The sequence below is a fragment of the Sturnus vulgaris genome, chromosome 6, assembly GCF_052056855.1.
Source record: "Sturnus vulgaris isolate bStuVul1 chromosome 6, bStuVul1.hap1, whole genome shotgun sequence".
Lineage (NCBI taxonomy): Eukaryota > Metazoa > Chordata > Aves > Passeriformes > Sturnidae > Sturnus > Sturnus vulgaris.
In genome coordinates, this window is record NC_142248.1 from 27,034,169 (window position 1) to 27,155,980 (window position 121,812).

Consider the following 121,812-nt stretch of genomic DNA (forward strand, 5'->3'; position numbering starts at 1 on the left):
TTTTTTCTTTTTTTTCTTTTTTAAACAGAAGTATTAAAAACAAAGCAAAACAAACCCCTCTCCATCACTTACCCTCTATCAAAGGGACAATTAGTGTCAAAACCAGGAGACAATCTGGTATCCATACTGGGAAGGAAAAGAGGCTACAGTTCCAGAAGTCCTTCTGCCTGTGGCTTACAAAATTAAATAATGTTTGGGAACAATGGTCCTGTCAGTGACATGTCAACAACACATTTATTTTAAAAAGGCTAAATTCAAGTTTTAAACATAAGTAACTGCAAATGAAAAAAAAACCCAACAACTTTGGTTGATTACCCATCTTGTTAAAATATGTCAAAGTTAGCAATCAATAGTTTCTCTAGGAAGTCTCTAGAAACAGACAGGTCAGTTCATTCCTTATTTGGAAGATCAGACACTTAGCAGTGACACTGAAAATGCTGCCATGCCAGCGTCACACATGCTCACAACATCTCAGCCAGCATTTGGGAGGCTAATGGTGCATACAAAGTCTGAACTGATCAGCCATGGACAACTTGGGTTGCTGTGAATTCATTGAGACAAATAAATAAAAAAAAAAACAGGAAAAAAAATAAAGCCAAGCACCTCTAGGGCCAGACCCTGAAGACATAGAAATCAAATATTTTTTTTCTCCTCTCTCTATTTACAAAATGCCATTTAGAGCTGATGTGGCCACTTCAGTATTGTGAGGAAATGTCTGTTATACTAAGCAGTCAGAAGTGTGTTGTTCACGGATGTAGTGGCCTGTGTGCCACGGAGTGTCCCATGGGTGTGTCCCTCCCACTGAGGCACGTGGAGGGAGTTCAGTCTTCTGTTTCTTCATACGTTGTCTCGTCAAACGGCCGGTCCAACAGAGGTACCAAACGGCGACGGGAATATTTCAGTTGTAAAAGGTCCCCAACTTCATTGATTTCTTTTAAAGCCTGACAAAGAGACCACAGTAGATCAGCAGAGGAGACAGATGCAAGTTATCTGCACATTTTGCTTTATGCATACTACTGCAGACCACTCTGACAGCCATTTTAATTGAGATTTCACTGTGCTGGTACCTTCACAAGTGCACAGAATTTTAAAATTTTTATTTTATTTCAGCGTTCAGAAATTTTGAGACCACATGAACAGTGCTAGTCACTTAACTGAGAGTGCCTATGCATCCACCTGACTACTCCAGTTCCAGAACAGGATCACAATATCTAGCAAACCTCATGACTATTTATAGGTAGAAAAACAGAATAATGTTCTTCCCTTCCTGGAGGTAATGAAGCCGAAAATAGAAAAAAAATGTACATCTTGTTTGAGGTTTGACTCCCCCTTATGTATCACTCAGTTTGAAAACAAACTGTGCTAGAAAACCTGATCTACTGTATTTTTTAAATTGCAAAACAGCAAAGGCAAACTATAATAGTGAGCTAACAAGTTCTATAGATGCATTTGTTATATCTACATTTGCTTAATTTGCATTGTCCATATACAACTAGACATGCAAGCTATGTCTGATAAACAACATGACACAGGAGATTTTTGCCAGGCAATCCAAGAAAATAAAAATAAAAAGTTATTCTGTTTAGGACTCTAAGCATTTTGTCCTTGGAAAGCAAGTCCCACTGAGGTTGCCATAAAGGCAGCATTCAAGCAACTGATGACCCAGAACACTGCTACTGAATTAGCACAGCCTTTCACCATTTTGACCTGAACTCAAATATTATGAAGTTTACCAGAGATCAAACATCTGCTTGCATAAGAAATGAGGGAAGTCCCAGCTCAGTAAATCATACTTCCATTATGTTGCAATCTCTGATAAGACATTGGTCACACACAATAGGGTCTGTTAAAAGCCAAATCCTAAACTTAATTTCTCTACAGAACGTTCCTAGAGCAATGTACAAAATAAATCAGTTGCTGCAGACAAATCTGTGATAGCGTGTGATGCTAGTTATTTTATACAGGCACCTGACAAAAATTAATTCAGAAGATCACTTCCAAGTCCAATGTGATGTTTTTGAATTCAAAGGCTGGCATTCTTTGCTGTCTTGAATTATAAATTTATTGAGATAGGTACATTCAGCACTGCTTTGGAATGTCACTAATTCAACATTAATGCTCCAATCTGGGTCAAATGCTTGTCTCTTGAGGACAGTTGGCAGATGGGGGTTAATAGCTCTACGTGTTTTTTCTTCCTAGATGGATAGTTCAAGTTTTTGTTTCTTTAAACAATGGCCCTTCATGCTTGTTATATCTGGCAGCTAAAACCTCTGCACTCTAAAATCTGGGGAAACGAAAAACCCAGAAGTAGGATCTCAGAAAAACAAAACAAAACAAAAGTGTGGGCACAGTCTGCCAAAGCTTTAAGTAAAGATCCCATATGGAAGCAATTTAAAGCTGAATTTCTGTTGAAAGAGTACGTTAACTGTTATTCTTGAATGCAGATTTAGGATTTTATTAATTTAAAACAAAAAGGGCCATGTGACCAGCAAAGACTACAAAGGAAATGGCATTGGTGTACTCTGACTTTAGGAGAGTGTAATATATTTTTCATCACTGAAAAGAAAGCACAGCCCACAGCGATGCAGGTTATGAGGGACTTCACTCTGATCCTAAGCCAAATATTTTTAGGCAAGGAAGTTTTATTTACATAGAACAGTTAAAATTTTAACTAAGAACTGTTCCTCATCATGTGGGTGTATTTAATAAGAACAAGGAAACATTACAAATATCACTATTCGCAAGACAAGCTTCTCTTCCCTATGCTTCAAACCTGGGTAAGTTTTGTTTAAAAAATACCACAAGAGCCCTAGTTAGCATCTGTGAATACACAGATGGGATACCAAGTTGTCCTCTCTGTCAGTGACTTGAAGAAGCTGTCTGCCAGCTTTCCCCAAGTCCATTCATTTTAATTCTTCCTGCTCCTGGTATTGTTGCCACAGTTAGCAGAGGGATTAGACCTGAGGTCTGCCTTAACGATTAGCTGCCTGAAATCAATCCCTTTTCACTGCATCCCAAGAAAACACAGCACAAAGTAACTGACACAAAAATTTGCTCCTTATTAACTCCTCTTGCCAATGTTCTGGGTTCTGAGCATGCAGCTATTTTGAGCCATAAAGGAGGTTACGCTAACTTGGAAAAAAGCCTCCACATACTGAGCTAAATCAAGGTTTCCTCATTCACTTCAAAACTCACACCTCATTTTGCTCTGGATTAATTTTCTTAGCAGACAAGCTCTAATATACTGAACAAGCATTTCCTCAATCTAGTACATTTAACACTTACAGACGTACTCTAGCAATGAGTCTTATGTTAAATGCACAAAATTTGAAACTTTTTTTGGAAAATGCAGAAAGAATTGACAGGAAAAGAAGTTTTTAAAGAAGAGTAATAAAAGTTACAGATAGATTTTGGAAGAGAGCAAATGTGGTACTTATACAGACCCTACAAAAGCACCTTATTATGGCAAAAGCCCCAGCTACTCACTAAAAGAGAAGACCAAGAACCCTACCAACTGTAAAATTGCACGATTGCTCAGGTACTACATCAAGTTTGTACAGTTTCAGTTTTATCTCAATTTACAGCTATATGATTTCAGAAACTTCAGTTTTCTTTATTTTCCTTCCTCCCACTTCTTATCCGTTCATCCCCACTCCATGCCCTCCTGTCCAGAAGTTACTGCTCCCTAATTTGTGTCAATGAACTCAGGTCTATTACCACACTCTGAGACAAGTCTGATACTATTTATTTTATACAGGGGGAAAGGAAGCAAAGGAGAGGATCTTCTCTGAACATAGTGGTTCAAAACCTTTATTTGGAACAGAAACAATTAAACTGAAATAATTAAAGGAAGAGTAGCAGGACAAGAGGCTGAGAAGGAATGCTTAAGCAGTCTGTTGTTGGAGTGTTATGTTAGGGAATCTCTCACAAGGCAGAAACAACTGAGGAGCAGCAAGTACAGCACCACAGATAAACAGTGGGTTGATACTACTCAATGACACTACACATACATTACGAAACTGCTCACACCACACACTGCCTTACTAATTTTTTTAAAAGAACTTAAATTCAAAAAGCATATTATTTTAAGCTGTTGATTTTTATATAAGTTCTGCAGCAGTCAAGTGTGAAAAGGTTGAATCTATTTTTTTTACAAAACATTAGTAAATATCTGTTAGATATCCTATTTGCTGTTCACATATTCACATGTCAGGTGATCATATTTGGACATTGGACATGATTTCCCCTTCCTAACTCCGTGACTACTCCCAAACACCTTGTCCACAAAATGTTAAAAAAAAGTTTCAAGACTTTTTTTCTCCACAATCTCTTCAAGATAAAGGAAAAGCTTTTCAACCGGCAGTTCTTCACACATTTTTGCCCTTCTTCAAGAAGAAGGTGACATTTGCTCTCTTCCAGTCCTCAGGAGGCTCCCCCAGCCACCATGAACTCTTCCTCCTAAGATGATAATAAGGAGCAGCCTTGCAGTGACAGTTAGCACTTGTGGATGCAGCTCATCAGGTCCCATGGACTTGTGCATGTTGATTTTGTTTAAATGTTACCTTACTGGAGCCAAAACTCCATACTTTTCCACTAATCTCATGGTCTCAGGATTCCTAAGTCTCACCAGTAGACTGAGACAACAAAGGCCTGAGTAGCCTTGCCTCTTGCACTCATTTCTCACCTGACTCCCTTGACTCCCTGTGCCATTCAGCAGCAGTCGTCCACATTTTTTCTACTCTTTCTTTTGCTACTAATGCCCCATAAAAGCTCTATCTGTTGCATTTGATGTCCTTTGACAGACTGAGCTCCAGGTGGGCTTTGTTTTCCTGACCCCATCCCTGCATGCTCAGGGACTGTGTCTCTGTTCTTCCTTGGTCTTCTGTCTGTGCTTGCACTTGCACCTCTTATACACCTTCATGTTATACTTTTGTTGGTTTGTTCATCCATGCAGGCTTCCCATCACATTCACTCTCCTTTAAGTCAGGATATATCATTCTTCAGGGAAGGAGTGGGGAGGAAAAATCAATTAGCTGTCCTGGACACCTCTGCTCTTTGACACTGTATCCCATGGGATTCTTTCAAGTAGGTCTCTGATGGGACAGAGTCTACTCAAATGAAGTCCAAATTCATGACTCAACCTAGTCTATATTCTGAGTCACAGACCATCAAAGTGGGGAAACAAGTGCAATGCAGAACTCTGGCAGCACCTAAGACAGGCCATAGTACATAGGTCCATCAAAAAAGATTATTCAGAAGACTCAAAATTGAATTTAGCTACCACACCAAGATATACTAAGAATAGTCAGACATTCATATAATCCTCTTTCAACTCTGCTAGTCAGAGAGTAACCACCATCCTTACTTTTTGAAGGCAGCATCTCCTAACTGTGATGCAAGGCCTTCTTTGAGGGGACCTCCATTCCCTCTGCAAATGCTGGTAAGAGTAAGGCATTGCATGTGGTACACACTCACTAGGACAGGTTCATTTAAGATACAGTGCTCTGAAGCTTTAAACAAGAACAGGAATAGTAATCTCTGGAATAAAAATTCTCACTAGTAATTCCTTTTAAGAGGAATATAAATGTTTTGGAGGTTCTCAGGCCCTCTTATTTTTTTTCTTGCCATTAGCATCTAGTGTCAGAAGATGCAAAATGTTTCCTTCTAACCAGTTCAAAGCAAGGTATAGCCTTTAAAGAGGGTAAAAAACATTGTCTCACAGGAATGAGACTGTCTCCTTTTAAAATAGGTCAAGAAAAGTCCTGAGATTTACTCTGAGCAGCCATTCTGCACTGTTGAAGCAAGGAAAGAGATGGAGTCACTGCCAGCCCCTACTGCAAAGGGCCTTGAAGATTATGTCAAACTACGTCGTGTACCGAACATTGAACCAGTGTACAAAACCCAGACAACTGCTGTATCTGTTCATTAGCAGGCATGAGCAGAAGGAAGACAAGATGAGACACTTACTGTATCAAGCATGTCTTTGGTATGTGCTGCAGACAAACAGAATCTGGCTCTGGACTCGATGATGGGGGTGGCAGGGAAGCCCACGACCACAACACCGATGTTCCGCTTCAGCATCTCACGCCCGAACGCACTGCCAGAGAGAACGAGAGCGGCACAATTATTCCAGTGGTGCCAGAGCAGGAGCATGAAGGACTCAGAATGGTAACCCATGCAGGCCTTTGTTGCAGCAAGGCTGTCAGATCACAGTTTGGAGCTTCCAGTGCTTTGGCAGAAATGCCTGATCACAAAAGCCTTTTTAAAATTCAGTCCCAAGGTGGTCCTTCTCAAACAGTTTCAGTGTATTAAGTTAAGATGAAAGATTATATGTGGCAGAGACTGGTCTTTTAGCAGGCTGTTTCTAAATGGATTTGTAACTTAAGCTCGGAAATCGTTCCAATAGGAAAGAGTGATTTTGGCTCAGAAGTTTGACTATACAAGGAATCCCTCATGCTGCAATGCCCCAAAATGGACGTTTCTGCAATTTCAAGATGTTTTGTTTTCATGAATTTAATTTGATTAATACATTATTGCATTACAGAATGTATCACTTTATAAGTATCACAGTAGCCACTGAATCACCACAGTAAATTGAGATAATCTAATATGACAACTAATATTCGTAAGGAAGGTGCAAAAATATCATACAACTGTCACACACTATCTTCAACAAAACAAATTCTAAAGAAGATTAAACAAAGTAGTGGCACTATACAATGAGAGGCACAAAGATCTCGATCAGATCTGTAATGGCAGTGCAGTTGGGGGTGTTTCTATAGGCCACAGGAAATGGTTAATCCTTTTTGAACTGACCTTGTTGTGAGAAGTAGCAATGAATTTAAGAGGTTTATAAGGACATATAAAAATAACATTCTTTTACTAGGTCTTTAAATCTTCTGCCACATCTATTTTACTTATAAACAGGTGCATCCTGATACACTTCATTTTGTAACCATTTAGTACTCTCAAACCATTTTAAAAACAGGCTACAAGGGACAAAGAAAGGATCAAGTAAAACCGATGCAGATCCTAAGGGCCAACTCTCATCAGAGCTCTCTGTTCTAATTCATTTTAAGCAAGATGCTGGCCCAACTGCTTAGCTAAGAAATATTTCCATGTACGTTTCCAAGGAAAAGATTATATTGACTGGTAGAGAAGCTGATTAGTGGAAACTGCTGCCATTGGGCGCTGGAGGGGTAGTCTGTAGCACCCAAAAAGGTAAAAGGTCTTTTAAAACTTTGTTACACTGGGAAGGGTGGAGAACCCTAATTTAGCTTCATAAAAAGTGCCAGACTGAAGCTTGAGCTAGTGAAGCACTAGAGATGTTCAGTACAGCTTAAAATGAAATTATGTTTTCCAAATTTGAAAGTGTTGATTGAGCACTGCATTACAGACTCTGAAAAGTAGTGAACAAAGCCAAGCTGTCCTTGAAATCAGGTTTTTGTTTATGTTGAAAAAAATTGTCAATATATACTTTATATATCCTCCTTGCAAAATTTTAGCCTTAATTATCCACACAGCACCCCACAAATCGGCAAGCACTTACAAACCCATGAGCTACAGTTGTTTCAGTATTTACAATACCAGTATCTGAGTGATTGCATCTAGATCTCTTAAAAACTTGGGATTCATTAAATACATGTTGTTGTGTCCCATCATGTCTTGCCCCAGTGTTTTTCCTTTTCTAATTTTCAAAGTTCATCAATGAAAATGTTGGCTTCTTGTGGTCCAGGAGCTAGCTGAAAGACTTCCTCCAGTGACTTTTAATGTTAATTTCCATTCAATTTCAGCTCCCCTTTAGCAAATTTATATACTTTACATATAAATATAATGGAAATACACAACCCAGCCTTTAAAACATGACACAAAGAAGCAAAATTGCTTCCCTGAAGTGCTTTCCTGATGCTACAAGCTTCGATTTTCTCAAAGTTTCCATATTTTATAAGACTCAGTAATGATCATAAAAGCAAAAATCAAACTAATCTTTTCTTGTACTTAGAAAACTCTTCATATTCTTACACCAACCTAGCTTTAAAGAAGATGGGTAAGAAGTTATGCTGTCAAACTTACCCAATTTTTGCTGGCATGTACAGCATCAGAGGCACAACAGGGGAATCTTCATTTCCATAGATGATAAAGCCCATCTCTTTCAGTCGTCTCCTGAAATATCTCGTGTTCTCTGCTAGCTGCTGCACACGTGCTCTCCCTAGAAAAGAATTGAAGGTGAGACTGAATTCAATTGTCATAAGTCACATCCATAACTGCAATACAAGACCTCAAATTAAAGTACAAGACATTAATGTCCCGCTTGTGCTTATGGAAGCGTTAAAAATAAATGCAAATTGAGATTTGCAGTTTCTTCTCCTTCATGTAACCAAGATTAATCATGCATTTTCTGACAAATCTAAATGGACTAGGAAAATGCACAACTATCAAGTCCAAGCACTGCCTAGTTTTCTCATATCAGGTTCTCTTTCAATCAAGAGGTACCCGGTAAAAAAAGGGCAGCTTTTAAACAAGATTCCAAGTTTTATCAGAATTCACTAGTAACTGCGTCTTGAAGGAGACTTTGCTTACATTTTGACTAATTAATGGAAAAGCTATTGAATCAGCTGGTGTTGTTCACCATGTTTTACCCTGCTTGCCTGCATTATTATAAATTACTACTTTTCTCTTTAGATCTCTTTGCTGAACTATCACGTGGCTGCTCCTTAACCTTTTCCAGTTAAAATGAGCTGGGTTTAAATTAAACTGATTACTTCTGATAATCCAGCTCACTTCACTTAGGTGGCAGCAGCCAATTTATGATGTATTCAGCCATTTCCACAGGGATTCTTTGATATTTGTCAACATTAGTACACAGGACATTAGACAGCTAGTACCATTTAAATATTTCAGATGTTCAGATATATGCCTAGAACAACCTATTTCTCAGTTAATTGAATTCTAGCCTAGCACACTGTACTGCATTCCTGTATTGCTCAGAAAAAGGCTCACATCATCTCACTTAAGCAGATCATAATAAATTTCTGATCAACTAATACTCTAATGTGCTTAAGAGATTAAGCACTATGCCATTGATAAGACTATAATAAGTAACACTTAAATCACTTGTCTCTGATCCACAAAGTATATTTCTGGATAACTGATTATCCAAACACTGCCTTGCCCAGGCAGGTGATTCATAAACTGAACCCTTAAATGTACAGCATGCAGATCTAGGCCACAGTGAAGGTGGCTGCTAGACATTAATAATCTTCCTTTAAGGCTGTAGATAACATAATGTGATTAACTAACAGGAATGCCAGGTCTCAAAGAAACATCCAACACCCACGGAGCTCTGCTCCAAGCCAGAACAAAAGTCATTTTAAGAACCTATATAGTATTTGTTGCCAAGAGTATCAGACATTCCACCCACAAACAGGCAATCAAAAGCAAAATCCCATCAAAGACATAGCATAAGAACAAAAAAGGTGAAACCTGTTAAGTTTGCAAAACTTGGCCTATCATTAGTGGGTAGAAGCTGGTATTTTTAATAGTACTGGCTGCCACTTAAGACATCTCTTCTTCTCCATTAACAGCATTATTTATTAATCTTTTCTCCCCCCAGAGTTTCTCCAGAAGCTTAATTCCTCTTCCCCAAAAAGCAGTAAGATTTCAGTAAAACACAAAGGCTTCTTGAACTTATGAAACTAAATTTTTAATTTATTCACATGAGATCAGATCCTCTACTGCAGACCTAGCTTTCTCTTACGTTTTCAGACCAATTATTTGGTCATTTAAAATAATCCAGATTGCAAAACGAAGTTGAAAAGAAGAAACAAACTCAAATTAAAAGAACTAGGCTTACTGCAACATATTAAAAATAGTGGGCCAAAAGCTACTACTTGCATTTCTAATATTGAGGCAATCAATAAATACACAAGTGTCCACAGCAAACTATGTGCAGAAAAAAATCTATTTTGGTATCTGCTAAGAAAGTTGCATCTGCACACACATAGAAATGCAACAATTTGTGTTATGCCAGGTCAGTGATGTACAATTTCATCAAAATACAAATCAGATTTCAACAGTATGGAGTAATAAGGTAACAGACATAGCTGCTGCGATCAGCCCCTCTTCCAGGACAAGGAATGCAGCTTTTGCCATGCATACATCTTCTCTGTGTTCCCATAAAGCATGGAGTTTAAAGTGTTGAAGCAGAAGGAATTTCATCACCTTAATGGTTTTCCCCTCCATACATTCACACCCTTTTCCATGTTGTTGGGAGCCTTTCAGACTAAAGATTAAAGAGCAATCTTAATTTGTAATTGGCAACCACTTCAGAGTCTTCCCTCAACTCCCACCAATAAAAAAAGGTTATGATTCTAGATTTGTCTTTATAGATTGAATCATGCTTTGTAATGTCAACAAATCTCAAGAACAAGTCTTTCAGTTCTCTACAGAGATGTAATAACCTACTGACAGATTTGGAAGATGTTGCCTTCTTCAGGTTTGTGGGTCTCAAAAGTCTATCAGCTTTTACTTCACTCTAGAGCCATCAGGTAATTTAATGAAATTATTATTTCTTTAAAAACTTGTGGCTACAATGGTATTACCAAGAACTTGAAAATATATTCAGTGGCATCTCTACCCAATGGCTCACTACCCATCACAAGTCATTACCATCTGAAGAGAACTGCAGTTGTGGTGAAACAAAGCACTAGGAATCAAACAAAAATTGAGCACAGGTTCCTTGTCCTCTGCTTGCCTTTCTCCCTGCATTCTGTGCAAGTATTCTTCTCTATACTTCAACATGTTTAGTCTCCTACTCCACTATAAAATCCTACACTTGGAAGAGTGATTCCACATGCTAATTGAATAAGGTTTGCAATATTATGCAACAAGCATAAACCCAGTGTTTGGCTCTACTAACATTTGCTGGTTCAGCTTCATTGGTACACACTGGTGTGGCAGGCTGTTGACTGCTAGTACAATTCCACCGTGTTTTCTGGGACCACAAAGACAAACCAAGCAGTGCTGGAAACAGCAGTGAGTAGGTATCATTGCTAATCCCACTCGCTTGAGCACTCAAACAGGACCTCTACATCCCTTCCCAGCCCAAGCATCTCCTGAAGGCTAGAGCCTAGAAAAATTGCCAGGACTGTATAAATTCTCCAGCAACTGGCTTTTTTGGCAGTATGCAGCTGCATTTTTTTAGACCACGCAAAAAAGGCCAGATCAGACACCACTCTGCCAATTGTTCTTGCATAGAAGTTGTGCAATGATTCTGGTAACATCCTTTCATCTAGGGAACTGGAATGTGATGACCTTCAGCAAAGGAAGGAAAGGGGGAAGAAAGGGATGATTACTGGAACTGAGCTCTTCAAAAGGTTAAAAAAACTAGAACTGTTTATCAGATCAACTCAAGTCCCTTATAAGTCCTGTAAATGGCTTAAACTAGCTACTGACGGAGAAACATTGAAATTAGAGGATAACTAATAACTTTTCCTGTATTTCTACACCCTTTTGCAAGTTTACTGCAGTCATATCAAGATTGCTCTTAAAATTTAGTAAAACACTTCCTTGCTTGTAGTAGCCTGGGCATCATTTAGTCTAAAGTGCAAATATATCTCCCAAAGAACATGCTGACATTGTATCAGAAGTAAAGGTCACACGCCAGCGAAAGGGGAAAAACACTCTCCTGTTACAAACATACAATACAAACATACAATGCAAGAAATATTCTTTAAAAACTGCAGCTAGCATGTTCCTGAAAAAAAATAAAATTTCAACACTCTAGAGAAAGTACTCCATTATGAATCTGAAAGCACATGAGATGCATATTGCAACCACTGGAAGTAAATTATTTTCTTTGCTAGAACAGGTTCCCACAGGCTAAAATAATGAGATTAGCTCAGATAGTTAGAGCATGGTGCCAGTAATGCCATGGTTGTGGGTCCAATACCTGTATAGGCCATTCATGTAAGAGTTGGACTTCACAATCCTTGTGGGTCCCTTCCAACTCAGGATACATAGTGAATCAGTGAAGAATACTTCACCACTTGTGAAGATGTCTGCTTTAGAGGTCATAATGCTCAGAAAGGCAGAAGTTATAATAAAAATAGGAAGCAGAGAAGGCAGTTACTGAATACCTTCTTGTCAGGGACGAGACCAGTCCTCAGGAACTTCTGGCCCAGAACACCAGGAAAGGTAAAGGAGTAAAGGGATGACTCTCCCAGGTGAAGGAGGATTGAGTTAGAAAAAACCTAGGCAGACCTGACATCAACAAGTCCATGGGCCCTGACAGGATGCATCCACAACTGCTGAGAGAGCTGGTGGACACCACAGCAAGGCAGCTCATGATAATCTTTGAAAATCCCAGGAAAGGTGAGGGAGCACCTCATTCTGGAGACCATCTCTATCCACAAGAATGAAAAAGGTGATCAGGAGTAGTCAGCATGGATTCATTAAAGGTAAATCATGTTTGACAAACCTGACTGACTTCTATGATGAATCAACTACCTGGATGGATGAGGGGAGAGAATGGATATTGTCTACCTAGAATTCAGCAAGACTTTGGACACTCTCTCTTATGATATCCTCACAGGCAAATTCAGTAAGTGTGGAATGGATGAGTGGACAATGAGGTGGACTGAGAACTGGCTGAACAACAGACCCCAGAGGCTCATAATCAGTGGCACGGGGTTGGATACCTGTCACTGGTGGTGTCCCCCAAGGTCCAATACTGGGCACAGTATTGTTTAACTAATTCACCAATAACTTGGATGGAATAGATCGATACCTCCTCAGCCAGTTCACTGATGACATGGAGCTGGGAAGAGTGGCCGTTCTCTGGAGGGCTGTGCAGCCCCTCAGAAGGACCTCAACAGTTTGGAGAGATGGGCAAAGAACAGTCTGATATTCAACAAAGGCAAATGCAGGGTCCAGCATCTGAGAAAGAATAACCCCATGCACCAGTACAGGCTGTGGGCCAACCTGCTGGGAAGCAGCTCTGTGGAGAAAGACAAGGGGATACTGGCGGACAACAAGTTGTCTGTGAGCCAGAGTGTGCCCTGGGGGCCAGGAAGGCCAACGGCATCCTGGGGGTGCATTGGAAGAGCATTACCAGCAGGTCAAGGGAGGTGATCCTGCCCCTCTACTCAGCCCTGGTGAGGCCACAGCTGGAGTGCTGTGTCCAGCTCTGGGCTCCTCAGTCCAACAGGGACATGGAACTCCTGCAGTGGGTCCAGTGGAGGGCAACAAAGATGGTTAAGGGGCTGGAGCATCTCTCTCTTGAGGAAAGGCTGGGGGAACTGGGCCTGTTCAGCCTTGAGAAGAGACAACTGAGAGGGGACCTTGTCAATGTACACAAGTATCTGAAGGGAGGGTTTTAAGAGGAAGGATCCAGGATCTTCTTGGTGGTGCCAAGGAATAGGACACGGGACAATGGGCAGAATCTGATGTACAGGAAATTCCACCTGAATATGAGGAAGAAATTCTTTATTGTGCAGGTGACTGAGCACTGTAACAGGCTGCCCAGAGAGGCTGTGGAGTCTTCCTCACTGGAGATATTACAGAAATTTCTGGATACAATCCTGTGCAAAGTGCTCTAGGCTGACCCTGCTTGAGCAGGCCAGTTTGACAAAATGACCCACCTTGGTCCCCTCCTTACCCATTCTGTGTATACATGCACTCAGAGCTGCCATAATCCCCATAAGCATTTAGTTGGCCAAGTACCTTCTTTTAGTTAGCTTGATTTTTATTTTTAGTTCTTAGAAAGACCAAAACTTGTTTAGTTCTGGGAAAGCATTTGTACAAGGAAGGGAAAAGTTTTGTTATATTCCCTGGATTGTGGCTATCAGGGGAGGAGAAGACAAGAAACTTGCCCAGGTAAGCAGTCCTATAAAATTCATAGTCCGCCTATCAAAGTGTATCTACAGAGGTCATGCTAACATCAGTAAAGTTGTGGTATTTGGCAGGGTGAACCGATTTCCTGATAAAGCCCTTCCTTGACTTAGGTAAGTTCTGCTAAGATACATGATTCTGCCACAAATTCAGGATGGTACCTTTATCCGTAGTTAATATAATGCTTCTCACCTCCAACACCTGGCGAGAAGTCATAAGATGGGACCAGCTTGAAAAACAGTGTGGATTACAACAGATACTGAAAGCAACTTTTCCACTAAGAATTAAGAGTATTTTCATCATAAAGGTGCCTTATGGATCTGATATTAACTTGCCATCATCTTCTTACAGTGATTTAAAACATCTCTAATATGCATCTGACAATCTTGTTAACAAAACCTGTTTTCTGTTAGACACATACTGAGTATTACCAGAGGCCGTGTGCTACTGTCAGACTACATCTTCACAAGTTCTCACAGCATTCTTACAAATCTCTGCTAATAAATGTTTTGATTGCCTTGATCACGTAATGAAAACTGAACCTGAAGGTGTTTGATTGCATTACAGCTTGAGCTGTTATCAAGGGACTGAGTAATTGGGCCAATAAATATGTATCACAAGTGGAATGATTCTGCATGTACTGAATTCCAGTCTGTTTGTACCAAGAGGTTTTTTTTATTCTACATTTTTCATTTCATCATTAAAAACAAGTATTTTAGGTTTTGATCAGTATGTAAGGCAAAGGCATGAAATTGCTTAGTTTAGCCTCTCTTTCCATGTTGACAACAAAACTAATACGTTAAATTAAGGCTGCAATAATAAAATTCTAATATTAGTATTGAGCATCTGTAAGATTGGTTAATGAAAGAATATAGAGTAACTTCATCTTAGCTGCCTAATGTGAACTGGTATTTGCTGACCAACAAAAGCTTGTGCATACAACTTACAATTTCACTGATTAGCAGTCATTTTTCAAGATGTATCCTGCTATTTTGCCTTGAAGTCTTTGTAGGAACTAATTAAAAATGTAAACTTTCCTTTATATTGCAGTAAGTATATTTGTTTTAGATCCAGGAGGCAGTGATCCCTAGTGTGACTAGCAGATAAAATCCTGCCTGTGTGTGGTTTGCCTATCTGAAGTTGGTTTGCCCCTCTGAGTTCAGTGTCAGAGGGTAGTCTGTCTGTGTATAATGCAACATGTTTTTTATTTCTCAAGAAGCTGTGCTGATGAAGTGTTGCACTGTTTAGAACAGATTTGTGATTGCTCTCCAATTACTGCGTAGAGATCAAGGCAAGGGGAGGGAAACAAATACATCCTGGTTGAACTGAATTTTCTTTTGTGTTGAATACCATCTATGATAGCTTATTTATCAACCTTAATGGATGACAGAAATGTTATGAATACTAGATTTTTGTGAGAGAGTAACTTCCAGAAATTCTTGGAGTTCTCTGTTCTTTGTAGAGATTTTTTTTTTTAACATGGAAATGAGAAGTCAGTCAGGGACATGAGCTCTAATAACTTTTTTTTTCCTCAAAGACTGTAAGTTCTTCCTCGCCTTGCAAAAACTTTTAATTGCTGAGCAATTGTTTTTTATTTATTAAACTGACTTTTGCAAATCTGAGTTGTATGAGAATCCTTAAGTATCTGGACTGTGAGTTTAAGCATGAGCTTTTATCAGAGAGTGAAGTTAAACACAAGTGACTTTCTCTGTTGATGTGTGTCAGTGGTAAACCTATTGCAAAATGAGTTTAGATGTACTGTGGTGGAATGTGCAGCTCCCTTTTTATCCTACTGATAATTGTAGTCAGTATAAACTCAATTTCTACTTCAAGAAGAAATGTGTTTAAATAATAACAGAATCACACACTAGGTGAGGTTGGAAGGGTCCACAGTGGGTCATTTGGTCCAGCCATCCTGCTCAAGCAGGGTTACCCTAGAACACTTGGCAGAAGATTGTATCCAGACATTTCTTTAATATCTGGGCCCCTCATATCAGGAAGGATGTTGAGATGTTCAGATGCATCCAGAGGAGGGCAACAAGGCTGGTGAAGAGTTTGGAACATAAGCCCTGTGAAGAGTGGCTGGGGGAGCTGGGGTTGTTTACCCTGGAAGAAAGGAGGCTCAGGGGAGACCTTCTCACTCTCTATAGCTACCTGAAAAAGGTGGTTGTCGCCAGGTGGGGGTTGGTCTCTTCTCCCAGGCAACACTAACAGAATGAGAGGACAGTCTTAAGCTGCACTGGGGAAGTTTAGGTGAGATGTCAGAAAAAAATTCTTCACTGGAAGAGAGATTGGGCAATGGAATCGTCTGCCTATGGAGGTGGTGAAGTCACAGTCCCTGGTTGTGTTTAAAAAAAGACTGGACATGGCACTCAAGTGCCATGGTTTAGTTGATGGAGAGGTGTTAGGTTTAGGTCATAGGTTGGACTTGATGATCTCAAAGGTCTTTTCCAGCCTAGTTCATTCTGTGATACCTGGTGAGGGAGACTCCACAACCACTTTGGACAATCTACAGTGCTCAGTCACCTGCACAATAAAGAATTTCTTCCTCATATTCAGGTGGAATTTCCTGTACATCAGATTCTGCCCATTGTCCCGTGTCCTATTCCTTGGCACCACCAAGAAGATCCTGGATCCTTCCTCTTAAAACCCTCCCTTCAGATACTTGTGTACATTGACAAGGTCCCCTCTCAGTTGTCTCTTCTCAAGGCTGAACAGGCCCAGTTCCCCCAGCCTTTGCTCAAGAGAGAGATGCTCCAGCCCCTTAATCATCTTTGTTGCCCTCCACCGGACCCACTGCAGGAGTTCCATGTCCCTGTTGGACTGAGGAGCCCAGAGCTGGACACAGCACTCCAGCTGTGGCCTCACCAGGGCTGAATAGAGGGGCAGGATCACCTCCCTTGACCCCAAGATACCGCTGGCCTTCCTGGCCCCCAGGGCACACTCTGGCTCACAGACAACTTGTTGTCCACCAGGACCCCCAGGTCCTTCTCCACAGAGCTGCTTCCCAGCAGGTCAGCTGTGATGGAAAGCAGCACGTATATAGCGTGAAAGGAGATCAAAGCACCAGATCTCAACCTACTTTTTCAGGAAATAATGCTGAAAGGCATTTTATAACCTAAGCATTAATGTTTACTAACTGCTGTGTGGAATAAAAAGAGCTTGTGGAAAGGGTAGGTTCTGAAGAATCCACCATTGTTCCCAAACTACATGACCAACCTAAAACCCAGTTTTACAGAAATCCTGGACCATGTAAGCTTATTACAATTTTTAGCAGACATATATACAATTAAAAATCCTCCATCACAGGAAACAAACAAAAGAAAGAGAAGGAAATCACAATCCACTTCAATGGCACAGAGAACAATGTGATGCCATTGTGTCCTGTTTCCCCAAACATACGATGGCTACATACAGCCTACACAGCAAGGATATGGATCAGGCTGCAGTACTCTGTACCTGTTTTTCTGAGAGCACCAGTATCAATGACAGAGAAGATAAAGCACTATTTCATTAACATGGGCAGTGCTTTTTTTCCATATATACCCTGCTATCAATGGGCCAAACAAAAGAAAATAAAATTTCCACTTCAAAAAGCCTGTATTTTCAGACATTGGGTAGTGCTTAAATCAAAATAAACTGGCAAGGAAAACTTGGTTACATATATCATTCTCTAAAAGTTTGTTTCTTCAAGTCAGTGTGATGCTATTATACAATCAAGCTTGTAAATTTTTCCACATTAAAACCCCCTTGTTTTTGCAAAGGCTTATTCTTTCATTCTGTTTATTATTCCTACATTTCCATCTTTTGGCCGGCTGTTTCAGTGAAAGACATAATTCAGCACATTCTGTTTTGGAAACAAGCATTTTTCAAATCTCAACCAGGAATTCAATACTCTTCTGCTGATTTAACAGATTCTCCACTAAGCTTTCAGAAGCTAAGTTGCCTCCCAAGGGCTTATGAAGAACTTTTGCAATGTTAACATAATAAGACAAGTTGTTTTCTGGACCTTATACTTGTAAATACCTCAACATTAAAAAAACCAACACAACATGTCTTTTATGTCTTTTTCGAGAAGACATAAAATCACTACTACCCTTTTACTGCCATGAACATCTTTTCATAGAAGATACAGAAAATTCTACTCTTGAAGGCTTCTCCTGTAAAGCATGTCAAACATGACTTCTTATAGTATTTGCATGATGAAAAAATAGCAAAATGTTTTTGGATTTGTCAATTAGCAGAAAGGACGAGCACAACTAATTTGATTGGAAGCAAGGCTCAGATTAGAAACCAAGTAGTATCTATTAGGAGCTACAGAAACTTAAAACCAGAGAAATTAAAATCAGATTTTAAATCAGAAAAAGATCACTAAACAGAATTCCACTTCAGTAATTAAATGTCAAAACTTCTACGTTTTAAGGAAAAGTTGCATTAAGTGACAGGGAGAGCACAATGTTGTTAAAAACGCTGTAATGGATGTTTAAGGACCAAGCATGTGCTGATTATGAGCTGATTTTAAGACACTTGTAACATAATCTGTCAGAAAGCAGACTCATGACACAAACTCACACTCCAAGGCAGAAAGAGGGATCAACAGTGATTCACCTGCACAACCAATCCAAAGGCATCACTCACCCACACAATAAGGGACAGCTGATCACCTACAGCAGCCTACTCTGTCAGCCTAAAAAAAGTCATTTACAACAGCTCATAAACAAGACGGAGGTATAAAGCAAAGTTTTGCTGGTTTCTTCTGAGAGATCACTCTATAAAAGATAATAAATAAAATTTTATTATACATTACCTACAGATTTCTTATCTTTCAGAGTACTTTTCCTATCTCATTGTTTAAGTTCCAGCAACAAGGTGACTCCACACGTTTCAGTTTGCTTCCTCCAAGTTTACTTATGTGAACACTGCATCACTGCCAATATTTGCAGCAAGAATTTTACATCCTCCCCTTCACATGCTGCCTGCAGATTTTCATTATAGATCTTCAGTAAAGTATTATATACAATTATACAAGGTAACCTGAGATTGCACAGAGATATATTAAAATGTATGGGCCAGAATACTGTATTCCCCCAGTTTTACATTAGGAAGAGCCAGCTCACATCAGCAAATGCCAAGTGAACCTCCAAGCACAATGAGAAACCTAAAGAAAGCAATTAAAATAATTCCTTAACTCAGTGCTATTATATTACTGTTTAATAGCTCAAACTGTAGTATTCAGCAAACCAGTCAGAAGACACAATCAACTCACTGGGTTTCTTCACAGGGCTGGTGAGGAATCCAGGTTTAAAGCAAATTTGGGAATGGGCAGAGTCTTTAGGCTTTATGTCTCAAGCCCAAGGTTATCAGAAGGACTGGATACCTTCCACTGGAGGACAGTGCTACACCCCAGGAATCCCCAGCCATGGTACCTCTCACAGCCTGTGCTCCCCACAAAAGGGCTGCACTGCAGCACAAGGCGGCTGTGCTGAATTCACCCAGGAGATGCTAACAGGACAGCTGAGTCCAGTTATTTATTCTTCTGACATACTTGCATGCTTCCTGAGTTCACCTCTCAGGAGAGAAACTACAAATAACATGGGGGGAGAAGACTGGTTTAAGAGTCAGCGCACTTGAAAGTGTGGACGAGGAAATCAGAAGACGGCTGCTCATGTTCGTTGACCATATGGCAGCAGCATAAACAACGATTTATTTTAGGAGAAGCAGTGAAGGGCTTGGCTTGTGACCATTCTGAGTTAACCCCATAACTGTGGCTTTTAACAATACTGTATGCAGGGGATTTGCCTGGATTATGTGGGTTCTCAGTATGGAGCCACTGTAGAGGTGATGGTAAAAATGCTCAGTGCTTTAAAGGAGAGAGGAAAACAGCTAAATCTGATTTTAAAAACTTGCAATGGTATAGCCAAAGAGAATCAGAAATGGAAAAAAGAGAAGAGAAAAATTATGGCTGATATTCTTGGCAATAAAACGTCTCAGAGAAACAAAATTTATGCTAATATTAAGTATCTGTCATTGCATTTGCTATCAAACTAAACAGTTCCAGTGGAGTCTAAAGGCATGCCAAAAAACAGCTGGGTGCATGTACTATGTATTCACTGAGTTTATATATACTGGTGAGATTGAAGCCTTTGGCATATTCCAGAGCCCAGAGGAGTATTTTTATATTTGCACTTTCTGATTCTGTTTGTAACTACCAGCTATATTTCGAGCACTCCAGGGCAGCCTGCTCTCCCCATGAACTTCATCATAAAAAGATGCAGCTCTCACCAAGAAGATCACGTTGCTTGATGTGACCGGAAAGATGCAATCTGTTAGAATCACAGAAAGTTTGGGTTGGAAGGGACCTTAAAGATCATCAAATTCCAACACCACTGCCATAAGCAGTGACACCTAACACTAGACTAGGTTGTTCAGAGCCCCATCCAGCCTGGTCTGGAATGATTCCAGGGATAGGTCATCCACCACTTCTCTGGGGAACTTGAGCCTGTGTTCCAACACCAAAAAAAACCTCTTCTTTATATCTAGTCTGAATTTACCTTCTTTTGGTTTAAAACCAGTGCCTCCTGTCCTACAACAACAGTCCTACCAAAATATTTGTCCCCATCTTTCACATAAGCTCCCTTTAAATACAGAAAGACCAAAATAGAGGCTCTTTGCCTCTATTGAGGATCCTATTGATTGTTCATATAGCACATGTTCCACAGTTAACTGTTCTATTAATAGAATATCTGTGTTGGTGACCACACAAGAACTTGAAGGATCTGGCTGCATATGCACTTCAAATATCACAGTAGTAGCACTGCCCAACCTTGCTGTAGTCAATAAAACAGTATCTGTAAGCCTGATTTCTTCATACCACCATGCTCTCTGCATCATTTAAACTTCTCTAGAATAGTGAAAAATATGTGTACAGCAGTGAGCACAACAGTCTTAGCTCATGTCAAAGGGTTTCTGCAGTATGGGGACACAAAGATGTTTCAAAATGACACTGTAATAAAATCAGCTAAAATGGCCACTCCTCTGTGCACAGCCATGACAGTATTATAGTTATTTGATTAGTCATAATTCACCTCAAACAGTAGGCTTCATCAAGTGGGCAGAAGGACTTTGAAATAAGATACATGTGCTAAGGAGACCAGCATGAATAAACATTAAGGAGCTAGTAAAGGCAGTATGAAAACAAATTGATTTAAACTGAGACAATATTTATTGAACTACAGGAGTCAGGTTTTCTACAGCAAAAATACTTTTTATAAGATCCTGAAAATTCAAGCTTTAAAGAGAAAGAGATGAACCAGTAGAATTCTACTGATCCTACAGAAATAAAAATAGGTTAACAGTTCATCCTGCCTCAAATCTGGCCAACCTTGGCTCCTAAAACAAGCATAAACCAAACATTTAGTAATAGCTGCAAATACATAAAATGAGTAAATTCCACTGAAAATGTTGATAGCTGAAACTTAGAAATTATTAATCCATAGTCATTAAAGTGTAAGGAAAATTACTTCTTGATAACCCAATTCTTTAATTATCTTGTGTGCATGTAGGTTTAATCTGCTGGGTGCACATATATCATTAGTAATCAACTTCTTTATTTTCTCACCTTTGTAGTTGTATAGCAACCTGCATCTTCCCCCATGTGATTGAGACAAGGCAAATGTTCAGCCTTACATGAGTCCTTTACAGTCTCTCAACCACAGAATTTGGTAACCTACTAAGGACACTGAGGAAGGTTATTATGCACGAAAATAACATACCAAGTGTTAAGAAAGGTAAATCTAAAAATTAGGATAGAAGATTCCAATCAATTTCTATCATTACAATTAGCCAACAATGGGTCCAAGTCTTTAACACATGTATGAATAGAGGACTACTTTATCAAATGTAGTATCACTATCATATACTGTACCAGTGGCAGGGATTCTGACGAAGCCACAACTGAAATGTAAGACTGATGGACCTGCAGGTGTCTGAAAGACATTTTTAAGTTATTTTGGGCTATGTTAGAATATTTTAGCATAGCATGCTTCCACTATTAGAGAAGACTTCTGTAACCAATCCTAATAGCTCAAGGCGTGACTGCAGCCACTGATAAACTTTAAAAAGATTTGATTGTTCTTTATCATTGGAAGTTTCAGTCCTGAAGCACAAAGCTTAAACAAATTGAAAATGCAAGAAAATTTGGATGAAAGTCAATCATTAGGAAGAAAAACAAAACCCCAAAAGCCCTAAAAGCTGTCAGTCATTCCTTTGCAGCAAGATCATCAACACAGTAATCCTCAGAGAAGGGAAGAGAAACTGACTGTGACCTTTATGAGGTTTATAAGTATAGTAGGAATGAAAATGAGAATTTGCCTTACAGAAGTTTTTTATTGAAGGAAACACCTTTATTGGACTGCTTTGGTACTTCAGGACTATAGGATGACTGAATGGAGAAAATGGCATCTCAAAGACTTAAGTGGCCAAGGCAGATGCAACAAACCTATCTAAACAGTGGGTAAATTTGAAAGACAGTAATCAAACAGCTACTCCAGAACTGCTGAGCAAGGGACACATAACAGCTTGTACACGGCACAAACAGCCAACTTGGCAAGGTAAGAATGTCCCCTTGGGTCTTGCCTGCTTACCGATTGGCACATCCTTTATAAGTGTGACAGTGTTTACACATGGGCACCATTCAACTCCAGACAGAGGTTCCAAATGCTCTGATGATTTCCTGATGTGATTCTGCTCAATCAGGTCTGAGAGTGTGTAATATATCTAGGGTCTGTCCAATAGATGAGATGCTAGAATTATCCTCACCTGGCCAGGTCTAGTACAATGGGCTAACTGACATGCTGTATTGGCTTGTCAAAGCCCATCAGAAGGAATCTCATCAGAGGACAAGTCAGCTTCTCTGACCATAGGTCGGAACTGGTCATAAGCAAACAAGCATAAATCACTTATGAAGCATCAGGAACTGATATCATTACAAGTGTCAATACAATGAGATGATTTTAGCACAGACAATGGCTCTGGAAACATCTGCTCTGCACCTTTCCTATGGCCCTGAAAAAGGTTTTGGTGGAATGTAAAAGAAGCTCTGCACATTTATGATTTTCCGTGTAAAGATATAAAATGCTCCAAGTGGTCAAAAGAGCTGTTACTGACATGGAAAGTACCACTTTCACTTTTCACAAATTCTTTAGGTTGGAATAGATGTCTTGAAATGAGTCAGTCCAACCTGCCTGCTCAAGCATGATCACCTAGAGTATGTTGCCCAGAACTGTGTCTAGTTGGGGTTTTGACTGTCTTCACAGATGGAGACTGTACAACCTCCAGGAGCAGTGTGTTCCAGTGCTTGAGCACCCTCATAGTTTGAGTTTTCAGAAACTCTTTCCCTCTTTGGTAAATCCTAAAATTTTTCAAGACTTAAAATTTACTAGGTGAAAAAAGCATAACACACATTAATTACTGCACATTACAATTACATACATTTAGTTCTACCTTGTACTTTAAGCTGTCTTCCACAATAGAGCATAAAATTTCAAGTCTATTGGTTTGAGACTAATAATAATGAGTACCTTGTAACTTGTGCTCATCCACAAACTGTGCATATTAGATATGAGGCATTAGCCTAAATAGCTTGAAGCTGCTGAGGCATTTTGCCCACAAAAGGTGAAGGTCTAAGCTGCCAAACCCCAGAATAATACATATCCGCTTCTTATGTGCCCTGGCAGCTAAACAGTGAGTCAAACTTGCCAGGGCACTTTACTCATTATACATAGAATTCTTGACTGAATTTTAGTAACAACTCAATATGGTTTTAGAGTTATTTTAACCTGTGGCCAAACCCCACATGCATGTCCAAACTGCCTAGCCACAGAAATAACAAGCATAGCAATGCCAGGTTCAAAGTGTTTCCTCTTTACATCTAAATCAAAGATAAATGTTATTCATGCCACATCGTGCAAATAAAACTGCAAGGATCCAACTCCAAAAACAGCAGTAGTAGGAAAGCAAGAACTAGTAATGAGTGATATTACCACTACTTCAGCCCAAATAAAAAAGACTTAAATGCTGTGCAGAGTTAGTTTGATGACACTTTCCTCTGCATCAACTAGCCTCACAAAAGATACCAGAAGAACTTGTCAAGAATAAGCTTTATCATAATGTGCTGTGATTGTTTTTAAAAAAAATTAAAACAACAAATGGAAGAAATTTCTAAACCCTAAACAGTAAATGTGGCAATTTAAAATTGAGTTCTGAAATAAAGTCTGGAAGTAGGTACCAGTCAACATTCTCAACAAATCAGACACTGTAGGCAGTCTGTTTTACTCACAAACATTTAAACCTGTCTTACGGTTCTAATTCAGACATTATGAGAACCAAAACTGCCTCTACCCTCCAAGATTCTTGCAGACACTTCTGTTTAATAATCACCATTGGCTGAGATGTTTATTTTTGTCAGGGCACAAGAACTGCGCCTGAATGTATCCATTAAATGGTATCATAAAATTAAACAGGTTAGAAGAAGAAATAATACTTTGGCTAGGACAGCAAGAAAAAGAAGGAGCTGCCAGGAGAACAAATTTGCTAGCAAACTACCTAACAGCACTCTGAACTTTTAGTTATAGATGTAAACTGACTACTTGGCAAGCTCTCAGTAAAAGAGCCTACCTCCCTGAAGCTACAGCAACGAACAAATTTAAGTACAACCAGTTCTTGAGAAAAACTCTTTAATAATCTGCACTGTTCTTACTGCTAGGTAAGAACTACACTAACAGTCCTTGGGTAGTAAAGTAAAATAAATGGTGCCAATTACACCTGAAATATTCAAGACTTCCATCATCATTTTTTCAAGCTCTCCCTCAGGAGATTAGTGGAATTTACCTTGCAGCAAGAATTAGTTCCTAAAAAATCCTGTACACTACCTGGCTTTCTGAAATCTTCCTTTAGAGATACATCTAGAAGATGTTAAAAACTCCCCAAAAATTAGTGACTCACTGGGGGTTAAACCATAACACCAAACACAGGGAAGTGTGCCATTAATATAAACAATATTTATTTCTTATTTTCTATCATCTGGACACAAAGCTTTTACGTCACCCATTGCTACCAAAAAGCTGCAGCCTTGCCATGGCCATGTAAATTATCACAACCAGATGGTGTGCTGTCAATAAAGGAAGGGCTGCTATCATTCCAGGGCAGAATAATTACCTTTCCTTTGAACCAAGGACAATGTTTTCAATAAAAACCCAAAGCTGTTTAATGCAACTTCCAGTCTGTCAAGACTCCCACTGTGCAGCTCCAGGATTCATTAGACTCACAGAAGTGAAGGAGACCATTTGTTAAAAACATAGCACAAGTGTCTTAGAGGACACTGATGTCATACAATTAAAAAAACCCTCCAAACAGTAAAGACATTTTGAATCTTCTTGAAAAGCTTTTTGCATAGACTTTTTCATCATAAACTTTACAGCAAAAGTAGCTGTATTACATTAAAATGCCACTTCTGTCCCAGGCCTTTTAGGTAAACTATGGAAGAAATTAATTGCTTTGCTATGCACCTCTTCTGCTTTGCATTTCTGCATCTCAAATTTGGAGAAGCAACATTTATTCTGGGAGGAAAGGTTGTAAAGCACAGAGAACTAAAATTAACTAGCAAGCAAAACTAAAGAACAGAAAGCTGTGTCTCACACCCCAAAGCACTACTAGGTTGACACTCCTCTGACATCTGGAAACACATGGCAATCATACTGGAGTAATTCAGAGGACTGGACCTTGCGGGATAATTAAAAGTTACAATACAACCAAACGGTACCTTAATTTTGAGCAATGCAAGAAACTGGACGAATTTCACTACATACTAAATTTCCCCTTGAGTTTCAAACCCCGCCAAATAAAAAGCAGTAATTATTTGAACACTCAAAGCATTTTCTGAGCCTACTTCCACGCCAAAAACTGACTTTCAACTTGTCCTCCTTTCAACAGTACATATTTAATGAAGTGGTTAAGAAACACATCCTTTTTTCTTAACACCAGAACATTTTGTTCACCTCAAAAAAGTAGAATAACTGTCTAGCTTGGGAAATTAAACATGAGTTGGAAGCCCAAGTGTGTCCATTTCCAAGAACTACATCTAACAGAACAGAACAGAAGTATTCAGAACAGAACAGAAGTATTCCTGCAGCTTCAGTTCCACGGTGGTAACAAATGCATTAAAAGATGTCTTAGCTTAGTTTACTTTTGACTGACCCTCTCTCTAGCTAAGATCAAATCAGTATATTCTTCTCTTCATGTAGCAGTTGCCTGAAGGATGCTATTATAGATTTTGTTATATTTTACATGCGGTTTACAGCCGTAGAAGAAAAATACATGGAGGCAAAATATGATAGGAAACAAAAAACGCAAACCACCACAACAACTGATCTGCATTCTAGACTGCAAAAATCTCAGCTGACAAATTTCTGATCATCATCTCCAGAAGCTGTAGTAAGTAGCTGATGACTTATCATCCAGAAGGCCACAACCCATTAAAAAAGGGTAGAAGATAAAGCATGATCCTTTGCTTCTCCCAAGAAGCACAGTTATGTGCATTAACAAAAAGCTTCACAGAGAAAGAATAAGTTGTCTTCCCTGTCTGAATGAGCAAGGGTGGCTCTTACCTTAGGATACCAGGGTCCAGTCCCATCAGAACTTAAAGTATCACTGCAAAATCTCTTTATTATTCACTCTTAATAAGCACATGCAGTGGGGACATAGCACAATAGACACAGCACTGATAAACTTCCACAGACATGCAGATACAGATCTATCTTTACTAACACTTAAAACTGTTCTCAGATTTTAAGCATTTCTTGCACCTAATGCAGTAGCCTTAAAGGAGATTTTGCAGGCCTTCCAAAGCCTAGACAGAGGTGTGCAGCAACTCACATGCAGTGTGCAAAGACACACAGAAGAAAATGCTCAGTGCCCTTTCCAAGCTAGAGGCTTTTTTTTTGTTTTCCAACACACAACAGTCTCACCTTGATAACAAAACATTTTTACTGTTCTTGTTTTGTACAATACTGTTATCTCCAACTCTACCATATTAGACAGAGTATACTACATAATCATCTCTTTTGAGATTCCCTAACAGCTAGAAAACATTAATGTTGCCACTACTATTAAAGCAGTGTTAATGAAAAAGTAGAGCAAACAGAAACCAGTCAATCCCTAATCAAGCTAAAGCTGACTGAAGGCATTTGTCTTTACATGAAGAAAATACATTCAGAACCACCAGTATCAACTGATGCATGGTACCTGGAAAAATAAAGCCAAATAACATAGGCTACACCACAACACGGATGATCAGCTAATTATGTCAGCACTTACACCAAGGCAGAACCAGACTGCAGCATGTTCAGAATCTTCCTCTTGATCAATCTCCTGCTCCAGTGACTGAAGAAGTGGTATCACCTTCTAATTAATACCATATTAAAATCATGTAATACAATTTAAGGACAAACATATCTGAACAGTTTTCATGTAGGTTTTATTATGACTCTTCCTACTAGTTTGCAATTTAGATTTCCTAATTAATCCAAATTTTCTAGAGCCAGGAACTGAATTAACTGAAACACCTTAGTCCCTCTTGACACACAGAATGAACTGATAAACTGGTATCTGCACTGAGATGTAATTAAATGAAACAGGGGACATCCCCCAGAAAAGCCCACAACTAACCAAATATACAAGGCACCAATGATCAATTTTGCTGAACTTAGTGCGGGCTGTAATGAAGTAAATTTCAGTTCTGGGGAATACAGATTTTTAAAGGCTCCACTGGTATGCAACATTATGACTTGCATACTGACTAGCATTTTTTAAAATACCAGATATTGTCAGCATTCCAATAAAAATACAGCCAATAGAATACACTGACTATTTCAATGGATAAACTTTCAAATCTCTGTTTAAAATACTGCTCCACAACAGGAACAACACACAACTCTTTGGTACATCCAAAAGACAGGATTATTTGTAATTTAATATGGAAACATTTCAGCTGTCTTAATACCAGGATAATTCCTACGCAAGTCTGGCATTTGAGACATGCTATATATTTGTCACTGAAGCGTGTGAAGTTCTGTGCTGTTCTGTGAGGTTCATCAGTTGATGCCTTGGCCATAGCAGTACCTCCTCCCACACATTCAGGTGGCTGGAGAGATCAGCTCTCTGAACCTGCAGCTTTTTCATCAGACCATTTATTTGTTCTATAAGGTACATCAAGCTCTTAGGAATTCACAGCTGAAGGGATACCAACAGCCTAATCTGGCTGTAATTCAACAAAATGCATGTGTTTACATTTGCTAGCCTTTAAAAGAGATCTTAAGAACTACTGAGCTTGTAGCAGCAACCTTCATAAGGTTTAATACTTGAGCTGCAAGCTTACCCTAATTTTAAAAACTCCCTTTCCTGCTGTATAGATAAGAAAATGACACAAAACAGGGATAAGGAGTCATTACCATCTCAGACTCTCTGTGTGATAATCAGAGGAAATGATCTGCTGGCCTCAAGCAGTCTTTGAAGTGTGCACAAACATTACCTAAAGAAGAGAGAAGGACTATTCAGCAGGACATACATCCCCCTAGGCCTGCCTCTCCAAAAGCTCTGCTGGACTAGTGGTTCTCTCAAAACCTGAAAATACCTGGGCTGCCAAGAAAACTTGTGGTTATAGAGAATGTTCAAAGAATGCTGTGAAAACAGACTTTGTATATCAGTGTTTCATTTAAGCCTAGCATGCAAAAGCCTGTCATGCAGCAAGTATTGATTTCTTTTCTTTGGGTCTGAATTACCAATAAGTTAGCATCAGGGCAAAACAAAACAAACCAACCACAAAAAATCCAACCCCTCCCAAAAAACATGCCCTAAATACAACCACAATTCCAATTTACATTTATGCAGGCTTTTATCTTATGCAAGACAGCATGCAAAATAAAATGGAATTGCTCCCATAGTTTAGCTTCAGCAGTCCCTTGATTTTAAAGATACAGAAATTACAAGATATTAGGTCTACATCATATAAATAATCTACTGGAGTTATCCATGTAAAAGAGAACCATGTCCTTAAACTTGCAATTAATTGCAATAACTCAGTTTCAAGAGATTGGAAGCCATAATACAACCTCTTGCCATTTCTCTTCAGTCAAAATGCACTTTGAATTACAGAAAGCTGCTTTTTTTTAACACTCATGAATGTCTAAAAAGACTGCTGGTTGCTGATACCAATGGGTTCCTCAATGATTACTAGAATCACGTGTCTGGTAATTTCCTTTTAATTTTTTTCCCCCAGTACTAACTCAATAGAATACCAGACACTGAAGAAATAGCAACTGTGTCTACTTTAAAGTTCACACAACACAGAGCAAAAAATCCCATGCTCTCCTTTTGTGTTTAGTGACTCTTCATAGGAAATCCACCTAGACAGAAGTGGGATTTGAGATCTTTGATGAAGAATGGATCTTGTCCAAGGCAACAACAACAAACAAAACCAAACCAAAGCACTGCCTCCTGTCAGAAGGCTGCCAGAAGCACACAAGCCCCTTCCACATAAAGGAGAATTCAAGATAATGCCTGGTCAACTAAGTTGATAAAATTAACCATTAACTCTATTTTATCAATAAAAATAAAAGAACAAGAAAGCAATAGTATGTGCCTGTGTATCTAAAAATTATTAAGATTGTCTGAACACAAAATTATTTCATATGCAAAGAATTGCATAAGAATAACAGTCACATTTCATGGTCACATTGCACTCATCTCCTCTGATACGTTTCGAGCCCTGTTGCAGTGAGAGACTAGGCTCATGAGACCCAGAAGGGTACCCTAACTCCAGCTCCACATCTAACACCATATTTTTTCACACAGAACTTTTCCGGAGTCGAATTTCTACTGAAAGCAGTTCAAGTTCTCTCTAGAGTTATCATAGCTAAATAAATTAGCCATACAGAGAAAGAAAATCTACTGTGATAGGAAGTAAGAACAGCACACTACCAGCCAATTTCACTCTGACACTAGCTGAAGGATCTGCTGAAGAATAGCAGTATTGCCTGAAAGAATTCCCCCCTGGCCCCCCTAGGCAATCCAGAAAGCAATTTCTGAAATGCAATTCACAATAGCTGTTCCCGTTTGTTTATACCTTGCTCACTGTATCTGGTTGCACTGTTGTCACACAACTAAAATTCCCTGAATCCTAACAATTTTGATTTACAGTCATTGAACTTATAAGGCATTGGTTCAGATCAACAGGTAATTTTAAAGAATGTGATTAGGGCTATCTCTCCAGAATAAAGAAATTAAGTTTGTATTGCCTGGGTAAATGTATTATCTAACTGTACATATTAATCACTGGGAGAATTTGTGGGATTGTACTAACACTACTTGCACATTAGCCCATACAGATTTTGTATTATCATAAATGCAGTCATTATCATAAAGGCATTCATAATCATTAAAAAGACAGTTGTACATATCCAGTTTGACAGCTATTCTTGTGTCTTGCTGAGAAGAAAATAAAGAAATGTGCGCTCGTCAGGCCTTTCTTCTGAACTACTTATAGCACCTTCACTATAAATTCAAATCATGAGAAGAATTACCTTTATATGTTTCAATGAAACTTATCTTGCCGAGTTAATTGAATTGTTGAAAAAAGCAAGCATTTAAAACCTTGTTTTCTTTTTATTATGATACCACGGACATTGAAATTTAAAAATCACATCTTTGCTCTTAAAAATCTCAAGAGAAAGCATCAGTGAAGAAGAGAGAACAAAAAAAAGACTTGAACCTTTGTACAGTACAAATACGTTGGCAGGCCTTTATGGCAAATTGAAGCCACAGAGAGCAAAAACATCAGGAACACATACAAACACCACATTTCTTTAGAAGTTAAGGAATGTGCAAGCTTTGACAAAGCATATTATATTAAGGATGTTTATAATCTACTTCCATGGAGACAGTTCAGTAGCTTCACAACATAGCAACAAAGAGCGTGAACTATATTTTCCATCTGTTTTGTGCAGACTATTTTTTACAATGGAAGTCAGTATCAAAGCTAACTGTTCCTTGGGATTTTAAAAAGCAACACAAAGGGGTAAAGAAATATTTTCCTATGCAGTACAAGAGAAGACGGAGGATATGAATGGCTATTAAACATATATACAAAAATATGTGATGAAGATCTCTTGTTTCAAGGAGGGAGTGATACATATAATGTAGCAATCACCTAGTTTCAGCTAATATTACTGTGTTTATTAATTGCAAAATACCATACAAATATAAAAAACCTTAGAGAACCAGACAGCTTATCACCTCTAGCTGAACATGTGAGATAAGAACAGCAAAGTAGCCCCTTCTCACATTTTAAGAGAGCTATAATCAAAAATAGAAAGATATGGTCAGTATAAAACATGAAATCAGCTTTAGCTCAAGCATGAGAACAAGAAAGACAGCACTGTAAGTAGTTCTTCAGGAAAACAAAAATATCAGCATTGGAAGAACTCCTTCCATCTCCAAAGTTCGTTTACAGTGGTAGCATAAAATATCTTCTGAATCTATCCACATTAAAACCGATAAAACAAATAACAAAACCATCTATTTTACTCATATATTATTAGCACAAGTTCTGCCATTCTGCCGCTCTTAGGCTGGAGGTCACCCTATGTTATATGGCATAGCTGTTCTCTACATGCACAGACCACAGGAAATAGTGCAGAAAACTGTATTTCTTTTCCCAGAACACAAAAAAGCTGCAGTGCACACAAGCTTTTCCAAGAAAATGCACAATGCTTAAGTTTAATAGGTGTGATCTATATAGACAACACTTTAAAAGAAAAGGCACTTGAAACACTCCACAGTACACTACTACTACAGAAAAACAAATGTGTATAGAATATACAGCCACATGTTAGACTACCCTCAAATCTAAAGAGAAGTAATTGGACATTTATTCCCCATGTTAGGAAAAATCCTGCTATGAAAAATATTCCTGAAGTCCCTCATATGAGCCTTCAATCCCACTGAATACATCAAACTCAAAACTTAAGGTATTTTATGGATCCAAGACCATGCCTGAGCAGCAGCAGTGTCCCCCACCATTCCAATAAATGCCATTACAACAGAACTAACAAAACCCCCACATCCTACACATCTACTTCCCAGAACACAGTGTAATACCTCTTGTTTACCAAGAGGTATCTACCATGAAGACGCTGTTATGCAAACCCCTCTCTTCATAATGAATTGTCAAAAGAACTAATCCCTAGAGAAGACAAACACTTGTAGCAGATTTTTTTTAACCTACATAACACTTTCCACAGGTTTGCCTTGGTACTAAAATTTCTAAGTTAAGTACCAAGATCTGTAGACTCAACCAGGCTATTAGGGTGCCATATCCAGAATCAACAGGCTACAAGCTACTAAAGCCTTCTTCCTAAAGGAGAAAAGCCCAACAAAACAAAAAAAAACCAAAGCAAAACAAACAAACAAAAAAAACAAAACAAAAAACCCAACCAACCAACATAAAAACCCACACCAAAACAAAAAGCACATCTCAAAACCAAACCAAACAAACAACAAAAACCAAAAAAAATCCACAAAAAAACCCCCAAAAGAAACCCCAAAATAAAACCCCAAAAAGCCCACAAAAAAGGGACAGCAATCAAAGAAACCTAAACAAAACCAATCAAACAACTCCAAAGAGGCCATGTAGCCTTCTTTTACCCTAAACTGTTCTCAGTTCCCTCAACATATAATGAAGAAAGAAAGTACAAGTATGAAGTACTATAAAAATGAAAACTATTAAAATCCTATAAAAATGACTGCATAAAACATAGGTTATACCCAAAGCTATAGGATTAGAAAAGATGAGTCTGACAACCATACCCAATGCCACTGAATGACCTGTGTTAACAGGAAACACCTCCCAAAACCAAACCTGGAAGAATTAGCTCTTTTGTGTTTCAGAAAAAAAAAAAGCAATTCTTACCTAAAATTCTCAAATACAAGAATAGTCTTCAGGGAAATGTAGTCAAGTGTAGTCTGTGAAGTTTTATGGAAAGTTATTATTTATTAACAGTACTAACAATTAGTTTGTCAGTATATTTATCCTGCCATTAGGCACATCTCTAAGGAGTTCACAATAGAATCCATAGACTGGACAAGACAGCCAAGTACTCAGCTTTAGAGCAGTAATTCAGTAGCTCTTCTGACCTTTAATATACTAGCTTCCCTATTGAACTCTTGCTAGCTGGTCAAAAAAAATTATTTTTTTTTCTTCCTACCTTTTTTTTTTTTGCACTTTACATCAAATCAGTATAAAAGCACAAGGTTTTACAACATCCATAGTTCTTAATCTATTCTTCTAAAACTCAAAGCCAGTTCGGCCCAATAGAGGGATTTGTATGTCATATAAATCACAAGCAATAAGGTAAACTAAGAAACAGTGCAAATCAACTGCAGATGACCAGTAACAGTCTTCTCCCTCATTCCCTGCAGCTCCATTAGCCACATACTGAAGTACTGCTCTTAAATTTAAAATCAGATATGAATGCTCTAAGTGTAAGAAACAGCATTCAGCAAAAGTCAGCTGATTGGTCACACTCCATGTCAACACCTTAAAAGCTTCTAACAGCATTGCTGCTAAAGCAGCTGGACTAATGCTCAAGTTCCAGCACAGCAAGGCTTGTCATTCACTGGAAAAGGCACACCAGCCAGCTATAAAGTGTCCACCTTTGGTCAGAAATAGCCATCTTTGGTTAGAAATAATCAGCTTCATCTAGAAAGCAACAAATAGAGCTAGGGCATTCCATTCTCTTACCTGGATAGTGAGGTATCCCTGAGGGGGCACCACCTGAGGGAATAGGATGTGTTTGACTACTGTACTCTTCAACAAACTCATTTGGGAGGTGGCAGCCATAAACACTAAGTACCATCTTCTGGCCAAACAGAACAGAACCCAGCTCTATAAAGAAATGATGCCAAGAGTGCTATGAAACAGGCACCATGAGCTCGAGTTAATAATGAGATCCTACACAGAAGTATGCTTTGACCAGTAACTGATACTGTAAGATACTATGAAAAGTATTTATCTCTGTGTTAGTCTGAAAATCCAGAAAAGCATTCTGGCAAACAGACTACTTTCTACTGAGTCTCTTCGTAGAAGAATCCTTTCAGGGCTAAAGAAAGTGAACAGAATAGTCCTCAGTAGCTACTTTTCATCAGTGGTACTAAATGACACCTTGTGGAATGGAGCACATTAAGTTCCAAAGTTCTTTCAGTCTTCAACAGGAGTTGGATATACCTCCCAATATAATATTGCTACAGATTTCACCTAACACAAAGCACAATGGGAGAGACAGTATGCTGCAAGTGTGTATGTGCTCTTTACTAATGTGTCCTAAAATTAAGAACTGTCACACTGAATGAGTGGGGTTTTTTTTTATTTTTTTTAACAAGAAACTTTCGTATGAAGTCATTGAGAAGACAGCACTTGAATCATTCACAGAACACATCTTCATACATCTTTCTGTGAAGACTTTGATCCATTCAGTAAGAGGTCCTTTACAACATTTCAAGTTTCTCCTTGAATATCAAAGATGCTTCTAGCCAAGTTCAGCTTATGATAAAAACTATAGTCTGCAAATTTCCCACCAAGTCAGAGTTGCCCACATCTACCTGTGTATCTGTTAGCGTAGCCATACTTGTCCTTTTACAGTGTACTCTCAGATTTACCCTAAAACTCTGCAATAATTTCAACAGCGAGGGTGTTGAGCTTTCCCTGTTAGTAAGCTGTATTTGGCAAGAAGCTTCTGGTATCCTGCCACCTGGAATTGCAGTGAGGTGGAAGAGCGGGCTTTGTGCCTGAAAAGGCCCAAACCCTGGGGACCTTGTCTCTCCTTTGACATTTACAGACTTGTTTTTCCTGAACAGCTCTGTTTTCCAAGGATCTTGGAAAGATCAAAGCTGTGCACATAAAACTCACAATTGCCTCTATGCTGCCATGACCTGAACAAAAAGATACTTGTCAGGAATATAGCTATAGTCCTAGAAAAGACAAGCTATATTTCAGATTGGAGGTACTGGACATTGGGCTTCCAGCTCCTAGTATAGTTATTCTATAAGAGTGACACATCTGTTTGCACAGAGTACTCAGTTCTAGAGACACTAGTTGCAGGACAAATGAGTTCTTCGCTGCCCATTTAGAGCCTGAGTTTGCCAACACACTTATATGATACAATATTAAGCTGACAAGCTGGAAGGCATGCTTAGAAGTCTTTAAAAGCTTCAGAAGTATTTTACTGGCGCCTTTTTTCTTCTTTTTTTTTTTGCAATCCCAGTGTCCATGGACAAACAGTTAAGAAATCTTAGGAGCTGCTAGCCAACATGAACTTGAGAAGCCTGCATACTCTGCAACACATTTTCCCCCCATGTAGGCAGCATTGTAACCACAACTTTTCCACTATGCAACAATTAGGCAATAACCTGAGCATTAACAGAAGCTTACTTGAGGCAGAAAGAAGCCCTACAGGTTGGTTTATCCTGTCCTTGACAAGTCAATTTGTCTTGAACTAAATCCCCAACACCGAAATTGAGAATCCACTCAATCTTATTTAAAGTAATCTCAAATCTCTCCCCCCTGGCTATATGCTCTTAAAACACATTAATTGGCATGCAGGTTTTTTAGACAGCTTCTTCCTTTAAAGATTAAATCTGTATTAAGAAAGTTTATTAATTCTGAAACATTAACAAACATCTGCACTCTAGTAGGACACAAGTACACATTGTAGATTGTCAAGATTGTCTGTGTTTGGGAATTTGTGGTACGTCAACTGCATTGATGTGAAATGGCATGAGCTGACCTTGTGCCAAACATATTTTCCATCAGAACCCACTAAAGTAGGCATGGACAGTAGCTCAGCTGGCCTGCAAGTCCCACATAGCCTAACACAGCCCACAGAAAGGGTTTCATTACTGACTACTGCCTGTTTCCAAAGAAGACAGAAACTATTATACTACATAATCTTCATAGAAGTCTCTATAGTGAATACATTATTTCAGTACTAATATTATATTTCCTATGTAGAAAATCGGTGCAGTTGGCAGGACTGATGACTGGAGGTAGTGCTTGTGTGGGTCATTCAGGTATTTCCTAAAAACTCTGCTCTAGTAAATCATGTACCTCCTCAGGAACCATGAACTCTATCTGACACTAACCCAGAGAAAGACAGTGCACATCACCCCATGTGTGACTACTCCTGTTGAAATGCTTTACCTTAATGTTACTGATTTAGAATAATTTAGTTGCCCTGTTGCTAACAATATATACTATATATACTAATAACCTGCTACCAGTATTTTCTCCTTTTCCTGTATGAGCAGCATACCAGCACTCTGTAGAGACTTGGCACCTCATATGCTATTGAGAGTAAAAAGTAAGACATACATTTTAAATCAAATGTAGCATAAGAAACAAAAATTAAATTACTTCAACAAAGCAACATTTCTAGTTGCATTTCTGCTCCGACAGATCAGTGTTTAGTCTATGAAGACACAGGATGACAGCTCCTACATTAACGAAAATAGCAAGAAGTAGATTGTTAAGAGAACAAAGCAGGTGTAAACTTATAAAGGTTTATAAGCTCTATACAAAATCTACAATGTTGAATAAAGCCCAAAAGAGGAGGTACTGAAGAATTCTCACATTTCAATATACAACAAAAGGTACGACCCTACTAATGTCTGTAAACACTCTTCAAAGCATCAAAGGCTGAAAGATTTCTCCTGCCCAGCCCAGGTTAAAGCAGTTTTTCTGGAAGTTTGCCATGCTCCGTGGGAGGGAGGTAGGGGTACAGCAACAAGCTGAATTTAAAAGATCCTCAGCTGGAAGTACAAATACAGAGAACGATGTTTAAAACTGTTAGACCCCTAGAGAGAAGCAGGAAACTCTCTTTATGACCCCCAGAGTATTTGTTTTTCTAACAGTTTCCCAGCTCAGCTAGAGATTCTCAAGGGCAGAAACAAAAAAAAAAATTCACTTTGCTCAAATTAGTTTTGACTGGTTCCCAGGTTCCCAAGGTGATAATTTAACACCTCATTAACAAGCGAATTACTGGAGGAAATTCAAATGAACCGATTTTAATGATAATTGAATGTTTTCAGCCTCTGCCTGCAGAAGGACTATTTCCCCCTTCGAGTACAACAGCAGTCACTACTTCCATTTGTGGATTGACTGCTGGCAATGAATGGCAAAGTACAGACTTCATTTATAAATATACCATAAGCTACTTAAAATTCAATTCTAGGTGCCGAAACATGGGCTATTCCCTCATTACTGCTTATGTTTGTTCTTGCATATAATTCTGGTTTGTCTTTGGAAAAAAAAAAGGTAATGTTACAAAATGTCCAACTTCAAGAAACCTCCTGATTAGGCAGATGATTGAACTGCTGAGGTCCTATCTTCACTTGAGGGCATGATTACCCACATGGAAGTTAAAATACTAATTGCAGTCTTTTCTCCTCCAGAATTTAAGCGGACCATCTAAGCTTGGCTTGTTTTTTTTTTCTTCCAGCATGCTTCTCTCTGGGCATAGTAACAGTATAACAATGGTCCTGAATTCTGAAAGGCTCAGTTATGTTCAATTCTCTGCCAAGACAGCTGTACATTCTTATTACTTCTGGTTATAATTGGTTTAACTGCCTTCTCTGATTTAACACACTCAATATTGTTGCACATAGCAATGGCAAGAGTAGATTTAAAAAAAAAAATTTAAATGTTTTCACTGATGAGATGGAATCAATTACTGGCTCTTTACAACTGAGTGCAAATACCTGAGACAAATACCAACCTGACTCTGTGCTGCTGACTGACTGACCAGCCTTCAAAGAGGAGCTACTTGTTTCCAATAGTTTAGCAGCTGGGATGGCCAATGCAACTGCTACCTTCACTGAACTATGTTGGATAATAATCCGTCATTTCTATACAGTGTTCAAGACAACATTCTTTATATTAATATTTGCCTCCTAAATATATAAATATATAATATTTGCCTCCTAAAACTCACGTGGAAGTCAGTCAAACTTGTTACAAATGTCAAGAGGTATAATTACGATTACTGAGTTAAGGTCTGCGGAAAGAAATAGTTCCCCTCTGTTACAAGCCATTAGTACTGCCAGCTTTAGTTGAAACTTAAAACACACCTGGATTTAAGGCTCATCCTTCAGTTCTCAATACATAGGAGAGCAAACTAAGTTTCACCTCTGAAGGTGGTTAACCAGTCCCTAGACTGGTTTCACTTTGCATGTTTTGATTTGCCTTCATCTCACTTGTGTTACTTATGATTTTCTTCCACTTGCCCCCAGCAATGTTATCACAGCAACAAACAGGCTGGGTCCTGAACAGCTACAATGCCAACATAACTCCAGCTGTATGGGATGCATCACTGGCTCTTACATAAATAACAGGAGCCAGCTGGATTCCCAGTCCTAGTGAGATTGTAGCACCAAAAATTCCAGCTTTCAACTCAAACCAAATCATTGATGCTGAAAAATTTACCAAGACAGGTCAAGTACTTAACATCATAAATCACAACAATGTCTCATTTACCATGACAAGAACCAAGCTGTCTCATTTTCCCTACAGTCAATTTAAATAACAGCAAGAATCAAGTGGCTCTATGCTACAGCTTTCCAGAACTCCATTCCAAGAATCAATTTGTCATCTTTGTGTATGTATACTATGACCCTGAAAAGTCTGCTTATTGTGTCTTTTTATTATCATTGTTTAAAAAGCTCCTTTATCTACAAAACTATCTGACATTCATTGATTTTGCGGCTGAACAGAGCAAGAGCAACATTCACCAAACTGTTGACAAGCATCTGCAACACTTTCTCATTGAAGTTTTCAACCACAGAGACTCTTAATTGGAAAAGAGATCCAAAAGTTTATTTTTGCAGAAAGGAGACTTCTCCATCTCTCCTGCTCACCTTGCTCTAGTATATATTAAAGCCAAATATGATGATATACAAGATATTAATGCACATTGTCACCTGAGTTCTCTGAAGAGAGTCTATATGCTCAACATGTTCAACACTCTTGAGGATAACTGTTCGTTTGAAGAAATTCTCAAGGGGATCACAGATTTATGTTTTAAGACGCCATGATGGTCTTCTACCCAATTACAGTACAAGACAAGGAATACAAAGTAAAATAGGACAAACAGAATATTGATCTGATAATGTAGAGGAGCTGTAGTTCTGGAAGCACCACTACCAAAAACTCATAAGATGGCTCTGCCATTGCTTTAGCTGTTGGCATAGTTTTTGCAGTCTGGATGAAGGAACAAGTAATATATTCTTATAATTAGACTGCTGTAACTGTCTTCAGGGTGACTGAAGTCTGCTAGTCACTTACATGCATACACACACAAAGAATTAACAGATTAATTTGAATAGAAATCAAGACAAAAGGAAACTACTGTGCCAACTAAGGCAGCACATTTACACATAAGCACGTCTTACATTCTCTGTAGAGAAGCTTCTCATAGCATCTGTATTTTGTCTGTGCTGCCTCCTACCAATATCCTATTGAGTCACTGGCAACTTGCTGGAAAAATCTGAAAGGAGACATTCACTTTTTTTAGTTTTATATAAAGTTTTAGTAATTACATGTTATATTGGAAGTTTAGAGTCTTCAAATGCTTCTTTAGATTTAGAAATAAGCTAGACAATTAACATATTCTTGCAAAATGATATACAAAAACACTTTCATCTTCAAAAACTACTTGGTTCCTATTACTTGTTCCTCAGCTACAGACTATCTCGATCCGACATGACTATTTCCACGACGATCTGATGCCACGGAGGACAGCAGATTTTACAAATAGCACGTGGTAAACAGAAGCAGGCAGACAAAGAAGCTGTAAAGGCTCTTTTCAAGAAAGCATTCTTGAAGCTATTAAAAGATTCAGATGTGGTCCAAAACATGAGGTTGGGAGCTAGCCATCTACTGTCCTGATTCCAGCTCCAACTCCTGTGCTGTTGTAAAACCACTGCTCTATCCCAGTTTCCTTTACCAATTAGTTCAGCTTAACTAACTTAAAAGCAATGAAATTTCTGTAGTACACAGTCACTTCAGAGGTGCTTACCAGTGACCCAGTTTAACACTATTTCTCCACTTGTATTTCAAAGTTAACAACTATCACCAGCACCTATCTACTCCTTATTAACTCATAGTCAAACCAACTGCAGGCAGTGGTCCTTCAGAGCCTCACTTGTAATCCCACACAGAATCCAAAGTTTTTCAGCCAAAGCCCTTAGACAAAGAGAAAATTTTGTCATCACACTTGTTATCACTAATCAGCTGCTTAGTTCACCCAACTGAACTTCTGCCAACTTTGTCCACAAAAAATGTCTGCAAAGTAATATTATCTCTAAAGTCTTAAGGCAATTTTGAAAATGCATGACTGGGAAACAGCACTCTGCAGAAAATAAATAGGAAGGCACTTTCATGCAGAAATCATCCTATAAAGTGTTTTTAATTCAAAATTGACTTAGACGCTTAAAAGGCCAGTAACACTTGCATGAGACCTGTAGCTGAGAAATTCTTTAAGATTTGACAAGGTTCTGGCTATCCAACTGTTATATCCATCACTTATGACTTCTTGGACATAAGACACCTATTGAACACCAGAAGCACTCATTTTCTCGTTAGAAATAGGTGCCTAGGAATTCTGGTACTTCTTGGCACCAAATTAGTAGGATGTAGCTCAACATGCATTTTAAGCAACATGAGAACAAAAACAATCTTTTGAGTTTCTTTTTTTTGCCATATTGGTTCCTAATCTGGTTTGCCGTTCAGCTCAGATGGATCTTGCTGGCATAATGGCAGGAGAACAGTGTGGAATGGAAGTTACTTCCGTTCTCCTGGCTTCAACAAGTACCACACTGTAGCCTCAGAAAGAGACAAAAATGCCCGAGTTTAAATACTGCAAACAGAAATCAGTTACACATTCCTTGCTTCCCCCTTCATTAAGCAAAACAGACACTGGAAGAAACCCAAAACAAGCAACGCCTAAGAAGACCACAGATTGTTGGCAAATCATCAGCTATAAAAATCTCAAACAATTACTTTTACAACTACAGCAAGACAACTTTTTGTGTAGTGTGAAGCTTGCTTAATACCTGTACTTGAGAGCAGGGAGTCAACGCCTGGCTCTTGGTACAGGTGTCTCACATGGGCCACTCGGCAGCACTCAAAGCTAGCACAGACACAGACTGCTGACCAGATATACTTGCCTCGCTGATGATGTCTTCACTGAGCAACCACCACCAACTGCAGGCACTTAAATCTGTTCTCAGATAATATAAGCAAACCAAATGAAAATACTTATAACAGGAAAATTCTCAAGTAATTTCTCCAGTGAGCTTTTCCACTGTAAGTTATCCAGCAGGTTGGTTGGTCAGATGATGCATGTTCAAAAGCCAATTCATTTCTTCAGCATACACCACCACCACCTCGTGGCCAGATGCCTCAAGCTCCAACAATTCAATATATACTGCAGTTACAATTCTGAGAGCCTCCAAACTAAATGCCACCAACAGATACTCAACAAACTACACTGGCATCCTGTGTGAGGTGCTCACAACTTTTTAATTACCGGTGAGGAAAAAGTAACCTACATGCAAACTGTACCATTTCAGCTCCAAGGCAGTTTAAAGAGCTATTTCTTCATGCTGTAACTGAAGGAAGCTTCTACCAATAGGCAAATGAGACACAAGAATCTGTCATTATGACTTTGAATGCTCAGAGAGTAGTACAAATTTCCCCTTTTTTATTTCTATTATGAAACAGAAAAACTAAGACAATAAAGACAAATATACTGCATTTCATCTCCTAGTCCATTAAGTTCACTGATGTTGAAAAATGCCTCCAGCTCCTCAAGTAAAAAGGGATGTCAGAAACATTTCCATATGTACTTTAACTTAGATGCAAATATCAAATTATACTAGAGATGAAAATTGAAAGCACTGTCCCTGCAATAAACTAGCACACAACTGTAAAAGATACAACAGCAAAATAGTCTGAAAGAAATGTTCAAAGTGGGGCAAATAACAAAGGACAGACAACGGAAAGAAAAAGAAGGTAGCTAGAATACCTTGACAAAGAACAAAAATCAGTAAAAGAAAATAGTGTCTCTTAGACAGGACTAAGATGACTTATCTCTAGCTAAAAACTCTTTATATTGTTATTATGCTGATCTGCCAAGCAGAACTGTAAACTGGTTTACTGACCCAGAAATTCCAACCGTAATTCTACTAATAGTTAATTATGAAAGTGTCCATTGAATGTGTTATCTGTCAAAGTGATAAAGGCTCTTTTTGGCTTCCCCTTTCTACATGCTTACTTCTAGAAAGACTCACCAATAGTTGTACCATCTTCACCCATAATGCACTTCACAGAGGTGATGATTTGCTCTACAACAGGAGGCGACATTGATGTTGCATACGCAGCACTGTGAGAGTATGTCCTGAGGTAATCAATCAGTTCCTAGCAAAACACAAGAGGCCATCAGACATAACCTTCCCAGTACTCAGACAGATGCTTCTGTTGTATCTTTAATCACAATAAACCAGGGCACCACAAAAACATCTTTCAGAATGCCCCATAAGAAAACAAGTATCTCAAGGATTAATTTTACAAGGAACAGCAGGGACACGACAACTCATAATAATGTCACAGACTGAGAACGTGTGTTGATCAGAGACAAATACCTATGACAGACTTGTCTAGCTAACACCATCAGCAGTGGATTGCTACAAGGGTTTGCATTATGCTCACCGTACTTGAACTGTGCCCAGGATGAGTTTCAAAATGTTTATTATAACAGTGAGAATATAAAGAAAATGAAATAGTGGGGAGCAGGATCCATAGGTGTTTATAGATCATGCTCAATATACTTTTTTCCCCCACAAAAACCACCAAACAAGGGAACAGGTCACAAAATCTTCTCTCTCATTCATCAGGAGGTGTAATTTAAGAGTGCACAAACCTCAGTTTAATCCTTTTGCATTCCCACTTAGACACATATTCTATTTTTCTTAAGAGGGCAAAAGCAGCTCATATAGGAATGAAGGATCAACACACATCTAGGCTGCTTGTTAACTGTAACAAAACCAAGCTAAAATATTATAAACATCAGTGTGAATGCCAGGAGAGATTCTGTCTTTTGCTATCATAAAATTAATGACAGCTCTGTAGCTAGCAGAAGCTGCAAAAGTATTACAAAAATGTCCGGAAGTGTTCTGCTGCTGTCTGCCTAGGGTCAGAATTAAAGGAAAGGAAGTCGTAAAGGAACTTTGAAATAAACTAGGTAAGAAGATTTAAGGCTTCTTATCTCTGAAGCAATTCCTCAATCAGTAGCTAAAACAGTTGCAAAGGACTCTTAGCTGCTTTTACCTTGTGCCATGGAGTCAATCCCACTAGCTCACTACCTCTGGAGAAAGATTTATATGACTCTTTTTTTCCAGGGAAGTTGTTGGAAGTAATTTTTATCTAACCATAGTAAACATCCTACAAGGAATATCTCCAAGTTCCATCTCCATTTGGATGGATGGACGTAATTATCACAATTAATATGTAAAAAAAATTTCCTGGTAGGAAAATGGTAGAATTTTACCCTCCAATAAAGCTTAGAAGCCTGATCTGTGAGATCAGATAATTTATGATATGAGAAAAGTGACACAGGGAATTATCTACACCATCCCTCTGAGAAATAGAGTTTGGCAAGGGCAACACTTTCTAGCTGTACTTTCCAATCGAAAGAAACAGTAGTAAAAAAAAGGTCCCAAAATCCCCAAAAGAAACAAACAAAACCCAAAACAATCAACCAGCCAAAAAAGAAAAAGGGAAAAGGTGTCTTTTCAGAAAGCAAACTGCTTGTGCCCAGGGGAAACCAATTCTACCAGATTAACCTAAGAGGATTTTCCTCCAAACATGCTGAAAAACTTAAGCTTTTGGCATTCTTCCTTTAAGTCTCATGAAATGTAACATCAAGAAATCCCTGCTGCCTGGCTCCTAGCCCTTCCTAGAAAGATAGTACATTGCTACTGTACATTCTGCAAACTCAGATCATCACTGACCATATGAGAACTACACCATTAGGAGGTATTTTACCAGACTAGACTCTTCTGCACTGCCAACTTTCACAGTATTAGACAGCATGTAAAGTTATGAAATAAATGGACATTAGGGTACCTGAGGCATAGATTAAATTTGAAATGCTTAATGAAGAATTCCACCAGCTGCCTGAAATAGACTTCACCACCAGCCATAAAATTCCCAGCTTTTTACCTTCTTGCCCCCAATGTATCCTCCTGCAGCTCCAAAGCTTTTGGTGAATGTTCCCATCATAACATCCACATCTTCAGGATTGAGTCCAAAATACTCCACTACACCCCGGCCACTGGGACCCAGGGCACCTATACTATGAGCTTCATCAAGGTACAGATAGGATTTGTACTTCTTCTTAAGGGCAATCACCTCAGGCAAACGGACTATGGATCCCTCCATACTGTTGAGAAACAAAAATTTAGTATAAGTTGATTTAATAGTTGGGACCACCTTACAGAGCCTATAGTCACTAGGCTTTCATTTCTTTACTCTTTCTGTAATTGCAAACACTTAAAATTTGCTAGACCCAGTCTGCTAGTCTGCAGAGATGCACCTCTCCCCCTTGCACCTGGGGCCCAGATCTCTGCTTTCTACCTGTTCAGCACCTCTGGGATGCTGACACACAGACTAAACAGTAGCAGTTACAGGAAGTTAGGGCACAAGAATGTGTTCAGTGATAGTTCATTTATAAAATTATCTCAGTTTTACTTCCACCCTAATGTCAGTATTCTGACTTGTCATCTACTTACCTGATGTTTCTAAGAACTGACCAGGCTTTCATTAGTAATGCTCCAAAACACCGCATTTTGTACTGAAAGTCACTAGGATTTAAATGCCTAACACAGCTATGCCTACTGCTCCTCCTCATTCTTAGCAAAAACATTAAATTTGTGCAATTCCATTCACACTAGCATAATCTAGTGAGCACAGAAAGAATGGAATGGACAAGCAACTTAAGACCTCAGCTCTGATAAATAATCAGCTTTAATTAATTTCTACAATCTAATCAGGATGTGGGAAGCATTGTGATAACACCAGGTGCAGCAACAATTCTAGCAACAGAAAGCCCAGAATGTGAGACATACACAGTGTAATTTAATTCACAGATGAGACTAATGAAATAACTATGAAGTGACAGTATTCATAGTTTGATTTGGCAAAGAAACTCAAATGCTAAGCATTTAGATTGCATGTGGAGGGTCTTAGGAATATAAAGAATAGTTTGTACCTGTATATTCCTTCCACCAAGATAAGAATTTTTTTCCAGGGCCTCCGTGTACGAGGTTGCCCATGCACAATAGCATCTTTGAGCAGCTTCTCCAGGCTTTGCATATCTGCACCAGAAATTACTGTTAAATGGTACCAAAACAGCTACCAGCTTGAACTTTGACATGACTAAAGACAGCAATACTCCAGAAAGGCACAAACTGCTCCAGCATGGAGGACAGACCATATACAAGTCAGTAAGCAAAGGCTTCATCTACCTACAGGCCCCATGGATGAGATTGAAGGGAACAGGTGACTGTATGAACTCCAAGGATGAATTTCATCATTCTAAACTAAAAGCACAAGTTAGAGCATTAGGCACAAACAAAGAAAGTTGGAGGGGATGAAAAAAGGAAGGTATCTCATTCTGATGAAAAGAGAAGGCAATTTAGATAGTAAGAATGTCCTTGTGGACATAAATAATTCAGAATAGAACAACAGAATAGAGCCAGAACACAACAAGTTCAAGGATAATCAAAGATAAGCAGAAGATAGACCAAAGTGCAGGAGAAGAAGCAGGGCAAGTGTAGCTTTTTATTTCTTTGTTTAAAATTGAAGAGATTGGAATTGGGAACAGGAAGCCTCTAAACCAAAGGAGAAAAGGAAAAAAAAAAGACAAGCACCAGTGTAGGAAAGAGGACCATGTTCAGCATATCAGAAACTAGACAGATGAAACTGTTAATAGAAATGTATTTTGAAATCTTACAAGTTTTGCTTACAAACATTTGATGTGATCTGAAGAGACCTAACTAATGTGAATAAATACATACATGTGGAATCAGTCCTGAAAAAAAACTCCAAGGAAAGGAGTGAGGATGGGATTAATCAAAGCATAAAAGCCAAGTGCTGAGCAAGAGACAGGTATAAACACTAGGGCACGAAAAAGAGCACAAATTAATCATGGAAGGAGAATTGGTAGACTAAGGCAGCTTTAGCAGCAAGAGGTGGTCGTGAACTAGATCTGGACTAAAAACTAAACAGCAAAGTAGGTCAGTTAATGGACTGTTTGTTAAAAGACAGCTAATGTTCAGAAAGTCAATGATTAAGAAATCAGCAGTGTAGTCCCTGTCTCCAACAGGTCTCTCAATGAAGGAAAGACAAGGTTAGTGCAGTTAGGGAGAACAATGGAAAATAAAGTTCTACTCTAATTTTTCACGAAGGAGGGGAAGATGAGTCTGAGCTTAATAAAAAGGACAAACTACAGAAGGAAAAATATCTACTAAGGCAGGAAGAATATAAAACATAAAAACACTGAACAAGGAATTTCAGGGCAATTTTTCATTTCCCCCCCCAATTTCTAAAAATCTGAATATGAATGAAGCCATTACATCTCAAGAAAATGACATTAAAGAGGCAACATAGAGTATAACAAGAGTAGGACTGAGAACACATACAGAAATATGAACTGAACACCATCTTGAAAGGCCGAGACCACTGTTTGCATTTTGCTTGTAATCTGCCATTACATTCTCTTCCAGAGAAACCCACAACCTAGAATGTTTCTAGAATATCCCACAATTTCACCAGGGCTAGTTTGTAGCCCATTCCCAAAAAACTTCTATTTTTCATCACAGCAGCTTCTAAGTCCTTCTCCCCATAGCCAGAACTATGTTTGTCACAAATGTTCTTTGAAATTCTGCAACTGGATGCAATGTTCAGAAGTGTGTCCATACAAATGCAGAAGCTGAATGCAAAGCTTTTGTGATCTTGCCCAGCAACCAAAATTTATGAAGAATTAAAAAGAAAAAATGAATGCTACAATAAGCTCTACTTTTTTGTAAAACAAATTATTCAAATGATAGAAAACAAGAAAGAGCAAACACAAAAGAAACAGTAAGCAGAGAGAATTCACACTATCAAGTAGGACAAAGAGAGAAAAATAATTGCAGTCACCCAAGTTTTGCTGTTACCACCACACACTTCTAAGAGAGCAAGAGTCATCGTGATCTCAGAGACTGACACTGTAAAGAGTATTGGGTGTACCTGAAGAATGAAGGTAGTTCTTACGAATCAAGAACAACCACATGCCTCTTTCATCACAAGTAAGAGAAGGAAATCTTAGGTAGTTTTAACCTGGAAGTTATTATAAATACCTCCTTTGGAAGAAGATGAAACTAGGAAATTTAAAATTCTGTGTATTTTGGAAGCAAATACTTAAATACTTAAAGCAAGTAATTCATTGAACTTAATCTATGCTTCACATTCCAAAAATTCTTTTAGTACTACATTGTGCCAATTCATGACTGTCTAGTTTAGCTAGGATATCTGCAATCATAAGCTTTTGTTACTGTAGGAGCATGCCGGCATCTACTTCTAAAATTAAACTTTCTTATTCTGCGAATTGTAACCTAGACCCCTACAAGACTGCATTATTACGTGACACACTGTCAGAACAGTCTAGCCATGCTGAGCTACCCAAGCATAGTAGAACAAGAAACAATGTTAAAACACCAGTGCCTCTAGACTTGTCAAAGGGTAGCATGTTCTCCATATGCAGAAGATGTAGGTCAGAACAGCTTCAGGATAAAAGTGTTATTAGTTGGGACTAAATGTACTTAAAAAATCTGATTCAGGATGATTCAACTTTCAGTAGCAGCAGTCTTCTGACCTTTAATGTAACTAGCAATTGATTTCCTTGCATGAAATTGGACTTTCAGCTTTTAGAAGATAGAAAATATTGTATCTGATCTATAGCATCTGCAGAAAGGCAGAGTCCATCATCTGATACTTACTGTTGTGCTTAAAGATTCGAATAGTTGCTCCTGACAATCTTGCTCCGAGCACTAGTGATGCATGATTCAGTTCATCACTCAGAATCAGACAGCCCTGAATTAGAAGGGGAAAGAGGAAGATATTGAAAAGATTATGTTTCACAGCCAAGCATGTAATACCTTTCAACTCTGAAGTTCTTCAATATCATTTAAGAAAAAAATTTCTAACATAAATGCAGCTAGTCCAGGCAAGACTTGCTAAGATCCAATTTCCATCCTTAGTACAGCAAATAAAAATACACAACTGCTCCTAACTGAAAGGACCACTCAAGTTTCACTTTTCCTGCAGTTCAATCTGCCTGAAAATCTCATGCTATTTATAAGTACTCATCCTCCTATGCAGTCAGATAAAACAGGGAGCAGAGCAGCCCACAGTTCTCTCAGCAAGTCAACAGTGATGCTAAGAAACAGGACATTGATAAGGCCTTTAACCTAGGTCTTCAAAGTTCCACTATTACTTTCATTAGGAGGCAACCACTGATTAAACCCATGTGTAGGTGGAGGCAATATACAAGAGACAAAGTGGAAAACGGAGTTGCATGGTGAAATGGAGAAGTTTTCTGAAGCTATTATCATGATACTAAATTAATTTGCTTTTTCCAAAAAATCCAGAAGATAGATCTTTGGACAAACATTAAAACAAGATATGTATGTTTTGAGAGCAGTGACGATTATAGATCAATAACTGATATGCTGAACATTCAGTCACAGCATTATCACTGTGGACTACGGGAATGTGTGTATATTGGGGGATTAAGATATAAGGGAGCAACAATATTTCTAAATAACCTTGGCCCACACCAATTACTATGTAAACCTACTGAAACTTTAGAAGTGATTTGCTCAGTTAAAAATCTAGAAAGGGTGTCAAGATGCTGAAGATCTAATACTGAAACATGCTCATTCCATGCTTCTCTAATAACAATGGATGGAGGGAAGAATCAAGAGGATTTCTTCTCTAAAATGGGAATTACTAGAAAGGACTGTGAAAAGTATTGCCTACAGTTAAACAAGCAGTATCACAGACAACAGGAGTACTTTCTCCAGAACAAAAGAAACTGCACGAGAACTGCAAAGTACCTAGAATCATTCTACATTCTGAGAAAGCTCAAGACTGTTTTATCCCAGAAATTGCAACAAATGCCACGTGTTCATACTGCTGCTACAAGCATTCACATTACATGTTTCATAGACTTTGACATATGAAGTATGGAGATTTCCAACTAGTGTTTGTTCTTTGGAACTACTATACCAAACAGAGTATGTATACATCAGAAGGCATTGCTTTCAAACGCTTCTGTATCAAAAAGCGTGAATATAATAATCCACTACTAATTAGTATCCAAAAAACTTTTCCATAAAAACAAGGACGAGCTTTTGGTGGACAAAGTAGACTTAAAAAATTGATGAGGGCAGCAGCTCTTTTCACCCTCTGCTAACAGGACATTCAATTAGAAACAAATTAATTTGAAACTGAAGAAATAGTAACTATTCTAGTACTGTCTGCCACTAGAGAGAGGGCAATGGATCACATAAGCCACTGGCACAGTACAGCAGTCACTGATGATTATATGTAAAATTCGGTGATGCTACTACAATAATTAGACTTCAGTTGCATTTATCTACAAATTTACATTTGAGAAAGCATCCAGGACAAGGCTAACAGGAACTGGAGATAACACTACTTGGGCTCTAGAAAAATATGTCAGTGAAGATCAGGCTTACCACCACATCCTGCAAGGCCGATTGAAGTGAATGCCACATTTTACTACAGAGTGCTACATATATGAATTGTGCAATTCAGTTCTGAGCACTTAATTTTACAACTCACCTATATATGGAAATTAATTTGCTTTCCGACAATCAAAAAACATGCTTCAAACATCATTGTTCTAACTCAATTGCCTAGTCTCTCTCAATCCAGAGCTATCAGAAAAGCTCTGAGTTAAAGGCAGTACAGAATGGTGTTATTACCTAGTTATATTAACTACATTAATGATACTGAATCCAAAATAGGCCAGTTTGAGAGTCTAGCTTAGCCTCAAATGGTCTAACAACTTCTGATTAAGTAACCCTCAAATTCCACATTATCTGTGGCTCGGCATACTTGGCAGTAACTGTACCAGGCACACAACAACTTGGCTGTGAACAGAGGGTCTCTGCTGCTGAAAACTGCCAGGTGCAGAAAGAACTGTTTTTAGTGATGCTTTAACAATGCTGAAATACAACTTTCAGTCTACACCAACTATACCTATTTTCAGCATCTGCTTAGTAGAGGCTGCTGTTAACAAGGCATAGTGAATAAAGATCAACTAAATAATAATGAAGCTTTTGAACTCCTTTTGCTAACTAATGCTGATCAAATTATGGCATAGAGATGGATCTAGGATAGTCAGACTGCATATGTTGCTATTAAAAGAGGATTCAGTAGAAACATAAACTAAGTGCTTCAGGATTCCATAGAGCAAAAAAAGAACAGGTGGTCTGGTATATGTAAGCAACTATACTCAGTAGCTTTTTAGCTAATTAAGTAGTAATAAAGGAGCCCAGATACCATTAATTTCAAAGATATCTTGTGTTCCAAGCAGTTTTGCAGCTGAAAACATAAGTAGGACATGCAAAAAGACACAAACAGTCATAAAAAAAAAGCCCAAGAATTTAATCAAGCATGAGAATCTCTGAGCTTTACTGAGGTCTGTCAAAGCATTGCCAAACAGGTTGTGCACACACAATTAATTGTGTACTGGGTGGTGCCAAAATTCAGGATTTATGTGTCCTTATTTGCAGACAATGGAGAAATCCAATGTGCAGCGAGAAGCAACTTCAGGCAGGCAAAAAAAACATTCAGTGAACATTCTGAACTGCAAGATGGTTTATTTGACAAGAGCTCCGCAATTTCTGTTTGGAGTATTCACCTGAGTATAAAGGCAGTTGTATTGTTATGAGGCCAAAGCTTCTTACTACTTTATTTCAAATGTACAAGAAACTAAGTATCCTCATGACTAACCCAGCATGGACTGCTGTACCCATTTATGACAAGAGCTGGTTTAGTAAAGTGAGCATAAAAACAGGTATGTTACATGCCTTGAAATTTACTGTTCAGATTCTCTCAATGGTTGTAAAACCTGCTGAAGCTCAAAGGTGAAAACTCAGGATCTGAGTAAGGTGCCTCAAGGGCATTCTCATAAGGTATTGAAGATACACAGTGGGCTCCACATGGAAAAAAAAGACTGAGTAAGTTTGCAGGAATGTATTTGTAGTGACAACAACGAGCAATATATCTGTATTAAATGTATCTGACAGTGTGTACTGGATCTGAAAGGTCTCACAGAAATCATGAAGCATTTTCCTGTTGAACATAAAACAGGAGAGATGAGGAAAGACAAAGAGCCAAAAAATGGAGGGAAAAGATATGTCAGAAGTAACATATGTTGCTCAGATTCACAGCACTGCAGAAGTATTTGACTCCAGAAACATTAGATCTGAAGCACTGAATTTCTCTATTTCTCTCTAGCATCAGTCTCAAAAATGTTTTTTTTACTGTGCAAAGAATTTGATATTTAAAACGTAACACAGCAAAAGAAAAGGCACATTATGTAGACGGTGCTACTTCCTTGTTACAAAACAAAACAAACCAAACAAAACAAAACAAACAAAACAAAAAACCAAACCAAACCAAACAAACAAAAAAAAGCATGCCGGAAGACAGTGCAGCTAATCCAAAAGAGAATCACCAGGAAGAAAAGTTGCCAGGAAGAACAAGGCAGCAAATTTATGATCTGTAGATATCACAAGTGGAAGATTTACAAAGTAATCTCAGGAAGTGAAAAAATAAATTAAATAAAAGGAAAATAATTCACTACACAGGGACAGAAAATTCTAACAGACTAGCAGTATTAGGCTGACTTAGTGAATAATTTTAAAAAAACCAAGAAAACAACAACAACAAAAAAGACCTGTTCCAGTACTTGCACTATTTTACTCTACGGAGGAGCTAAGAGATCATGTATTTTGCATCAGAAGAGGCAAAGAAAACTTTCACTTTTATTTCATTTTCCAATAACTAAAATAGCATAGTTGGAGATACTGGACACTCAGACTAATTGTCTACTCTTGTATGGGGCACACAATAAACCTCATGCGTCTTTACAGTTGACCTTATTTCCCTCAAACAACCTTTCTTCAAAAGAAGGATTTTTTTAGCTGTCACTCAAAGATAATAAATTCTCTATGTAGCGGCATGCAATTTAGATTATCTGTGTAGCTGACACAGTCGGTTTTTAGTGTCTCAAAAGCACCAAAATACCTTCAGCCAACCAGTCTGTTAATCAGCCACCATTTCACACACCAAGGAGTAGCCTGAGGAAGCAAGCCTTAACATGCTAGGCTTTCTCCCAGAGAGAAAGTTCTGGGCTGCTACTGGTTCCTTGGATGCTACTTCCAAAAGAGATTTTTGCAATGGTTAGAGATGCATACTGCAACCTACAGTTTCCACAGAGAATATCTGCAGGGGCTGCCACTGAGGAAATACAAAAGCAAGCAAGTAGCTTTTAGAAAAATTAACAACTAGGATCTTTGTTAGGTGAGCTTTTGTCCATGACTTAAGCCATACCTTGCCAACTAAAGCAGGAATGTTCATAGAGTTGGTTGCAAATCCCATTCCATATGCCATTGCAGATTCCACACCTAGGAACCTGGCAACTAGCTTTTCCAGCTCCTCATGCTTGTCCAAGTTTCCTGCACATAAAAAAAAATGGGAAATTCAGAGTAAGGAGAAGCTTTCACTATTCCTAAATTTTACAAAGAGAATTTCCACCAACCATGCTGTGCTTTATTTAAAGGCCCATAAGGGAACACTGAGCAAACCCCATATGTGAAAACATAAATTAAGACAACTGCTGTGAAATGTAAACTAAATCCAGGAAGTCAATTTGTCTTCACTGAAGTAACAGCTTCTTTGTCAGTTAGACTAAAGTTCAATGCTAAAACAATCAATGTTTTAAAGACCTGCAATCAGATACAGACTGTGAAATACACGTTCAGGGAACATACTATCATCCTCCAACTTACCCATCTCCTGTCTAGTGCTGCACACCCCAGCTCCATACTGAGACAGAACTTTAGCAGCTGCTTCTTGGCAAGGCCCAGTCTTCTGTGCAAACCCAAGGTAGTTGTAGGACCCCATATTTATGATATCTTTTATCACTCTCCCTGTGTATCTGTGTTTTAAAAACAGCACAAGTTAGGACACCCCAAATTTTTAAAATTATCTACACAAGGTATTTTTTCACTTTCCTAGACTATACATTGAAATGTTAAAATTCAATAGAACCAACCAATAAATTATTTCAGTACTGACTCTCATCATCAAACTGCAACAATCAGTGAAAAAGATCCTCTCCCTATCTTACAATCTCAAATTAATTCCCAGAAGTTTACATTTACAGGTGAATTTGCTACCACACATAAAATTGCTGGAGGCTTCTCAAACTGTATGTTGTTCTGACATGTTTCTCCCTCCATCCTAAAAACATACAACTTTTCTTTCAATTACAAAATAATGTCTCTAGATCAATTAACTTGGCAGCCCCTCAAGCGGGATATCCTCTAACGACAGAAAGGAAACACATCTGGCACTTCTGTGCTAACAATACATGACAAAGGAGAATAAGGAAGAGTATAGCAGAAAAAAATAAATTTTAATTATTTTGCCCTTGAAACCCAAGAAGAGACATAACTAGTTTCACCAAGTACTTTGCTGCAAACTTTTTCACATCAAACCTGTGATAAGTCATTTCAAATTCGTAAAAATCCTTTATTGCTTTTCTCATTTTGTTTCTACAGACTACTTCAGTTCTGACTCAAAACAATCATGTTAAATTCAGTTTAGGCAGCAGCATTTACTTCAAGTGGCAGAACCTCTTCTAAATCGACACAAAGCCACAAGCAGCAGTGCAATCCAAAGTATCCACACCAGGTTCTTGTCATGCACAGTTATTAATTTTATTACAGGTGTATGCCCAGGAAATCTTAATACAGTAAAGTAGCCAAAAGATTATATACAAATCATCACCTTGGTGGCTAAATGCATTTCAAAAGAGCAAAATTCATTGATTCAAGCTGCTAGAATGCTCAAACTTTCATAATACAGCTCATAACTCACTGCTCCTTTAACCTCACAGCCTTCAACTTCCTTTTAGAGACCCTATATTTCAAGACAGGTCTTGCAAGTGTTTTCTTCAATTCTGACTCACGTGAATGTCCAGTTATAGTCATGGGATACTCTCTCCATCATGTCCACTTTGGCCCCTGGCACACTACAGATCGGACGGTTCCAGCTGTCCCGAATGCGCATGTAGAGGTTTCTGTTGTAAAAATTTTCAAAGTCCTGGTACAATGGGACAAAGTCCTGAAACACATCAAAAGCACTCAAAGTAAAAGGAAAATATACATGACAGCAAAATAAGAGTAAGTGGAATATTTATTTTCTGTCATTCTGGTGTAATGAAAAAACTCAAGAAAACACAAAACATAAAGTAACTCACTTCATTAAATCATGGGCATATAACCTTTGCAGGAGAGGTTTAGTCAGCCTTCGAGTTAGCAGAGCAAGGGAACATGCAATAGCTTTGTGGCACTAAACAGTATGCATTGCTGTATTGAATATACAAAGACTTTGAAAACTAAGGTGCTTTACTGTACTTTATTCTGTGCATAAGGAATGCATTTAACATAGCACCACTAGCATTATTTTACACATTACCATTAGAACCTTCCACAATTTTTTGTTTTCAGTAGAGGCTAATAAGCTACATTATGGCACCTCTGTTCTGCACAGCTTATCAACACTGAAGTCCAACATGATTTTTATGAATGAGCCTTTCCTGAATTTTAGCTTCCCTTCCAATGTCTTCCAGGAAAAGTAAGTGACTGGCTCGAATGGATAACACAAGAATGTCAAAATAACTGTGGCAGCAAAGACATCTGAGCACTCAAGAACATTTTTTTCTTGCTCCAAAGTCACAAGTTTCCTTTTTACTATTTAATTAAAGAAAGTCTGACATTTAGTAGAGATAAGAATGCATAATTAATTTGCTTCTCTTGGGGAAAAAAAAGCACCTTTTTAATCATCTACAGAAGGAAAAAGTAGAATTTATTACAAAGATAAGAGACAGAAGAGCATTTCTTCCTGTTTTTCACAAGAAAAATGCAAACATTGTGACGAGAATTTTATTTTTGGTGACAGTATGAGAAAGGCAGAGTATCTCACCAGGTACTATGGTGTCAGACATTTGTACCACTAAAGCAAAACTGGGAGCATTTATGGCAGATTTTTAATAAAAAAACCTACAGGCACTTACAAGCTCTTACTTACAATTCTTGCCTGTAGGAGGAGTACTTTTTTCATTACTTTCTTACTTTAATGATTTAACAACTTTGTCCTTGCAGTCTGGAGTAAATGAACATTTAAGTCCAGACCTTTGCATCCTCCTACCAGCAGCTACATAGAAAAGATCAAGCCCAAAAGTGCCAACTTTTGGCGAGCAGATACAGTTGCACCTAAACACATTTCTGATTTGCCTGAGCCAAAAAGGCACAAAGACGTTAATTTCCGTCATTTCAACGATGGAAAAACAACCCAAATTTAGCTAGCAATCACTCTTTCAGAGAATCACAGGTATGTACTTTTTCAAAGACAGACGGTGGGAATAAAATTTCTAGGACCTAAGATGCACAGAAGGGCAATTATTTCTTCCATCTTCCTGTTGCAATTCATGTCACAAAATCAAAATAATTATCTACAATGGTTTCAAACCCTCTGCTATGTTACTCGTAGAGGGGTGGGGGAAGTGAGATCAGAAAGAAACCCTGGCACATTAGAAGATCAATACTTGAGAAACTTGTTAAATCTAATTATAATCTACTGAGATGATTCTAAGTATTTTCGACTCCTCTTAACAAGAGCTCAGCTTTGCAATAGTTATCCAAGCACACCAACTATGTGAGCCAAGAAACAATTGATATTTTAGCCGAGGTTCTTGGCTAGGAGGGGGAGGCTGGAAATGAGTCATTATACCAACTCAAGCAGGTATGCCTGGGTTGATATAGCCCAATCCCGCTTCAGATTACTCATCAGATGAGTTTTCTTTTGAAACTCAAGCTGACAAAGCCAGAACAGTAACAAGCTTAACTGGTGAGATAAGGACAATCACCTACAATAAGCTGGCACCACCAGCATATGTAACACAGGCGTGATCTTAAAAGTCAGCATTAAAACTAAATTTAAAGTTACTGTGAAATAGAGAAGTTCTCTAAACAGATTATGATAAGGAAAAAATATGTTTTAAAAGTCAACAAGAATTCAAGGAATAAATTATGGGTAAGGGAATTAAGGTTTAATATGGGACACTAGCTTTAGTTTTTCGGGATATGAAGTTGTAGGATTATAGTAAAGGGCTTTAAGTGTAGGTATCAGCACACTGTCTACTCCTCTGTTATCTATACACGTACTGCTCACTCCAACAAACCATCCTCAGATAGGTCTCATGAAAAAGTTCCTTGGAATAGGACAAGCAGGAAGTGTTATCTTGGCATAATGCAAAAAAGGATTGTCTGTTTCCTCAGTTATCCTAACCCCACTGAGGGGTTCTCATGACCCATGCATCTGAGAATGCAAAAAACAAAGGGTAAGGATATTATGCCTTTATAAACTGATACTGACTTCTGGAGTTTCAGAGCCCTCTTTTGGAGCTGGAATACAGGAGCAGATGGTCTGCTGGTTGATTTGGGGGTTGGTTGATTTGTTTGTTTACCTCCTCCATCCTTCCACAGTGTGGCATTCCAGATGAAGAGTAGATAGTACAACAAAAAGATCACCTGAATTCCTTATGCTATTTTAATGTTTTTAATCTTTGAACAAAAAAAACCCCAAAAAAACAAACAAACAAAAAAAAAACCCAACACCTGGGGAGGAAGGGAGGGATGAACTCTATCAATCTATACTTTTCACCCAGAGGGCACTGGAAGAGGCTCCCAAGGGGAAGTTGTCACAGCACAAAGTCTGACAGAGATCGAGAAGTTTGGAAACCTTCTCGGCACATGGTGTGACTGTCTGGGATGTCCTGTGCAGGCCTAAGAGCTGGACTTCAATGTCCTGGTGGGCGCCTTCCAACTTAGCATATTCCGTGATTTCAAATTTTTGACACATGCAGCCACAGTGCTCTGCTGCAACAGCGTCCTGGGCTGGAAGCAACCTATGTCACCTTTAAATGGCCTTCAGATCTTGTTATTTTTCTATCAAGTTCTCATCTTATTTCAGATCCAACACTATTCCTAGCTGTAAGGGTCACTAAGAAAATCAGTCTAAGATGAAACAGTTTCATTCAGAGGAGAAATATACTGGGAGTTGCTTCTTTGAGCAAGCTTTGGATAAAAGAGTCAAACAACTGCAACACTGGACTCACAAGAGGGAGCAAAAGCAGCAAGTGCTTTCATTTATGGAGCTAAAAAAATCCCAAACAGCTCTATTCATGTCAATTTCAGCCTAGAACATATTCCCTATTAATGAGGGGATGTCTGATGAAGAAACCGACATACTAGTGGTCTCCCAGAAGCCTGAAAAGTACAACAACTTCAATGAAAAGCACAGCCAATCAAGGGAAGAATAAAATTCTCCCTTGGGGTGCAACACCTTAGCATAGGTGATTTGGGAATCCATTATTTCATCATACTCCAAATTAATATTGCAACAAGTGAAGGTCATAATGAGAGCTTTGTAGCCTTTAGCTCAGGGCACAGGGACATGCAAATGCAGCGATTATGCTACTTTTAGAGCCAAGTTTTCACAGCATTGCACCTAAGCTAACAAATGGTGCTATGAGCACCAGCAGGGCTTATCTGCAATTCGCATAATGTGCTCTCTGGTAACACATAACTGACTCTGAACAGAAAACTAGCAGACAATTGCAACAAATTTCAGGCTTCTAAAAGGAAGGAGAAAGACTAGTTTCATCTCGCTGTTACATGAGTCAAGAAAAGTGAAGCAATAACTGTGGGTAGCGTTTGTATCATCAGGAGGCCTCTGCTGAGCTACACAGATGCTAAGACAACGCATAGAACAAACGACTCCAGTTTACTGCCCCTGAAATACTCCTACAGCTCGACTCCTGTGAACATGTGTTTGAAAACTCCAGATGCTAGAAACACACTAACTGGGCAAACTACAAAGCATGGAGCAGTATATTAGAGAGTTACTAGCCCCATTTACGGCCGCTCCCAAACACAAAATATGTAAAGCAATCAACAGGCAAATCAGACTGGAGGAAAGGTAAAAGTGATTTTCATCTGGCCTGTAAAATCCTGGAAGCATTTTGCAGATTTAACTATACTGTATGACCAGACAGCACAATTAACTGGGTATGCATAAACTGATTCCAGGGTAATTGTTAATCTTGCCATTTACTCATGCCTATAACAGACCAGTAATGCTTCAGAGAGGACGTGCTACACAACACTGGTTTCCAGGAAAAGCTCCGCTGGATATATTTTAAGCAAAGCCAAAACCCATGAAACTATTTCCTGGAAATCAGTACTAGCAAAGTCTGTCCCTCTTCACCCTTTTGTGTTTCAACAATGAATGAATATTAGGCTTTCCTGGAATCATTCATATCAATGCATGCCTCTAATAAATTCCAAGGAATTTACCTGCCATCAGAGACAGTTGTAATTCAAACCTGTTCAAAATCCTGCTCCACTTTTTAAATTAGTTTGGTCACTTGCAGTTTTCCAGTTATGATGCAGAATAAGAATATACTATTAAGTGACAATTTAAGGAAGGACTTGCTCCACTGAAATAAAGTGCCCTCCATAACACATAAAAACTGAGTCTTTTCCTCGTGTTTGCTTTGAATATTATTTTGGACCTAAGTTTATGCTTTTAAATGTAATCACCTTCAGAAACACACCACAGAAAATCCATATACTTCAATTCTATCATTTTCAGAATAGGTTCATTCAGCCCTTGATAAAATATTTCCTCATACTACGTGATTTTGTAATTTTTCACCTCTGCAATTACAAGCTATTTCAAAAAGGTAAGGTTAATCCTTTTGCTTGACACTTTAAAAAATCATAATAACCTAGTGGGCTCTTCAGAATTTCAATAATAAAAATGTTACTTTCCACACAGAGGGAAAATTTCCACAAATCTGCCAGAAAGCACCCCAGTGTAATCACAGGAGTTCTCTGATTTGCATGTATTAATAATAATAAGCAGTTGAGTTTTGAGCTTTTTCTGCACACTAGTACCTGCATTCCCTTACCAAAAGGTAACTGGGCTGTCATCCAGCAAAGAGACTCAAATATTGGAGAAAATAATTTCAAAACAAGCAACTGAGCACACACCTCCCCTCCACCTCCTGCATCAAAATGGGCTCCCACACTAAACATGCTAAAACGTGCTCTCATCAATTCATTTGCAAGCAAACAAAGCTTAAAGTAGCAAAGGGTGAGGATAAGTACTGTATGTTCTAGACCTCACATGATTGCTTTTCTATTTGTCTGATATCAGAAGCAGCTATTACAATCTAAGTGCTAGAGATATGATTTGGGGAAGTACACTAAGCTGAGATTTCTTCAACATCAAAACTTTAAACAGGATTTCCTATATCTCATTCTTACGCAATATTCACTGGCAGTTCTTATTAGCTCCATCCACAGACATTCTATGAACAAAACAAAACCAAAACATGTGCATTTCTTCTTGGAAGCCATAACCGACACAGAAACTGAAAGAGTCTCAATTCAGCTGTCCAGAAGGCATACTTGTTAAGATAATGTCTTTCAGGGTAAGATGCAATGCTGAGATAATTTATAAAATAATTCAAGGCTACATTTCTTTTAGGAATAGAATAATCTTTCGCTAACAATCTCTGTGCTTCAAGGACCTCTGTGGTAACCTTTAGTGAGAGCCTAATATCAATAATGTGTTACTGAATTAGGCCTACTGCCCCCTTTTTTACACTCATTCATGTAAAAGCCATGACTGCTCCTACAGAAAAGGGCAGCTGTAAGCAGTCCTTACACACTGAAACAGGACAAACGCTTCACAACAACCATGCAAAAGAAATGTAACAATTACAGCATAGAGTAACTGCACCAACACTTCAGTCACTCCTTCATAATCCTCAATATCATTAATATGTACCAATATTTAAACTTTTATTATAATGTCTTGGAAGTTTTCTGCAACTGTTTTGACTGTTCTCTGCTGTATCAACTTCTGCTTTATACACAGAAAAATACATGTGTCACGTTTCATGACACAAAACGTGTGTCATGTTCTCAAGTGTCATAAACCAAAGTAGCTCAAAAACACTAATGAACACATCAAGTTTCAAGTTGAGATTTTACCAGTATTCTTAATCAGATATTTTAACTATTGAAAGGGATCCAAGGTTTTTATTTTCATGTTCCAGAAGTCAGTTTTGGAAATAAATTTAAATGCCTGTCCTTTTAACCAATATGAAATGCCTTTTACTCATTAAACACTCCTGTAAGAATGCTTCTGTTTTGGAATTTAGTGCCCTATTACCAATCTGCTTAATTCTACCTCACAACGTTCAAAGAAAGAAGCTACTGTGAGGTAATTTTAGGCACTGGTCCTTAGCTAACTACTGTAAAAAGACATGCACTTTATTCCAGTGCTGTCTCCAAAAAAAGGCTCTTTAGAGCCTTCCCTTTTTTAGTTCCTCCCTGCCACCCTTGCATATTTGTTTCCTTTACTGAGATGTCCTTTCTGCCCCCCTATTTTCTGCTAGCCAACTGCTTGTGTGGCTGCACAGAAAACCAGAAATCAGCAACTGGAAAAGAAACTCCCATAATATTTTATTAGCCACATTGGCTCTCCAAAGCAGTTGAGAAAAACAGAACCCAAATCAGCAAGAGTAATACCTTTGGAGAAAGCTCATTGGTAGTCACACTCTTCTAAGAGGGCTCACATTAAAATCTTGCAAGAAAATAGCTTGTGAACTTCATGTTTCAACAGTAGCTTCCTAAACACAATTAACTCTTGTGGGGAATAAAGATCTCTAAAGATAATTTACAAGTACTGAAAATCAGAATTATCTATTCCAGGCTAACTACTGAAGCAGGCAAGACCTTTCACCTGGTAACAGAAGCTTTTGTGAATAGGTCTTAACATGAATTAATTCTTTGTAATCACTATCAGTGAGCCACAAATCAGTACCTCAAATTACTCACCAGCTAGCCTGCTAGTGTTCTGGACTCCAAAAGAATTTGAAGTTATACAGCTTTTGCTCTGGATCTGACCCACAAGCTTTTCTTTACAACTGCTTCAGATAAAGAGAATAAATAACCTTTCTGAATCAAAACTCAGCCACCAGAGCAGCATCAGAAAGCCTCCCATGATGTCAAACTAAAACCAGAGCCTTTCTTCAGGTACTGATGCTGGAACATGCAGTCTCTCTTCCCCAAATTCTTGTTTCTGCAACTAGAGGAGCTTTCAGCACATTGATATAACTGTTGATGCAACTTTGCACTGAGACAGATGAGGAACTGCTCTGAGGAAAAATAACTCAAAAGAAACAATTTTTTACGACACGGCATTACTTGTATATTATTTGGGGCATCCAGAAGACAAGGAAAACAGCAGAAAACTTTGAACACCTCTTCTCCTCAAAGAAACACTCAAGCCTCAGCCACATCATTTCCCATCAAACATTATTTCCCAGTGGTTACCTTCTGTTCTTCTCTTTCTGTTGCATTTTGACACTTCTCAATCTTCCACTGCCGCATGAAATCTCGCAGATATCCAAAGAGAGTGAGAACACCATAGCCTACATAGGTCAGCACAGCAACCAGCATAGGTGTTTCTTCAAAAGCTTCATTGAAAGGCCTTTTGTATAATCCTCCATTGTGCACAATATGATTTATCTATAGTAAAGATTTAAAGAGAGGCAGTTGAGGTATTAATTGAAAAAAGGCAGATAGACATTTCAGAGTAGTCCCCAGCCCTGTGGTCAGTTTTAGGCTCTGCACCCCTCACCACTCAGCAAAATCTGCTTACAGCTAAGTTCAGCCTTTACGGATAAATACTACCAGCCTCCATATATGAAGATGCCAAGCTGCTCATATAACCCACGTCACAGTTACCAATCCAGGGCAGTTTAATCTAACATCTCATTAAAATATTTAGTTTTCAAAGCTACATACAGAGCATTGCTTACATCTAGGCAAACCAAAATGAAAAGAGTGCCTTCACCAAGAGGGCACAAGTAACAGAACAGTGACGCATCTCAGGATTACTACAGAGAAAAACAAAATAGAAAGTAATAGTTTTATCGATCTAAACAACATATTCTCAGACTTGGAAGCCTATATTAGTGTAACAAAACAATCATAATCCATGTGTCTCTGTAGCTGTTAGCCTAAGACGCTGATAGAAACACTGCACTCATCCATGAGGCAGACATGACACCACAGACAAATAAGTCATTGTATATACTCTCAACACAGCATATATGTCAGCATACAGAACAAAGCATGGCTTTCTGCATAAAATCCATGCTAAAAGTCATCTTGCTACTTATATGTCATATAAAGGTAGATTTACTAGCTGCCTAGTGCATACAGCAGGTCTGTCTCAAGTATAATTACTGGAAGATGCAATATTTGCAACTATAACAGAAAAACTTCACAGCTACAAGGCAAGTGCTCACCCAATATTAACACTGAGGGAAAAGATCATGGTTTTAACTAGACTGTTTTTTCAAATTGTTAAGTTAAAGATGAGATCTCATAAGTCAATGAATGAAAACATGGAAATCTAGCCATTAGATGCAAATTGCTTTCTGAATGGCTATGTTATAGAATGGCTGCACAATAATAGAATAGGTACATATGAAAGAAGACTCTACAAGACATAAATCCCCTTTGTGTAGCATCAAATACATATAAAAATAAGAAATGTATTTCTTAAAATGTACTAATCAAAGAAACAACAACACTTAGGAAAGAGATTGAACCTAAATTCATCAAGAAAAGACAATGGCAAATCATTCCTGAGGAGTCTGAGCCAGCAGACAGAATAAAACCAGTTACTTGCCTATGTCACTCATCATACGGAAAAGTAAGGTAGAATCATACTAACCTCTACAACAGTTGATGAATTAATAAGGCACACATACTTGCTGGCATCACCAGACACTGCATTATTTGGAAAGTGATACCTGCTCATCTCAGGCGCTGGAGTAAGTCTGTATTTCAAATCCGTCATAAATATCGTGAAAGCAATTTTTCAGAAGCAAGGGGCTGCTCTTAGCAATACAATTATGCTAGAGCTATGCAGTCACCACATATAAACCACAACAGCACCTTCCCTCCTGATTCCTAACTCTTCCCTTCTGCTGACACAGTTTTAAGCAAAGCAAATCCTTGCTTTGGTCACCATAGCTCTGAGGACAAGAATACGTCTAAGTATGGAAACAAAATAGCTAAGACAGAGTAGGAACTTCTTTTTTAGCAGCAGCACTTAAAGACAGATGCAAGTAACTAACCTGCAGTGCTTTGAGGCCAGGTTTAATACTGAAGTATTATTTCCAAGAACATACTGCATACACTGGTAGGTTAAGGTAGAAAATTACCATGGCTTTGGCACAGGTGTAGGAACACTTACTTACTACAGCTCAAGTACTGGCAATTTAAGGCTTTAATGCAGGCCAAAGGTTCATACACTGTTCTCTTCATGCTGGCCGAAGAAACTACCCTTGCCCCACTCACTCCCACTTTGAGCCATCTGTACCAGCCTCCAGCTTGCACAACTAAAGCAACTAAATCTGATTATCAGCATAGCATCCCTTCAACACTGAACCAATCCATGTTGAAAATATAATCGTTTGTAGAAGGTTATGCATTAGACCATAACAGTCCTTACAGTCATAGAGAGAGCTCAGCAAACAGGAAGCAGCAGCTTTTAGAGAGAGAGGAAGGGCAGCAGCACCATGACAGTGACAGAATCAGTGAGCCAACACTGCAAAGGAAAAATCATGGAAGCCGCCTCTTCTCTATTACTCTCAGGATTGCTTAACTGTATCACTATGGCTCCTGTTCACAAAACTATAGAATTTTGTTGCATCCAGATACAAGAAAGATCATGCACCAAAGCTCTGACCACCACAGTTTCACAGCCTGGGGAATTACAAGTTGAAGTTTGCATCCTCACACTGTCAGATCAGGCTGTGATAGCAGCTGCTCAGGAGCAGGCACACTACATACCTGCCACCTGTGCCTGCCTACCAGCACCTGATTTGTGGATAAGCAGACAGAAAACTGGTAGTGACTATTTCACAAATTACCTAGTATTGAATAACTAGAGAACACATCAAAGCTTCTCATGTCTTTCCCAGGTAACTGGAAGTTCATCTGGAGGAGATGAAAGGCTACATCCTAAGATAATGGATCTGAGGTTACCAAACACCAAAAAGTAGTTACTGAAAAAAAAAAAAAATAGAGACCCAAATCTATATGCAAACTTAATCGGAATAAAAACATTTTTTCAAGTCTTTGGGGGTGGCTGTGCTTGTAACAAATGCTAAAACTAAAAAACCTATTCGATATGGGCAATCCCAATATTTCACTAAGAAAGGCTGTTTTAGGAATACCTGTATTGATTCAACCTATACTTCAATCAATTTCACTTCTCAGTGTTCTTCCACCTATGTGCTAATACATCCTTAAATTTGCACATCAGCTGAGAAGCTTGTGTCATCCTAGCTGAATCAAAAAATTAAAGACTGATTGCAATTCCACAAACTCCTCATGAAGCATATGACTATAAAAAAAACCTCTAGAATTTGACAACAGAAGAGACATTTGTAGTCACATTAAATACAAGCCTATTTGTTTTTCTAAGAATGCCTTATAAATCCACACATTAGCCTTCCAATGAAGGTTTATATGCTGCAAGCTCCAAAACTGCTGCAAAAGAACACCAGTTTTAGTTCCAGAGACTGAGAAACAAGGTGCCTACAGTTCAGTGCTTAATTTCCTTTTACCGGGAGGACAAAAAGGCACAGAAGATTAAGACTTTTATGACTTCAACAAGCCTTATGATCATAAAGTGAGCTATGACCTTTGAAGTAGAATATACAGCATATCCAAGTACAAAGAAAAGTCAGAGTTCACTTAAACACATGGTTCAAAGAAAGTACCTGTATGCTCACCTACACCTCTCTTTCCTGTACTGTGCAGAGTACACGTATGCAGAAGAGCACCATCACATTAAGAAACTCAGCTGCAGGAGAATCAGAGAGCACAGCTCAGCTGGTTACAGAGGGCAGCAAAGAACCAGCCACAGGTAATGCTTGTGCTGGGCCAAACTCTTGGAGAAGCTGATTTGAAATCACATGAAACAGTTTTATAGCAGTTACTGAGCAGCAGAAGCAGAATCACACAGCTACTGCTAGAAAGGACTCCACTGGTCTAAGCAAAACACATCAGAGTCTGATGATAATCACAGAATGTACTGAGTTGGACCCAAAAGGACTAACGAGTCCTGCTCCTGGCCCTGCACAGTACAACTCCAAGGGTCACACCATCTATTTGAGGGAGTTGGCCAAGAGCTTCTTGAACTCTGTCAGCAGGTTTGGTGCTGTGACCACTTCCCTGTTCCAGTGCCTGACCACTCACTAGGTGAAGAAGTTTTTTCTAATATCCAACCTAAACCTGCCCCAGAACAGCTTTATGCCCTTCCCTTGGGTCCTGTCACTGGCCACCAGATTGAAGAGATCAGTACCTCCCCCTCCTCTTCCCCTCTTGAGGATGCTGCAGCTGCAATGAGGTGTGCCCTCAGTCTCCTCCAGGCTGAACAGACCAAGTGACCTCAGTGACTCTTGGTAAAGCTTTCCTTCTAGATCCTTTCACCATCTCTGTAGCCTTCCTTTGGATGCTCTCTGTATCCTTTGTGAGTGAGAAGACAAAAGCCATGCACAAATGTGGGAACATTTGCAGATTCTACTGTAGACAACACACAGGACTCTGGGCACACCCCTAGCACTGCAGGCATGCACTTTAGGGAGAGAAGACGCTCCAAGTGCAATACATGCTGCACACAGTACGAGAGCAGTACACAGTAACTGCTTATTGCTGCTACCCTGGGAAAGGTCCAGCACTCTGTATTAAAGAGGCCATTTCATTTCATGCTGACAGGAAGAACAAATTCAGAACCTGGCAGACTTTATGTAAACACATTAAAAAGATTATTTATGCCAGAATACAACTTTGCTAAATTCTTATTAAAATTCAGTAGCTTCTCATTGCCACATACCACACATGCTGCAGAAATTTTGCTAACAGGTTTGCCGCTTCTATTTTTAGAAACACACTATGAAAGACCACATCCATGAGTGTGCCTCTGTATGCAAAAGTGGTCACAATCATTACAAAGGATTGAGGAAATCAGCACTACAGAAACCACAGCAGGGGGAATTCCATGAAGGTAGCTACTCTAAACTGTTAGATTTTCTGTGGTAGTTTTACTGTCACCTCTAGCCTTTTTCCTTGCACTGCTTTGCTTAGACTTCAAATCTCAGACTGTTGCATGGGTAAAAAAAACACGTGTTTATTACCAAAATTAGAATTAACTGGTTTGAATTATATTTTAAGCTTTAAAAAAACCCACAGGAAATAAACTTGTTTTATAAAATAGACTTTAAGAGTATATCTTTAATTAAAGATTTGTTCTTCTTGATAGGTATTATTAAATATTTTTATTTACAATTAGTCATAACAAATTTGACAATCCTTGTTTAAGATGCACTTACCACATCTACAAAAGCAGTGTAAAACTTCACAATCTTTAAAAGTTGTTTGGGTCTGAGTTCTCCACTGCCCCCCATTAGCAAGTAAAGGATGCAATTAAACTTGGGGTTTTTTGCTTGCTACCTATAGGCAGAATTTGAATTCTAATGAGAATATACTATTTCTCTGACACTTTACCTTAAATTACCTTAAACCTCATGTGTAACTTTATCTATTACGTTCAGCAGATTTCAGGGATACAGAATACTAAATATGACTTACAATAAAGATTTCCAAAGACATGACAGGTCTGCAGTGCTTCCCTAACCTGTCAGTCTCCAGGCTCTAAGATACTGAAAGCATTTCCTGACGTATTTAAGAATTTGCTCTCATTTTTATAGACATTAAACCCCATTACTTCCTACACTTTCCAACTCTTGTTTTCTCAAGTATGAGTATTCTTCAAAACTATACATTTGAATTAAAAACAGTTCTTTTTCTATGATTAATTTCTTAATGATGGCAAAACAAAAATCTGGAAACCTCATGGAACATGGGCCAGTGTTTTACGTTCCACCTAGAGAAACTGAATTCAGTAGGTAATTCAGATAAAGCTTTTGTCCCCGAACAAACTGAAAACATGAAATTTAGAAAAACCCTTGTTTCTGTTGCACAATTAAGACAGAAAAATACAATATAACACTCAAGTAGATATAATTAAAAAAATTAACTTGCATATATTTATAACAATTTCTTAGAGCATATAAGGCTTATCACCAGCTAAACTTGAAATAGCAGTCCAAATACAGATTTTAACATGTCACTTATTTCTCAGGAGCACATATTCAAATCTAAGAGAAGCCCATCATATCAGCAGCTACCATAGGCGTTTATTTTTATACCAAGACAGACACACAAATTCTCAACAAGTACAACACTGGCACTATGCTTACTAATTTAATATGATGGCCTCAAATATTCATTTAGCCAGGGAAAATGTTGAGTAGTTATTCCTTCCACAAAGGCTTACAGTCTTTTATAATTGAATTCGGTAGTAGCAAAAGATCGTTGTGCACGGGCACATTTTTTCAAAAATAAAAGAGTTCTGTCAATTAAAATACCTGAACAAGGTTGCAGTCTTTTTTAGATCAGACAACTTTCTTCTCACTTCAGTTTTATGTTACTGACATAATAAATACAGTCAATCATAAAACCAATCAAGAGTCAGAAACTAGTGATTTCTTTGCTCAGGTCTGATGTAAGCCTCAGAGTACCTGCTATAAGCCCTCAGGTGCCCATTTTTACAGGGGTTTGGGGATTAAATGCTAATGTCTAAGCCTGGACAAACTCTCCTGCAGTCCACGAGGTCACCCCTGTAACCATGGAATAACCAAGGTTGGAAGACACCTCCAGTGGCCATTGTGTCCAAGCCCCAACTCAAAGCAGGGCTAATTACAACAGGTTGCCAAGGGCCACATCCAACAGTCTTGAATTCCTCTATGGATGGAGATTTCACAATCCCTTTGGGCAACTTCTTCCAGTATTTTACCACCCTCGTGGGAAAAATTATTTTCCTTCTGTGCAATCAAAACCTCCCATTCCTCCAAACTACATGTGTTGCCTCTCATACTATTGCCACATGTTTCCAAGAGTCTGGCCCCATTTTTTCTATATCCTGCAGACAGCTAGTTAAGCCTTCTCTCTTCCTAAGGTTGTGCAAACCCATCTCTTGCAGCCTCCTCATTTCTTGGGGACCTGCACTGGATATACAGATTGATGTGGTTATACCAACATCTTTCTGAGAAGCTCAAAACTGGACACCATTTGCAAGATGCAGTCTCCCAAATGTTGAATGAGGGGGAACAACCACTGCTTCATGAAGAAGTTAATGAGATTTAGATTCTCAAGATAATTTTTTTCCATCAGAAATACTTTAAAATTTGCACACAGATATGAAAAAACCTCACAAGTCTGTACTCCAATTCCTTTTTATACCAGTGGATAGGGTAGTTACTTAATACACTTATACTAACTTTCATCTGAAACAAGATTCACGTCACTGCTACCACTAAATCACTCGTAGCAAGAACTTGCGCTATCTGCTGCAGTCGTCTTAAGTGTGCTTTCCGAAAGAAACTACACTAACTTGAATTCCAGCAAAACCATCTTAAAAATCAGGATGAAGTCATTGTTTCCCTGCATCCTGAAGCATCCCACGAGATGAACCTATAAGCAGTTTGCTCTGTTTAAGAAGAACAAGCACAAATCACAAGACTACACAAACTGTTTTCTGTCCACACCAAAGCTTCCAGAAAAGAAATATCTATGCTGGGCATTTTAATAGCTGTTAGAATTCAGGACTTGTGACAGTCTTAAAGGAATGCAAATCCCACAGTCCTCCCACTTTTCTTAACCAAACTATTTCTTGTCTTCCTGAGGAAGCAGAACAAGACCTTGTTTACAAAGGCATGCGTGTTATCTGGAAGTTGCTATAGGATGGCATTTGAAAACCTTCTAGAAACATCAGGGAAATTAAAAATTTTTAATATCATTTCAGCTCCTATCTAACTGACTTGGAGATACTGCACACAACAGAAATTAAGAACTTGATATCTAAAACCTATATTCCAATTTTATTTTTTTAGGTTGAGAGTACTTCTTTAACTTCTAGAAACACAACAGAACCATTCTAACGAGAAAAGTTCAATTAAGGAGTAAAAAAAAAAAAATATTACTAAGAATTTGTTCACAATAATAGGTGGATTCAAATAAATTATCTAGGAAAATAAGGACATCTTCTCCCATTAAAGATGTCCCAGTCTCCCTATTCTAAGCAAGAAAAATCTTTTAAGATGCAGGATTGGAAAACCATTAGTCATTTGCAAAACATTCCAAAGGAAAAATACACTTCAGTTTTAAATTGCATTGCAGAAAGAAAAAACAATTTCCCCCCACTTATTATTCCCACAAGTGTCTTGACAGCTCCTAAACATAACTTTTATATTGAACTCAATATAAAGAGTTCTCCCCAAAAGACCAGAAGGGCATAAAAAGCACAATCATGCACAACTTCAAGAGGTAACTTCACATCTCTTTCAGTAAGATTTGCTCTCTTTCTCCTATCTATGTTCAATTCCTCACATCATGACAATACCCTTTGAGACGTCAGGCTTTTATCTTACATAGTGCAGTATTATACCAGAGTTCTAAATCAATATTAAGTTCATCCACAAATTGCTATTCTTTCTAACCATGAACTCCCTTAACTGTACACAGTCAGAAAAAGTCAGTTTTCTCCAACATTCCACAATTTTTAATTTCTATATGGTTCTTCAACCTCTTTTAATTAAGGTGTTCATAATGAGATTGAAATTCAGTTAATGCAACAATCTCTAAACAGATTAACTTCAAGCAGGAGCCAAGTAATTTGAATACAAGACATCTCAGGAAAGCAAAGAGCTCTTACTTATCTAAGTATTTCAGGAGAATGTTTTTACTATGCTGGAACTCTAACTTCAAATGGTCACTTTCCTTGTCACCGATGATGTTTCATTAATCTCCAAGGTAGCCAAAGTCTGTTACTGCACAGTTTTTGTAGGCAGCAAGTTTCCCTTCCTCTTACCATAAAGCTTTAGCAGTTCAGAAAGAACTGCTTTGAAAATTAAGCAAACAATTTCACCCTCTTCTGTTCATGCTGGAGTAACAGTAGAGAACCCACTCTATGTCAAATATCACCCTTAGTGGAGGAAGTATCATATAGAAACCTTTGAATTTAAGCTTTTTTTTTTTTTTAGGATAAAAATCTCCAAAACAACATAAATCAAGAATTAAAAAACCTCAAAAAGTACATAGATAACCTGAGCAGAAACGTCCTAGGTAGAAGAGGACTTCTTTTTTTTTCACATAGTTAAAAATGGCTAAAGCTTTCCTGCACTATCAAGCCCTACTGGAAGGCATGGTAAAGCACTGCCCCGACTCTAAGGTCTCAGCTCAGAAGCTCCATGGTTTTCCAGATAAATTGTCAATGACTGCAACATTTCTTTAAAGGGATGGTTTTCCTTACCCTTCCTCTTCCCATCATTTTAGCTAGATCTCATTTTGCCTCTTATTTCCCACAGAAAAACCAGGAAAGGCTTTCTCAAAAAAGTTCTTCTCCACATCCTTACTTTTCTGTTTGCTTTTTCTTCCTACTAAGTAACAATTGCATTATTTTGTGTAAGCTGCCTCTTTTTTAGTACTTGCTTAGTCACAGATTCTCAAGTGCTGAAATGTGTATGTGTATGTGACATGTACATAGTGTGTATGTACACAGACAAATATACTCAACACAAAGTGAGCACTCACATGTTTCCCTTCTTCTGTAGAAAGGCCCAAAAAACAAAATTGAAAAGGCAAAAGACCAGTCAAGTAGCCAGATCTGTGATATATCAGCAAACACATCTTTTGGCAGCTTACCATCACTGATGCTATCTGAGAAAGCTGTAAATAATTAGTTCTCCTAAACAGCTGCTTCTTCCAGTCCACTTCTAACATTCAGACCCTCACTCTGAAAGTTGGCCCACATAGAATTATAGAGAAAATAATGTAATACTCCTAATTATAAATGTCTATTTGACCATCAAGCAGCTGCCAGAAAGGTATCAAACTTTCCTGCACTCTTCTTATATCCTCTACTACAGTGCCACTACACTTTGGGTTTTTTGTAAGATTTCTCATGACCACTTCTCCAGTGAACCCTGACCCACTTTAGAAATAGTTATCTCAAATGCCTCAGGTCTCCAAAACATATCTGAACATAGTATCACGTACAAGCTACTAAGGGAACAGAATATCTCATAAACCAGCAAGGTTTTTAAGCTTCCTCAGTTTGACATCTATGATTCTTCCCATTCACAAGCTGCATCACCCACGTTTTCCAGATACAGAGGTGAACAAGGAAAGTCCTTGAGGAAAATGGAAAATGCTTCCCTACCCCATTTTCTATTCTTCTGAAGTAGAAGAATATAACTGTATTGAGGCCTTCTTCTTTAGAAAGCACAGGTGGGGAAAAACACTCACAGAAGAACTCACCATCATCACGCTTTGTCTTATTACAAAGATTTACAAGTCAGGTTTTACAGTCAGCAGAGCTTAGTGTTTGCACAAGGCTAGTCTACCAAAGCCATGGCTCCCCGAGCCAGTACAAGCAGACACTGCTGCCACATGAAGGTACTGTACCTCCCTCCATCTGTTCACTTCCAGTACTGCGCTCTATCTCCCAAGGGCCTGGGCAAGACTATGAGCATCAAAGCAGTCAGAGAAATACAGCAAGTATCCTCAAAAATCAGTTTAAAAAAACTCAGAGAAAAAAAGTTTCGTTTTACCCTACATCAGTTCCCAATCCAGTTCACACAGTGAGTGCACAAGCCTTCACTGAAAAAATAGAAGAGATAGCAGAGGACTGAAAAACAGAAGCAGCAGGAGAGATGATGTTGAACTTGAGGTGTTCAAGGAAACATAACCTACTGCCTTCTGGTGAGGCTGACTTCATGACAACCTTTAAGTTCCTTACATTATAACACCAAAGTTGAGTGTTTTGCCAAGAAACAACCGAAGTCTGCAAGCACGAACACACACTTTCATCAGAGGGCGTTAATAGAGCCAGACGGGCAGTGAGTGCTGCACCACCCTCCAACTCTGCTCGAGAGGAAAGTCCCTGCTCAGGGCTACTCGTACCCACAGCCCCACGCGTCGCACCTGGAACAACCAAACAGCGGTGGAGAATTGCTAAAACCTTTTCTTCTAAACCACGGACCTACTGTGCTATAGCGAGGTTTAAGTTCAAAGCTCTGCCACCAGTAAAAGCCTTGCAGTAAAGTTACAGCCGGGAGTCCAGGGACAGTCATTTCCCACGCCGCCACTAGTGCGGTGAATGAGCAGCTCCCGGGCACTGCCCTTGCTCCTCAGGCGAGGGCTGACGATACAAACCAAACCACCTGGGTTCTGCCGACATCCCTCACAGCCACACCTCGGTACCTCCCGGGGCCCCGCCGCCGCGCTCCCCGCCCGCCCCGGCGCCCCCCTCCTCCGCGCACACCTGGGTGCCGGGCGGGCCGCGCACGAAGCCGTTGCGGAGCGCGCCGTGGGTGCCACCACCGCCGCAGCCGTTGGCGCGGGGCCGCTCGGGCCGCTCCATGGCGCCGGCCCCGCCGCGCCCGCTCCGCCGCCCCCGCCCGGCCGGGCCGCGCCGCGCCGCACCGGAAGCGCGACCCGCGCTCCCCCAATGGCCGGCGCGGGCGTCACGCGCGGGGACAGGCCCCGCCTAGACGCGCCGGCGCGCGTGCGAAGCGGGCCGCCGGGACCCAATGAGAGCCCGCGCGGCACCCGGGAGGGAGGAGAGCAAAGCGAAGGGAGGGGCTCGCCCAATCGTAAAGCGGAACGCCCGTGGGGAGGCGGAGCCAGGAATGAGCAGTGCCCAATCACTTGGTAGAGATGGGAAAGGTAGTGAAGGGGAGGAGAATAGCTAGCCAATCACAGCGCGAGGCCGAGGCAGGGGCGCGCGAGAGAGAAGCAGCGTTCGTCCAATGGTGGAGGGAGGAGTGAAGCGGGGCTGAGGCGGCAGCCAATGGGCGGGCGTGGGAAGGGAAGGGAAGGGAAGGGAAGGGAAGGGAAGGGAAGGGAAGGGAAGGGAAGGGAAGGGAAGGGAAGGGAAGGGAAGGGAAGGGAAGGGAAGGGAAGGGAAGGGAAGGGAAGGGAGCATGGTGTTGGTGGTAGCGGGGCTGCCGGGGCGGGGCCGGGGACAGGGCTGCGGGGAGCTGCCCCGCCCTCCTCGTTGCTCTCCGGGAGGGACCCGCGCGCTTGTGCGCACGTCCCCGCACGCGGTGGGGAGGGGGCGGCGCGGCGCAGGTCGGTGCTGCTGCTGTCACCATCCCCGCCGGGATACTGGCAGCCCTGCCTCGGGCACGCTGGTGGCTGGAGCGGGGACAGGGCCGGGGTGGGGTAAGGCAGCGGGCAGCCCCTCGCTGTGTCGCGTTGAGGGAGTTGATGAACGAAGTGGTTCCTCCGAGACCTGAAGGGCTGTCCAAGGGGCTGTGTCCTAAAGAAATCATTCGACGGAGAGCCCCGGGTGAGAGCTCCGGAAGACGTTTAGGAGATCAGACGTGGTTACTTAATGCCCTTGCCAGCAGCTCAGAAGAGATGTGTCTTGCCCGGAGTCGACCAGGACATTGAAGGCCCTTGCAGGGAGCCCTGCAGAGCAGCCTAGGGCAGAGCTTAATTCCAGCAGGATTTACACTTGGGCTGAGGCGCTGCTGAGCTGTACCGCCCTCGACAGCTGGAGCTGCCCGGCTGTTCGCTCTGCCCACGGCTGTGTTTAAAAACCCGTACTAGGTTTACGTGCAAACGTGTCTTCTGACGGGTTTGGAAAGATGTACTTCGTTCAAAGACCAGGTGAACTAAATGCTGTATTTAGTTCGGGGTGGGTGTTACCAACCGCAGTACAGTTTGAGAGTGATCGGGCATCACGCACTCAAGGCGAGAAGGAAACCACAAAGTGTCTGTATTTGTGTGCTATTAAACACCTGTATGAATCCAGGTGAAGGAGCAGGGAGCAGTTCCCGAGCTGCAGGAGTGTTAATTGGCAGAAATGAAACAGCCAGACATGTTTAATCACACACTGAAAAGATAGAAGAGTGTGACCTTTGATTTCTCTAGTGTAATTTAGAGGGAAGGGCTGAGGTTTTTCTTTGCACTTAGCAACAGGGGAAAAGCAAAATGAAGGGTTATCAAGTTCAAGCATATGAATTTGAGAGAATGGTCTCATCCTTTTCTCTCTGATTTGCTACTGTTGATAGTTATTTTTATGTATTATAGTCACATCTTGGAGCCTTTGTCATGGATCTTACTGCAAATTTGGCATGAACATGCAGTACCTAACAAGCGAATTAGCTTCTGTGAAAGACAGTCTCACACAGCAGCTGCAGTACTCCCCTGCACAGAGGGACCTCACCCTGCCCTGAGCATGGGGCCAGCATAGCCTGGGGTTTGAGAGGCATCTGGTCCCTTGTAGCACAGTGCAGGGGATACGGAAGGCCATGCTCACATGGGGACTGCCGTGACAGAAGAGTCCAGGATATCCATGGAGACAAGTCGAAGCATGGGGATGCCATCTCAGGGCACAGCTATTGCCACAGGCAGCACCAAACACACCCACGGAGCTCCTGGAATCACACCTGCAGGCAACTCTGATATGGCTCTGTGCACTGCACAAGACCTGTGTACACAGGTGGCTGCAGCTTGTGCCTCTGAACTAGGCAGTTGCAAAGTAGGGAAACCAAACAAAATTTGAAGAGCAAATTCCAGTTTTAAATTACATTTTAAGTCTCCAGGGTACTATTCCAGTGAACTGACAGAGCAAACTGTCTTACTCCACCAACTGAACAATACCAATATCACCCAACATGGATGTCAAAAAAGGCAGAGATCCTGGTCATGGTTTACAGTCATGGGACTGGTTTTTGCTGTAGAGAGGGGGAGACAAGTGAGTCATCACTTGGCTCATAGGAGTTTCATCATTATGTGAGGTCAAATTCCCGATGTGTTTGTGTTTGAGTTTGAGGTGGAGGCGTTAGGAATGAATGCACCAGGAAGCCCTGAACAGAGGGCATGGATCAGAGAGGTGAGTTGTGAACTTTGGAGATGGCAAAATAGCAACTCAGGTTGGTGAGTGGAGGAGCAGTGTACTAAAAGCTTTAGGTTTTCAGGTTAGTTTCTGACAGTGCATCTAAACAGGCCTCCATGCCTGTTTCACAGCTCCCTGGTGCATTCATTCCTAGCGCCTTCATCTCAAACTCAAACACATCGGGAATTTGACCTCACATAAGGATGAGGCTCCTATGAGAGTGATGACTCATTTGTCTCCCCCTCTCTACAGTAAAACAGTCCCACGGTTGTAAACTATTATCAGGATTTCTGCCTTTTTTGACGCCCATGTTGGATGATACTGAACTAGTGAGTTCATTTTGTTTGTGCTTTGCTTTCTTAGTGCATAAAATGAGAGTGAGCCCATTACTCTCCCCGCCCCCCCCTCCCAATCCAGGATGAAGTGAAAGGCTGCATCTGTGCGGTATAAACAAAGCCCTAATTTACATGTAAATGCGTGTGATATCGCTGTAGCAGCAGAGTTGTAGCAGTGAAGCCCTCCTTGTGTGCAGGCAGCTTATGTCAGCAGAATGAGGTCTTTTTTGAGCAGAACTTTACCGAGCAGCATCAGCTCTATCAGCAAAAACACTGAATACCAATATAACTACATCCTCATTAGGATCTCAAGGCTTGTAGTATTTTAATTTCTAACTACTTTCTAGGTGCTTGAATACTTTTGAGGATCTGCATGTACCTATTGGGAATATGGAAGTTACCGTTTTTCCATCAGAACCCTGAAAACAGGTTCAGAGCAGATGTGGTCCCACTTTATCAGTGGCTGTGGAGGTCTCTGAGAAACTCTGGTAAAGGGCCCAGAGCATGATCAAGCTGCTATGGCTGACTTCAAGGGCAATAAAACTGCTGTTGCTGCTTCTGACAGTGCTGTTAGTACTGCAGGAGGCTGGACAGGTTCTTCCTTATTCATCTCTTCCCATGAGAACAACAGAACTAAAAATGGAGCTCCTTTGAAAATGTCTTTGTTGATAGTTTTCATTTCATCCTGTACTGATGCTATTACAAAGGTGGCATATGAGAAGACAGCATACTGTAGAGAAGAGAGACAGTGAGAATAGTGCTCTAGTACCTGAGCAGTGACCAAACCTTGGCTTGGAGAGGAAGGAAGGTGCAATTTGCCATCTTTCCAGTAATAAGCATAGTTTTGCAGGTTCTTATTTTCCTACCTCTCTTTAGGAAAAAAATGAGTGAAGGAAGAAGATGGAGAAGTTGGCAAAAGACATGGCTAAAGTAAATTTTTTTCCCTTTTTGTAGTGCTCAACTTTCTGCTTGTAGAGAGAGTCAGTTCAACTCATCCAACAGAAAATTATCCCATGGAAAATTTTCTTCAGGCTTGTGGAGGAAGTCTTCTAGAGGAAGGTGACCATAGATTAGACATAAGGGGAAAATACCCCATCTGTGCAGCAAACTGCTTTTGAATTATAAAATCTGATATTAAGGGTGATAGGAGCACAAAAAGAGCCTGAAGTTCAGTTCAGAGAAAAAGGTCAATACAGGAAAACAGAGGGCTGCTGTCTCTCCTTTTGGCAAACATACTATTATAGATAGGATAGAGAGACTTTACCATACAGTGAAATGGGGCAAGGGAGAAATTTAATAGAGTCCTTAACTACCCATAACTAGGGAGTTTAAAACTTTCTCTTCAAAGTCAAAGGAAGTAAAAGCCATACTTAACTTGAGGAGATGAAAAATGTTAGAGGCTGTACACTACCAAGAGGGGAAGTCTGCCCTAGGACCAGGGATTAATACTTGGCCTTCCATCAGAGAAACAGTGTGATGCTGCAGGCAGGACTGAGCACTCATGTCTTTCCCACTCACACTGCTCACAGTGTGTGATGCTCAGCAGCAGTCAGACAGGGCTGCAAAGCTCACTCTGTGCTTGAGCCTCGACTGCAGGGGAGACATGTGTGTCCAACAAATATAAGAGGAAACTGGGAAATATTTAATAGGTATAAATAAATAGGAAATTCATAAATATTCATAGGAAAATCCCATCTTCCAGTGAAGATGCTGCCAGCCTGCATGGTTGCTGTATCGGGCATGGCCATAAGAGGGAAGTGTGTGCTCAGGCATTAGGTGCTTTCTCTGGGCTGGAGCAGCCGCAGCTGTGCTGGCCGTGGGCTCTGCAAGCACCATGGATCTGCCTGGGTCCCACCTCCTCTGCAGGGCTAAACACAGGGCCAGTGCCTTCGGAGGCAGTGTGAGCTCAGCCACAGCCAAGTGTGCAGGAAGCGATGACGGGGCTGGAGTGAGAGGGGAGCAAGGGTGGGAATGTGAATTGTCACTTCCCACTTCCTGGAGATAGGGGAGAATGAGACGTGCAGCCCTGAGCAGTCCTGAGAGAACTGAAGATGCCTTGCCCAGAGATGATGCGCAGTCAGGTGGGGAAATCTCATTTCAGTTTTCTCCTCACACATATACAGATACCTGTTTGTGTTAGCTGGATCATACTCAAATTAGGGCATTCAGGCTCAAGGATGGTGACATTGAGGTGCTTTTAGGAAGGGTAGGGGACCACAAGAGAAAGACAGCTGAAGTCAGCATGCTTGAAAGATTTACAAAGAGGAGTAAAGGTCCGAAAGGATATGGGCGGGACCCGTGCTAGCTCTCTAAGGGAGGTATTTTGCTTGAAGCATTTCTAACAGCATTTTGTGGGCCACATGAATAGAGCATACAAGCTGTGTAACAGGAACAAGTGGGTCTTGGTTGTCAGCAGCCCTGTCAGACTCGAGTGGCTGTTACCCTCAGTCCTGGGCCATCCCTGACTGCCTGCCTTTGCTGCATGCTTGTTAAAACTCACCACTGAACAGGGTAGAAAAGGACACTTACACCATGTAATATGGGAACTTCACTTGGGCCTGCTGACTCCTATGGACCCTATTAGCTGGAGCTGTGGTGTGTATGGCTGAGGAGTTTCTGCTTTCCTCCTGGAGATCCTGCAGGGACCCACAGGATGCTTTGGGGAGAAACAGTATTAAGATTGACTTCCTGTAGTTACTTGCCGAGAAATGTGAGCAGCAGGGTCCAGTCAGGAGCACCGAATGACCAGATCACCAGCTTCCCATAGGTTGGCTCTGCAGAGGCATTCAGGCTTCTCCTTATAGATCTGCTTCTCTGGGACATTTTTATTTTTTGGTCAGAGGCAGAAACAGAGGAAAATGAATGGGACAGGGTTGACTTTATTCCTTGTTCATGCCACAGCATGAAAACAAAATGCATCTAAGAGTAAAGATACAGCTTTACAGCTCTCTGTACAAGAGCTGTAGGCAGGTGTGGTGGCAAGGCTGGGAGACAGGGTAGGTGCATCTTTTGGTGCCTGGCTGTGCATGGGCTGATCTTGTGCCCAGAGCATCTTATGTCTGTGCAGTAGAGAGACCTACAGTTGTAGGAGCAGGGACTGGGTGGTTATCTAGAGGCATAGGTGGTATGAGGGGGAGAGAGCTGAAGGAGTGTGAATTGCTCAGCACATACCTGTTGTGTATTATCTAGGGGCAGTGGTATTGCCCAGCAGGGATTATGTTGTATAGCTGTGGGCTGAGGGCAGGGGGTTGCTGTGCTGGGATGGCTACAAATAACTACACGAGGTCACTTGGCAGTTAAATGAGGCGAAGAATTGCCATGGCGACTGCACTCCTCTCCCTGACAGATGCCAGGCTTCCAGGCAAAAATATTTGTACATTGCTCTAAAACCCCCAAACTCTCTCTCCCTCTTTTTGGAAAAGGTGAGGACCATCCTGCCCCGTGTCCGGACGGGGAGAATGCAAATACCGGGATGTGGTTTCTGAACACTCCATCTTTCAGTAGAAGGGGCCACTGTCTGGGTACCTCCTACACTGGTCACTGCTGCAGTGCATAGACAGAAGAGTTGTGGTTCAAATTACTGTGGCACAGTATGGTTCTTGCTCTGTGTGTCCACTTAGTGTCCTTAGGAGCAGCGAGGTCTGAGCCAGCTGCCAGCCCTTAGGCACAAACTCAAGTGTGCAGAGAGCTGTGTGTTGGAGGACATCACACCCGTGAGCAGGAGGTGCTCAGGGAGCATCACAGTGAACAGCTCCAATCCTGGTGTCACCAGGAGCTTGGGGCTCACCAGCAATAGGTATTGCAAGACCCCAAGGACAGACAAAAGGCAAATGTGCACCAGAACATAAAGCCTTTTTGCACCTAGTGTAATTGACACTTGCTTTTAGAGCCCACATGGAACATGTTCTCTGGTCTTACTTAGTTGGATCTAATAATGTCCTGTGCTGTTTTCCTGGCAAAGAAAGTACAGCTGCATCTTTCAGGTACCACAGGTGTTAAGGTATGTTCCTCAAAGATTTCTGTATTTCATCTGCAGAGACCTTACTCCTTTTAGCTTTAGAAGTCTTATTTCTTTCATCAGTTCTCTAGTTCTAAGTGGTCTGTGAGGCTATTATAAATCCTATTTCTCCTGTGTTCTTAGTTAGAGGTTTGGGGAGATGGTTACTTTGTGGTCAGTAAGGAAAACTTGAAGGAGAAAGACTTTGTGGACTAAAAATCTTTGAAGATGCTTGGTTTGGGGAGCAACACTGATGCATCTTGCACAGACCCATGAGAAGAAGCTGGAAAGAAGAAACCAAGTAGATGGTCATGCTGGTCCTGTAGGCTGAAGTACCACAGGAAACCAGGGAGGTGCTGTAAACCAGCAAGTAGGTCATTGTGTCACTTCTGCTGCACTGGTATTTTGCAGACATGCAGAACACAGCTCAAGGCAAAGGTCCAGAGCTTCTCCTCACTGATGTGCCCATTGCAGCATCTTCCCTTGAGTACTCATATTTCCACTGTAAGGGTTTTTGTTTAAATCACAGAAAAGCATTCTAGACACTGACAAACAGGTATTGTCATCTTGCAGAGAGCTGGCAAAAGAACAAATAGCTGCACTTCAGTGGAGGTTCAGCAATCTTTCCACACAGCACAGACTTGCTAATTTGCATGGTCATGAGGTCTCATTGGAAAGATATTTTTAAATGAAAAAGCAAGGAAATGATGCAAAATAGATTTGAGCATATTCCAGGAGATAGCTAAATTTTTCATAGTGAAACCCAATAATAGATCAGTCTGTGTGCTATGAACCTCTCATCAGAAAAATATATCACAGGAGGCTTCTGCTATCTATTCTGGGCTGAGCATTGACCTTGGCTATTAGATCTCAATTAAGCATGTATGTGAATAATGCTTCTTTCTCTTATACTTTTCTGCTGCAGAAAATAATATTAATGGAATCAAACACAAAGTACTTGCAGAGTCACTCTCCAGATAGGACCCATGATTTCTCAGTAGGTTTCATGCCACGTGAAAAAAAAGGACTTCTAGTGTGAAATTCAGGGAAAGGAAGTATTAAACATCTGTGGAGCCAAAGATTGCAGCCTTCAGCACTGAGCCCCTCTGCTGTTCCAGAATGGTGTGCAGTGATGCAGTGATGCTAGCAGCTGCAGGTGGGGTTGAGTAGGCCACAGAGACAGAAAGAACATACCATATCTTCACTTCTTTATGCTTGCTCACCTGGCATCCTTCTTTCCTTTAATTTCTTCTCTATCATCTACCTTCTCTATCTAGGAGAAGAAGTGCTAGTGAATTTGACAGCGGTAGTAATAAGACTATGCAAGACTTGCTTTGGTGCTTAAGACTCCTATGCAAGCCAGGGCCTGTCTGCAGACTTGTTCCACTTTCAGCTCAGGTAAATGCTGAACCATTAAAATAGCATGCCAAACTCAGATTTCTCCTGGAGCATAATTACAGTTTTGGGCCAGTAAGGGCTTGGAGACAATCATATCCCTACTCTCATATTTGACAAGTCAGGTCTGGGGACTAGAGAACTGGTGAGCTTCACCTTTATCCCTGGGAAGATCATGGAGCAGATCCTTCTAGAAAATATGCTAAGGTACATGCTATGCTGAAAGCAAAAGGAATACCAATTTTTCACCAGCCTTGTGATGAGGATTTGATGGAACAATGTCATTGCAAAGAATAGAAGTTCACCTACAAGGTGGAACAAAAGCCTTGCTTTAAAAGGGCCTGAGGTGTATTTTCAGCTATGTGGACTGAAAAGAGGCTTATTTGTGTGCAGCATTCAGTGGGATTTAGAATGGCTGCAGATTATTTGCAGTAGTTTGGCTAAAAACTTCCTTCTGGTCATAGACACCAGACAATCAACAATTCTCCCAAGTCAGGTTTCATCATAGCAATGAGAACAAGGTGACAAACTCAAACCACTCATCGCTAGATTGGTGCAGTTCTCTGACCGCCTTTCCAGGCCTGACGAAAGGTCAGGCTAACATCTGACTCTAATCTTAGAGGAATGTTGTCTGAAAAATCAAGGGGGAAAAGGCTAGTGAAAACGAAAATGTGCTGACTGGAGTGGAAGAAAGCTGTATCTAAGCTTGGTCTCAGCCACTGGGACCAGATAAGATGATGCCAAATCAATTCTCTCTGTTCTAGAAAAGATGGGACATGCTACTCAACAGCTGGTAGTGAGGGTATGATAGATTTTGGTGCTTGTCTCGTATTCAGTGTATGTTTTTTTCCATTTCTCTGCCCAGGCTGTGGTGAGTAGTGACACTGTCTTTGGAAGAAACTATTTCCAAACTTTTATTTTGTTACCACTGCTGCTAAAAATGTCTTGATGCTCCACTCAAGTTTACCTTTTTCAGCTCCATTCCATGATTCTTAGCTCTCATAATCTCAGAATTTGTCTAAGAAGTTACCCCATTATGAACCATCGAGTCTTTCCAAAATTTAAATTCTATCTGGAAACAAATCTAACTCCAAAGCTTTAGCATCAACTAACACCTCTGCCTGGACTGATTGTTTTCAGCAAGAACAGTGCTTTGAAAGATGAGTCTCCTTTCCAGGCTGTGTGCTCTCTTTTGGCTAGTCCATCATTTCCGAATCAATAGCTGTCTCTGATTGCCCCCCCTCCCCTCTAGATCCTGCTCTTTGCTACCTCATTTTGGTTTTAATTTGCCACAGCAAAATTGCAGTCATTTTTCCCCCACCCTAATTAAGAAACCTATCCATTAAGGAGAAAGAAAACAAAAAAAAACCCTTTCTTATCTAAGCCCTTAGCGCAGAACAGAGGAGGAATGATTGGTGAGATGATCACCTCTAGAAAGCCAAGGCCTTTATTGATTCTTCTGGCCTTCCTCAGTAAATACAGAGTGAGTATTTTAAATTCACCTACAAGGAAGCTAAAAGTTAATGTAAAATACTGACTTTTCAACATCAGAGGAGGATGAGACTATATGTCTTCTAGGCTGACTCACTTTTTATTCTCTATACATAGTTCAACAAGAATATTTGGAGAGTGTTTCATTGTGCCTCATAGATTCATAAAATTATTTAGTTTGGAAATACCTCTAAGATCATCAAGTCCAAGCATAAACCTAACACCTAAACGTAAACCTTGGCTGTAGTTGACAGCTAAGTTCACCACTAAACCAAGTGTGGACCATTTCTACACGTAAATGTGAATGCCACATCACATTACCTCTCCTTCAGTTTCCACACATTTTGTTATAAACTAGCCTTGTTTCTGAACTTCTAGGGACTAATGGTCCTGACCTATGATTTGGAAGAGCTTTGAGATGATAAAACAGATTAGAAAAGCTGTATTGTGGGCAGGTGGCAGCAGCACTGAGCTCTTGAATTAAGGAAATAAGCATTGAGTGGTGGTGAAGGAGAGCACAACCCCAGTGCTGAGATACATTATTACATGGACAAAAAGAGTCAGGCTACACAGAGAGCTCAGGGGAGAGTCCACTACACATGAGGATTTTGTGGAAGAGGACATTCAACAGCCCCACAGGAAAAGGTCAAAGACAGAATAATCTCTACTGACTTGGAAAAAAACAAGATGGGAAGTGTCTCCATAAGGTTAAAACTTTTGCTTCCTTATTCAGAATAATAAATACCTCTATCCGGAAAAGAGGGAGGTTTTTCCAGACTTTATCCTCTCTCTCCTTCACCCCAATCCAGTTGAAGTGGTATTTTCCATTATGCCTATCTGAATACAAGCCCTAGCTTCAAATAAAAATCAGGTCTGATTCCCTGCTGTACTCCAGAGACTTATTTACCACCTTGGAGATAAGCATTTAGCTGATTAAGTTCAGTCTCTGTGCATAGTCAGCTTCTTCTAAGGGGGGTTGATATAATTGCAGGAACCAGATGGGGATTGTGCCTGCTGGACTAAAATTACTCTGATATTCCAGATTGTTTCTCTCCTCTCTGGGAAGCCAAGAGCAGAATTCCTCAGAGCAGGACCTGCTACAGAAGTCCAGATCAGCTTGCATTAAGAGCATCTGCCAGCTCCTGTAGAGGAGCCCTGCCTATGTCTGCAGGGCTGCTTTGCTTATGGGCAGTTTGGGGTTTGTTGGGCAGTTGCAGAGAAGTGTTGCCTGCAGTATGAAAGTCCAATTTAATACATACGTGGCAGCTGTTCCTCATGAGTAAAGTGTGTGGCCTGCTTATTTCATAGGAGGTGAATGTGTGTTTGCATGCAATTAATTACTTATACAATACTGCAGAGAGTTCCAGTAAATTAAGTTGTAAAATAATTAGATATGAGTTTTTATATCTTATTCTATGCTAGATGTGTGTCCTTTCTGTAGCCTGGGCATGGTATATTTACAGCTGAGCCCTAGGACAGTGAATATATTATGCAGAGGTTACATGACCAGAAAGGAAAGTTGAGTGAGTCAAGCTCAGAAAACAGCAAAGCTCCCTTAGTGCACCTGAAGATGGAGAAGGATGGAGAGGAACATCTGTTTTCCTAACTGAGAAGGCAAACTGACTGTTCTTCACTCTGGAGAAGGAAGCAGAGATTGTCCAACTCACTCATCTCTGATGATGGACAAGACAGAGTCATGGAACTGGAAGGTGACAAAGAGGAGCTGGTTTCTTCATGTCGCAGGCTGAATTGTAAGTTCATGGTTTTCATGTATTTTGTTCTCTATAAATATATGACAAGCAATCATTTATACCAGGATTCAGTTGTTCCTATGATTCAAAGACAAGAAACCATGCTGTTTACCCTCTGCAGTTAAAAATTTTAATAAATGCTGCAAACTACTGATTGCAATTGGTCATGAGAAGTATCCAGTCCATTGAAGCATTATGTTTAGATGTGACTGAGTTAAGAATTTGCTGAGTTACTTACAGTCAAGCTTCTTACCTAATGTAAGACAGCCCTCATCTAGTTCTGTATCAGACACCCAAAAAATGAAAAATCCATTACCCAGAAATGGTCATATGGGAAGTGACCTAGAGAAATGTACCAAGAGAAACAACAAGAAGAGAGAATTTCCTGAACTGCCAGCCTAGCAGGATCATTGGTTCTGTGGCCAGAGCAGAGTGGAGTGCAAGTGAGAAGACTCTGCAAACTGTGCTTCCAGAATATAATTTCAAAGAGGCAGTAAGTCCTGGGAAGAAGGAAGGGAATAGGGCTGCATCCATCAATACACTCAGGAACCACAGACCTACTCCACACAGCTTTCAGAGTATGACATTTGTAATGCATTTACTTGGGTTTGTGATGACATAAAAGGATTTTTTCATAGCACTAGTCAAATTTTTGTATCTACAGGTACCACAAATAATTTCTTGTGTTCATATAGGTGCATGCTGAGATAATCTCTGTAGTTTGTAATTCTTCTGAGGGAGAGGAGGGAAAGAGGAGGACATCTGGACCAATTCAGCATGAAAATTTATGTAATGAGTTGATTACAGGAAGATAAGCATGTATTTCTTTCAAAGCCACCTGGAAATGAAGCACATTGTTTACCACATGTATGCTGTTCATTATGTGATCTATAGATAAAGCTAGCTGTCCAACAGCCTTTTTTTAAATCAAGAATAAAAGGAAAATAAATCTCCAGTTAAATGAGAAAGTGCAGTGGAATGAATACTGGAAGCAGAAGAGGAAACTGCCTACACAAACTAAAAATTTTCAGTCGTCTTGAGAGAACTGTGCTAGAACAATTCAGTGTTACAACTGGACTGCTGGCTAGTGCCCAAGACAGATTTATTGCATGGCCTCTCCATGCTGCCAGGCAGTAACTTATGGGCAAGGTAGTCCCTAAAGCTGCGCCTGCTGCTGGAATGATTCTGATCGTAGGTATTTTTCCTTTCTTTGAGAGCTTGTTGACATTTTTTCTTCATGAGGAAGAGCTACCACATATGTATTAAACTGGACTTTCATACTGCAGGCAACACTTCTCTGCAACTGCCCAACAAACCCCAAACTGCCCATAAGCAAAGCAGCCCTGCAGACATATGCAGGGCTCCTCCACAGGAGCTGGCAGATTGCAGAGGCAGTAGATCTAAAAGAAGCCTGGAGGGAACTGCACAAGAGATACAGCAGCATTAACAATACACTGAAACAACTAACAGGGAGAAAAAGGAGAAAATAGCCAGCCCAAAACTGATAGAGATCTTTAATTTAAAAACCAAGTCAGTTTATTCATTGGGAAAGTGCAACAAAACACCCCAGGGATACTGCATTCCACTCCAACAATTAAAATTGCATTAAAAAGTAGATAGGATGGTCTGAATCTTAAAAAGAACTAGCACAAAAGCTAGTGCCTATCTTTGTTTCAATATATTTATCTTTGGGTAACAGAGATAGTCACTGATTAATTTTTAGGTACTTAATTTACAGCTTAATTGCTTTTATTTGCAAGTCATCCTGTTCCTTAGAGATGCTAGCTTGGGACTCGAGAACTGTAACACAGAGGCACTTAGGAGAGGGCAGTTTTGAAAGAATGGTGATGTTGGGCTCAGTCACATACTTACTGCTGGGAGGAGACCCAGCTGGGAGCTACTAGATATTCTAAGCAGATACCACTCCCAACTGTTTTTCTCTAGAATCTGAGATAAGATGTTCAGTACCATTCATAAAAGCAGATTCTGTGGCAGCTGAGGGGATGCAAGCAGGCAAAAGGAGAGCACAGGACTACAGCAATCTTACAGCAGGTGCTGCTTGCAGGAGCTACCAGTTTCTGACCACTGAACCCATTTTTGCTGTAGAAGGAATTATATTGAAAATGTTGCAGGTAGGTCTTACACCCGGAGCAGCCTATTCTCATTCATACTTGTTACTTCGCTTCAGCTGAGCTTTACAATCCCAACAGGATTCTCTATCACATAGCAATTATGTATCTTTTGCTAACAGTCTCTGCCCGATGATTTCAAAATACTTTATAAGGCTCATTCCTGAAGCTTAAACCAAGCTTCACCAAAAGCTTCAACCATTTAAGCTTAACCAAGCTTGAAGTTCTCTGACATACAGGTATTTTAAAGGAAACAGAGTACAGTAAACATTTGCAACAAAATGCCAATACTCTCCTGAGTACCAGTCCTGAACATATCCTTCTTTTCCTTTTAAATTCTTTTTCTCCTCCCACCTATTTGTTACAGCAAGAAGGACTACATTTATTCTGCACAAGTTTATTAACCACAATACAGACAAGTGACTTCCAGTATGACACCAGTTCCTAATTCCATATGGAGATTGCCTGTCTGGTCCATGTCAGTATGATCACCTAGTCTCAGCTGACTGTGTTTGGTTTATGTCTTTTGGCTTTGCTGTTCTCATGGTAACTGTCTTCAGAGGGTGTTTGGACCTTTCCATTTGTCCCAGATTCCTCTGGAAATTTCTGACCCTCAGCCAACACCTGTCGAATAGTCATGTTGATGCGGGAGGACTGCAGGTACTTGGCACACACCTGCCAGTCCTCATCAGAGCTGTGCTCAATGACTGAGCCAACAGGAAGGTCTGAAGAAGGAGCTTGGTCGAGGCACGAAGGCAGAGCTGTCCCTTCAGGGTTGGGGAGGATCCGGGGGACAGCGTGGTACAGCAGGCGGCTGAAGCCAGACATCACCATGATATCTCCACTGTGCATGAGCATTGCTGTTGGGGCTTCCTCCCGCTTCAGGCCCCCAAGCAAAAATATGGAGGATTGCCCAAAACTAGAGATGGTATAAGGATGGAGAAAGAAGAGAAAACAAATTCAGGTAGAGAACAATTTTCTGTACAGTAAGAAAATATCAGTAGTTAAATTCCTTTGTAAAAAACACCCCCAGCAATCACAAAAACCAGAAGGACTCCTAAGAACAACTTTTAGGTGGGAACATGGCAAACAGACTAAGAGATCTGGTTCAAGATAGGCACAGTGTGAGCAATTGCCCTGCCAGGTTTGAAGCTGTGCTGAGATACTTCTTTAGTACCCAACTGACACACTGCTGCTTTAGAACAAAACTGTACTCTCTGCAAAAGAACTCTTCACTCCAGGCACTACATCCATGCTATTCAAGCAGTCCTTAAAGAAAAACCTATGTCCCTGACCTACAGCCTTCTGCTACTCAAATCTGCTGAGAGTGAAGATTATGTTCCCAATTAGCAAACTATATCACACTGCCTTCCTATAACCATATGCAGCCCTAGCAAAAAGCCACCGATCTTTCCGTAACACTCGAGTGTGCTTTCCTTGACTCACCTGAATGATAACAGGGGCCGAGAATGGTCCAGTTCAGACTCATCCACATGAATTCCCAGTGAAGAGTCAAAATGATAGTAGTTCAAGATCCCTGCTTGGGCCTGGAAACCCCGAAACCCACAGGCTGCAGCCACTTGCTCTGATAGGAATGCAAGGTCTGAGGGGAAAGGAGTGTGGTGATTTGCTGAGTACTTCTGGAAGGAGGAGAAGTGGGGGGAAAAAGAAAGCCACACCCAACACATCAGAGCAGCAAATACACTTGGAAACAAAAATTGAAAAAGAACTCAAAAGCCTGGCTGATAGTCATGGAGAAGGACATCACATTTACCTAGAAAATTACTACGACACAGGCAGAACCACAGCAAATTTATTACCTACCATTAAATTCGTGGCCTGTGAAATTAATCATTATATCTAGATGCTAAACTTGAAATCAGTTAAGATTAGTACCAACATCCTAAGGATCTTCTCAGTCACAGCCTGAAGCTGCCAATGGAAAGACAGTTCTGTAGCTCATCAACACAGCTCCAAAATAATCATCTTTATTCCTTCATAAATTACAAGCAGGAATCAGTTGCAAACCTGCTTTTTCTCTCTCCCATAAGTCATTCTGACAGGACTGGAAGATGATAACTGAACTTGTATTAAGGCCATCCAGTAACAGGTTGATCTGGTAAATAAAAGGCTGCAAGCAGATTTGGTTATCTGCAAGATACAGGTAAGATACATATTCACTCTGCCAGTGTTTATCAGCCTCCATCTATCTCAGTCTCATGAAAAAAAAAGTTTATTTTGATCAGGATCCTCAAAACAGATGTTAGTTGGTAAGAATGCACTATAGTGCTTCAGACTCATTTAAGTTCAAAATCACATGAGCAGCAGTCTCTTCTTGCTCCTGCTCACCCCACCAAAGAAGAGTAGTTTCCCAGAAGTCATACTCAGCATAAAGTAGTTAGCAATGCTTTTGTAATCATCCCTTTTGGTAGGTAAAAATGCCACTTACCCTGAAATAGTTGCAAGTTTAGAGCTGAGTGAACTTTTGCTGTTAAACCCTTCACAGTAAACCAATACAGATTAAAATGTTCTTAAAAGCACAGTTTGTTAGTGCCTTTCCTCAAGACTTTCTTGTAGGATCATAAACATTTTATTCCATTATGTTCTTCTCTGTTTGCCATTCTGAGTACTTATGGCTAAGAAAAATGGAGAAGAATTTCATCTCAATACCTTAGTCTCCCAGTTATAATGGTAACCAAGGGTCACCCAGCGCAGCTTCTCCAATAGGCTCCTGGGCTCCCATTTACTGGAGCCTTTCCTTCTACAAAGACAAAATATAAAGAAATAGGATATGTGTTAATTTCTGAGGGGTCTTCTGCTAGTGCAGCATACAGTAATGAGATTCACTCATTCATTTCACAGCCTATTAAAACCAGTCAGTGCTATTAAAACCAATCAATGCTAAACTTTTATTTTCAGTGCCAATACTTTCTTCCTCCAAAGACCTTGAAAATTTCACGGAATGTGTGCAAGCTATGGGGCCTACTCCCAACTGTTGTCAGTTTGAAAGCTTGTATTTTCAACACGGTACCTAAGAGATTATTGGATGGAAACACAATGAGCAGTGCAGATTAAGAAATCAGAATTAAACGTCCTATTTGAGCACCTGAAAGACAAGAATCTGAAGATCTGAAAGCTGCAAATACAAAGAAAAAATATTCTAGGCACTTAATGGAAAATTACAAGAAAGAAAAATGAGTTGCCTGACAGTGAAGCATAGCATGCTGCCTAGTATTGCAAAGGATAGGTTATAGTTCTACTACTTGGTACTTTGATAAAATGTCCTTAGGATGGACTGACTCACAGTAAAAAGCAAGACTTCTCTAGCTATGACCACAGTGTCAAGAAGTCTACACTGCAGGTGCCCCCTTATCCAGGCTGCTATGGAGGGCAAAGAATTGTTCTTCTCATGTGACAGCCCTGAAGTAAAGGGACTGAGTGGCCTGAAGCCACACACCAATTTACCATTCTTACTTGAAAGCAAGAAGAGGCTTCAAGGAGAGGTTTCTAGTAGACTATGGAAAAGCCCTTGCAAAGTTACAGAGTGTGAGTAACTAAATAAGATAGAAATATGTTAATGACAAATGAAAAAGGGAAGGTACACATCTATCTTCTAGTCTACTCATTCTAGCAATTTCAGCGTACTTTTCTCAAGCCAAGTCACATGTTATGGTAAAAAAAGAAAAGGACAGAAAAGGGAAATATAATCAGAAGATAAACACTAGTACCAGATGGCTGGCTCTCATTTATAGCCTCATTAGTTCAGCATGACATGCTCTCTTTTACAAAAAAGGATTGATATTTGTGGTACCATGGTCAAGTCTTAGCCAAACATCTGCATTTAATGTGCATTTCTACCTGGATATGCAGCTTGTTCCTGCCCTTCAACTATATCATACTGATAACTCCTAAGAGAAACCAGGAACAGGAGTAAAAGGCCAGTTTCTTTACCTTTAGTATTTTTTCTTAGCTTACTGATTACTGATAATAGTCGTTCCAATTTCCATCTGTCATAGGGTAACAGCAACTGCAATTACCATAAACACCAACACAGTAACTGTCAAATACATGCTGCTTGGAACAGTTTGTGTAGCCCACAAGCATGTAACACAGCATTTATAAAAGGGAGAGCCCACAGTTTGTTCTTTTACATCCTTCAACTGACAAACAATGTTCATAATGAAACAATTTTAGCATGTGCCTTTTGAAAGTGCCCTTCTTTTGCTACATTGCTGGAGTGTTTGCACAGCAGCAAGAGCTCAAATGTGTGTGGGAAGTCCTTATTCCCAGAATTTGGTTATTCTGCATGTGATTTCATATGCAATTGCTAAGAAGGGGAAAGTATGAGTTCTATGTATCTGGAAACAATGAGGTCCCACAAGAAAGCACAGAAAAGGTCTGCTATAACTATGTTATAATATGACTAAACAGCACAGTTCCAGTCGTAGCTGAGCTTCAAGCAACACATCAGCCAGGGTCACTATTTAACATTTCACCAATAGCTTGACAACAATATGCTACTAGAAAATCACATTGAAAATGAAAGCAGAGAATGAACAAGGAAGTACATGAAGCCATGAAGTATCCATCTTTAACTTGGCATGTCTGACACCATCTGCATTCTGCCAGCATATACACAATCTTCTTCAGCTTCCCTTCCTTGCTCAATTTTCTTAGACCTTCTCAAAGGTGAGATCTGGCACCATTAATTTTGACCACGAAAGGTGACGGTGGATTTACCTCAGCTGCTCCTTACTCTGTCCCCACAGGTCAGTGGTCTTCTCAGGAGCCATGTGCAGGTCCAGGTTGCAGACATTAGGTTTCTCAGGGTATAGCTTGAGACACTGCTTCACCCAGTGACGCTGGCAGCCCGGAAGGAAAGGGTTTGGTATGAAAATAAATCCTGACCACAAAGAGAAATGGAGAGGATGGAGACAAAGTAAGATTAGGCGTTTCCCTGTTTTTTTCCTGAATCTAGAGCAAAGGATAGGAGTGAGAGGTAGTGAAAAAACTCTTAGACATACAACCACTGACTGTGTATATAAGCTGATGAAATCTATTATAGTTAAAACTTTCTGTTTTTTTCAGAAAAAACAAATGGTGGCACAAGGTAGAAAGCACAGAGGGCAGCCCATACTGGTCCAAACAAAAATTACAATAAAGGACATATCTATGTAATGTATATTGATTACAGGAGATAAAGGAGTAAGAACATGGAAATCCAATTACTTTGGAGTAAATTTTACTTTTTAAATTATTCAGCATGACTCTTCTCTTAAGCCCAGCAAAGTTAAAGGAATTCTGGCCTAGTTTTTCTGTGCTTCAAACTCACTTTATCCCTGTCTCTGAACTCATACTGTCTTCCTATTGCTAATTCAGAAAGAAGTCCCTGGGCTGAGTGTCTAGTAATGTAAAGTGTCCTTCCCTTTGCTTCATGCTTATTTCCAGGTAAGTCTGGTTGTACCCATATTTGCATTTTGATATGGTAACACTCAGAAAGGGGCATGAAAGTCAAATTAAATCCCAAACCGCTTGTTGTTGGCTGCAAGTACTTTGCAGGTATTGTTAATTAACCCAACAAAATAAACACGCAGTTATTCTGCACGTTTATTTAGCCAGGGACCTCAGGCAGGATTCAAGAAGCAGCCCATATAAGAGACGCTATTAATCTGTACTGTACCTACTCTGAGAATCAAGGCACTCTCTCAAGGACTATCAATTCAGTAAGACTCACCAACACAAAATCCACATGTAAAGAGAGATAAGGGTGTAAGAGGAACAAAGGAAAAGAAGGTTTTAAGGTTTTGGCCTACTATGTCTTTTTGAACTTCTCAGTCATATCAAGTTAACAGAGAAAAAAAACAAACGAAAAAAGAAGCAGCAAAGCTAGGAGTCTCAGTAGGATACAAACTTGCCTTGTGGCCTTATGAAAATGGTAATAAAAACACAAAAAAGAGCTACCTGCCAGCATAGCCCACAGACTCAAGATTAAAGTAACTGGTTAGGAAAAAACCTTCAGTGTATTAATAACTTATGGTGATTCACTTCACTCTGTTCCCTGCACTTTCAGACTATGGCAGCCTTCTGATAGGTTTGGCTACAAGAAGTTTCTTTGCCAGAATTCTGGCATTACATTTATTTTCTGTTGGCAGTTGCATAGAACAGAATAAAAATATTGCCCTTCCTGTCTACTTTTCTAGCTACTACTTTTTTCTAGCTTTTGATGTGGGGTTCTTGTAGGACTATAATACATTCATGAAATTACACTCTACTATGTATGTATTATCCCCAGATATTAATTGAAGCCTGGAGAGTTAGTTACAAGCAGAGATGAGAACAAGAATCCAGATTTTATGGCTTTTATATCACAAACTTAGAACATGCTCATGTCTCCTCTAACCATTCCCTGACCTAGGTTTCTCTTAAGAAACTAGACTAGTCTAGATTTACAAAAGCAGTAACAACTAAAAAGTGGGTTACTACTATGCTTATTGTGTCAAGAAAGGCAGAAACTGAATTTATCACAGTTGCAGAATTTTACTATAAAATTCTATGCAAACATAGAACAAGACTAATAGTGCTAAAAATCAGTAACTTGCACACATAGGAGGCAGAAGAGTAAGAAATAAGAAATATTCTGTAGCAATCTTTCTGAACTGACAGAAGAACACCACAGGCAAACTTTGAAGACAACGTAATTGAACCTCTTGGCCTTGAAAGATACGGGGGGAAAGGGCAAAAGAATTATTGTTTGTGAATCTTTATACTAAAGGAAACTGCCCCGAGAAAGCAGATGCAATTCTCTTACTGCAGCACTATCTTGCTATGTACTGCAAATTAATTTGCACCCAATGAAAGTGGTCTCCAACCTCAGTGAAAGGAAGGATAAGACATGCAGATGTCTAACAATAAGAAAAACCTCTCATAAAAAAAAAAAGTGTCAATTACAAAGACTCAAAGACAGCATCACATGCTTCTCATGGAACTCAGGACACCACAATAGAAATTCATCCAGATTCCTTAGCCTTCTATTTCATTGCTTACTGTGGGGACAAAACCAAATTACTTCCTTTCCACTTGCTCACAGAAAAACTGAAGAAGTTCTTACTTCACTTAGAAGGCTATTGGGACAGCTGGTTACACATCTCCTACTGTTTTAGGATGTCCAGATAAAGGAAGCTGAAAACTGATAAAATATTATTCTCTTCAAGTCCGTACATGACTTGATTCTGAACAGGACAGATAAGTTGTCAATGTATTTGTATTTCATTTTAGTAATAGATTTCCTTTGCCAAAGCAGAAGAGAAATGCAGTTAAGTGGAACACCTGTGATTCCCCATACCCCCTATGTAATTACTAGGAAAGACGTTCAGACAGACAGTAAATGACAAGCAGACCAAGCGAGGGCAGCTATAATATGACAGGTAAGTGGAACAAAACATTTATAGATGCAAGAAGAGGCAGAAGCCTTTCTCCTGAAGTTATTCAATTCCCTGTGTATTAAACATGCCAGATGGGTAGCATGGCTGCCTCAGTTTCAGAAATGCTAAGCTGGCTTCAAAGCAACCCACACAGAAACTGACTGAGATCCCAATGAAACATGAAAGAAACAAAAGAAACATGAGAAAAAAACATAATTAATCAAACAAAAATCCCTGAAATAAGGAGGATCTGGGGAACTACAAACCCATCAGCCTTACCAATACCCCTGATAAAATTATGAAGCAAACTTTCATGGTAGCCACTTCCAGACACATGGTGGTGGGAACAGACAGCATGGAAGGCAAGTTTTGTCTAACCAGCCTTACTGCCTGCTATAGTGAGATGTCCAGGCAAGGGGAAAACAGGGGATGATACGTACCTTGGCTTAAGAAAAGTTTTCCACTTGGTCTTCTACAGCACCATTGGAGTCAAATTGGGAGCCACACATTTTTTGGGAAAATTGAACAGGTAAGCAAAAGGTGGCTGGGTCACCAGGCTTAAAGAACAGTGATTTGATGATCCAAAGTCTAACCAGTAGCTGTTATGAGCTGCATTCTTTGATCCTGGGGCAAAGACTGATAACTACATCTACATCAACAACATAGATGATGGGATGGTCATCCTCATTTCACTTACAGATTACACTAAACTGGGGCAGCAGTGAATATGCTGGAGGCTACTGCTGCCCCTGAAAAGGACTTTTACAAATGAAGAATGGGCTAAAGAGAAGCTCAGAAATTCAACCGTGGTAATTCTGCATCTGGGGCAGAATAACTCCATACAACAGTATGGTCCAAGAGTGAATGAAGAGCAGCTCCAAACCAAGGCCAGGTTGCCTTGAGAACAAACTGTGAGCAGCAGTGAGGGCTAGTGACACATCTTGGTATTGGTGACCACCACTTACAAGCATGAGAGAGGAGGGGAGCCAGATTATTCTCAGATGTTCACAGCAAGATTATGAGAGATAATGATCAGAAATAACAGCAAGACAAATTTTTACTAGATATAAGGTTTAGGAAAAAAACCATGGCCTAACATTGATACAGGTGCCCAGAGAGGGTGTGTAATCTCTATCCTTGGAGATTTCCAGAATTTACCCATACCAAGCTCTCAGCATCCTGATCTAACTTGCAACTTCATCTTGCTTTAAGCAGGGTGTTGACCTAGACCTCTGGAGGTGCTTCCCACCTAATGCCTCTCTATGACAATACCAGGTAAACTGAAAACCTAAAACACATTTCCATTTCTGAAGGAACTGCCTAATGAAATTACTTTGCATACTGAAGAAGCCAAAAAGTTCTTATTTACTTACTGTACTCCGTGTTCTACACTGACAAGTAGATGCCGCATTTCAAATGTGAAACTACTGTATTTCAGTCACATACCCAATGTGCATAATATATATTGAGGAAAAACAGATTCTACAGAAATAAAGTCTCTGCCAAAGGCAACAGGAATCTATTCCCATGAGCTATGGTCTAGATGATCTCAATGTGAAACAACTGGCTCTCCTCACCTTCATAAATATTGCTGCATCCCACCCTTTAGCTGATTTGTTCATCCTCCTGCACTTACTACAACATCAAATTACACTTAGGAAAACCAAAATAGCTTTTTCAGGCAGTACAAGAAAGGTAAGATTGAAACAGCATGAATTCAAAGCAACAAGGCTGTGTTTAATTTTTCTTGAAATCAGAGGTACCTACCTGGATACCCTCTGAGGCCATAGGCTTTCCACTGGCTAACTGGCTGTAATCCTGCTCTGTAGGCATCTTGATCACTGACTGAAGAAATACTGAGCTGTGATCTGAACACCTGGCAAAAGAAAACGGATCTGGTCAAAAAAAGAGTGAGAAACACAAAACTTATCCAAAAATAGTATCGAAAAGGAAGAGTGCTACAATGCTTGAAGGTAACTCTGTGAAAATGCCAAATCTATCACAGAACTACTGTCTAAATAGCTGTGACCAGGACAGGGCAAACAGAGCCAGGACACATTCAATGAAAGAATCAAAAGGCACTTACAGATTTTACCTCGAGATGAGATGTCCCCCACTCACAAAAAACCCCAAACAATATATACCAATGAGAAAAAATTCATCATGATTTGTCCATTTCCACAGTACAGCCTCATCATTATAAAACATTCTGGTAATCATCGACCTCCATTAGAGAGCAATATACTCATAACATTTTCTACTTTCAAAGAGCATTCCAAATACGAGTTGCTCGTGACCCTACAGGGTAGATGACTGTTCTCATCTCGAATTTACAGAAGGCTAAGCAGTTACAGCAGTGAAGCAGCCAAAGCTCAGATATGAAGGACTATAGATACTGTCAATTCTGAATGCCACCCTGCCAATTCTGTTCCCAACAGCAGGATCAACAGCTCAAGGCTTGGCAAGATGTATTTACTTGACATACTCTCTTAAGTTGCAATAACACAAGCATTTAAGCTAACATTTGCTGAAAAAAACCCACCAAATTAATTCTACTGTGTTCCCACTCCCTTCTTCACTTAAGGAAATGTCTTGAGGAAGGCAAGGTAGAGGCAGGCTGGTTTTGTTCTGGATTAGTTCCCCAGTCCAGCTCTCCATGCAGCAGTGGAAAGGTACAGACTCATATAAGGAAAGAGATGGTCAGGCACAGTAGGAATAAACAGGCAGAGACTGCAAGACTTCATCTATGAGAACTTAAAATGTTTTTCAAATTAAGGTCTTTGCACAGAGCCTCTGTAGTGGTGCATGTGTAAATCAGTCTCTTTGCAGCTGACAGTTCTGGTTAACATTTTCTGAGCAACAGGAACTAACAGCAATAGGAGTAAATTACATATATAGATTTCTAAGAAATTCAGAAGTACTGCTGAGCAGCACCTTCTGGAAATATAGGGAGTTTTACCCATTTTTCAGCTCTTTGTCAAAAGCAGCTTTGTGAGTGGCAGCCTTGAGCTTACTTCACAGTCCTGTCCACAGTGTCCCAAGAAAGACTCATCCTCTGACCAAAACTCTGCCACCTCATTGCATACTCAAAGTGCTTCCATGCCAGCTATTCCCTGGGCTTCTGAAGAACAGGAGACGTTTCTATGCTTAAGAAATACATGTGCTGAATCAGTCAAATAAGCCTGGTAACAGGGCAGATGGGGTATGTCACACTTCACTGAAGAGCTCAATTGCTTGAAGCAGTTTTCTGAGAAAAAAGAAGCAATATTATCTGGGCCAATCTGTCTGGCCTGTAGCTCTTAAAAAGAAAAACCAGATGTTTTTAACCTGGGGGAAAGAGGAATAAAAGATGTTTCCACTAGTAAGCTGTCACCTGATCTTAGAAGGTAACAGGCACAAAAAGAATCCTATTGAGAGAAGACAGATCCTTGTGATGTTTTCAAATATTTTGAATATCCCAGAAGAGCCATAATGCTGTAATCCTTTACCAAATACAAGATTCCTGCAAGCTCTAGAAAGGCTGAAATGCTAACAACTTCCTTGGTTAATTCTAATGCCTCTGACAATTTCATATGGGTCAGGTTTTGTGTTCCATTAGCAACAGCAAAATTATGGTCCGAAAAGACAGAAAATAAATAGATTAACAGAACACTAAAAAGAAAAGACTAAGCATTGAAACTATGAAAAATTAGGCAAAGTTTTATTTTAACTATATCCCTCACTTCCTTTTTTTTAACATAAGCTCATAAGTAGAAAATCTCTGGTTAACAGCACTTTAGCAGATACGTGTCATCCTTTTGTGAGGTGACAAAACAGAAGACAAGGTTTAAGGGTAATTTCTTAATCACTGAAGACATGGTAAACTACTATGATGGCTACTACTTTCAGTTGATGATTGCATTACCCAACCCCCTGTAAGAGCTGATGACTAAGCCAACATTTATTATACAGGAACTAGAATGGAAAAGAAGCTTGACAAGGGGGAAGGCACCATAGCAAGGGGAAGCCGATTCCAGCCCACCTAGGTACTTCAGGGCTAAGACAAGGACTAGCAGGCCCAGGAAACAGAGTGAAACTTGTGGGTTTTTTATGTCCAGAAGTTGTGCTGCTTAAGTATCACGTGGTTTTATTAGAGGCTTTGAAGATCCCCTACTGCAGTGTAGGGAGCAAATTAGACATTATGAAAGTAAATATAAGCAAAAGTAGTAAATCTGTGGCTAGGCACAGCGCTGGGGCGGCTGTGCCCTCGGGCAGAGTCCCGTGGCTCAGGGGCACCCTGGGCGAGCCCGGCCCTAGGGCCCGCGGGCAGAGGAGCCCCGGGCCCTTCCCAGCTGCCCCTCTCGGGTCACGCCCTCACTTCTAAAACATCACAGGCAGCCGTAGGAGGCTCAGCTCTCGAGTGCAGCGTCCTCTAGCCAGAAACGAGGCGGCACTGGGGAATATGCGTCGGGCACGAAAGGAAACAGCAGGTGGAGAGAACAGGCTGCAGCGACACCACCACAGCCCCGCACTGAGACACCGCGCAGAGGGCGGGACGCACTCCGAGCCGCTCGCTGCGGGGCACGGGCAGAAAGAGCCCAGCATTACCTGGCCCCCAGGCGCAGAGAAGTCCACCACACCCCGCAGGTCGGACGCGTCGCGCTGCCGATAGAAACGAAAGAGCCGACGGAATGCATCCTCCCCGCCCTCGCGGGTCAGGGCCGCCGCCATTTCGGGCCGGCCGGGGCGGGGCCGCCCCTCCCTCTCTCCGTCCCTCCCTCTCACTGCAGTCGCGACATGGCGGCGGCCAGTGCGGTGCGGGCGGCTGGGCGCCGCTCCCGGCAGCTCTTTGATATCTTCGTGGCTGAGATTCCCTGGACGGTATCGAGCAGTAAGTCTGCGTCCCCCGCTTCCCATCCCTCACTGCTGCTAGGGCTGGCGGGGTTGGGCGGCCCTGCCGCGTGTGTCGGTACAGGCCGGGGGTCGGGCCAGGGCGGCGCGGCTGCGCAGAGGCGTCGGGCCCGGGTAACCAGGTGCGTTTTCCTACAGAGGAGCTGAAGGAATACTTCTCCCAGTTCGGGTCGGTGCAGAGGTGCCAGCTGCCATTCGTGAGTACCCGCGCGTTCTCTGGGCCGCAGTTCGCGTCCGCTCGGCGAAGCGGGGAAGAGCCGCTGGCTGCGGCCTTGCCCCGAAGCAGCTTCCTCGGAGCTGCAGTCTGGATGCTTCATCTTGAACTCTGTTCAGGTTTTTCAGTGCTCTCTATTCTTAGCTCCTTCTTCTAGGAGCGCCACCATTTGTCTGCGAGCGCTCGGCCTTATTGAAGTTTAGTGGTTTCCATTGGCTTTCAAAGAGCTTTACGGAGTACATTCTTCACATCCTGTTGATGCTGCCATTTCTGAATACTTAATCTAAAAGTGCTTTGAGCTTACCTATCATGGTGTTACCATTCTTCTGACAGAATAAAGTTTTTGTGTGCATGGTCTCACTGGCCAAAAACTAAAGGTGTAGGTATGAATCTACTTTTTTTTCCTGCTGTGGATTCAGACCCCATCCAGGGTGCAGGGCTAACAAAACCCATAACCTCTGCAGGGTGCTGCCAATGCCTCTGTTGTTTTGGCTGTTCATTTTCTGAGTGTATAGGTCGGGGATCATAGTATATACTACACTTTTTTAGAGATGAACAGTCAAAAAAAGTGCAGGTTTGCCTTTGCAGGTAAATTGCAGGCCACTTCTGAGTGTGAAGGTTCTGACTGCTTGTGTTTCCCCACATGAAGTAATCCTCTTAAATTAAGCTCACTTTGTAGTGAATTTCAGTTAGTGAGCTGATGGGTTTGCTCTCCACTGATGATGAGTTTGGAGATGGAGAAAGTTTCAAACAGGCTAGTTGTTTTGAACACTTTAAGCTTAGGCGCCTGCCTGTCATGTTTTTCCTCAAGCCCAGGTCAGACTGCTTTGTTTTGTTGCAAAGTCTGGTAGCTTACCACAAACCTGCCTCCATCACTGATTGAAGTGATACATGTGTGTATGTTTAAATTCAGTGATTACTTGAGGAGTTTCGTCAGTGCTTAAAACCCAAAGGTACAAGAATCACCAGTGTAGGATAGTCTAATTTAGACTTATTGTGATACTGAAACGAGGCAGTATCTTGTCGGTGATTTGGAAGTGTTGTCAGTTATGCCTGATGATGAGTGGTTGAGCTGTTGTGAACTCTGAGTGGGGTCAGAGTAGGGCTAGAAGGCACTTGGATACACCTGGCTTTTCCTCATTATCACCTGTTTATTGACAATTATCTTTTCTGACTGGCAAATTATTTCTAAAAATATATTTTTTCTTTTCAGTGCAGTTAGTGCTTGTCATTCTGAGTTGCACTCTGCCTAGTCTCTTAAGCAGCTGCTTTATCTTGCTGAATGTTTTTCAAGTACTGTGGCCATTGAAATGTCAGTTCTGTTGTGACTGGCTCAATTAGTAGATAAATACTGCAGTTTGAAAGTACTGTCTATATATTATTCCAGGCTTCAACTATATCTTAAGATCACGGTTTTTTGTTATTATTGCCGGATTCAAATTGAAAGGGATGTAAAACAGCCTTTGCTAGACCCCCCCATGCTGTCACTGACAACAAATGTGTTAGTGTGAAAACGGCTCCGGAAACAGCAAGTGTGCCAACTCCTCTGATAATTTCTGAATCCTTAAATTCAGTATCTGTATAAAGTTTTAAACAGCCTATGTGAATATTTCCTATAGTAATTACATCTTTTTTAACTGGCACTTAGGACAGAAATACAGGCTTTCACAGACGTTATTGCTGGATTAAATTCTCAACTCCAGAAGAAGTTCAGAATGCGTTACAGAAGGACTCCCACATTCTTGAAGGTTCCAAGGTAATGTGCTAATTCCTTTAATGAAGTAATGGGACCAGTTGACTCGAATTCTACCTTCAACCAGACACAGTAACATGAAAATACTACTGTATCTTTTCAAAGTGTGGTTAAGGATTTTGTCACTCAGCGTGCTTTTAATGTTTTTAAAATCACTACCACTTCTGTTTATTCCTTCTACTCAGCTTACGTTGTTAGGGGTCAAGATCATAGAGAGAGCAGCGAGGTCGCTCTAAAGAGACCAAAAAACTCCTGCTATGCTAAAGTAATGCAAGTGCAGTAAAACCGTTTGGGATTTGCTATGCAACTAGTTTGCAGTTTGCAATGCAGGTTTCTGCAGGTGGGTTCCAACATCTGATCTGCATGTTGAGTGGCAGGGGGAACAGGCTAAAGAAAGTGATGCTTAACTTCAAACTTCAGTGAAATTTGTTTTTCTTCAGCTGCCATTTCATACAGGAGAAATCTGCTTTCATGTGGTCAAGACAGCTCTAAATTCACTTTAATGTAGGGTCTTGTTCTCTCCATCTTTAACTTTTTTAGTGTTAGTAAAGGAAAAAATACAACACTTCAACAATCTCAGTGCATTAGTGTATAGTATCAAGACAGTGTAATGGTCTAATGCACATACAAAAGTGTCTGTCCTTGCCTGGTCAGCTACAGCCAGACAACTGTATTCTCCAGCTTCACTCCAGCATAGAAACAGAGCAAAGCTATCTCACCATTTTCCCAACATTTAGTGTGCAGTAGTGTTGATAGATAAGGAATAAAGAACAGGGAGTCAATGGCTGCCTGAATTCTTCAATATCCTTTTGACAACTAGTTTCTTATTTTGAGACTTCAAGTGCTAGAAAATAGTGAAAGGAATTGACGTGATACAGTATTTTGATTGTGGTAAAGTATTTTGCTTGCCATGGTTCATATTGCTGTGTAAGTCATCATGGGTTGTGGTTACTTCAGTACCTATTCCCAAGAACCACCAACCTGCCCGTTCCAAATGTGGTACAAAAATGAGAGCAGAAATTAAGACTCCTTAAACTGTGATTAGATTGGCAGTAGGCTGGTCCTTCATAAATTGTACTGAACTAGGATATTATCTGTATGCAATTAACAAATTAGGTAGTAGAAATAGCATAGTATTTAGTGTCACTTTCCTGAAAATTTCTGCTTTTTATTCTTGAAGCTGTAAGGATAACTACATGCACTTTGAAGCCTAGGCTTCAAAGACTATACTTTCACAAGAGGTGCAAGCTAAGAAGCTTCTTTATAGTGAAATAAAAAGCAGAAGGCAAGCAGTAGCTATTTTGTGTCTTCAAAAATGCATACTTCTCTAGAATACATGAGCACTTGTCCCACTTTTTTCTAGGCTAGGTTTAGACAGTCACTTTTTATTAATCCTAGTATTGAAAGCACAAGCTTTTAAGATGCATTTTGCTGGTACAACTAGCAATTGCTATGCATATATACTCCACTTTCCTGTCAGGAAAGCCCTGGCTTGGGGCTTTTGAAACTGAATTGGTTATAAACGTATGTTCTGCTTTCTGTATCAATGTTCTGGGTGATCAGAAATGAAAAATAACAAACCTTCTTGCCTAGCTAATTTCAATAATTTCCATTGTTTTCAGCTCACTCTCAAACAGCAGATCCGTAGAAGACACAGTCAGAGAAGGAATCCGAGTGAGTGAGTGGTGGAAGGAGGCTTTATTTCACTAAATGTAAAGAAACTAAATAAAGATTACTGAGAAACTATGAACGAGTGCTTGTTTTAAAACAGAATCCAGCTGTTTCCCCATCCCTGTTGAAAGAAACTGTATAGCCACACTAAAACACTGAATCATTAATACCCCAGCATCTGTTACAGAATATGACAATCATTATATACAGCAGGAAAGTTTTTAACAGATCAAGTCAAAGCTTTAGCTACCTACAAAAACTAAGCATGTAGGAAGGGGGCTACATTCTTACTCTGAGATGCTGGGCAATGGGAAATCAGCCAAGTCAGAGAACTTGCTAAAGAACAATTAATTCCCTTATGAAATGTTTCAGAGTGGTCTCCATGTCGTCTCTCTCCTTGGGTAGCTGAAGAATTAAGTGTGTATATATCCACACGGCCAGAGTTGTGAACTGTTGTGTTACAGTGCCATCCTTCTGTACACCCAATATTAAAAATCCTTCTTGCATGAAGTCCAAGATTGCAGTCCATTTCCCTACCTCTCAATGAGCAGAGGCATTCAGTCCTTCCTCCTCTTTTTGCTCTCATGCTCATGTTCCTTAGGGCGGCTGCTGTCTGATGGCCGTTTAGAACCACCATGTTGCTTAGCTTCTTCCAGAAACTTGTCCAAACCAAATGGATCCTCCTCAAATTGAACTGGTCCATCTCTCCCCCTGCCCCTGGTGCTACGATCTGAGTTGGAAAACTCTTTGTCGGGGACAAACCTGCAGGAGAAGATGATACTCGGTTGACTATCTTCAGAGTACTAACTAAGAATATTTCTTAAATTTATTTCCTTACCTGTTGGTCTTTATTCGAGCCTCTAGATCATCACCATACATGTCCTTATCCACATTTTTACTTGGCCTGTAGATGTTTTGGGCCATATCCTTGCCACTTCTCCAAGGCTGGTCATAAACATTATAAATTTCATCCTCTCCTCCAGCAAAGCCACTGTCCATCCCCTGTGAAGAGCACCAGAACAGCACAAGTTAATTGACAAAATATCAGCTAATTTATTTTAACAACAAAATACACTGGTGATGTTACACAGTTACACAAAGATGACATAGTGTGATTTAAGATTGATTTCTAACAAGTACAAGCACTTAACGAGGATAGGAGTGGGTTTGGGTCTGGGATTAAGTCCAGAGAACATGACATTACAAGTCTCAGTCCTACTCTTCCAGATAGCAACAGGAAGGATTGCAGGCCATCCGCATTTCAAAATAATGGATCATTTCAGTCTGCCCTGCAAGTAGAGCTGTCTGTAATAGCTAAATACAACCATACAGAAATGTGTATTCAGAATATCTGGAAAACATGATTTAAGCTGACTGATCCAAATCACACAGAGGCTTATAAAAACTCTGGAAGTAGAAGTGTCTGCTTTTTCATTTTTGGTTCGTCAGCTTTCCCTTCTTGCCTGCAAGTCTTTCATTGGAGACGTGAAAAAGAGTGATTGACAAACTGCAGGTCTATTGAGGGATTTGCTGAAGCTCAATCTATTTTGTCATCTCTGAATAGTATAAAATTCAGGGAAAATAAATGTTGCTGTTAACTGTTTATATCTTCAGAGTATTAACACAAGCAGTAATGGGAATAGAAAGTATTTACTTGCTTCTCTCTGAGAGCAGATTTCCTATTCAGTCAGTACACTTGTACAAGAGAAGAAAATGAGGTCACTGCAGCTTGAAGGCAAAATAGTTTTTCTCCCCACTCCCAAGTGAGAAAAATCACAACAAAAACGCTTTAATCCATCTATACACTTAGAATATTCAACTTTTTTTTTTTGCATAGGCTCTGGATAAAGGAAATCAATAGTTTCCTAATCACTTATGTAAAAAATTTTTTCTTTTAATGTATCCACACCAACCATGAGAACAGGCTCCCTTTAATACTCTAGCTGTACCCTCAAAGGAAGGATGAGCATGTTGTCATAGAAAGCTGTGAAAAGGTATTTTACCTTGCTCTGGTTGAACAGCCTCTGGTCATACTGGATTTCATTAGAGGGCCTGGGGTTGGGTACCCCCAAGGCAATAACTTCACTGATATCTCTGTTCTCATTTCTTTGCAGCTTTGACCTGAATTAAAAATTTGAGAAGTTTTATGAGGTCAGTAAACCATACTTGTTGACATGCTCAGTTGCAACCTGATCATGTATTCCTTGCTAACGATTTGCCTCAGGAGCCAGATTTTGACTCTTGTCCTTCCTTACTTGGTAACATTTAAAATTTGTCTCTTGGCAAAGCAACATTTGGAAAAGTTATGTTCAGCTGGGCATGACATTTAAATTTGCTTTCCACTATCTGCAATTCACATCAAGCTGACTTGGTCTAAAATGTCATATTTATTTTTTGCAAGAATCAGTGTAATTATATTCTGGAAAGGCCGAGCAATCCAATTTCAACTTACTAGAGATTTTAAGCATCCAGAAACCATCTGCACTCAGAAATCTCAGTGGCTTCAGCTAATAAGATACTTCAGCCTACCTTCATAAATCTAAGCTTACTTAAAATGAACAGCTTCAAGAAACAAAGGCACTATTGATAACACTGGTCCCACCAAAATTAGAAGATTCAGGTTTCAGTTTTTGCTGTCAACGTGTTAATTCAGCCTGAACGTACTCTAGTCCTGGTGAAGAAAAACCCACTCAAAACCAACACAGCATACCCCTCTCTCCCATTCATGTGGAAAATTCAATTTTGTTTTGAAGACAGTACTGCAGTATTTTAACACTGTAATACCTTTTCATACAGTAAACAAACTGGTGCTTCATACTAGTGACCATCTCCACAAGATACAATTCAGGCACTTACATCAAAAAAAGGAAAGCCCAGTAATAGCTTCCCTAGTGGAGAAGCCAGTGCCAGTGCAGGAATAAACCAGCTATTTTTGTGACTCACCTTTTATCAGGGGCTGCCCGGGAAAGATTTCTGTCATGCTGTCTCTCTTTGCGCCGGTCATGTCTAATTTCGTCTCTTTCTCTAGCTTCTCCATCCTCTGAACAAGTACAAGATTGCTCGTTATAGACAAATATTTGAAGTTTGAATGAATTTTGCCACAGACATTGGCACAGTAATTCAATTCAGTATTCTTTTAGAGAAGCATAGTGACCCTTAGCACTGTTTAAAGTGCTAACACTTCTAATAAACTGAACACACAAACACCACAGCTTTCTTATGCCGAGCAAGTGACTGTCCTTGGTAAGTCAAAGGAGACATATCCTAATAACTTTGTTCTTCCAGCTTTCAAGAGCTTAAAATAATTGTCTGTCTAGGAATTACTATCCTAAAACATGTACAGATCATTATATCATAATTTTAAGCATAAAAGTATCATTGAAACATGCAGAGATTTAAGTATTTTGAAGAACATTCAGTGATGCAATATCAATCAGAAAATCACTCAGGTTGGAAGGGAGTCAAATTCACAGCCTCCTGCTATCAATGCTGAATTCAAACCAGGTTGGTCAGGGCTTTTTCCCACTCAGGTGAGGAAAGCCTGCAAGGATAGACTGAGATTTCCTAGGCAACCTGTTCCACTGCTGTTTGTCCTTATGGTGAAAATTTTTCTCCTGACACATAGTTGAAACCACCTGCTTCTGCTCTTGACCACTGTCTCATTCTTGCATCGTATAACTTGGTGAAGAGCTCTGATAATCATTTCTGAATCATTTTGAGATTACTTTGTGGGTAACCTTCCCATTACCCAACGGCACATCATCTCCTAGCAGAACAAGCCTTATTCTCTCAGCATCTCCTGAACAGGCAGTTATTTGAGCCCCACGGTCATTCTGATGGCCTTCCACTGAACTGACTCCCATTTATCAATATCTTTCTTGTACCTCGAGGCCCATAACTGCACAAAGTATTCCAGATGCAGTCTAAAATTATTACTTCCCTTGACTTACTGGTTGCGCTCCTGCAGATGCAGCTTTGTGTGCCCTTAGCATTACTGTTGCCAGGACACGCTGCTGGCTTATATTCAGCATATTGTCCACTACAACTCCTGGATCCTTTCCAACAGCGTGGCTCTCCAGCTGGCCAGCCCCCAGCCTGTTGGTAAGAGGTTAGCACATCCCAGCTGCAGGATTTGGCATTATATCCCTCCACCTTCTGGAGAGGTCGTAACTGCTCTCTTAAGTTCATCATCCTGATCTTTGAAGTGTAATTCCAACCAGAACGTAAGACTTGTCACAAGGGAGACAATTTAGTTAGGCTGGCAGCAGGGCTTTTTGGGGCCTACTGGCCCACAAAATTGCAGCTCTGCAAGATCAGTTACAACCTTGTAAGAGCCAGAATATTGCATTTATCACCTTTGAAAACATACAGATTGTTTAGTTCTTCTAGACAAAGATGCTCTTCATCTGCAATAAGCTTAAAAAATTAGTTTAGAACTGTCCATGAAAGCCATCGCTTGCATTAATGCATTATTAACTCGAAAATTCTCAGTGTCCTAAACCTGTATACACTAACATATTGATGTGAGGTTCAAATCTGCATGCCATCAAACCACCCACCGAATTAACCAATAAAGACATGAACTGATGTCATACTTAGATACTTCAGCTGGTATTTAGATATTTTAAGTTCTCAAATTATTACTCCAAACCCATACTTCAGAGTGTTAAAAAAAGCCATAGTGTCTTAAAAACAAAGAAATATACCTTTTTCAACATGGGTTTTGATCCCTGCTCTTCTCTCCCTGGCTTTCTGAGCCATTTCTCGGAGCTTTTCCTCATGTTTCTCCTTTTCTTTCTGAGCCATCTTTCTCTCCACCTGGGCACGCATCTCTACTGCCTCACGAGCCTGCACAAATAAGACACGGTTAAAAATACAGAAAGCGTAGCACCTGAGATACAAGTAGATCTGTCATGGACTTAGCCAGTAAACAGGACAGAAATGAAGTCAAAATTTGGAAGCTTAAAGCCCATCAGCCAGCAGTTAGAGCTGAGAGACAAGACCCATGACTTCCAATAACGTAAACGCACTCTGAGCCCATGATTCAGAGATACTGGGGATAAGGCCTTAAGTCTTATGTTAGCAAAGAAGCAAGACAAATCAAAAAGCTATAGCCTATTCACAGCTGGTTTTCTGAAGGAAATTAACATACAAAGGATGGTAGATGTATATGGAACAAAACAGTTTAAAGAAGTACCTTTCTGTCAGCAATATAGAGCGCCTCAGCAAGTTTGGCAAAGTTTTCATTAATATGAACAGTCTGCAATCCTCTGCCATCTGCAGCCAGACGCTTATCTAATGGAATGGTGTAACCCTACAGTGGAAACAGAGAGGCAGTTAATCATAGAAACCGTATTTTCAGTAACAAGCATTATTGTATTTGTTGTGTAAGAAAACAAAAACAAATACAAAATTCACAGCCCATCATTATTATGCCTCAATGGATCTCCTTTTCACGTGTACTTGAAATTGTCACCAGGTAATACAAAGCTTCACTCCAATTCCACCCTCCCACCAAATCCAAATCACAGCTTCCCTTCAAGGTTCATCTTAGGACAGAAGACAGTTTTCAAGTGATAAGGTCCACTTTTTGCTTTGTGTAAAGAACTACAGATAATAACTTCTCCAGTCTCTAAGCTGTTTTACCATAATGTGCTTAAAAATTGTTTTATCTAAACTGTTTCTTTATGTTATAAGAGATTAGCTGATTCAAAATAAGAAAGTAAGGGACAAGGCAGCCAGCAAAGTAAGACTAAATGCCAATTTGGTTTTCCGAAGATGAAACTCAAATTATTTATAGATTATATTTTAAGATTTTTTAGTGAGCTCTACAAAATTTTTGCTTTGCTTTTAGCATCTGTAACCTAAAATTTGATCTCCTAATTAGCGTCAGACCCAGTTAGACAGCTGTGTTGGGGTAGGGAAAAAAGTAACATCCAAACATGCAGCTTTTCCTTCCTCCAACTGAAGGGGCTGTCTCGGGACAACAGTTTAGTATGTTTCAGAATGATTAGACCAGTTACTGCAGAAAGTAAGTTCTCCCCTCTCTAGGAACATAAACTTAATTACAGATAAAAATCAAAGAGACAAGACATACCTACTCAGACAAGGAACAAAAATAGCTAGCTGACCAGTAATAAAAATTAATTAATTAATTAATTAAATAATGCAACAAGGAAAACTTTCCAGAAATATGGATTGTAGTAATAAAAAAGAAACATGCTTGGGTCTCTGATACTTTGTTCTTTCTCAGTTTAGATGGCTTGACTTTGCAACATTGAGAGACTTGGGCTTTGGACTGCGCTATTATGGGGATTTTAACTAATAAAATTTTTTCCTCTGAAAATTTATAATCTCTGCCATAAAGTAATATATTCATCCTCAGTTCTACACTCTCAATCAGACAACTCTTATATGCCAAACTGAAGAAAAACTAACTGTATCATCGTGTGTTCTCCATGCTGGAAGTAGCCAGTTTACCTAACTCTAGATGTTTAAAATTATTATTATTCAAGCTTAAATCATTCACAGAAGTTTCCCATCAGGGTGCAACATTATAAAAATAAATTTATGACAACTTAATTACCTTTGCATTTTTCCAGTTTGAAATGCACGGAGGAATTTTCCACTCTTGCTGCTCTTTCACAGTCATCTGATTTAAGAGAAGAAGCAAAGTCATCCTCAGATTTAGAAAACAGTATTTCCTTCTACTATTTCTCAAAGGCAGTTATTGAAATGAAACTATTGAAATAAGTTAGAGTAGAAAGTTCAGGACTCCACAATAAAACTCTTAACTCTTCTTAGCAGCAGTAAGATTACAGATTCAAGGAATGGTTTGATTGGAAGGGACCTTAGATATCAACTGTTTCCAAACCCTCTGCCATGGGATTTATTTTTGCACTGTATCTTTACCAACACTGAATAAAGTCCCAACAGCTCTTCAGCAATCTCTTAAGCTTTCATCACACAGGCTGTAACTCATAGCCAGCTTGTTAACATCCGCACATTTAGCAGCTGTTCAAGTTGTACCAAAATGACGAACCACCACTACACTCATCTCTCAGAGGGAGCTAATCCTCAATGACACAAGTTAGTACTAGGATTAGCTTAACAGTGTTGTCTAAAAGCAACATTAGAGTACCCAGGCTAAAGCTTTGGTCAACTCATTCATGGCATGAACAAATACAGCAATGCAGCCCTACATAAAATATATGAGACATCTACTCAACCTTTGACAAGATAATTGAAAAGACAGCTACTTTCAGAACTGCCCAAATGAAAAAAAGAAAAAAACAGAACAAAAGACTGCACTGGGCACCAAGTTGATCACTTAACATCACATCAAAAGATCAGTAAGGAGAAGGTATATAGAAATGAACTAGATCACAGAAGAATTTGTAGACCCACCTAAGCATTCAAAACTGAGAACAGCTATGGCATTTCATACCTTTCTACTTGGAGAGTGCATTACAGGTGCTGGAGGAGATGGTGGTCCTCGTGGAATCTTCTTGTTAATTCTGAGCAATTAAGAAAACAATTCCAATCAGCATGTTGCACAGAAATACACTTCAGAATCTTCTATTTGCTATAATAGAACAAGCTCTGAATACTCACTTGAATCTTGGAGGCTCCATAGGGTCCTTCTGCATTTCCACCATCCGAATAACTCTCTGTTTTGCTCCAGAGTTGAATGCAACTCCTTGCTGAGATGGTGTGTACCTGAATAAAACAGAGTCCTCAGTTCTCTGCATACAGCTACATATTCCTTTCCCACTCTATCTTTACGCAGTTCACTACTCTAGCTGCAGTTTCATTTTATCCACAACAGTTTAAGACTACCCCACTATGAATGTCAGCAGCAGGTAATGGCACAGATGGTACTGCACTGAGTGCAGAATCAGTTACACCAGTCAGAATGTAACTTCTCTTCAGAGTTATAGTCACCTGTTTCAACCTAGATTCTGAAACAGAAGAAAAACAAGTACAGTACACATAGCTTGTCACAATACTCCCTACCTATGTCTGTGAAGCCCTGGTGTCTTCTAACTGTTCATTAAGAACCTCATCACATAGTTTTTTTAAGAATTAACCTCAAGCCAAGTGTAACCTGCCATGAAATTTTTCTATGTTTGAACAGAAAATCATCATAAATAAGTATCAGCCTCCTCATAATTCCAATTGTTTCCAACTGCTCATTTTCTGTGAAGGAAGAACTTTGTTACATGTCTTGTTGTGGCTTGAAACTTGCAGAAAATACTTTGCTTTCAGGGCAGCATCATTAATAGTGATCCCTGGCAAATCTGTGTTTTGTTCCAAAGTGCCATAGCTCATAACATGTTCAAAATATTTCTACACACTTCAAACCAGGTGATCATTAGTGGGTGAATTCAAAACACAGACGCCAGTTTCATATTCCTTACAGAAGAACAGAATTCAAGAGGAACTTCTGTTCTCAGAAATCCAACAAATATGCCAATTTTAATCCATTTTGTATATCACATCATCTTACACAAACACCAGTACTACATACCGAATGTACTGTGCAGGGGCTAGTTTGTCAGCAGCTCGAACTGGCATGGCTGCTGCAACTTTCTGGGAGACTGATTTCTCCAAGGCTGCTCTTGTCTTCTCTGTTATCTGAAGAAAAAATACCACAGTGTACATCTCGTCCCATTACAACACATAAAGCATACACCACTGCTAACTAGGCACATCAGTGCATACAATACCTCTCTAATTGCCTCCTCATCTGGTCTTTGCAGTTCAGGATCATCCACATTCATGACCTCTTTTGGCACAAGATCTGTGTACTTGCTGTAAATAACCTGGAAGACATTAGATTTTACTAGTGCTGGTGAACAGGAATAAATGTACATATATCAAAGGAAATGTTTCAGGCTTAGACTATACTTTGGGTACTAATTAAAATTAATACACAACTATAAATGCATTACGATTACATGTTTTTTGATTACTCTCGTAGAAGACCTGGTTACATAAACACTCTGGACCCCATTTATAGGTAAGACTAATGGAAGAAACAAAGCGATCTGATTAAATGTAATTGTAGAAGTTGCTCTCAGAACTGGCATTAGACAGCAGTTTTCTGCTTCCCATTCCTAGTATTTTCCTTTTTTAGGGGCCCCAAACTGATAAAATCCTGCACATTTTTACTTCTGTTTTCAAGAATTACTCAAGAATCTGATACAAGTACTTTCTAGCATCTGGATTTTATAATTTCGTGTTTACTATTTTCTTGAAGAAATAAATAATCGAGAAATCTGGTCTTGACACTTTCCCTTACATAGGTACTTGAGTTTTCACACAACGTGAAGCTAGCTGCTGGCAAAGTCCCAATTTTAAATACAGGGAAAGAACACTATTAGATGCCTTCAGGGAAAAATGTATTGTATTACATTAATGCTTCACATGTATGAAACAAAGTAGGAAGTTTTAGTTCAAAGAGTTAAAAATCAAGAACTATTATTTCAAGTTCATTATATGAACTTGAAATATGAATGACACCTATTACATGTCCAACTACAAAATTAACCTTTAGCCTCAGCATTAATTAACCACATGAGAGCCATTTTCTGCTTCTCAGCCTTCACTCTTAAAATTTTAATCCTTTGAATTAGTATCAGTAATATTCTAGCTTCTCAGATGCTGAATGAAGGACATGTGAAGAGAAGTGTTCCTCTAAGGTAATTAACTCATAAGTCCAAGTGTCTTGTTGAAAGAAGAATATGAAGAAAAAAGCATGCTGAATGAGCCTTAGAGCATCCCAAAAGACAAAGAAAATAAAAGAGGTACTCCTTGCAGTGGTTCAAGAGTGATCTAAAAACTACACCGAGGTACAAATGATCTATTTAAACTCTGAAGTATTGCATGCAAATGGCAAGATGCTTTATTATGGAATAAATATATAACATAGATTAAACTATCCTAAAATAGTTTAATTTATTTTAACAGAAATACAAGTATTTCTGTTGCCATCAAAAACTTAATACACTTGCATATTGTAATTGTAGTCCTTTTCTGAGGTGATACAAAGAGGCAGATAAAGAATTCACATTTCTTTCTGTTGTTTTTTCTAGACATTTATCTTGTTTAACAAGTAATGTTGAGACATTTCATTCATCTAAGACAAAGAAGAGGCTGGGATTGTTTGATATTGTACTGTACCCATCCCACTACCATTTTTCAATCTACAAAATTTGAAAGGAAGCATCAGCCTGTGTTGTAGATATTTCACTCTGATTGCTACTGAAAAGCAGAATTTCCTTTTAGACAGAAAGAAAAATCTCAAGTTTTGCTACAGTTACGTGATTCCCTGGCTGGGGCAGCCTTAAGAGGCAGCAATTAGGAATCTGCACGCTACTGCAATCAGAAAGAATAGTATTACCAAACTAGCTAAGATATTGTATCACATGGCAGGATTTAAACAGATCAATCCCACTGAGAGGCTCACAGGACACTTGACAGATGCAAATATCTTGATGGAACTTTCTTAATTTGCTACACAGAAATCCTCAGCATATTTTGTTCCATATATCCCAGCCAGTCCTGGACAGTGCTCATCAATCCTATACATAAATCAAGAATTTACTATCAAGCAACGCAGCATTAATTCCTTCCATGGTTTCTCCATATGAAGCATATAAAACTTTAGGTTGTAAGCCTGGTACATACACCAGATAAACTGGTAACAAACTCTCAAACCAAGCTTACCCACAAAGGCAAATAAGTTGCGAGTAAGTAACAGTTTTGATTATTTAAGTTTGATTCACGTTCTCTTGACCTGTTCCATAGCTGTGACAGGACTTCCTTCAACAATGAAACTACTATCTTGTAAATGCTTTGACTGAATTGACAATCTCAGGAAAAAGAACTTGTAAATAAGCTTCGTGATTGTTTTTTCCTCCTTTAAGAAAAAAGCCACAGCCTTGGGCCATGAAAAAGAAATCCAACTTCAGCATATGAAGTTATTCTTGCTGGAAAAAAGTAAGGGACCTAACAGTTCCCTTTCTTGATTTCACTCTTCCTTTTGTCTTCATAAAAACACAGGATGCAATTACATGTTCTTGTTTTCCTAATAAGGGGACAGCATCAGTCTCACCAAAATATATCACTATTGATACATTATTTTAGCCTGGCCTTTAGTAATGTAAGTAGAGAAAGTACTGAAAGAATTTACAGCAGCACAAGAGCTAACCACACAGCTAGGCTAAAAATCCTTTATCTCAACCAGTCGAAACTTCATCCGTAGATCCATAAGGTCATGCACCCAGGCCTGTCAACGTTATCCAGCATTTCATGTCTAGCAGACTTTCTGCCAAACCCAAACAGGAGGCTTGTCAGACTATCACATTTATGTCAATATTTTTCAAGGAAAATTCTCTGAAACAACTATTTTTTAAATACGTAAGGGAACAGATGCAAGGGAGATGAACCACTGCAATAGTAGAAACTGCTGAGAAGTCATCTAGACATAGGGGCTGAGTGATGGAACTGCTGCCTCTATAAGAAGGCAGAATACTAAATTCAACTTCAAAAAATCCATAAGCTGTAGCAAAAGCAAAATTTGTTTCCTAACTCAGACCAAACAAGCAGCTCCTAAAATAGGTTCATAAACCCCATCTCATTTTTGGCAGGCTGCTAATTATCTGTTTCTTTTAGCTCGAAGTATTAAGACTGAAGAAATATTGAATTATGGCCGCAGCTCTCTGGAAAATGAAACTTCTGTATCTAATCCTACTGTACTATCAGAAGCTCTTAAGAGAAAATATTCCACATTATTCAATTCAACACAGATCACTGAACAACTTCTCACTATGACATCTCTGCCAATACTTCTCCTGCAAAGCAAATCAAATCAAGCAATAGTAGTTCTGCTGTTTCCAGTAAAATTGTTTCAAATACCTGTGGCAGCACAGAAAGTCAATTTTATCCTGAGCTACATCAAAAGCAGCGTGGCCAGCAGACCGAAGGAGGTGATTGTGCCCCTCTACTTTGCTCTGGTGAGACCCGAGCTGGTGTGCTCCAGCTCTGAGGCTGCAAACACAAAAACAATGCTGACCTACTGGAATGAGGCAAGATGAGGCCACTAAGTTGACCACAGGGTCGTAGCACCTCTTCTATGAAGACAGGCTGAGAATTGGTGGTGTTCAGCTCTGAGAAGAAAAGGCTCCAGAGAGACCTTACAGCAGCCTTCCAGTATCTAAAGCAACTCACAAGCTGGAGAGGGCCATGTAATGACAGGACAAGGGGGAAGGGCTTTAAGCCGAAGGAAGGTAGGTTTAGATCAGGATGATTACATACAAATTAAAGATAATCCTACAAGTAAGTAGAGATGTATCTGACAAGTTGTGAAAATGAGGGTTTAACTACAATAATTTTTTTCTTACTGTTTGGCTTACAGCTTCACCAAAATTGGTATGATTACTTCTTGTCTAATTATCTGCTTGAAATTATTTTGTATGCTTTCAACAAAGCAACATTTCTATTTAGCATGAAGTATCAAATATTAGTAAAAAATTTCTTCAAGATAATTAATATTTTAACATCTTCCTCTTGAAAAATAATTCCAGACATTAGATAAAGCCTGATGGAACTCCAAGAAAAGTCCCCTCAATAAAAATATTGGCACTGCTGTTTTTTTCTGTTTAGTCTAACTGCTTTCTTCCACATGACAGCATGCAGTCCAGTTTGCACTCATCTTTTTTAAAGCTACTGTAGTAACATATGAGGCATAGGATAAAGATATGCAAGATGTGATGCTGTGACATTCAGAGTATTAATTAAATATAAAGTCCTACTGGCTGTAGAATTTATTTAAAAACAAATTTATCTGTTAGAAGTATTTTCCCTGATATTCTTAGAATGCTCATCCTATTATTTTGTTTGAGAGGTAAAATTTGTATTTTAGTTTGCTCCCTTCCTCAAATGTAATAAGATATGGGGCACATTACCTAATCATAAGCTTTTTGAAGCACCCTAATTTAAAGACCAAGAAGTGAAATTATTTTGACAACAATTATTGATAGCTATTAGCTAAAACACTGAGTGTAGTTAACACTCTGTTTAGACTTTCTTTGTGTTAACCTATTCTTTACAGAAGATGCTTGCTGGAAGAAGCAGCTGGTCACACACTTCGTCAGGCCTCAGCAGTTTTCCAGCCCCCAACACCTGCTTAAGAGAATTAAAGTCCACACAGCCTACTTGGTTACACTTGAAAAGGCAGATGTAAATACTCCTTAAAGTAGACTTAGGAGACCCAAGCACCTGATCTTCTCAAAACAGAGGACCCAGAAACATTAAAAACAACTAGAAGCGTCAAATATTGGATCAGTAAGACACAAGGTGCAGTATTCTAAAGGCTGACCTGTGTTTCCTGTCCAGTTTTTTGCCCCCTCTCTCTACACACGGAAATGAGGCCACAAAACTGTTTTCAGTTTCTGAAACTGGAAAATGAAAACTGCTAAGCCATCAGCTAAGTCCTGTGTAGATATTTTCACCATTTTTACCTTATCTTTTATTTATATTACAGAGAAGATCATAATTTCTGTCTGACATTATTTTAATTCTTAAATAAGAGGACATAATCCATGTGGCTAATGCCGGGCCAATAAGTTCAAGTATATGCAATGTGTACACACAACTTTTCCAAGTATACATGCTGGCTGACATATTGGAAGAAATCTTACCTTGTCCTTTGACTGTCCTTGTCGAGCAATTGCATCGTATTTTATTTTTCCTTCTGCATCCACCTGAACAGCCAAAGCATTGGACATCTTCTTCTTTCGGCCCATATCCAATGGATATTGAGCCACATGAATTTCTGGGAAAGCACCCCCATCTCCAAAATCCTACATAAAAGAAAAAGTAATGAATGTCCAAAAGACAAAAAGATGTGAAATGGAATGGAAGAGGAGATTGATTTAAAAAAAAAACTAACTTGGCAAGAATGTTCCAGTCACTTTATTATTTCACTGGTAAGAGAGCAATTAATGAGAGAACTTATAGTTATTAAAAGACACTGAAATGTAGAGACATCTTGCAGGAATTATTCCCTGCACAAAGTGGGAACAGATATTACCGACTAGAATGTGCAGGCAATACTATGCTACAGACAATACAAAATTAAGTATTTAATTCTCATATGAGTTATTAATTAAATGTTAAAAATTGACCTTCTGAAATAAAGCAACTGTGGATACTAAAATTACAAGAGCAGCATTTTAATTAAGAGTTCTACTGGTTATTTGTTGCTTTTCACACCATAATAAAGTGAAGAAAATAAAAAAAACATTCCATTCTTCTCAAAGCCTGTAGCTCATAGCTTTACAATGCTACATGTGTGAAACATTCCCTTACTTTGACATGTAAATACACTGAAAATTAGGCCAGCACCCAACAGCCCAATATTCTTGGAGTTTATTCCTCTCTCCTACAACTTGTTGGTGTAAAAGCATTTAATAAACAGATAACCAAAAGACTTCTTAAAGCAGATCATCCTGGCTCAATACCACAGAGGATGCAGTGGTACCATTCATAAAACAACTTCAGGCTACAGTTTCAAATGCAACACTTCGGAGGAAGCATTTGCTTAAAGCAGCATGAGCATCTATCCCTTTCTCTGTTGCAATGGCATGGCTTACATGGAGTCTGGTAACAAAACAGATCAAAAAATAAGGTGTCTTGAGCAAATCAATCTTCCTCTGTGCTCACCATGTGACCAAGAAGTAATCACTACTGGGACGGAGTGGACTGAGACTGGAAATGATCAAGAACACTTCCAAACAGGGACAGTATGCTTAGGCCATCTGCAAATGCTCCTTGAAACATAGTTTCCATAATCTGAAGTTTTCCACTGGACGTCCCACATTAAATAATTAATTGTTAAAATATTAGCCAGAACCAAATTCAGTCAGTCATTCTTCAATTTATTGTTTTTTCATAACTCATGATGTATTAAGAACAGGTTTTGCATTTTCCAGCAACAGCAGTCCAGGGTCACTGGACAAAGGGTATGCTTTGAAAGCATTTACTGCAATTTGCACTTGGTTATGAAGCAGAAAGGAGCCTTTAAGAGGCTTTTTGGGATGTCTATTAATTTGTGGATAAGTGGCGCTGGAAACTCTTCACAAACCTTCAGCAACTGACTTCTTAAAAATATCTTTATTAACATTAAGAAAGAATAAGCACTGAAGTATTAACTTTAGTATTCAACAGTGTAGGAAGGGAAACCTACACTGGATATAATGAAAGTATAATTTTTGACATCATACATATGCAGCATATGACTAAATGCTGAATCCACATAAGAATGTTTTCTTTCAGTGAACCACTGGAACTACTATTTTAAGTACATGGATGTCCACAGAACAGTGTTGGATTTACAAAAATGACACTCAAACATAAATGAGAGTAATGTTGTTACAAGCTGATGAAGTTATGGTATTTGGAAACAATGTAGGATCATACAATGAACCACTGTAATAAGACTTCAAAGCATGCTTGTTCCCAAGAGCACTGGCTTGTGCCTCATCAGAACAGGTCTCAAGTTATTGCCAAGGATCACTTCAAACTGCAAGGTTTTTCCAGCTCACAGTGAGAGACTGTATTAAAACAGTTTTGTAATCAGAGCTACACATTTCTATTTTCTCTCTACCTTTAGCAGTTCCAGTTTAGATTACATTAAATTGGCAAGGATTACAACTAATGAAACACAACATTGTCCAAAACCATTTAGCCAGTAACATACTTAAACAACAAATATTTGACTAATTTTTAAGCTTCCTTCCAACTGTAATAATTTTGTCCCCCAATAGCAGCTACCTCTTTGAACAGAATACATGAATGTTCTCTTCTCTGATACCCATAGGTTCACTTATCTCAGCTATAATCCAGAATGTGTATTTAACACTAACAGAGGAACAACATGGATGTCTTCCTCATGTGAACCTTGTGTTCACAGATTGTAAACCCAATGGGCCACAGGCATGTGTCCGTATTACAACACAACCATCTCTGAAGAGAAGCAGACATAAACCATCCTGTTTACCATCAAATGTTTTAAGAAATCTGGTGGATTAGAACCTCTCCCAACACAAGAATATATCAAGCAGTCTGGATGATGCACATTGCAAGGCATTGCACAGTTCTCAGCAACATTCAAGGTGCTTAGTTTATTTCTTCCAGATTTTTTTTCCCCCTTTAGCAGACACACTACTACTATATAAATTCAAATATTTACCTCCAGCACTCGTGGGATCCATCCTTTCCGGTAACCATATGGGGGAGGTTCCCTTCGTGATGAGACCAGAGCAGTCTGCCTGGATCTCTGAGCTCTTGCTCTTTCTTCTAGTTCTAGCTGATCTTGGGACAGCTGGGTTGGAGCTGGCAAAAAACTGGACATATCCAGAGAGAATGATATGAAAAGTTCATTCTGGTAACTTCACTCATGGACACTCAACTATGCTTGAGTCAACGTCTAAGTTAATACTTTCTCTACAATCACTCTCTACAGATTAAGAAACTATTTGTGAAACTTGAGCATTGCGCTCATAAATGTGAAAGCAACTTCTGAGATTCAGTAGCTTCTGAAATTAGAGTGGCAAAGGCAATGTGTGCTTTCTCAGCATTCTGTAAGATTCCTAAAAAACCTAATGCTAAATTCACCCACATTCACATCGTGTTTGAATAGAAGAATGAAAATGCCTGTTTTCCAACAGGAATGTCACATATCACTGGTATTCTTGACACTACTACGAATAAAAAAGAAATATTCCTCTGTCTTCAGTCCAAATGACTCGCTCTTCCTCTCTCTCAAGGCAAACATCCACAGACAGATCTGACAACAACCTCCCCTCTCAACCCCTGACACCTCCCTGCCAAAGGCAAGTCGAACCCTAATTTGTTCACTTCCCGTTTCTCAGCTCTTCTTGTCTATAGAGCTCCTCTTTACATTTACTAAAAAAGGTACCCAGAGAAACTCGGGATTCCGAGGCAGCCACCGCAACTGCACTCCCATGCCCTTCGAGAGACTCTACAACTCCTAACAAAGACCGCTCGCCCTCTCTGACGGTGAAGAAACCTCGACAAAACCTCACGGACACAACCAAGACGGAGGAGCTCGTTCCACCCGCAGTGAACACGCAAAAGAAGCAGAGCCCTGACCAGGGACCAATATCCGCTCTCGCCAGGGCTGCCCCAGGCCCGCCCGGCCCTCGCCGCACTTCCTGCGGCCGCGGCCCGGCCTGCGGGCCCACTACCCAGGAGAGGCCGCGGCCCCTCAGCGCGCTCTCTAATCGCGGCCGCTCCCGACGGCGGAGCTCCGCAACGCGGCGGAGAATCCCCGGGCCGGCCGAGGGGGCCGCAGCGCCCTCACGGCCCGACTGGGCCCGCCCGACCCACCTGGTGAGCGCCATCTTGACCGCGTACGCCGTCCGCTCAGCAGCCGGGCCGCCGAAGAGGGAAAAGGTGGCGACACTTGCACATGCGCGATGCCCGCAGCGTGGCCTGGGAGTCGTAGTCTCCTTAACTTCACTCGCGTCACGGCGGCGCACGCGGGTAGGCCGCAAGGCATCCTGGGAGATGTAGTTTTACAGTATCCCCGTTTATCTCTTCAGCCATCCTGTTCCGCTCCCCTGCGCATTCACAGAGTTTCCAACAATTTCAGTAAATTCACAGTTCAACCAGCTGAAAATGTCCAAGTAAAAAGGCAGAAAATGTAGAGCAAATGGATTGGAATAAAATTTATTGTGATACCTGCTGCTTAGAAATCGTTGAACTGGGACATGGGAGTGAAGGGAAGAAGAGAGATTTAAAGTGGCATAAAAATATTGATTTAAAATAGAAAAACTTCTGCATTAAAAAGGAGTTTTGCTGTCTATGTTAAATGGGCATCCATATGTTACATGGGAGCTCTTGAACTCAAATAAAGAGGTGCACTCTTTAGAGAATAATTAGAATTTGGAATATGGAAAAATACTTTTCAGAGTTGTAATACATGGGAGGTAGGTGGAGCTTTACATAGGAAAATCACTATTTGACTTAAAGTGGCAATATATAGCACCATATATAACCAAAAACAGTTATTAATTAATAGTTGCTATTGTTACATCACATCTAGTGAATCAAAGGTGGAAGAGTCCCATTGAGCCAGACACAGTTCACCTAGAAGAGAAACAGAAGCCAGAAAGGGAAGAAAAGGGTGGAATGTCTAAGGAAACCAACATGGTCTATCAGAGATTAAAAATCATACCATAAGAGGCAGGAATATGATATGGCAGAGTAACTGTCTTGCAGTCCTCTAATCATTTTGTCTTCCTTACCATATTCTAATCTGAAAGGTGAACTACTCCTGCAGGCTTAACTAATCTGCTACAACTTCTAGGACAGGGGAGATTTGGAGGAAGGTAAAGGCAATCCTCTGCAGTCTCTCTATGCCCAAACTCGTCATCTCCAGTGGGAATCAGCTTTTGGCTTAACATTGTGCTGACAGCAGCTCTGTCACCACTTCTGTGAATGACAGATACTTCCTCTTCTCTCTGAGATAGCTGCTGTCTTATGAGCACTGCAGACAAAGCTAAAGATATAAGACTTTGTCACCCACCATTTATCAATAATTTTCCTAAGCAAACTTATGTGTCATCCTCTCTACCCATTTCTGTCACTCATTAAGTAACAGTATTGGTGTTGTCATATCTGGCAATATTGCTACCTGATTCAGGAGCCTTCTTTCTGCCTTTGAAGTTGCCAAAGCTGTTCTACCAGTCTCAGTGAAAAAATTATGTTTTATCCCTCCAACGTTGACATTTCTCCTCCTCCCTTTGCTGTGGAGCATTATTTAATGCTATATGAGGGGAATGCAGCATCACATCATTATTTCTGTCTTCTGCTTCTGATGTTGTTTTGATTAAAGAATTAGCACTGTGCAACAGTTGAAGAGGTGTGCCACTGGCGTTGGGAAGTGGCTGGCATTTCAACATACAAAGGAATCATCAGCAGTGGAGCAATGCTGCATAAGATATTTCTAAGGAAGTTACAGAGGAAGGTACATACTATGATTTATACTAGTCACCATTTTCACCAGCTTGCTATCAATTTGAAATTGCTATTCATAAAGTCTGTATGTTTCCAAATGAGTGGCAAAAT

At 39.9% G+C, this 121,812-nt stretch overlaps 4 protein-coding genes across 4 annotated transcripts; 1 reads left to right on the top strand and 3 right to left on the bottom strand.

Moving 5' to 3' along the window:
- Window positions 1-206: 206 nt before the first annotated feature.
- On the bottom strand, window positions 207-73,156 carry SPTLC2 (serine palmitoyltransferase long chain base subunit 2). The gene is made up of 12 exons (XM_014869809.2): window positions 73,022-73,156; window positions 61,888-62,082; window positions 54,384-54,538; window positions 53,200-53,348; window positions 52,742-52,866; window positions 48,091-48,184; window positions 45,321-45,426; window positions 44,273-44,492; window positions 42,343-42,469; window positions 8,074-8,209; window positions 5,968-6,097; window positions 207-941 (listed from the first exon to the last, which is right to left on the bottom strand). Exons 1-12 carry the CDS (start codon window positions 73,118-73,120, stop codon window positions 822-824), a joined length of 1,656 nt encoding a protein of 551 aa, XP_014725295.2. The 5' UTR covers window positions 73,121-73,156; the 3' UTR covers window positions 207-821.
- Window positions 73,157-86,086: 12,930 nt separating this feature from the next.
- Window positions 86,087-98,853, bottom strand: ALKBH1 (alkB homolog 1, histone H2A dioxygenase). Its single transcript, XM_014869811.2, has 6 exons — window positions 98,711-98,853; window positions 95,891-95,999; window positions 91,443-91,605; window positions 89,373-89,463; window positions 88,149-88,342; window positions 86,087-87,621 (listed from the first exon to the last, which is right to left on the bottom strand). Exons 1-6 carry the CDS (start codon window positions 98,831-98,833, stop codon window positions 87,201-87,203), a joined length of 1,101 nt encoding a protein of 366 aa, XP_014725297.1. The 5' UTR covers window positions 98,834-98,853; the 3' UTR covers window positions 86,087-87,200.
- A 6-nt stretch (window positions 98,854-98,859) lies between these two features.
- SLIRP (SRA stem-loop interacting RNA binding protein) lies at window positions 98,860-102,726 on the top strand. The gene is made up of 4 exons (XM_014869813.2): window positions 98,860-98,993; window positions 99,152-99,210; window positions 100,876-100,983; window positions 102,603-102,726. The coding sequence occupies exons 1-4, from the start codon at window positions 98,900-98,902 to the stop codon at window positions 102,660-102,662; spliced, it is 321 nt and encodes a 106-aa protein (XP_014725299.1). The 5' UTR covers window positions 98,860-98,899; the 3' UTR covers window positions 102,663-102,726.
- SNW1 (SNW domain containing 1) lies at window positions 102,660-120,201 on the bottom strand. Its single transcript, XM_014869810.2, has 14 exons — window positions 120,070-120,201; window positions 118,910-119,063; window positions 116,358-116,519; window positions 111,381-111,476; window positions 111,182-111,288; window positions 110,266-110,370; window positions 110,099-110,168; window positions 109,238-109,303; window positions 107,849-107,965; window positions 107,358-107,499; window positions 105,595-105,691; window positions 104,655-104,772; window positions 103,490-103,653; window positions 102,660-103,413 (listed from the first exon to the last, which is right to left on the bottom strand). The coding sequence occupies exons 1-14, from the start codon at window positions 120,081-120,083 to the stop codon at window positions 103,209-103,211; spliced, it is 1,617 nt and encodes a 538-aa protein (XP_014725296.2). The 5' UTR covers window positions 120,084-120,201; the 3' UTR covers window positions 102,660-103,208.
- Between the last annotated feature and the right edge of the window lie 1,611 nt (window positions 120,202-121,812).

Coding starts and splice junctions, on each gene's coding strand:
- SPTLC2 (XM_014869809.2), bottom strand. CDS start 73,120: ATGGAGCGGCCCGAGCGGCCCCGCGCCAACGGCTGCGGCGGTGGTGGC. Junction 52,867..53,199: donor CAGCACTAGACAGGAGATGG/GTAAGTTGGAGG, acceptor TTTTATGTGCAG/GAAACTTGGACAAGCATGAG. Junction 44,493..45,320: donor TTGGTGGAAGGAATATACAG/GTACAAACTATT, acceptor GTTTCTCAACAG/TATGGAGGGATCCATAGTCC.
- ALKBH1 (XM_014869811.2), bottom strand. CDS start 98,833: ATGGCGGCGGCCCTGACCCGCGAGGGCGGGGAGGATGCATTCCGTCGG. Junction 91,606..95,890: donor TGGCCTCAGAGGGTATCCAG/GTAGGTACCTCT, acceptor CTTTGTGGTCAG/GATTTATTTTCATACCAAAC. Junction 88,343..89,372: donor ATTATAACTGGGAGACTAAG/GTATTGAGATGA, acceptor TCCTCCTTCCAG/AAGTACTCAGCAAATCACCA.
- SLIRP (XM_014869813.2), top strand. CDS start 98,900: ATGGCGGCGGCCAGTGCGGTGCGGGCGGCTGGGCGCCGCTCCCGGCAG. Junction 99,211..100,875: donor AGAGGTGCCAGCTGCCATTC/GTGAGTACCCGC, acceptor ACTGGCACTTAG/GACAGAAATACAGGCTTTCA. Junction 100,984..102,602: donor ACATTCTTGAAGGTTCCAAG/GTAATGTGCTAA, acceptor CATTGTTTTCAG/CTCACTCTCAAACAGCAGAT.
- SNW1 (XM_014869810.2), bottom strand. Junction 111,289..111,380: donor ATGAGGAGGCAATTAGAGAG/GTATTGTATGCA, acceptor TTTTTTCTTCAG/ATAACAGAGAAGACAAGAGC. Junction 104,773..105,594: donor CGGGCAGCCCCTGATAAAAG/GTGAGTCACAAA, acceptor TTTTTAATTCAG/GTCAAAGCTGCAAAGAAATG.